The 129313-nt window shown below is 46.1% G+C and overlaps 3 protein-coding genes across 8 annotated transcripts; all 3 read right to left on the bottom strand.

The window, feature by feature from the left end:
• Positions 1 to 33177: 33177 nt before the first annotated feature.
• Positions 33178 to 65513, bottom strand: PHYH (phytanoyl-CoA 2-hydroxylase). Of its 2 annotated transcripts, none has more exons than XM_063669562.1 (9): positions 65351 to 65507; positions 63645 to 63703; positions 60928 to 61038; positions 59862 to 60030; positions 57275 to 57356; positions 53877 to 54058; positions 49212 to 49361; positions 46503 to 46637; positions 33178 to 33465 (listed from the first exon to the last, which is right to left on the bottom strand). In XM_063669562.1, the coding sequence occupies exons 1-9, from the start codon at positions 65468 to 65470 to the stop codon at positions 33457 to 33459; spliced, it is 1017 nt and encodes a 338-aa protein (XP_063525632.1). In that variant the 5' UTR covers positions 65471 to 65507; the 3' UTR covers positions 33178 to 33456. The 2 variants fall into 2 exon arrangements, with proteins under 2 accessions (XP_063525632.1, XP_054292199.1); XM_054436224.2 differs by lacking the exon at positions 33178 to 33465 and adding an exon at positions 42277 to 42824 and having other exon boundaries at positions 65351 to 65513.
• Positions 65514 to 73514: 8001 nt separating this feature from the next.
• LOC129006730 (ribosomal biogenesis factor-like) lies at positions 73515 to 73835 on the bottom strand. Of its 2 annotated transcripts, XM_054436731.1 has the most exons (2): positions 73723 to 73835; positions 73533 to 73605 (listed from the first exon to the last, which is right to left on the bottom strand). In XM_054436731.1, exons 1-2 carry the CDS (start codon positions 73833 to 73835, stop codon positions 73533 to 73535), a joined length of 186 nt encoding a protein of 61 aa, XP_054292706.1. The 2 variants fall into 2 exon arrangements, with proteins under 2 accessions (XP_063526656.1, XP_054292706.1); XM_063670586.1 differs by having other exon boundaries at positions 73515 to 73835.
• Positions 73836 to 82518: 8683 nt separating this feature from the next.
• On the bottom strand, positions 82519 to 110556 carry SEPHS1 (selenophosphate synthetase 1). 4 transcript variants are annotated; one of them, XM_054435381.2, is made up of 9 exons: positions 110271 to 110556; positions 107049 to 107319; positions 100994 to 101097; positions 98563 to 98670; positions 96135 to 96289; positions 94741 to 94831; positions 93324 to 93423; positions 87923 to 88135; positions 82519 to 84443 (listed from the first exon to the last, which is right to left on the bottom strand). In XM_054435381.2, the coding sequence occupies exons 2-9, from the start codon at positions 107239 to 107241 to the stop codon at positions 84229 to 84231; spliced, it is 1179 nt and encodes a 392-aa protein (XP_054291356.1). In that variant the 5' UTR covers positions 107242 to 107319; positions 110271 to 110556; the 3' UTR covers positions 82519 to 84228. The 4 variants fall into 4 exon arrangements, with proteins under 4 accessions (XP_054291356.1, XP_054291357.1, XP_063525633.1 ...); XM_054435382.2 differs by lacking the exon at positions 110271 to 110556 and adding an exon at positions 109542 to 109910; XM_063669563.1 differs by lacking the exon at positions 87923 to 88135.
• Between the last annotated feature and the right edge of the window lie 18757 nt (positions 110557 to 129313).

A 129313-nucleotide genomic window follows, 5' to 3' on the forward strand; every position in this document is an offset into this window, starting at 1 on the left:
ACCAGAGAACACCTTACCTGATGCACTGCTCCCAGCTGATGCTCACTGCCAAGCCAAACACAAACCCCTGGGGCCTCGGGTCCCAGAGCCCTTTAAAGACAGCAAGGCCAAGAGTCAATCGCCTTCCTGCGGTGGCTCATGCCTGGAATCCCAGCACTTTGGGAGGCTGAGGCAGGCAGATCACCTGAGGTCAGGAGTTCGAGACCAGCCTGGCCAACATGGTGAAACCCTGTCTCTATTAAAAATAAAAATAAAAAAATTAGCTGGGCATGGTGGCAGGCATCTGTAATCCCAGCTACTCAGGAGGCTGAGGCAGGAGAATCACTTGAACACGGGAGGCAGAGGTTGCAGTGAGCCGAGACCACGCCACTATACTCCAGCCAGGGTGACAGAGCAAGACTCTGTCTCAAAAAAATAAATACATATAAAATAAAATAAAATAAAAATTTAAAAATTAAAAACAGCAAGGCCAAGAGTCAATCACCTTCCACAGCGGAGGGGGAGAAGGGCAGGTATCTGAAAAGCTCCACAGCTAATCCTGCGTCTCTAGGAAGGCACACATCATACTCCATCTAGGGGAGGAAATGGGTTCCCAGAAATGGGACGACTAATGAAATCAACACCAACATGGCCATCAGAGCTCAGTGCCCTTGGAGATGTGTTCCTGGTTTTGCCTTTGTTAGGAACCATCAACTCTTTGCTGTCAGCCTTCTGGCATTGTTTAATGTTTGTCTAATGGGAACCATCACTAGACCTAGAACCCAGCCCATACCTACCAGAAGTTCCCCTCTTACAAGACTTTCATGTTAGCTGGGCAAAGTGGCTCAAGCCTGGAATCCCAGCCCTTTGGGAGGCTGAGGCAGGAGGATCACTTGAGGCCAGGAGTTGGAGATAAGCCTGGGCAACACAGTGAGACCCCCATGTCTATTTAAAAAAAGAAAGACTTTCAGTCGGGCGCAGTGGCTCATGCCTGTAATCTCAGCACTTTGGGAGGCTAAGGTGGGTGGATAAGTTGAGGCCAGGAATTCTAGACCAGCCTGGCCAATATGGCAAAACCCCATCTCTGCTAAAAATACAAAAATTAGCCGGGCATGGTGGCGTGAACCTGTAATCCCAGTTACTCAAGAGGCTGAGGCAGGAGAATCGCTTGGATCCAGGAGGCAGAGGTTGCAGTGAGCCGAGATTGCACCACTGCACTCCGGCCTGGGTGACAGAGCGAGACTTTGTCTCAAAAAAATAAAAAAAGGCCGGGTGCAGTGGCTCATGCCTGTAATCCCAGCAGTTTGGGAGGCCAAGGTAGGTGGATCACCTGAGGTCAGGAGTTTAAGACCAGCCTGGCCAACATGGTGAAACCTTGTCTCTACTAAAAATACAACAATTTGCTGGGCGTGGTGGCGGGCACCAGTAATCCCAGCTATTTGGGAGGCTGAGACAGGAGAATTGCTTGAACCCGGGAGGTGGAGGTTGTGGTGAGCCGAGATCGCACCATTGCACTCCAGCCTGGTCAACAAGAGCAAAACTCCATCTAAAAAAAGAAAGAAAAGAAAAGAAAGACTTTCATGTTTACATCCCGCATGGACTTTACCATCGGCCAGGAAAAGAATGTTAAGGCAGAAAAATAACTGAGACAGAGTAGACAAAATAAAGGGTTGGTTTCCAGTGGAAGAAAATGGGGTTGATGGCTATGCTGGCTGGCCCTACGTGGGCTCCCCTGGGATACTGGCTGGCCTGCATTGAACATGGGAGCAAGGGCTCTGCATGGCTGAACAAATGCATGAGGACAGAGCCACAGGGCTCATCTATCAAATAAACTAGATGTCACTGGGAGAGGGGAGGGACAGACACAGGGCCGAGCGATTTTGATGGGATGTCCGAGTATGAAAGCGGGCGTGTGAAACACCCGTGACATCCTCGATGCCCTAAGTCCACTTGTGCCTTTTTAATTCTGTTTGTTTCAGCCACAAACTTGTATTGAACACCTGCTGCTATGCACCAGGCACCTGTGCTCGTCACTGGCGAGTCAATCTTGGGTAAACCATTTTAAAAATTTTTTCAGCTGGGCGTGGTGGCTCATGCCTATAATCTCAGCACTTTGGGAGGCCGAGGAAGGCAGATCACCTGAGTTCAGGAGTTTGAGACCACCCTGGGCGACATGGTGAAAGACCATCTCTACTAAAATACAAAAAATTAGCTGGGCATGGTGGCACATGCCTGTAGTCCCAGCTACTTGGGAGGCTGAGGCAGGAGAATTGCTTGGGCCCTGGAGGCAGAAGTTGCAGTGAACCGAGATCGTGCCACTGCACTGCAGCTTGGGCGACAGAGTGAGACTCCATCTCAAAAAAAAAAAAAAAAAAAAAAAAAAAATTTCATAGAGACAGGGTTTCACCATGTTGTCCAGGCTAGTCTGATGCCTCACCTCAAGCAGTCCCCCTCCTTGGCCTCCCAAAGTGCTGGGATTACAGGTGGGAGCCACCGCGCCCAGCCTACCTGAGATTCCTAGTGGCTACACTGATCTGCTCCAAGGAGCGTTCTGACCATAGCTGGTTTCCACGACCTGTCAGTGCCCTATAACTTTCTCTCCATCTAGACCATGGGCATTCATTTTCCATATGTTTCCACCTTCAGCTGCCCCTGCCCTCGGGCTGCCCACCAGGGCTGGATGTGCTGCAGAAGTGGCCTCCTCGTGACATTAGACCCCAAAGAACAACCTGCCACCTCACCTCATGGCAAAGGCCTAATTCTACTGGCTGTGGGAAGAAGAGAAGAGTGCTGGATTTGATGTCAGAAGACCTGATTTAAACGCCACAAGTGGCCAGGAGCAGTGGCTCATGCCTGTAATCCCAGCACTTTGGGAGGCTGAGGCAGGTGGATCACGAGGTCAGGAGATCGAGACCATCCTGGCCAACATGGTGAAACCCTGTCTCTACTAAAAAAATAAAATTAAAAAAAATAATAATTAGCTTGCGTGGTGGCATGTGCCTGTAATCCTAGTTAGTTGAGAGGCTGAGGCAGGAGAATCACTTGAACCCGAGAGGTGGAGGTTGCAGTGAGCCAAGATCGCGCCACTGCACTCCAGCCTGAGCGACAGAGCAAGACTCTGTCTCAAAAACAAACAAGCAAAAAAAACACACAAGTACTGTACACTGAATTTGTCCAAAGACATGTCCTTTGAGATTTCTCTTTTTTCTATTTTCTCCATCTCTGTGAATGAGCTCACTGTTCATCCCCAGCTACTCAAACTAGAAGCTCCGGAGTCATCGGAAATGCACAGCCTCGCCCCTCACAGCCCAGCTCCTTAGTCATCAGGCCCTGGTGATTCTATTGCTTACATCTTTTGAAATGCCCTCTGCTCTTGCCCGTCCCCCTGCTCCTGCCTTTCTCAGACATCATTTCCCTCCCGGATGATGGTGACAGCCTTGTCTAAGCCTCACCCTCCATGTCGCTGGGAGGATGGTCTTCCTGAACAACTTTCAGGTCACTTCCCTGCTTAAAATCACTCCATGGTTCATTATTGTGTCATGTTAGTAAACATGTATGCAATGCTCAGGACATGCCAGGTGACATTCAAGGACTTTGGGTGCACTGACTCTAATCCTCACCTCCATCCTTGTGACAGAGGAAGGGATTAAGGTACAGACAGGTAGAGCGACCTGCTCAAGGCCATGCAGCTGGGCAAGTCCAGGGCTGAGACTGAACCCGGGGTAGCCTGGCCCTGGGTCTGTGTCATAACCGTCATACTGCACCGTCTCACAGAGATGAAGGCCAGCTCCTTCCTACCTCCTCCCCTTCATGGGCTCCTGTGTGCTGGAATACAGAGCTGCCTGAAGTTCTTCAAGAAGGCCTCACTTCTCTGGGCCTTTTGACAATGTTTTCCATTCAAGGAGGGTTTTGGAAACCCTTGTCCAAGTTAATCTCAGCCATCACCTCCTCTTTGAAGTCTGCCTGAATACCATGCCCTTGACCCATATAGATGAGTATCCTGAAGCTGTTTTTACATTTTGTAATGTATGTATATGTATAAATGTATATTTTTGTAACTTTTTGATATGCAATCAACATACCATGCAATTCACCCATTTAAAGTGTGTACCATTCGGCCAGTCGCAGTGGCTCACCCCTGTAATCCCAGCACTGTGGGAGGCCGAGGCGGGTGGATCACCTGAGGTCAGGAGTTCAAAACCAGCCTGGCCAACATGGTGAAACCCCATCTCTACAAAAATACAAAAATTAGCTGGGCACGGTGGCGTGCACCTGTATTCCCAGGATTATTATTTTTTCTCAAAAAAGAAATAAAGTGTACCATTCAATGGTTTTTAGTATATTCACAAAATTGTGCAACCGTTACCACAATCGATTTTAGAACATTTTTATCACCCCAAAAAGAAACCCCATACAAATTAACAGTCACTCCCCATTTTTCCTAACCTCAAAGCCTTAGACAATCACTCTTCTTTGGTCTGTCTCTGGGGATTGGCCTATTCCAGACATTTCATGTAAACAGAATCCTAAAATCTGTGGCCTTTTGTAACTTTGTGACTGGTTTCTTTCACTCAGCATAATGTTTTCAAGGCACATCCAGTTGTACCATGCATCCATACCTCATCCCCCCTTTTTTTTTTTTTTTTTTTGAGATGGAATTTTGCTCTTGTCACCCAGGCTGGAGTGCAATGGCACAAGCTTGGCTCACTGAAACCTCCGCCTCCTGGATTTAAGCAATTCTCCTGCCTCAGCCTCCTGAGTAGCTGGGACTACAGGCACCCGCCACCAAGCCTGGCTAATTTTTGTATTTTTGGTAGAGACAGGGTTTCACCATGGTGGGCAGGCTGGTCTTCAACTCCTGGCCTCAGGTGATCCACCCGCTTCAGCCTCCCAAAGTGCTGGGATTATAGGTGTGACACTGCGCCCGGCATCCTCATCCCTTTTTTATGGCTGAAGAATACTCCATTATACGGATATATCACATGTTTATCCATTCATCAGGTGACAGACTTTGGGTTGTTTCTCTCCTTCGGCGATCATGGATAATGCTGATGTGCACATTTGTGTACAAGTCTTTGTGTGGACATATGTTTTCATTTCTGTTGAGTAGATATCTACAAGTGGAATTCCTGGGTCATGTGTAACTCTGTTTACTATTTTGAGGAACTCTCACATTATATTTATTTATTTATTTTAGACAGAATCTCCCACTGTCGCCCAGGCTGGAGTGCAGTGGCAGGATCTCAGCTCGCTGTAACCTCCACCTCCCGGGTTCAAGCGATTCTCCGGCCTCAGCCTCCCGAGTAGCTGGGATTACAGGCATGCGCCACCACACCCGGCTAATTTTTGTATTATTAGTAGAGACAGTGTTTCACCATGTTGGCCAGGCTGGTCTCGAACTCCTGACCTCAGGTGATGTGCCCACCGTGGCCTCCCAAAATGCTGGGATTACAGGCATAAGCCACTGCACCTGGCCTCACATCGTATTTAAAATGTTCATTTATTCACCCATCTCCTTCAGTGCTGTGGTATCTCTTTGAGGGGATGTTGCCGCCTTGTTCATACCAATACGGGGCTGGTACAGTCCAGATGCTTCATAAATGTTTGCTGAATTCATCAACCAAAGTACTCTGGTATGAAAGCATTGAAAGAAAACATTTATGAGCTCATTTCAATGAGCTAGTCATAAGAAAGCACACATCCAGGAGCCTGAAATTTGCAAGTTTATGTATCAGTGGGCTTAAGGTCTTTCCCAAGCAGAAGAGTGAAATTTGGGGTGCATTTATGAAGAACTGACTTAGATAACCAAGAAGACCTTACCACTCCCCCTAGTCTGGCTAAACTTTAGAAGGCTTCTTCCCAATCGTAGGCCCCTAACCTCCCTTTTCTTGTCACAAGCACTTTAGAAAACTTGGAATTGTAGCCAGGCATGGTGGCTCATGTGGGTAGTCTCAGCACTTTGGGAGGCCGAGGTAAGGAGGATTGCTTGAGTGTAGAAGTTTGAGACCAGCTTGGGCAACATAGCAAGACCTCGTATCTTATTAAAATAATATATTTTTAAAAATTAGCCAGGCGTGATGGCGTGCGCCTCCAGTCCCAGCTACTCGGGAGGTTGAGGTGGGAGGATCACCTGAGTCCAGAAGTTCGAGGCTGCCATGAGCCGTGATTGCGCCACCACACTCTAGCCTGGGGCACAGAGTGAAACCCTGTCTAAAATAAAATAAAATAAAAATAAAGAAAGAAAAATAAAAATAAAGACAATTTGCAATTGCAAATTCTTTCTCTGACCCTTTGAAATATACACAACTTCTTTCAGCTTCACAACCCAGTAATTGTCTTTCTCAAGGACCTACCTAAGGATTTGTTTTTTTTTTTTTTGAGGCAGGGTCTCACTCTGTCACCCACGTTGGAGTGCAGTGGTGTGATCACAGCTCACTGCAGCCTCAACCTCTGTGAGGAGGCTCGAGTGATACTCCCACTTCAGCCTCCTGAGGAGCGGAGACTGCAGGCATGTGCCACCATACCCTGCTAATTTTTTGATATTTTGTAGAGACAAGCTCTCCCTATGTTGCCCAGAATGGCCATGAACTCCTGGGCTCAAGCAATCCTGCTGCCATGGCCTCCCAAAATGCTAGGATTACAGGCATGCACCACCACATGTGGCTGGGGTCATTTTTTGAAATGTAAACATTGAAGGAGGTAGCACCCTATATCCTGATCTCTGTGGAAAGGTAGGGGCATAAATTCAGCAGACATCCTACTCTGAGTTGTGAAGACCAATTAGCAAACATAGTGGCCTATGATTACCAACCCCTGCAGCTCTTTAAACCACTCCAGCTCTTTGGTTCAGCAGAATGGAGCCCAGGTTCTCTCCTCTATTGCACAAGTCTTTTATTATTATTATTTTTAAAATAGAGACAGGTGGGGTCTCACTATGTTGCCCACGCTGGTCTCAAACTCCTGGGCTCAAGCAATCCTCCTGCCTCGGCCTCCCTAACTGCTGGGATTATAAGCGTGAGCCACCATGGCTGGCTGATTGCACGAGTCTTAAATGAAGTCTTTTTTGCCTGTTTAACTTTGTTGAGTGTTGACAATGGCATTGACTCAATACACCACTTGGTCTACCAGGTACTGAGGGCATAACTCATGTGAAGTTGAAATGACCCTTGGGGAAAGGTGTTCATGTAAATGAGGTTGCAGAGGATGCCATGGCCCACTTATAAATGTTAACCTGAAACAAACATTCAAAAGCCCATTCATATACCTCATATTAAGACTATATAGTTGGCTAGGCATGGTAGCTCATGCCTGTAATTTCAGCACCGTGAGAGGCTGAGGCAGGAGGACTGCTTGAGCCCAGGAGTTTGAGACCAGCCTGGGCAACGTAGGGAGACCCTGTGGCTACAAAAAATTTAAAAATTAGCCAGGTGTAGGCGGGCGCAGTGGCTCATGTCTGGAATCCCAGCACTTTGGGAGGCCAAGGTGGATGGATCACCTGAGGTCGGGAGTTCGGGAGTTCGAGACCAGCCTGACCAACATGGAGAAACCCCATCTCTACTAAAAATACAAAATTAGCTGGGCGTGGTGGCGCATGCCTGTAATCCCAGCTACTCAGGAGGCTGAGGTAGGAGAATTGCTTGAACCTGGGAGATGGAGGTTGCAGGGAGCTGAGATCGTGCCATTGCACTCCAGCCTGGGCAACAGGAGTGAAATTCTGTCTCAAAAAAAAAAAAAAAATTTAGCCAGGTGTGGTGGTGCCTGTAGTCCCAGCTACTCCTGAGGCTGAGCAGGGAAGGATCACTCGAGGCTGGGGAGGTCAAGGCTACAGTGAGCTATGATTGCGCCACTGCACTCCAGCCTGGGCAACAGAGCAAGACCCTGCCTCAAAAATAAATAAATAAAAGAATATATTATTTCATTTCGCTTCATTCTCAAAGGACTAATGATGTTCCTGAGAGCCCCCCCATTTGGTAGGGATGAAATAAGGATTGTACCAAAAGGGGAAACTGTGACCTTGGAACCAGGGGACCCTCAGAACTCAGCCTCCAGGAGCCTCATGGAGAATATAGATGAACATCCTTCCTCAGGTCTCAGGAGCAGTTAAGAAGGAAACACTGTAGATAGGATGTGAACGCTTGTGTGTTGGGCAAGAGAGTGACAGTTTTAACAAATGTTTTAACTCCTTTGACACCCCTTGGAGCTCACTGTGTTGACCCAGGTGAGCGTGGAAAGTGAGAGTCCCGTCAGTCAGAACCACATTTCTGAATTTTTTTCTGGTTCCTTATTTCCCTGTGAAAGACCCAGTTCTCTAGTGCTGAGCCAGAGCGTCCTGGAGCATCCAGATAGTATTTCTCCTCTCAGGTGACAGAAATAGGATCCTTCTCCATGACAATGGTGTCTAGAAGTCCCCCCATGAGATTAAGTCTGACAGGAGCTGTCCACTTAGCAAATACCAGGTCTCCATCCAGAGTGAATCAGCATCACTAGCCGAGTGTCCTGTTCCCGGCTTGACCAAGGACTTCCTTGGGTCTATAGGGAAAATTGTAAACTCGCTGGCGTATCACCATTTCCCCACATGCCACACAGGGAGGCCATAAAACATTTATCCTCCACCATCACAACTAGGATATAGGATATGCTAGCTGAGAGGAGCTTTGAAAAAGGCTTCTAGAATGGGACATTGTACAACTGCAGGGAGTATTGCCATAAGATCCCCCATATCTGGGTTGAAATTCAGGAGGTGAGCGCCATTATGGCTATACAGGTTATTAACATATTGAAGGCCAGGCGCAGTGGCTCACGCCTATAATCACAGCACTTTTGGGGGCCAAGGCAGGTGGATCGCCTGAGGTCAGGAGATCAAGACCAGCCTGGCCAACATGGTGAAACCCCGTCTCTACTAAAAACACAAAAATTAGCTGGGTGTGGTGGTGCGAACCTGTAATCCCAGCTACTTGGGAGGCCGAGGCAGAAGAATCGCTTGAACCCGGGTGGCAAAGGTTGCAGTGAGCCAAGATTGCACCACCGCACTCCAACCTGGGTGACAGAGTGAGACTCCATCTCAAAAATAAATAAATAAATAAATGTAAGGTAGAGGAGAGTAAGCTAGTTATGAAAGGAGAGAGTAGGGGGCTTCATTGTCCTGGAAGATCACCTGGAATGGATAGGACTTAATTGTCCTGAAAAAGAATCATGGAGGCAGGTCTTGGGGAAAGGGCATAACAATATCGTTGGCTCTTTTATTCTCTGAGTGACAGAAAACAGCCTCACCCTTTTGGGGAGGGAGAGGGTAAGGAGGGTTGAGGAGGAGGAGGGGTGGAGGGGTGACTTCAGCCAGGGATGAGGACCTTGGGCAGGTCTCTGCCAGGACTCATTGTGATGCTTGCCCATGGAACCAGAAGGAGCTCATCACTAAGACTTCTGAGAGTCTGACACTTCGGGCTTGAGACTGTGAACTGGGAGTCGCCTGGGGCTTCTCTCTCCCCAAAGAAATGTAGTGAAAGTCTTTGCGCTGCAGCCCATGCTGTAACCACAGGAGAGGACCCAGCCTCCTCTATCCAGCCTTCACCTCTGAGGCCTGCTTTGCCAACATGGCAGCCTGTGCCCTGGTGGCCTGAGTATCTGGCTGTGACCCCCATACTCCCCCATTGCTCAGCAGCTTCTGGCCTTTTGACCCAAGAACCTGAATCACTGCCGATTTTCTGAGCGGCCCCAGGCCTGAGAATGGTGCTCGGGTGCCCAACTCTATTGGTCCACCACTGCCCTCATCTCCATTACTGGGACATAGACCTGTCAGGGACCTAGAGAACATCTGGGCCCGGTGGGCCAGAGCCCCGCTCCTGAAGATGACACTCGAGGGTGAGAAGCCCACTGATGGCTCATGGCTCTAGGATATGAGGACTGGCCAGACACAGCAGCTCACAGGAAGCTGAAGCAGGAGGATCACTTGAGCCCAGGAATTCAAAACCAACCTGGGCATCACAGTGAGACCACTCCTCTCTCCATCCTGGTCTCTAAAAAAGAATATAAAAATTAGCTGGGCACAGTGGCTCACACCTGTAATCCCAGCACTTTGGGAGGCCAAGGAGGACAAATTGCTCGCACTCAGGAGTTCAAGACCAGCCTGGGTAACAAAGTGAGACCACGTCTCTACAGAAAATACAAAAATTAGCTGGACGTGGTGGTGTACACCTGTAGTCTCAGCTACTCGGGAGGCAGAGGCAGAGGTACTTGAGCCTGGGGGCAGAGGTTGCAGTGAGCTGTGATTTCACCACTGCACTCCAGCCTGGGCTATAGAGCCAGACCCTGTCTCAAAAAAAAAAAAAAAAAAAAAAAATGGCCAGGTGTGGTGGCTCATGCCTGTATACAATCCCAGCACTTTGGGAGGCCAAGGCAGGTGGATCACGAGGTCAGGAGATTGAGACCATCCTGGCTAACACAATGAAACCCCGTCTGTACTGAAAAAAGTACAAAAAATTAGCCAGGCGTGGTGGCAGGCGCCTGTAGTCTCAGCTACCCGGGAGGCTGAGGCAGGAGAATGGCGTGAACCTGGGAGGCAGAGCTTGCAGTGAGCCGAGATCGCACCACTGAACTCCAGCCTGGGTGACAGAGCCAGACTGTGTCTCAAAAAAAAAAAAAAAAAAAAAAAAATTAGCTGGGAATGGTCACATGTACCTGTAGTCTGGGCTACTCAGGAGACTGAGGCAGGAAGATCACTTGAGCCCAGGAGGTTGAGGCAACAGGGAGTCGTTTACGCCACTGCACTCCAGCCTGGGCAATGGAGCAAGACCCTGTCTCAAGCAAAAACAAACAAAACAAAAAGCAAAAACCACTAATGCCTGGGACCCAACCTGTAAGATTCTTACTCAGATTGTCTGGGATCTGGACGTCAATATTTGTTATAAGTATTTGAGGTGATTGGAATGAATATCTAAGCTTGAAAACCACTGGTATGCATGTACACAGATATTCACAGACTCATCTGTTTTTTGATTAAAAAATGCAGCTGGGCATGATGGCTCACGCCTATAATCCCAGCACTTTGGGAGGCCAAGGCCAGAGGATTACCTGAGGTCATGAATTCAAGACCAGCCTGGCCAATATGGTGAAACCCCATCTTCACTAAAAATACAAAAAATTAGCCAGGTGTGGTGGCGGGTGCCTGTAATCCCAGCTACTGGGGAGGCTGAGGCATGAGAATTGCTTGAACCCGGGAGGTGGAGTTTGCAGTGAGCCGAGATCACACTACTGCACTCTAGCCTGGGCAACAGAGCAAGACTCCATCTCAAAACAAAACAAAAGAAAAAATGCACATACATGCATTACAAAAACACTTGCAGTAGGGATAGTCTTTATTTTCTTCCTTCAATTTTTTTTTTTTTTTTTTTTTTTTTTTTGAGACGGAGTCTTGCTCTGTCGCTCAGGCTGGAGTGCAGTGGCATGATCTCAGCCGACTGCAACCTCCACCTCCCGGGCTCAAGCAATTCTCCTGCCTCAGCCTCCCAAGTAGCTGGGATTACAGGCGTGTGCCACCACTCCAGACTAATTTTTGTGTTTTTAGTAGAGATGGGGTTTCAACATGTTGATCAGGCTGATTTTGAACCCCTGATCTCAAGTGATCGCCCACCTCAGCCTCCCAAAGTGCTGGGATTACAGGCGTGAGCCCCCATGCCCGGCCATTTTTTTTTTTTCATATTGTTAAGTTTTGTGCAATTATCGTGCAGTTATTTTACAATTAGGAGGGAAAATAGCCAAAACTGCTATTTAAGGAATTATACTGATCCTTCTAGATTCTGCTCAATTCTCTCTGCAGGAAGCTTCCTGAGGGCTGCAATGCCGCTGTCTCTCTCCTCTGAATTCCTCCTGGCCTGTGATCACCCCAGGGAACGCGGCACTTCACCAGGACTAGTAAGTGCTTGTACTTTGTTTTAGTTGGTATCACACCGTCTCCCAGCCCGGAAGGCAGGGACTGGCACACCTTTGCAGGAAGCAGGGCCTCCGTACAGATGTATTATTGATAACCCAGGCCTGAGCTGGCGTCTGGAGAGGTGGCCATTTCTCTGATCAAAGGCTCTCTCTCTTTCTCTCTCTCTGCAGATGAAACACAGAGCTGCTTTCTGGTTTCACGATTAACTTTATAGGGAAATGAAAAGAAAAAAAAACACATTGGCAAGGCCCGTGGAAGAAGCGTCAGCCCAGCTGGCTGGGGTCCCTGGCCGTCCAGGAATCCAGTGAATGTATGGCTGTGTTCTGAGCACCTCACAGCCCTGGCAGCTCCACCAGCGTTCAGCCAGGGCTGTGTCTGGGTACGGCTTGAGGTAGGCCCATGGAGCACAGGAACTGAGCCACTTCAGGAAGCTTGAGTAGAGGCTGAGCCGTGCCAAAGGAGGCCAGGGACACAGGCCCCAGTCTTGTCCTCCTCCTGGGGATGGCTTTGAAGGAGAGCCTTGTGAAGAGGCTTTGCTATGCTAAGTCCTAAAAGATGGGCTTGGGGAACCAAAAGAGCTGGAGAATGGCAGGTTTGACCCCTTCCCCCACTACCCTCCTACCAAATACCAAAATGTATCTTCCTGGGATGGAGTATCATCCTATGGGAATTCCCAGTTGCTCTTCAGCCCTGAGGGATACATTAGAATGTCGCTCCCCCAAGGTTTGGAGTGAGTAGTACTACAAGATGCTCCAAGGTGAAAGGGTTATGGTCAAAAAAATTTGGGAAATACTACAGACTCCATTCCCCTTTTCCCTACCAGAATCACACTGCACGGTAGTGTATTAAAGGCTCTGATGAGTCCTGCAGTTAGACAATCTGACAAGTAGTGCAATTAGAAAATCTGTTTAATTTTGAACTTCCCAAACCATATTGACTATGCCATCTTTCATACGGAGCCCCTATTAACATCTCCTGGCTTACCTTAGGAAGATCTGAGTTGAGGCCGGGCGCGGTGGCTCAGGCCTGTAATCCCAGCACTTTGGGAGGCCGAGGCGGGCGGATCACGAGGTCAGGAGATCGAGACCATCCTGGCTAACACGGTGAAACCCCGTCTCTACTAAAAATACAAAAAATTAGCCGGACGCAGTGGCGGGCGCCTGTAGTCCCAGCTACTCGGGAGGCTGAGGCAGGAGAACGGCGTGAACCCGAGGCGGAGCTTGCAGTGAGCCGAGATAGTCCCACTGCAGTCCGGCCTGGGCGAAAGAACGAGGCTCTGTCTCAAAAAAAAAAAAAAAAAAGGAAGATCTGAGATCTTAGTTGGTCATTTGATGGCAAGAAATTCTACATTCAGAATGGTCTTTAATTCAATTCAGTTTTCAGGACAAAGCATGTATTAGTCTGTTCTCACAATGCTAATAAAGACGTACCTGAGACTGGGTAATTTATAAAGCAAAGAGGTTTAATGAACTCACAGTTCCACATGGCTGGGGAGGCCTCACAATCATGGCGGAAGATGAAGGAAGAGCAAAGGGGCATCTTACATGGTGGCAGGCAAGACCGCGTGTGCAGAGGAACTGCTCTTTATAAAACCATCAGATCTCGTGACACTTATTCACTACCACCAGAACAGTATGGGGGAAACTGCCCTCAGGTTTCAATTATCTCCACCTGGCCCTGCTCTTGACACTTGGGGATTCTTACAATTCAAGGTGAGATTTGGGTGGAAACACAGCCAAACCATATCAAAGCACGATTTAATAAGTATTATAAAATTGGGTCTTTGCCCTCATAATATACAGTCCAATCAGAGAGCTAATACTCACTGGGAACAGTGCTTTTTTTTTGTTTTTGTTTTTTGGTTTTTTTTTCTTGACAAGAAGTTTCACTCTTTTCACCTAGGCTGGAGTGCAATGGCATGATCTCGGCTCACTGCAACCTCTGCCTCCTGGGTTCAAGCGATTCTCCTGCCCCAGCCTCCCGAGTAGCTGGGATTACAGGTGCCTGCCACCACGCCTGGCTAATTTTTGTATTTTTAGTAGAGATGGGGTTTTGCCATGTTGGCCAAGCTGGCCTTGAACTCCTGACCTCAGGTGATCCGCCTACCTTGACCTCCCAAAGTGCTGGGATTACAGGCATGAGCCACTGCGCCCGGCCTGGGAACAATGTTTTTTATGACATTATAGTATCCTGTGGGCACCAAAATCATTAATATAGAAAACTGTCTAAGGAAGAGAGAGGCAGGAAACCTCAGTGAGTTCTGGTGTAAATGCAGACTCAAGGAAGAACTCACAGTTCAAGGAAGGCTGAACACAACGTGCCTCCGGAGTGAGACCAGGGACGCTTCTTAAACTAGGGCTATTGGTCTGATCCTTTTTTTTTTTTTTGAAACAGAATCTGGGTCTGTCGCCCAGGCTGGAGTGCGGTAGTGCGATCTTAGCTCACTGCAATCTCTGCCTCCTGGGTTCAAGCGATTCTCCTGCCTCAGCCTCCTGAGTAGTTGGGATAACAGGCATGTGCCACCACACCCGGCTAATTTTTGTATTTTTAGTAGAGACGAGGTTTCACCAGGTTGGCCAAGCTGATCTCGAACTCCTGACCTCAAGTGGTCTGCTTGCCTTGGCCTCCCAAAGTGCTGGGATTATAGGTGTGAGCCACTGCACCCAGCTGATCTGATCCTTAAAAAATACAAAAAATCCAAGAAAAGAAGGAAAGATGTGGCTATAGATATACAAAAGAAGGAAGGTCATCTCCCTCTTGTGTCCAACTTGGGGTCAAATTGGAAAGATTGTAAATTCAAGGCCATTTATTTATTTATTTATTTATTTTTATTTTTTGAGACGGAATTTAGCTCTTATTTCCTGGGCTGGAGTACAATGGCGTGATTTCGGCTCATCGCAACCTCCGCCTCCCAGGTTCAAGCAATTCTCCTGCCTCAGCCTCCCAAGTAGCTGGAATTACAGGCATGCAGCACCATGCCCAGCTAATTTTGTATTTTTAGTAGAGACTGGGTTTCTCCATGTTGAAGCTGGTCTCGAACCCCTGACCTCAGGTGAGCTGCCCGCTTTGGCCTCCCAAAGTTCTGGGATTACAGGCGTGAGCCACTGCGCCGGCCCAAGGCCATTTATTCTGAGCAGAGAATACTTCAGGAAAAATGGCTTCTTGTCCCATGACCCAGTTAGACTTTAATTCGCACCTTTGTGAAAAACAGCCCAACTTACGGCAGCACAAAGGCTAGTTGCTTCCTAGCTGAGGAGCTGAGCCTTTGTTTTGTTTTTGCCAAAGGAAAAAAGGAATTGGCAACTCCAGAATCTTAATGTGTCTTAACAGCATGAGATTCTGGTAAAATTATTGTAAATTCAACAAATTTTTTTAGCTGTCTGCAGTGGCTGACACCCGTAATCCTAGCACTTTGAAAGGCCGAGGTAGGTGGATCACTTGAGGTCAGGAGCTCAAGACCAACCTGGCTAACATGGTGAAACCCCATCTCTACTAAAAATACAAACAAATTAACTGAGTGTGGTGGTGTGCACCTGTAGTCCCAGCTACTTGGGAGGTGGAGGCATGAGAATCACTGGAACCCAGGAGGTTGCAGTGAGCCGAGATCGCGCCATTGCTTTCCACCCTGGGAGTGCAATGTCTCCAAAAAAAAGAGAAAAAGAGAAGACTCTGTCTCAAAAGACAAAAAAAAAATTTTTTTTTTTTTTTGTAGAGACAGGGTCTCCCTATGTTGCCCAGGCTGGTCTCAAACTCCTGGTCTCAAGCAATCCTTTTCCCTCAGTCTTCCAAAATACTAGGATTACAGGCAGGAGCTACTGCACCCAGTCTTGTCATAAATTTTAAAGAGAAAAGAAAAAGGCCCTGAAATCCTTACCACTTGCACTTTTTGTCAGGGCTAGATAAGGGCAGGGCAGTGACCGATGGACAGGGCAGAGAAAAAACCATAGACAGGCTGGGCAGGGGTGACAGTGGTCTGTGAGTCTCTGGACCTTCTGGCAATAGCTGGGGAGAGGGAAAGGCAGAGACTGGCCATCGTGGGGCATGAAGAGGGTGGGGAGAGAACTTTCTAAATCCAGGGCGAGCTGTCTGAGAAAAGTGATGAGAAGGGAGCTCGGGTAGGCACTGGTTGCCTACAAGGTCTCAGGATGCCATTACCACATTTGGTTTCTAGTATAATCCCAAAGGACAATTACAACCATTTCAGAGATGAAAGAATTTTGGGGGGACCTCTTCTTTTCACTGGAATCTTGAACAAATTTAAGAATAAAGCAGAAAGAAGGATGAACATTAAGATGTCACCTTTATACTCAAAAGCTGACATGTGGGCCAGGTATGGTGCTCACACCTGTAATCCTAACACTTTGGGATGCCAAGGCAGGAGGATGACTTCAGCCCAGGAGTTCAAGACCAGCATGGGCAACATGGCAAAACCCTGTCTCAATCAATCAATCAATAGCTGGACATGGTGGTATGTGCCTGAAGCAGCTACTCGGGAGGCTAAGGTGGGAAGATCACTTGAGCCTGGGAGGTCAAGGCTACAGTGCTTCGTGATCATGACATTGTGCTCCAGCCTGGGTGACAGTGAGACCCTGTCAAAACAAACAAACAAACAAACAAACAAACAAAAACAGGCCAGGCACGGTGGCTCAAGCCTGTAATCCTAGCACTTTGGGAGGCCAAGGCAGGCAGATCACTTGAGGCCAGGAGTTCGAGACCACACTGGGCAACATGGTGAAACCCCGTCTCACCAGCTAAATACAAAAATTAGCTGGGTGTGGTGGCACATGCCTATAATCCCAGCTACTTAAGTGGCTGAGGCACTAGAAGTGCTTGAGATCAGGAGGTAGAGGCTGCAATGATCTGAGATCATGCCACTGCACTCCAGCCTGGGCAACAGAGCAAGACTCTGTCTCAAACAAACAAACAAATCAACAAAAAATGCTGGAGTCTGAGGAGCCAGCAATGTGTTAATCTTATTACATTATGTTTTTTGCATTTCTCTGATGATGAATAATACAAAGAAATGGACCATAAGATTCCTTATGTGTGAAATACCTACCCATTTATTTTGATCATCTTTAATTTCTCTCTGGAATATTTTAGGCCTTTTTTTAGGATGCTTATGGTCCATTTCTTTGTATTTCTTTGAAAAGTTTCTGTTTATCTTTTGTCCATTATTTATTGGGTTGTCTTTTGATTACAGATTTTCCATGTTCCTCATACAATCCTTTGTCAGATGTAGGAATTGCTAAGAATTTTCTCTAGGTCTCTAGCTTGCCTGCTCATTTTCTTAACTGTCTTTTAACAATCAGCAGTTCTGTATGTTAGATTAGTGGGTTTTTAAAAAATTATTATTATTATTTTTGGAGACAGGGTCTCACTCTGTCACCCAGGCTGGAGTGCAGTGGCATGATTTTGGCTCAATGCAACCTCCTACCTCCCAGGATCAAGTGATCCTCCCACCTTAGCTTCCCAAATAGCTGGGACTCTAGGTGCATGCCACCATGCCCTACTAATTTTTTGTATTTTTTGTAGAGATGGGGCTTTGCCATGTTTTCCAAGCTGATCTTGAACTCCTGGACTCAAGCAATCTGCTTGCCTTGTCCTCCCAAAGTGCTGGGTTACAGGTGTGAGCCACCACACCTGGTCTATAGTCTATTTTCTCATGTAAGTTTTATATTTAGATCTATGAGCCATCTTGAATTGATTTTTATGTATGGTATGAACTAGGGATCAAAGGGTTTTTTTCTTGTATATATTTAATTATTCCAGCACCAGTTGACAAAAAAAATTTCCTTTTTCCGAAAGATTGCTTTGATGCTTTTGTAAAAATTCAGTTGACCATACATTTGTGGTCTTTGAGGTTCAACTTTCTAAGGTCTCTATGCTCAGTCAAGATCAGCTTGGAAATCAGACAAGCCCAGAGAAGGCCCACACAACACATCTCCAGCAGAGTAGGACTGGGAAGGTAACTGTTTCTCCCCCAAGTGGTGTGTGCTCTGAGATGGCCAACAAGGCCACCTCTTGGTCCCTGGAACTACTCCTTTGGTCTCAGTTCCACTGATCTGTTTGTTGCTCCTTATGTCAATATCACACTGTCTTGACTTCTTTAGTTTTATAGTAAGTCTTAAAATCAGGTGGTGTAAGACTTCTAATTTTGTTCTTCTTTTGCTATTCTAGATTCCTTCTGCTATCCTAGGTTCTTCTGCACTTCTTTTTTTTTTTTTTTTTTTTGGAGGCAGAGTCTCCCTCTATCCCCCAGGCTGGAGTGCAGTGGCGTGATCTTGGCTCACTGACTGCAACCTCCGCCTCCCAGATTCAAGCAATTCTCCTCCTCAGCCTCCTGAGTAGCTGGGATTACAGGCGCCTGCCAGCACACCCGGCTAATTTTTTTGTATTTTTAGTAGAGACGGAGTTTCACCATGTTGGTCAGGCTGGTCTCGAACTCCTGACCTCAGGTGATCCGCCTGACTTGGCCTCCCAAAGTGCTGGGATTACAGGTGTAAGCCACCGTGCCCGGCCTCTTCTGCACTTCTAAAAAGACATATATTTTAGAAACAGTTTGGGGAGAATTATCACCTTAACAGTGGTAAGTTTTCCAATCAATAAGTGTGAAATACCTACCCATTTATTTTGACCTTCTTAATTTCTCTCTGGAATGTTTTATCCTGTTTAGTGTTGGTCCTGCATATCTTTTGTTGAATTTATTTTTTAAGTATTTCATTTTTTCCTAAGTGTAATATTTAAAAATTTTATTTTCCAACCATTTGTGGCTACCATGTAGAAATGCTATTTATTTTTGCATATTGACCTTTTATCCTGCAGTCTTGCTGAATTCTCTTATTAGTTGTAGTAGTTTTTTTGTAGGTGCTTTAGGATTTTCTACATACGTACACAATCACGTCATTTGTGAATAGAACAGTTTTCCTCCTTTCTTTCTAACCTGTGTGCTTTTCATTTATCTTCCCTTTTGCAACAGCTAAAGAATCTAATGCAGTGCTGAGTAGGAGTGAGAAGGCACTGTCTTGGGGGAAATTGTTCATTCTCCCATCACAAAGTATGATGTTAGCTGTTGATGTTTTGTAGATGTCCTTTATCAGACAAGATAGTCTTCTCTTCCTAATGTGCTGAGAGACTTGTTTTTGTTGAATTTTGTCAAATGCTTTTACTGAATCTATTGACATAATCATATGATTTTTTTCTTTTCTTCTGTTAATGTAAAGAAGTACATGGATTGACTTTCAGATGTTAAACCAACCTGGTGTTCCTGGAGTAAACCCTACTTAGTTATGCTCAGTTACTCTTATTATTTACCTCTGAATTCTATGGCTTATATTTTGTTTAGAATTTTTGTATCTGTGTTGAAGAATATTGGCTTGTGGTTTTCTTGTAATATCTTCTATGGGTTTTGGCATTAGGGTAATTCTAGTCTCATAAAATGAATTGAGGAGCATTCCTCTACTCTGTTTTCTCAAAGAGTTTGTGTAAGATTTATTAGCCTCAAACTCTCAGGCTCAAGCAGTCCTCCCCTTTCATCCTCCTGAGTAGGTGGGACTACAGACGTGTGCCATCATGTCTGGCTAATTTTTAAAAAAATATTTTTGTAGAGCAGCATCACACTACATTGCTCAAACTGGTCTTGAACCCCCCGGCTCAAGTGCTCCTCCTGCCTTGGCCTCCCAAAGTGCTGGGATTACAGGCGTCAGCCACCACATCCAGCCTTATTTCTTCTTTCAATGTTTGATAATATTTGCCAGTGAAGCCATCTCAACCTGGAGTTTTCTTTGTCGGTAGTTTTAAGTTACAGCTGTAATTTCTTTGACAGATATAGAACTATTTGGATTTTCTACTACAGCTTGTGTAAGTTTCAGTAACTTGTATCTTTCAAAGAATTTCATTTCATCTAAGCTGTCAAATGTATTGGCATAAAGCTGCACTTAGTTCTCTGATTAACCTTTTTGTGTTTGCATGATGTATATAAATGGCCCCTCTTTCCTTCCTAAGACTGAACATTTGTACTCCTTTTTTTCTTCACCAGCCTTGCTAGGTGTTTATCAGCTTTATTAATCTTTTCAAAGAACCAACTTTTTCTGTCAGTCTTGTTTTCTGTTTAAATAAAGAACAAACTTTTGGCCAGGTGCAGTGGCTCACACCTGTAATCCCAGCACTTTGGGAGGCTGAGGTGGGTAAATTGCTTGAGGCCAGGTGTTGGAGACCAGCCTGGGGAACATCGTGAAACCCCGTATCTACTAAAAATACAAAAATCAGTTAGGCGTGGTGGTGCCTGCTTGTAATCCCGGCTACTCGGGAGGCTGAGGTGGGAGAATTGCTTGAACCTGGGATGTGGAGGTTGCAGTGAGCCAAGATCATGCCGCTGTACTCCAGCCTGGGCGACAGAGCAAGACTCTGTCTCCAAAAAAAAAAAAAAAAGAAAAAAATTGTTGTTTTTATTGTTTTTCCCACCCTGTTAATTGTCCATTTTCTATTCAATTGATTTATACACCTTTCTGTATTATTTCTTTTATTTTACGTATTTTTGGCTTAATTTATTTTATTATTTTCTAGCTTCTTTTTCCCATGATTTCTTTCATCCATGATTTATTTAAAATTATGTTGCTTAATTTCCAAATTAAGTATGTTATTAAGCAACATTAAGTGTGTTAAGTATATTAATTATGTTATTAAGCAACATACTTAATTTGGAAATTAAGTATGTAATTTCCAAATTTAAAATGTTGCTTACTTTCCAAATTTGGGGACTTTTCAGACATCTTCTCCTGATAAATTTTGTGGGTGAGAGAACATAGTATGTGTCTTAGTCTGTTTTGTGCTGCTATAACTGAATACTACTGCCTGAGTAATTTACAATAAACAGAAATTAATTTCTCACAGTTCTGGATGCTGGCAAATCCAAGGTCAAGCTGATGGCATCTGGTGAGGGCCTTCTGCTGCTGGATCCCCTGGTGGGACAGCAGTAGAGCACGTGTGAGAGAGGGAAGGGGGTCAAACTTATTCTTTTATAAGGGGTTTTCTCCTGCTGCAATAATGAACCCATTTCCTCAATAACAGCATTAATCCATTCATGAGGCAGAACCCTGGTGACATAATGACCTTTTAAAGGTCCCACCTCTCAACAATGTTGCATTGGGGATCTAGTTTCCAACACATGAAGTTTTGGGGGCACAAATCACATTTATCTTAATTTATCTTACTTTTAATTTATCTTAATTTATCTCACATAGCAGTATGATTTTACTCCTTTGAAATTTATTGAGACTTGTTTTATGATCAGCATGTGGTGTCTCTTGATAAAGGTTCAGGTTCACTTGTTGCTGTTGTTGTTGCTTTTTTTTTTTAAGTGTATTCTGCAATTGTTGAGCATAATGTTCTGTGTTCATTGAACAGATTAGCCTCTAAAAGAAAACAAAAAATTCTGATTCTTCTCAAACATTTTAAGTTGATAGCTACAGTTTTGTTGTAAGTTTAAACAATTATAAATAATTTTAGGCATATTGTATGCATCAACATTTTTAAGTAAAATTGCGAAATTGCTCTTTTAAATACATCAAATGGAATCCAAATACAGCAGCAGGCTTATAGCCATCATCATCCATTTTTTATAAATACATGAATAGGCTCTTCTTTAACAGTTCAAAATTTGACATATTTTTCTCTTTCTCCCTGATCTCTTATTTCCAGTCCACTGGATGAAATATCAAGGGCCTTTCTGTTCCACTTCCTCCCCAAATATTTTCCTAATGTAATCAATGTTTAAGCTTGTAAGTCTGATTTATCACCTTGTCATACTTCTCTGCCAGTACATATTTTTTTCCTGAGGCCATAATTCCTAATGTTAGATGTTTTCCTTTGGAGTCAGTTGTCGTTACAATTAATATTAGTGCATAACGAATCAAACAACCTAATGGTTATGTATCAAGTGACAAACAACAAATGATTATTTATACATGTTAAGTAATCATTAGACAATCTTCATAAAATGAAGGCAGTTGTTTGTGAATTAGATTATGTATCAGTGGACAGCTATTCCTTCTTAATAGATTGAGAGAAGACTCAGCAACAATATTCTTCCAATTTTTTTGTCTTATTTGAATAGAAGAGCCGAGGAAGCTTTTTCTCAGAAATAAGTAGATGGTGAGGCCAAAAAATTTATTATAGCAATGTCACTCAATTCTTTGAAAGCTTTTCAGTTATATTTCAAAAACCATATAGTGATCTATCATCAAACATTTACTTTCAGTAAAATTAAAAGAAGATCTAATAGAGTTGTCAAATAATATAATAATACTATTCATTATTTATATTATTTTATAATATCATATGTTATATAATTTTATATTATTACTTAAATAATATAATTAATAAATATATTAATTTTAATATTATAATTTATATTGTTTGATAGGTCTATTAGATCTTCTTTCAATTTTACTGAAAGCAAAGAACTGGAAACAACAAAGTTGGAAAAGGATTTGTTAACTGTTTTTTTTTTGTTTTTTGAGACGGGGTCTCACCCTGTCACCTAGGCTGGAGTACAGTGGCACAATCACGGCTCACTGAAGCCTTGACTTCCTAGCCTCAAGTAATCCTTTCACCTCAGCCTTCTGAGTAGCTGGGACTGCAGGCATGCACCACCACACCCGGGTAATTTTTAAAAAATTTTTAGTAGAGGTGAGGTCTCGCTTCATTGTCCAGGCTGATCTTGAACTCTGGCCTCAACTGATCCTCCCACCCCAGCCTCCCAAAGTGCTGGGATTACAGGCATGAGCCACCGCGCCCAGCCCCTGTTAACTGTCATTTGTTTTCCTAGAATCTGGAAAATTAAACAAGGAGGATATCTTCAAGTCTTCTAAAATTACTATCAAACACTTGCTAATAAAATATGTTTTTTGTTTTTTTTTTGAGACGGAGTCTCGCTCTGTCACCCAGGCTGGAGTGCAGTGGCGCGATCTCGGCTCACTGCAGCCTCCTCCTTCTGAGTTCTAGCAATTCTCGTGCCTCAGCCTCCCGAATAGCTGGGACTACAGGCACACACCACCACGCTGTGCTAATTTTTGTATTTTTAGTGGAGATGGGGTTTCACCATTTTGGCCAGACTGGTCTCGAACTCTTGACCTCAAGTGATCCACCCACCTCGGCCTCCCAAAGTGCTGGGATTACAGGTGTGAGCCACTGCACCTAGCTCTTAACAAAAATTTTATCGCAATTATGCTTTAAATATATTTTATCAAACACTGAAGCTGCATGTTTTGCTGACTACTTTAGAGGAAATCTTGTCACCTAACCTCATTGCAAAGCCCTTTTTATCTTCTCATCATAAAGTCAAATCAGCCCACACTGACTTTCTGTCCTCAGAAGTCTGCCTTTATTTTTTAGACTAAATAAGTCTGCGAATACATCTCCTGTGACATCCATCTCACTTCTGACTTCTGAGATAAATGGGTAAGACACAGAGCCCTGCCGGGAGTTTGTCTTTGAAATGAAATCAGATCTCTTGCCTACAACTTTCCCCTGATGCTCTCTTTGCTTTGCTCTCACCAGACTTTATTCTGAAGCAGATACTCCTGGAGGTTTTTACTCCCTTGAGGAATGGACCTCAATAAGGTTCAGAAATTTACGGGGCAATGCTTGTCTCTTTTTATAGTTATTTTTATTGTGGTCAAATACACATAACCTAAAATTTACCATCTTAATCATTTTTTTTTTCTTGACACAGAGTTTCACTTTGTCACCTAGGCTGGAGTGCAGTGGCACGATCATGGCTCACCACAACCTCTGCCTCCCGGGTTCAAACAATTCTCCTGCCTCAGCCTCCCGAATAGCTGGGGCTACAGGTGCACCCCACCATGCCCGTGTAATTTTTGTATTTTTTTAAGTAGAGACAGGGTTTCACCATGTTGGCCAGGCTGGTCTTGAACTCCTGACCTCAGGTGATCCGCCCACCCCGGCCTCCCAAAGTGCTGGGATTACAGACGTGAGCCATGGCGCCTGGCCTTAACCATTTTCAAGTGGACAATTGGGTGGCTTTCAGTATATTCACATTGTGTTGGGCAACCACCAGCACCATCCATCTCCAGAACTCTTTCTTCTTGCAAAACTGAAACTCTGCACGCATTAAACACTAACTCCCCATTTCTCCATCACCATTCTATTCTCTGTCCCCATTAATTTGACTATTATGGGGACCTCACATAATTGGAATCACACAGTAATTGTCCTTTTGTGTCTGGGTTAGTTTGCTTAGTACGATGTTCTCAAGGATTAGCATGTTGTAGCATGTGTCAGAATTTCCTTTCTTGACCAGGCACAGTGGCTCATGTCTGTAAATCCCAGCATTTTGGGAGGCTGAGACGGGAGGATCGCTTGAGCCCAGGAGTTTGAGACCAGCCTGGGCAACATGGCAAAAACTCATCTCTACAAAAAATAAAAAACAATTAACCAGGCATGGTGATGCATGCCTGTGGTCCTAGCTACTCAGGAGGCTGATGTGCGAGGATCACTTGAGCCCAGGAGGTTGAGGCTATGGTGAGCTGTGATTGAGCCACTGCACTCTAGCCTGGGCGTCAGAGCAAGACCTTATCTCAATTTTTTTTTAAAAGATCACTTTTGTCGCTGCTTCCCTGAATGCATGTGACTGATTGAGGCTATCATTCATTTCCAGCCCTGCTACAGCAGTTTTCCTGTGTTGCGTCTCATTCTTCTCTGTCATCATTCTACAAGCTATTGTCAGATTCATCTTTCCACAATGCAGCCAGGCACTGTGGCTCACGCCTGTAATCCCAGCACTTTGGGCGGCAGAAGTGGGTAGATCACCTGAGGTCAGGAGTTCGAGACCAGCCTGACCAACACGGTGAAACCCTGTCTCTACTAAAAATACAAAATTAGCCAGGCGTAGTGGTACATGCTTGTAATCCCAGCTACTTGGGAGGCTGAGGCGGGAGAATCGTATGAACTTGGGAGGCAGAGATTGCTGTGAGCCGAGGTCACGCCATTGCACTCCAGCCTGGGCAACAAGAGTTAAAACTCCATCTCAAAAAAAATGGAGTCTCAATCTGTCACCCAGGCTGGAGTGAAATGGTGTGATCTCGGCTCACTGCAACCTCTGCCTCCCAGGTTCAAGCGATTCTCCTGCCTCAGCCTCCTGAGTAGCTGGGATTAGCATGTGCCACCACGCCCGGCTAATTTTTTTTGTATTTTTAGTAGAGATGGGGTTTCACCATGTTGGTCAGGCTGGTCTCAAACTCCTGACCTCATGATACACCTGCCTCAGCCTCCCAAAGTGCTGGGATTACAGGTGAGAGGCACCACGCCTGGCCAAAACCATCTTTCCACAATGCAAATTTGATCATATGACAATACCACCTACAATCACCCAGTGATGCATAGCACTCTACCACCCCCTTCTTTGACAACGGAGCTGAGATTCTGTCCAGTTCTCCGCCAACCGCGTGCTTCGGAGACACCTGGACCCATCTCCTCATTGATCTTGTTGGTTAAGCCAGTCAAGTCAATCCCTTGCTAATCATTGACTTGACTTAGGAAAGGGTTTACAAACTTGAGGCAGGAAGGAAGACTACAGTAGTGCAGAAGATTCTGGAAAAGGATTCTTAACTTTTAAAAAGAGCACAAGAAAAGGATCCCTAGTCCTTAAAAGGAGACACAAAGAAAGGATAGAATTCTATTTTGCCTTTGGACGGTGTGTAGAGACACAATGCCTGGGGCCACTGCAGTCATTTTGTGATCATGAGAAGAATGATTGATTTGATGAGGACAGAATGTGCCCTACTCTGGGCTTCCAGTTATATGAGGTAATGCATTTTCTTTATTGGTTAAGCCTGTAGAGTTGACTTTTTCTGTTACTCACCACCAAAAGCATCCTGAGTTATTTACCATTGAACATGTTTTTTTCTTTTTTTGAAAAGGAGTCTCGCTCTGTTGCCCAGGCTGAAGCACAGTGGTGTGATCTCAGCACACTGCAACCTCCACCTTCTGAGTTCAAGCAATTCTCCTGCCTTGGCATCCCCAGTAGCTGGGATTACAGGTGTGCACCACCACGCCTGGCTTTTTTTTTTATTTCTAGTAGAGACAGGGTTTCACTATGTTGGCCAGGCTGTTCTCAAACTCCTGACCTCAGGTGATCTACCTGCCTTGACCTCCCAAAGCGCTGGGATTACAGATGTGAGCCACTGCACCTGGCCTACCATTGAACATTGAATAAACTCCAAATTACTATGTGTGGTGTAAAAGGACATTCATCATCCATCCGTGTTGACCTCTCCAGTTGTCTCTCCCCCTGTCTCACCCTCTGTGCTCTGAACTAACACACTCTTGCCATGCTGTGTGGATTTACCCTTTCTTGACATTCTTTCTTTGGTGAGCAGCCCTCTACTCCCTTGCCTATTGGACAAAGACTTTCTAATTCTTCCAGATTATGACTGAGCACCCTCTTCTCCTCAATGCCTCTCTCCTTTCACCTCTCCTGGTAGACGTGACCTTCTCTTCCTTGTGTGCCCCACCCCATTGTCTCCCTTTTGCCCTCACTTTTCCTTGTACATGACCCCACTTCTAGGTTCAGCCTCACTCCATGCACATAAATTTGTAGGAGATTGCTCTCCCTCCGCTGCCCGCTTCTCCAGTAGACGCTGAGCTCCTTGGGAGCAAAGACTATGTCTTATTCAGTTCTGTTTCTCCCAGGGGTTGTGATAGTGCCCAGAACATCATGGTCACTCAGTAAATATTTACTAAAGGGTATTGATGTGGAGAGCTTGGTTGAAAGCTGGGAGAAGTGGGAAGGGTGGCCAGGCAACTCTGAGGGGACAAGGGCTGGAGTGCCGGTGAGAGGTGTGTGGTGTGAGTGTGTGCACACATATGTTGGCCGGCGTCTGGGTCTCTCTGTTGAGGGAATGCATGAAAGGGTGTCTGTGTGATGGTACAAGAGCTACCCAGTGGGTGAATGTGGGCTTGTGTGAGGCAAGTCTCCTGTGCGAGGAGGTATGAAAGGGGGGTTTGTTCCAGTGACTGGGGGCATCTGTGAGACTGTTGGGAGTGAAATTCTGAGGACTGGATCAGAATTGCAGAAGGAACACATGTAAACATTTCTGATCACTCGAAATTTTGATCCGCTTAAGATCTTTTCCTAGTTTCAGCTTTCTACATATGGCTAGCTAGTTTTCCCAGCACCATTTATTACCTTACACCTTATACAAAAATTAATTCAAGATGGATTAAAGACTTAAACGTTAGACCTAAAACCATGAAAACCCTAGAAGAAAACCTAGGCATTACCATTCAGGACATAGGCATGGGCAAGGACTTCATGTCTAAAACACCAAAAGCAATGGCAACAAAAGCCAAAATTGACAAATGGGATCTAATTAAACTAAAGAGCTTCTGCACAGCAAAAGAAACTACCATCAGAGTGAACAGGCAACCTACAAAATGGGAGAAAATTTTCGCAACCTACTCATCTGACAAAGGCCTAATATCCAGAATCTACAATAAACTCAAACAAATTTACAAGAAAAAAACAAACAACCCCACCAAAAAGTGGGCAAAGGATATGAACAGACACTTCTCAAAAGAAGACATTTATGCAGCCAAAAGACACATGAAAAAATGCTCATCATCACTGGCCATCAGAGAAATGCAAATGAAAACCACAATGAGATACCAACTCACACCAGTTAGAATGGTGATCATTAAAAAGTCAGGAAACAACAGGTGCTGGAGAGGATGTGGAGAGATAGGAACACTTTTACCCTGCTGGTGGGACTGTAAACTAGTTCAACCATTGTGGAAGTCAGTGTAGTGATTCCTCAGGGATCTAGAACTAGAAATACCATTTGACCCAGCCATCCCATTACTCAGTATATACCCAAAGGATTATGAATCATGCTGCTATAAAGATACATGCACACGTATATTTATTGTGGCACTATTCACAATAGCAAAGACTTGGAACCAACCCAAATGTCCAACAATGATAGACTGGATTAAGAAAATGTGGCACATATACACCATGGAATACTATGCAGCCATAAAAAATGATGAGTTCATGTCCTTTGTAGGGACATGGATGAAATTGGAAATCATCATTCTCAGTAAACTATCGCAAGGACAAAAAACCAAATACCGCATGTTCTCACTCATAGATGGGAATTGAACAATGAGAACACATGGACACAGGAAGGGGAACATCACACTCTGGGGACTGTTGTGGGGTGGGGGGAGCGGGGAGGGCTAGCTTTAGGAGATATACCTAATGCTAAATGATGAGTTAATGGGTGCAGCACACCAGCATGGCACATGTATACATATGTAACTAACCTGCACATTGTGCACATGTACCCTAAAACTTAAAGTATAATAATAATAAAAAAAGATCTTTTCCTAAAGCCATATTTGCCATTTTTGAAGCCCTAGCTCCTAACCCTTTAATTATTTTCATTCCTACTCAACCTGCCCATGTTTTCCACACCTCTTTTTAGTAACCAGAATGGAATGAGGCAGACTGTCCTAATAATAAGCAGATCATCACCTATTATGTATGAAACCCAGGGTTTTTTTGTTTGTTTGTTTGTTAGAGACAGGGTCTCACTTTGTCATCCAGGCTAGAGTGCTGTGGTGCAGTCACAACTCACTGCAGCCTCAACCTCCTGGGCTCAAGCAATCCTCCTGCCTCAGCCTCTCAAGTAGCTGGGGCTACAGATGCATGCCACCACACCCAGCTAATTTTTAAATTTTTTGTAGAGACAATGTCTCACCATATTGCCCAGGCTGGTCTCGAACTCCTAGCCTCAAGCAGATCTTCCCACCTCAGCCTCCCAAAGCTCTGGAATTACAGTGTAAGACACTGTGCTCAGCCCAGGTGTTTTTAAAAAACATTTGTTTTATACATTTACTCTTGTAAAATAGGCAGTGTATAGGAATTACCTGAGATCCTCCAGGCCACAGGATGATGAAGGATAACATGTGTGATTTTGTCTTTTTCTTGTTTTAGAGGAAGACACAGGACCCCATCAGGGTAACGAGGAATCAACACAAGATTATGGGTGGTCTGGAGCTCTCCCCTCCTGCCAGGTTCCAGCAACATCCGAGGCACAGTCGTGACTGATTTGGGGGTGAGTTTTGTCATATTCATTGATAAATAGATCCTTATTTTTTGAGACAGGGTCTCCAGCCCAGGCTGGAGTGCACTGGTGCGATCATCCTCACTGCAGCCTCAACCTCCTGGGCTCAAGTGATCCTCCTGCTTCAGCCTCCTGTGTAGCTGGGACCACAGGTGCACACCACTATGTCCAGATAGTTGTATTGTCTTTTGTAGAGATGGGTCTCACTATGTTATCCAGGCTGGTCTTGAACTCCTGAGGCCAAACGATCCTCCTGCCTCAGCCTTCCAAAGTTCTGGGATTCCAGGTGTGAGCCACTGTGCCAAGCTCTAGACCCAATTTTAAGATCTTTTTTTACCAAGTGAAGCCTGAATAGGCTTCTCCACAAATGATAAGAACAAAAGAGAAAAATATCCAATACTCTTATTTACTCTGCAAAAGCACTCCATGAAGCCCTATTTTATAAATGAAGAAGCTAAGGTCTAGAGATGTTCAGTGACTTGCGTAGGAAGGTACATAAAGCAGCCGGGGTTTCACCTGAGGCCTGGCTGCGGGGAGCAGTCGAGGGACTCTCCAAGGAGAGCTGGGGACTGAGTGTGGGGTTTGGTCCTTTTTTTTTTTTTTTTAATTGGCTCTGTCATTGGTCTAGGAAAAGACTGCAGACCAGGAAATGCAGGTTTCAGACCAGGAGGAGATTCTGCAAATCATGTGGTGGAGAGAAAGCTGTGTTTCCTGGGGGGTTAGCTGCAGCTCCAGTGACCATACCCCCAGCGTCAAGTCACAAAACCCCCCAGGATCAATGTTGAACTGTGTCCAGGAAGAAGCAAGTAATGAAGAGTGTGGCCGGTTGCAGAGGCTCATGCCTGTAATTCCAGCACTTTGGGAGGCTGAGGCGGGCGGATCATGAGTTCGAGAGATTGAGACCGTCCTGGCTAACACGGTGAAACCCCATCTCTACTAAAAATACAAAAAATTAGCCGGGCGTGGTGACAGGCGCCTGTAGTTCCAGCTACTCGGGAGGCTGAGGCAGGAGAATGGCATTACCCTGGGAGGCGGAGGTTGTAGTGAGCCGAGATTGTGCCATTGCACTCCAGCTTGGGCGACAAGAGTGAAACTCCGTCTCAAAAAAAAAAAAAAAAAAAAAGAAAGAAATGAAGAGTGAGGGAAGGAAGACTGCTGATGGAGGAGAAGCCTGGCTTCTCAGAGAGTGGGACAGGCTCTGTCTTGGCTCATCTTCATTTCACCAGAGACTAATCTAAAAAGACTTTATGAGGTGCTCACACAAGGCACAAACAAAACAAACAGGAAAGATCCCCTTCTGTGAATTTCGGGACTAACAGGAAAACCAGAGACCTTTTTTCCTTGGGCTTGGAGTTCCTGTCATCCTTTTAACAATCTTATGTTCTTTAAAAAAAAAAAAAATTGTGGTTAAATACACATAACATAAAATTTGGCATCTTAGCCACTTTTAGGCGTACAGTTCAGTGGCATCAAGCACATTCACACTGTTGTGTGATCATCGCCACCATCCATCTCCAGAACACTTTCCACCCTGCAAATCTGAACCTCTTTCCCCATTAAACAATAACTCCCCATTCTTCCTCCGTCCTGCCCCTGAGAACCATCCTACCTTCTGTCTCTATGAATTTGACTACTCTAGGGATGTCCGTTCCATATAAGTGGAATCAGACCGTAATTATCCTTTTGCATCTGGCTTATTTCACTTAGCATAATGTCCTCAAGGATCTTCATGTTTTAGCATGGATCAAAATTTCCTTTTTTTTTTTGAGACAGAGTCTCACTCTGTCACCCAGGCTGGAGTGCAGGGGCGCTATTTCGGCTCACTGCAACCTCCGCCTCCAGGTTCGAGCGATTCTCCTACCTCAGGCTCCGGAGTTGCTGGGATTATAGGCACATGCCACCACACCCAGCTAATTTTTGTATTTTTAGTAGAGACGGGGAATTTCACCATGTTTGCCAGCCTGGTCTCGAACTCCTGACCTCAGGCAATCCTCCCACCTAAGACTCCCAAAGTGCTGGGATTACAGGCGTGAGGTACCTGCTCTGCTTTTTAAGGAACTGAGGCTAATATAGACATTTCCTGTCGCATGTCTGCTGAAGTTCTACCAAGGAAGATAAACCACAGCTTGTGAATTTCTTTGCAATTATAAGGAAAAAGCATCAGCAAGTGATCTGCGTGTGGTGTGACAGAAACACCTGCTCCAGAAATTGGAACTCCTGGATCTGCGAACTTCATATCTTACTCAAAGCAACTAAATTATTCTTCAAAGAATATGTAACCAGGCCAGGCGCAGTGGCTTATGCCTGTAATCCTAGCACTTTGGGAGGCCAAGGCAGGCGGATCACTTGAGGTCAGGGGTTCAAAACCAACCTGGCCAACATGGTGAAACCCTGTCTCAACTAAAAATACAAAAAATTAGCTAGACATAGTGACAGGTGCCTGTAATCCCAGCTACTCGGGAGTCTGAGGCAGGAGAATTGCTTGAACCCAGGAGGTGGAGGTTGCAGTAAGCCGAGATCACTCCACTGCACTTTAGCCTGACCGACAGAGTGAGACTTGGCCTCAAAAAAAAAGAGTGTATAACCCAAAATGGAGGAAAACATACTTACCCTGCCTCACATTTGTGAAGATTAACAAGCGTTACAACACTTTACAGCATTTATGGAATGCTTGCTCTACCATATGTTCTCTTTCGATGTTCTGCCAACAAGCTAGATGTTTTCACTTTTGATTGAAGATAAACCTTGTTTTCTCTGTTTTGTTGCGATCATGGCTCACTGCAACCCCCACCTCCTGGGTTCCGGCAATTCTCGTGCCTCAACCTCCCAAGTAGCTGAGATTACAAATGCGCGCCACCACGCCCGGCTAATATTTTGTATTTTTAGTAGAGACGGGGTATCGCCATGTTGGCCAGGCTGGTCTTGAACTCCTGGCCTCAACTAATCTGCCCACCTCAGTCTCCCAAAGTGCTAGGATTACAGGCGTGAGCCACCGTGCCCAGCTAAGCCTTGTTACTTCCATTTTTCAAATGAGCACTCTAAGACCCAGAGAAGTCAAGTAATTTACCCAAGAGGGCACAGCTGGTTAGTACGAGAGCCAGAAATTAAGCACAGGTTTGTTTGACCTCAAGCTCAGCATTGCTCCACTGCATTGTTCAGCCTATCTGATTAGGTAATACAGGGAGGGATGTTCAGCTCCATAAAGCATAGTAAGATGTACCCTAGGAGCTGAAGACACAGCTAACTACATTTTTCCTAAGAAAGCCTGTGTTCTTTGAGGCCTTTTGTTCTGGAGGTGAAGCACAAAAATCAGTGACTCAGGGGGACAACAACTGGGCTTTTTAATTTCTGTTCTATTGGCCAGCAATTCCCTGAACCCCCTTTTCCCACTAGAGACATCTCCAAACTCCATCCTTGCCATAATTGTTTAGATAGAGTTGGGGATGAGAGGGGCTGGCAGGAGGGATTACCCTTGCCGTGATGTTTCAAGTTGTCTCAAGCCCATGACAAAGGCTGGCTCTCTCTTATAAGAGGTATAGATTGTATCAAGGAATAGCAACTTTACGGAGAAAAAGGGATTAGAATGTTGGAACAATGAAGGCATATTAATAAAACTGTGATCATGCTTGGATAGGCATTACCAACCATAGAAGAAGTAAGTCTGAAAATCCCAAACCTTCATCAGCTGCTCAAAAGTTCCAAAGTGTCATTGCAGCACTACTGACAAGAGCAAAGGTGCAGAAGGAATCCAGGAGTTCATCAGCAGTGGATTGGATAAAGAAAATGTGGTACATATACACCATGGAATACTATACAGCCACAAAAAAAAAGAACTAAATCATGTTCTTTGCAGCAACGTGGATGCAGCTGGAGGCCATTATCCTAAAGTAATTAACCCAAGAACAGAAAAACAAACACCACCCACTTGTTTTCACTTATAAATAGGAGCTAAGTATTGGGCACACATGGGCATAAAGATGTAAACACTAGACACTGGGGACTCGTAGAGGTGGAGAGGGAGGAAAGGAAGCAAGGGTTCAAAAACTACCTCCTGGGTACTATGCTCAGTACCTGGGTGATGGGATTGCAGTGGCATAATTAAGGAATCAGAGAGACCGAGGTGTTGAGGAGGAATTATTTAATTATTTAGGTGCACCCACCCAGTCGGATTAACATCGAAAGGACTGAGCCCCGAACAAAGAGTCAAGTTACCTTTTAAGCATTTCGTGGGGCTGGGGGAGATCTGTGCAGGGGGAAGCATATCACAGAAGCAAGAAACAAAGACAGTTATTCAATTGAGACATGCATTACATCATTTCTTACTTTTCGAGGAACAACATGTTTTATGACTTGAGATTATCTGCCTAATGACCTTGCAGCTGCACAGCTAGAGAAACAGAGTCTTCACAATGCCTGGGAAGGGAAGAGAGATAAGGCTCACTAGCCACAGAAAAACAAGCAGTTAATTTTAAAGGACTCCAGCTCTTTCTCTTCTTCAGGGGGAATTGGGTTTTCTTACATACAGCTGAGTTTTTGCTTACACATTCTTTATTTTCTTTTAATTCCTGTTTCAGGATCCATTGCACCCCGAACATCAGCATCATGGAAATATATCAAAACTGCACATGTACACCCTGAATCTAAAATAAAATTTGAAATTTAAAAAATTTAAAGAAAAGGCCGGGCATGGTGGCTCGTGCCTGGAATCCCAGCACTTTTGGAGGCCAAGGCAGGCAGGCAGATCACGAGGTTAGGAGATCGAGACCCTCCTGGCCAACAAGGTGAAACCCTGTCTCTACTAAAAGCACAAAAATTAGCTGGGCGTGGTGGCACATGCCTGTAATCCCACCTACTCGGGAGGCTGAGGCAGGAGAATCGCTTGAACCTGGCAGTCAGAAGTTGCAGTGAGCCGAGATCACACCACTACACTCCAGCCTGGTGACAGAATGAGACTCCATCTCAAAAAAAAAAAAAAAAAAAAAAAAAATTTAAAGAAAAAAGAACCAATGTGTGTGTTATGAACTGTGTCCCCCCAATTACAAGTCCCTAGTACCTCAGAATGTGACGTATGTGAAGAGAGCATCTTTAAAGAGGTAATGAAGGTAAAAATAAAGTCATTGGATGTATTCGTTCGTTCTCATACTACTATAAAGAAATACCTGAGACTGGGTGAGGTGGCTCCTGCCTCTAATCCCAGCACTTTTGGAGGCCGAGGTGGGTGGATCGCCTGAGGTCAGGAGTTCCAGACCAGCCTGACCAACATGGTGAAACCCCATCTCTACTAAAAATATACAAAATTAGCTGGACATAGTGGCAGGTGGCTGTAATCCCAGCTACTTGGGAGTCTGAGGCAGGAGAATCGCTTGAACCTGGGAGGCGGAGGTTGCAGTGAGCCGAGACTGTACCACTGCACTCCAGCCTGGGTGACAGAGTGAGACTCTGTCTCAAAAAAAAAAAAGAAATACCTGAGACTGGGTAATTTATAAAGAAAAGAGGTTTAATTGGCTCACAGTTCTGCAGGCTATACAGAAATCACAGTGACATGTGCTTTTAGGGAGGCCTTAAGGAGCTTTAACTCCTGGTGGAAGGCAAAGTGGGAAGAGAAAGTTCACTTGGTTGGCTGGGCACAGCGGCTCATGCCTGGAATCCCGGCCCTTTGGGAGGCCGAGGCAGGTGGATCACCTGAGGTTGGGAGTTCAAGATCAGCCTGGCCAACATGGTGAAACCCCGTTTCTACTAAAAATACAAAAATTAGCCGGGCTTGGTGGCAGACACCTGTAAACCCAGCTACTCAGGAGACTGAGGCAGGAGAATCACTTGGGCCCAGGAGGTGGAGGTTGCAGTGAGCCAAGATCACACCACTGCACTCCAGCCCGGGCGACAGAGCGAGACTCCATCTCAAAACAACAAAAAAAGAAAGTTCACATGGTAAAAGCAGGAACAAGTGGGAGAGTGAGGTGCTACACACTTTTAAACAACCAGATCTCACGAGAACTCACTCACTGTCACGAGAACAGCACCAAGAGGATGGTGCTAAACCACTCGTGAACTCAGCCTCCATGATCCAATTGCCTTTCACCAGGCCCATCTCCGACACTGGGGATTACAATTCAACATGAGATTTGGTGGGGACACAGATCCAAACCATACCACTGGGATAGGCCCTAATCCAAGATGACCGATGTCCTATAAGAAGAGGATATTTGGACCCAGACACAGAGGGAAAATGATGTGAAGACACAGAGAGGAGACAGCCATCTACAAACCCAGGAGAGAGGCCTCAGAAGGAACCCAATGTGCCAACACCTTGGTCTTGGACTTCCAGCCTCCAGAAAGTTGAGAAAATAAATGTCTGTTGTTAAAGCCACTCAGTCTGCGGTATTTTTTATGGCAGCCTGAGCCAACTCCTACAGTGTGAGTCATGAACTAGACTAGTGGACTTCATACTTTTTGACTACACCCAACAGTAACAAATTTATTTTGCATCGTGATCCCAAATGAGCATGCACATTGGAAACCGAAGCACCACTTTCTCTTACGATGTGCAAGTCTCTCTCATCTTTTGCATTTTTTTCAGTTTATTCTATTTTGTTCTTTTTTTCAAAACTGACGTTGTGACTTACTAAATTAATATCAATGATGAGTCACCACCAAGTGGGTCCCAGAGTTTGACCTAACACCAGGCGATGAGTCTGTGTCATATAGGAGCTGAGACAGGGTGACAGGCAAGGACTGGGGAAGTGGACGTTTGCTCAGAGAAGATTCCCTTCTCCTGGTGCAGTGACCTTCATCACAGCCCTTCCCTTCTTTCTTCTCAGAATTGATTTTACCCTCTCCATGCGGCTGAACTGTGTAATTCAGGTGTGTGGGTCACTGCTCGGTGCACCTGTGTTGCAGTGGACACGGCGTCTGGGGCTATCTTCTTCCTTTTTGTAACTGATCTTGCTTTGGGGCAATCTCATTTCCTCTGATATGTGATTTGGGGGGAGGTGGTGGCATATTCTCACCCATATTCCCTCTCCCCACCTCTGCGGCCACCAGGAGGCAGCATGTGGCTCTCACTGCCTGAAAGAGCCTGTCCCCAGTGCTTTGACTCCAAATCAGGAGCCCCAGGGACAGGGGTGGGGGTAGAGGTCATCTCATCCCCAAAGCCACTGGCCTAGCCTGCCCCTTTGTGTTGTGCTACTCATAGCACGCTACTCATAGCACGTCCAGTGCTACTCATAGCACCCCCAGCGCTACTCACAGCACGTCCCCGAGCCCCAGAGAGCCTGCTGACACCATCTGTTTTCTGTTTCTCACGGTCAAGGGCAGTTTCTGTTGTTCGCAACCGAGACTCTGACTGCTACTGATAGGTACATTTAAATGGAATCCATGAAAATATCAACGTCTCCCACCACACCCCAAAGTAGGTCCTTCATGGGTTGCAAGTTACACTAGAGAGATCTGGTGGGGTGGTGGGGTGGGCTTAACATGTTGCCCTAAACTTAATCTAGATTAAACACTGGCCACATCAAGAAAACAAAATGAACTGCTGCATATCACAGGTAAGCAAGCTCTTCTCTGCACCGAGGAGGGGAGGATAGCAGAAACTTCCTGCCCGTCTCTCAGAAGCTGCAAGGTGTGAGGCCCCCAAAGCATCGCTTCAGTGGTGCAAGGTGCCTCCTGCCAAGGGACAAGGCACTTGTTGGCTTTACTGAATTTGTGCATTCATCTAGAGCGGAGTGGGCAAACTAGCGCCTCTGAGCCACATCTGGCGGGATGCCTGTTTTTGTAAATAGAGCTTTATTGGGTCCCAGCCACGCATGTTGGATTACATGTTGTCTCTGGCCGCCTTCCTGCCCCAGCGGCACAGTTGAGCAGCTGCCTCAGAGACGGCCCAGCTGCAAAGCTGAAAATATTTACTATCTGGCTCTTGACAGGAAAAAGGTTGCATCTTCTGACCGAAGGCAGAAATATCAAAACAGGCTGGGAGACAGTGTGGCCTGTCCTGCTGGGTATCCAGCCCCCAAATCACTCCCAATTTCTTCCTGTCCATTATTTTATTTTAAAATTTTATTTTAGCTTCTAAACGAGTAGTAAATTTCATGTGGTTCAAATCAAAATTAAATCAATGCAAAAAGTCCTGTTTCTTCGCCTCCCCAACAAACACTGTGTTCCAAGAAATGCCAAGCCTGAAGAAGAATGAAGGTAAGTCTGACATTTTCAGAGGCCCAAGCAAGACTCTGGAATCTCTCAGAGCAAATATAAACCTCCCCAGGCCAAAGCATTATTGTCTCTGAATGATTGTGACTTTCTGGAGATGCTGGGCCAGGGGATCGCCAGTTTGGGAGCGCTTTAAGAATCACTGTACGAACTTGGTAACAATGCACATTGAGAGTGCATCTCAAGCCCAGATCTTGGTTTCCAACAGTTCCCAATAAGTAGAACCAGGGTTCCTTGGAGAAATGGCTCATTATAGGACAAAGGGCAGGAACATACAAGACAATCCTGGAGCACCTTGTAGTGCCAGAAAGTAAGGAAATAATAAAAATAAAATAAAATAATAAAAAAGCAAAAACTGTGTAGTTAGCTCATGCCTGTAATCCCAGCACTTTGGGAGGCTGAGGCAGGAGGATCGCTTGAGCCCAGAAGTTGGAGATCAGCCTGGGCAACATAGGGAGACCCTGTCTCTACAAAAAAATAAATAAATAAACAAAATTAGTTGGGCATGGTGGTGTGCATCTGTGGTCCCAGCTACTCAAGAGGCTGAAGTGGGAGAATCGCTTGAGCCAAAGAGGTCAAGGCTGCAGTGAGCTATGATTACACCAGCCTGGGTGACAAGGTGAGAGTCCGTGTCTAAAAAAAAAAAGGAGAGAGAGAGAAAGAAAGAAAGAAAGAGAAAGAGAAAGACATATCTGATCATCAGTTCCTGTCCCAGAGTGGCAGAGAAGGGGAGGGGAAATTATCTGGGATTAAAAGGTGGTTTAGATGACTGATGCAGTCATTTGCCAACAACTGTTTGAATATGTAGCAGAATCTCCTTTGATTTGTTTTATGATCAATGAGACCACTCTTGGAAGCAGTGATATTAAAATTTAGAATGGGTTGGGCGTGGTGGCTCACGCCTGTAATCCCAGCACTTTGGGAGGCCAAGGCCGGTGGATCACTTGACGTCAGGAGTTCGAGACCAGCCTGGCCAACATGGTAAAACCTCGTCTCTACTAAAAATACAAAAATTAGCTAGATGTGGTGGCACGCGCCAGTAATCCCAGCTACTCAGGAGGCTGAGGCAGGAGAATTGCTTGAACCCGGGAGGCAGAGGTTGCAGTGAGCTGAGATTGCACCATTGCTTTCCAGCCTGGGTGACAGAGCAAGACTCCGTCTCAAAATAAAATAAAACAAAACAAAATAAAATGTAGAACGGCCAGTGAGGCTTAGAGCAAGTGTCCACAATGCCAGGACAGGTCCTGGAGGCTCCTGGGCAGGCTGGCATTACCAGTTGGGTTGCTAGACTTGGTGAGGGAGGGGAGGAATCTCAGGAGAGGGGCTGGAGCAGCTGGGAAGGAGGGGCAGCACTTCAGGGACTGAGGAGCTCAAGACGAAGGCTACTTACCAGCCATGAGAGCCTTCTTTTTTTTTTTTTTTGAGACAAAGTCTCGCTCTGTCGCCCAGGCTGGAGTGCAGTGACGTGATCTCTGCTCACCGCAACCTCCGCCTCCCGGGTTCACGCCATTCTCCTACATCAGCCTCCCGAGTAGCTGGGACTACAGGCGCCTGCCACCATGCCCAGCTAATTTTTTGTATTTTTAGTAGAGACAGGGTTTCACCATGTTAGCCAGGATGGTCTCGATCTCCTGACCTCGTGATCTGCCCGCCTTGGCCTCCCAAAGTGCTGGGATTTCAGGCGTGAGTCACCACGCCCAGCCTAAGAGCCTATCAATGTGTTGGCAGCGGGATGTAGCAGCTACGCTCCCAAGCTCAGCGCCCACTCTGGGGAAAGCCAGCTTCACCTGAGGATACTTTGCAGCGCTGTCCTACAGCTCCTGTGACCATCTTCCCTTTTGCTTTTCTGCACCCATTTTTCATCCTTCCCTTGTTCCCAAAGGCTGCTTTATTTCTTCTCGGGGTAAAGAAGAAATGTCTTCACTAAGATATTAGGATCCAGTGCTATCATTCCAGAGGTACTTGCATCTTAAAAGACAATGTTGGCTGAGACAGGAAAATCGCTTGAACCCGGGAGGCGGAGGTTGCAGTGAGTCAAGATCACACCACTGCACTCCAGCCTGGGCAACAGAGCGAGAGTCCGTCTCAAAAAAAAAAAAAGAGAGAGAGAGAGAATGTCTAGAAAGAGGTTTGGTCCTCAAACTCATGGTGAGTGATGGAATCTCAGACATGGGTGGGATCATTCTCAACCCTTTTCCAAACATGCTGAGCAGGGGCCATCTGTGGGACCTGCCTTGCTCAGGACAATGCTGTTATCAACTGAAGTGCCACATTCCTGTACTCATGGTATCTGACTGATGGTCCCTCTGTTACATATTTTGAACATCATCAGGTACAAACCCTTGGCTTCTTCTTCCCCTCCCTTCCAGGACACCTAACAAAGGCCTTCAATGGGCTTCAGACTTGACATCAGGTGGCTTCAGGCTTGAAATGAATGAGATGGAAAAATAAGCTATTTAGCTTATTTTTAAATAAGCTTATTTATAAATAAGATATTTATCTCCAGACATTCCAGCTATATACGGCTAGTTGAAATCTGTTCTCTGGCTTTTCTACCACAAGGTATCCTCTTGGGCCTAAGAGACCAGCATTCAGCAAGTCGGCCACAGAACGCCCATAGTGATATGGAAACTCCTCTATCTCATTATGATCAAATAAATGCAAATTACAATAATCATATATACCACTTTTCTATTAGATAGTAAAAAATAAGGCCAGGCATAGTGGCTCACAGCTGTAATCTCAGCACTTTGGGAGGCAGAGGTGGGAGGACTGCTGGAAGTCAAAAGTTTGAGACTAGCCTACACAACAAAGTAAGACTCCATCTCTCAAAAAAAAAATGTAGGCCAGGTGCAGTGGCTCATGCCTGTAATCGCAGCACTTTGGGAGGCCGAGGCGGGAGGATCATGAGGTCAGGAGATCAAGACCATCCTGGCTAACACGGTGAAACCCCATCTCTACTAAACATACAAAAAATTAGCTGGGCATGGTGGCGGGTGCCTGTAGTCTCAGCTACTCGGGAGGCTGAGGCAGGAGAATTGCTTGAACCCAGGAGGCGGAGGTTGCAGTGAGCCGAGATCGCGCCACTGCACTCCAGCCTGGATGCAGAGCAAGACTCTGTCTCAAAAAAACAAAACAAAACAAACAAACCAACCCCCTCCCCCCCAAAAAAAAACACAGAAAAAAGAGTGGGGGAGGGGGAGGCTCCAAGCACACACAAGGAGCAAAGGCCTCCAGTTTTCCCAAGCTATTAGTCTCAAAATTCACAGAAAAGGATCTTCGCAATTTGTTTTGTTTTGTGATTTGTTTGAGCACCTCATAAAGTCCTTTTAGACTAGACTCTGGTGAAATGGACATGAGCCCAGGACAAATCCCGTCCCACCTCCCCTCAGTCTGATGAAATCTGGTGGAATTCCTTCCCCGACTCTTCATTTTCCGGCCAACCCTGACTCCCACCTTTCACAGGACAGGTCCGCATGGACAGTTTGAGGCACCCTACCTCATCCTGGTATCTAGTCCCACTTCATAGAGTAGGTGCTTGGATATTTTAGCTGGGCGCGGTGGCTCACGCCTGTAATCGCAGCACTTTGGGAGGCCGAGGTGGGTGGATCACTTGAGGCCAGGAGTTTGAGACCAGCCTGGCCAACATGGTGAAACCTCATCTCTACTAAAAATACAAAAATTAGCTGGGTCTTGTGGCGTGCACCTTTAGTCCCAGCTACTCGGGAGGCTGAGGTGGGAGAATCACTGGAACCCGGGAGGCAGAGATTGCTGTGAGCTGAGATCACACCACAGCACTCCAGCCTGGGTGACAGAGCAAGACCGTGTCTCAAAAAAAATTAAAAAAAAAAAAAAAAAAAGAGTGGGTGCTTGGATATTTCTTACATGCACTAATGGACAAAAGGGACATGGATCAGATGGGAAATGAATGTTTCCTGATGGCAACCAGTTGGTTTTCACTCACAAATGCACATGGGAAATAACAAATTGCTCTTCAATATTCCTACTGAAGTTTAGTTTTTCATATTCACTTTAAATTTGAAACAATTTAGAGTTTATTCCATAACAAAGCAGGGTTCCCCCCATGTTGTTTACACAGGCATTCCTTAATTACTTTTTATTTCCAATCATCCCATAATCTAATTTCCTTAGAGCCTGTCAGTGATGTGCCTTCTCCAGTTCCCAGCGGGAGCTGAGCTTCATTTGGCTGTCCTCACAAACAAAACGGCACACATGGCAACACTAGATTTAGGAAAACTTGTGCTTAACAGAATGACAAGAAAGGTACTCTGTTATTTCTTTCTTACTAAAGCCCTAACTAGAATTTGTAAAAATAAGGACTATGTCTCCTTGCTGCCCTCAGCTGGTACCGAAAATATGGTGCTGTCTTGAAATAAGTTTGTTCAGTCCATGCTCACTCCAAATCCAGGGAAAAGTATCTAAAAATTTCCCTATAGCTTGAAAGAGGTTAGTCTTCATTCATAAATGTGAAAGGATTCCAGCAGCCCTACCCAATAAGATAGATCAAATGAAGTCACCCTCGTCTTCATTCTTTTTATTTTTTTATTTATTTTTCTTTTTCTTCTTTTTTTCTTTTCTTTTCTTTTTTTTCTTTTTTTTTTTTTTTTTTGAGACAGGGTCTTGCTCTGTCGCCCAAATTGGAGTGCAGTGGCGCGATCTCAGCTCACTGCAACCTCCGCCTCCCAGGTTCAAGTGATTCTTCTGCCTCAGTCTCCTGAGTAGCTGGGATTACAGGTGCATGCCACCATGCTCGGCTATTTTTTTTTTTTTGTATTTTTGGTAGAGATGGGGTTTTGCCATGTTGGCCAGGCTGGTCTTGAACTCTTGACCTCAGGTGATCCACCCGCCTCGGCCTCCCAAAGTGCTAGGATTACAGGCGTGAGCCACGGCACCTGGCTCTCGTCTTCATTCTTTAGGAACAGAGGAAAGGACTGGAAAGAACAAGTCTCCTTGTTAAGGGAATGGTTGGGTTGAAGAAATCACAGGAGGAAGCCCTTGTCCGAGCAGGAATATTCACTTTATTTGGACTCCATGACACCCTTCCTATGCCCTTGACTAAATGTGAATGTATTATACATTGTTTTAGATTTGGGGAAAAAAAAATCTCTTATGACATAAAATTGGTAGGGAATGGGTTTATCAGAAAGGAGATACAAAACACACCCTAAGCTCCAAATCATTCACTTCTTGGGTAAAGAGCTAACTGAATGAAAGAAATTGATTTAACACTTAAATTATACACCAACCACCTTTATTGGCTGCCAGCCTAAATTAGTTTTCCTTAAAACAGTAATATTTCACTTTTACTGTTTTTCTTTTTCCCATTAAAGCCACACCATTGTGCTGCAAAACTAACTCTATGCAATTAAGAACCTGATACATGTTTTCTGCTTTTAACAAGTGATAGAAAAGGTTACATCATCCCATTAAGAAAACATTTTCCTTAGACATTTTGTTTGGTTTTGTTGAAAGAGTTATAGCAGATGGCTATTTCAAAGATTGGTTCTTTCTCCTTTCACAAGTCGAGCTCGAAACATCCAAATATCCTGGAAATAATACCAAACAGAGTGAGTTTATGGAATACTTCAATCTGCCCTCCATTTACCTTCAATTTCACCATAGCACAAAGTTGATTTCTAGCCTCTATGAAAGGTTAAATAGGGAAAATAATCCCTGTAAGTTATATTGATTAGTAAACAAAACAACTCAAATTAAGCTACTTACTCAACTCTTTTTTAAAAATTTTTTGGGGACACAGTCTCACTCCATTGCCCAGGCTGGAGTGCAGTGGCTCACTGCAACCTCTGCCTCCTGGGTTCAAGTGACTCTCCTGCCTCAGCCTCCCGAGTAGCTGGGATTACAGGTGTGCAACACCACGCCCAGCTAACTTTTTGCATTTTTAGTAGAGACAGGGTTTCGCTACGTTGACCAGACCAATCTCAAACTCCTGGCCTCAAGTGATCTGTCTGCCTCAGCCTCGCAAAGCCTCCCAAGTGCTGGGATTACAGGTATGAACCACCACTCCTGGTCTACTTAACCGACTTCTAAAACAGTGTTAACTAAATTAAGTCAGTGGGTCCCCCAGCTGCTGTCAGTTCTGTTTTATTCAGGATATTTGTTGGTGCCAGGTAACAACATAACTGGGTCAATGTCATGTCTGGTTACAAAACAAACAGTTCACTGCCATTTTTCTGCATAATTTTTTTTTTTTTTTGAGACGGAATTTTGCTCTTGTTGCCCAGGCTGGAGTGCAGTGGCACCATCTTGGCTCATTGCAACCTCTGCCTCCTGGTTTAAATGATTCTCCTGCCTCAGCCTCCCAAGTAGCTAGGATTAGAGGCATGTGCCACCACACCCAGCTAATTTTATATTTTTAGTAGAGACAAAGTTTCGCCATGTTGGTCAGGCTGGTCTCAAACTCCTGACCTCAGGTGATCCGCCCGCCTCAAACTCCCAAAGTGCTGGGATTACAGGAGTTAGCCACTGCACCTGGCCTGATTACTCTTATGTTACTTGTCTGAGCCATTTTGAGTGTTCTACTCCTGATGAGATGATAATAGTGAACATGGTATCAAGGATTACTGCTTTGTTTGGTGGGTTTTTCCCCCTTTGCCCTTAATAAAATAATTTAGATGGTCTTATTTCTTGGTTCGTGTTTATTTTTGAGCAAACAGCAAGGTATGGTGGAAAGAATGATTTTCAAATTTGACCTGACTCTGAAATGAAGCTTTGTCACTTAGCTAGCTTAGATCAGCCTCTGGGACTTGTTTTCTTGTCATTGACAGCATGGAGCTTATACTGCCCCACTGGGTTTTGGTGAAGAAAATAAGAAAATGAATATGAATGTGCTTTTGTACTTTACAGAGAACTATGTAGCAGAGGTTAATATTGTTATTCTAAATATAACTTACAGAGTAATTAAACTAAATGTGGGAGGTATTCATTTAGCACAACCTTGACAAACCTCAAACATAACGTATATATATTTGTTCTCCCTTAAAATTTAGGATGTTAGCTCAAAGCTCCAGTTGACAAAATGTATAGGCATTTTAGGTACTGAACAAAAAGAGAGGAAGGACAGGAATTTCTAGGACCTGCAAATGCAAAATCAGAGCATTTTCAGAGGTGGGACACATTTCCAGGTTCTAAAGGGAGAAGCAAGATTCCTTTTGTTGTTGTTGTTGAGACAGAGTCTTGCTCTGTCGCTCAGGCTGGAGTGCAGTGGCGCTATCTGGGCTCACTGCAAGCTCCTGGGTTCACGCCATTCTCCTGCCTCAGCCTCCAGAGTAGCTGGGACTCTAAGCACCTGCCACCATGCCTGGTTAATTATTTGTATTTTTAGTAGAGACGGGGTTTCACCGTGTTAGCCAGGATGATCTTGAACTCCTGACCTCGTGATCTGCCCGCCTCGGTCTCCCAAAGTGCTGGCATTACAGGCATGAGCCACCGCGCCCGGCAAGAAGCAAGATTCCTGAGCTGCGAAGGTATTTCCGATGATTCCCGATGGCATGGTAGCATGGCACTGGTGCACAGGGACCTACGACATGCTGAGGAGCCCACAGTTATCACTGCACTCAGTCTATCTGGGGGGCCTGCATGCATTTATGATGATCTAATGCAAATTTAAAAAATAGAATCAGCTTCTTGGTTCAGAGGTTGAAATGTGCATATTCTACGAAGTAAGTATGCTTGTTTATTTGCCTTGATTGATAATTTGTCTATTAATGATCAGCAGTACCGAATATCCACGGGTGAAAAACAAATAATTTGAGCCTGAGCAACACAGTGAGACCCTATCTCTACCAAAAAAAAAAAAAAAAAAATAGCCAGGGCACAGTGGTGTGTGCCTGTAATCTCAGCTACTAGGGAGGCTGAGGCAAGAGGATTGCTTGAGCCCAGGAGGTTGAGGCTGCAGTGAGCTGTGATTGCCCGGCTAACAGAGTGGGACCCTGTCTCTAAAAATAAACAGTTAGTTAATTAAATTTAAATAATTTACAAGTGATGATGTGTATTAACTAGGAAACCATATGAAATATTGTCAAATGCCTGTTATTGATAAGCATTAGTTATCTTAAACTTCTGCTACATGCAAACTAGGCCTCTCATAAAACTCCAGATGCAAATTTACCAAAACAGAAACTTGCTCAAGAATTGCTTTCTGGGCATCTTACTGGATTTCCTAATGCATAAATACTCTATTATTTATTTATTTATTTATTGAGACGGAGTCTCACTCTGTCGCCAGGCTGGAATGCAGTGGCACAATCTCAGCTCACTGCAACCTCCAATTCCCTGGTTCAAGTGGTTCTCCTGCCTCAGCCTCCCGAGTAGCTGGGATTACAGGCATGCGCCACCAGACCCAGCTAATTTTTGTATTTTTAGTAGAGACGGGGTTTCACCATGTTGGCCAGGAAGGTCTCGATCTCCTGACCTCGTGATCCGCCTGCCTCAGCCTCCCAAAGTGCTGGGATTACAGGCGTGAGCCACCTCGCCCAGCCATAAATACTCTATTCTATACTAATAAACACGGCCTGTGATTGGATCTCAAACCTATAACTTTCCTTCTATCCCTTCAGAAGTCTTTCTTTTTTTTTTTTTTTTTTTTTTTGAGACAGGGTCTCACTCTGTCACTCAGGCTGGAGTGCAGTAGTGCAATCAGCTCACTACAGCCTTGGCCTCAAGCTTCAAGTGAGCCTTTCAATTCAGCCTTCGAGTAGCTGGGACTACAGCTATGCTCCACCCCACCTGACTAATTTTTATTTTTATTTCTTTTTTAGTAGAGATGGAGTCTCGCTATATTTCTCAGGCTGGTCTCCAACTCCTGGGCTCAAGTGATTCTCCTGCTTTGGCTTCCCAAAGTGTTGGGATTACAGGCATGAGCCACCATGCCCAGCCAGAAGGCAAGATTTTGTCTTTGATTTTCTCTCATCTCAATCTGTAGTTTTGTTTTCCTTTACTATCCTGTGTGAAACAGGACGGCCTGCACACCTCTAGACAGCCCTAAGACATAAAGAAGCAGCAGGAAGTTCTCGAGCCTCCTGCACAGGGGCACAAGTGTAAATGGAAATTCCATTGTCATTTTTGGTGGGGGCTCAGCGATGTCCCTAAAATGAATCTAAACCCAAGCACTATATACTGTCAAATAAACTAGGTCTGAGAATTATGAAGCATCTGAAGAAAAGAAAAACCGGAGATTTTTATCTTGCTATTGTATAAAAACATACCTTCAAGTCCACGCTATTTTCAGCTCCATAGAACTTATGTGCTATCCCTACAACTTCCTTCTCGATGTTTTCTTGACTGGTGCCCTTCACGTCGATGTAGTGGCAATCGGCACTGGCGAAATGGCAGGAAATTGCCTGTGCAAAGTGAACAAATTGATATTGCAGAAAAAACATCCCATGAATACCAGCGACCAAGCAGGGAGTCTTTCTTTTAGAAAGTCATTTATTTCACTCAGTATGTGATTTCTAAATGGAAAGTCAGGTCCATTGCGTCCTGTGTCAATCTCTTTGTAACTAAGCCTGTTTCTGTTTCCAGCTAAAAGTTAATTGAGAAATTTCAAAAAATCGTTAACCAGATGTGACATTTATTTTTGAAAGGTATATATGGGAGAGGGAATGGAATTATGTCAGCAAGAGGTCTTTAGTTTTTTCTTTTAGCATTTGATTTTCCTAATGAATGGGTATCCCAAAGTCTTAAGAAGGACTGCATTCCATGGCAGTTTATCTCAAAAGTTAGTTACCTGGTCCAATTTGGGATGGATTGTTATTTCAGTGGCAATAGATTATGCAAAGAACTAAAAATACCTTGAGAAAGAAAATAATGCAGACACCTTCTCTCAAATCAAAAGGACATTTAAAAGCCAATACCGTGACATATATTACCCCTCTTGCTTCCTTCTGAGGGTAAGGATGAAATTACTTGGTTCTCCCTATTTTAGAAAAAGTTATAAACAGATCTAAGCTGCAAGGCAATCATTAAAACTTACCTTTTTTGTCACAAGTGATCACGCTTGTCAGAAAGACTTTCTACGTTGCCCCAAACAACAAATTTCTAGGGAGTGGAGTCACAAACTCCATTGCCTCTGTAAGCCCTGGTGCCATACGGCACTGTAACAGAGCCCAAGGCAAAGGGAAAACACACACCCCTATATCTGTATCTTTATGTAATTATAGTAATATTTTTCCAGAACATTAAAGTCATTCAGCCTGGGCATGGTGGCTCATGCCTGTAATTCCAGTACTCTGGGAGGCCAAGGCAGGAGGATCACTTGAGGCCAGGAGTTCAAGACCAGCCTGGGCAACATAGCAAGACCATGTCTGTATAAAAAATGAAAAACTAAAATTAGCCAGGTGTGGTGGTGCATGCCTGTAGTCCCAGCTACTCGAGAGGTCGAGGTGGGAGGATGGCTTGAGCCTAAGAGTTCCAAGCTGCCGTGAGCTATGATTGCACCACTGCCCTCCAGCCTGGGCAAAAGAGCAAGATGCTGTCTCAAATAAATATATAAACAAATAATAAAAAATTTTAAAATAAAGGCATTAAAAAACATTGGGCCAGGTGAGATGGCTCACATCTGACATCCTAGCATTTTGGGAGGCCGAGGCGAGACGATCACTCGAGGCCAGGAGTTCGAGACCAGATTGGCCAACCTAGTGAAACCCCATCTCTACTAAAAAATACAAAAATTAGCCGGGCGTAGCGGCATGTGCCTGTAGTCTCAGCTACTCAGGAGGCTGAGGCAGGAGAATTGCTTGAACCTGGGAGGCCGAGGTTGCAGTGAGCTGAGATCGCATCACTGCAATCCAGCCTGGGCAACAGAGTGAGACTCTATCTCAAAAAAAAAAAAAAAAAAAAAAAATTGGAAAATTGCCAAGTCAATATATTAAAACCCACAACATGATTTGCGTCGTTGTGCCTGCACCTCGCTACTTGCACAGCTCTGAAGGTTGTGCTAGTGTGGGGTCCAATCGTGTCTTTTATTTAAACTTTTGGCATTGTGTGTAGCCAATACATTGGGTATTTTGCATTAATTTTGATTTTTTAAAATTTCACATGAAAATATTACTAAACTCGATTGCAGAGTCTTTTTTTGGCATCCCCTTACATTTTACCCCTGGAGAGAGTGCCCCAATTTGTCCCACCCTAACCCTGACCCTGATGAGGCTGGTGGAAATATGAATGAATGGAAGACGAAATTTGGCCCCTAACCCATGGCCTCAGGAGACAACAGTGATTTTTTTTTTTAAACAGAGGTGGGGTCTCGCCATGTTGCCCAGACTGGACTAGAGCTCTTGCTCCCAAGTGATCCTCCCGCCTCAGCCTCCCGAAGTGCTGGTATTACAGGCATGAGCCACTACACCTGGCTTTCATAATCAATTTTTTTTTTTTGAGATGGAGTCTCGCTGTCACCCAGGCTGGAGTGCAGTGGCACGATCCTGGCTCACTGCAGACTCCACCCCCTGGGGTTCACGCCATTCTCCTGTCTCAGCCTCCCGAGTAGCTGGGACTACAGGCGCCCGCTACCTCGCCCGGCTAATTTTTTGTATTTTTAGTAGAGACGGGGTTTCACTGTGTTAGCCAGGATAGTCTCGATCTCCCGATCTTGTGATCCGCCCGCCTTGGGCCTCCCAAAGTGCTGGGATTACAGGCGTGAGCCACCGCGCCCGGCCCATAATCAATATTGACAAGGTTAGGATCCTGAGGTCACCTGGCTTCTTACTGATAAGAGCACAGAAAGCCCAAGGTAAGCAAATATATTTCCTGGTAAATAAACTAGACTAAAGTCCAGGTTGGTTAAAAGCCACAAATCTTTAAAATGTTAATGCAATTAAATTAAAATTTTATTCAATTAATTTGAATTAAATGAATTAGATACAATTTTTGTTTCTAACCCACACTTCTGCGGCAGGTGCAGCAATGTGAATGCTTACCTTCCGGAATCCCTGGGTTTTGTTCTGACCAGATCCGTGGATCAGCAAAGGATGGAAGAAAACGGTGTCGCCCTTCTCCATCACCAGGTGCACCCGGGTGTTGTTATCCTCGTAGTCCTGGATCCCGTGGAACATTTTGTTAACTCCCCCCTAGAACAAGAGGCAAGCAAAGTCTACATTTGAGGAAGTAACATAATTAAAAACATTGTCAATGGTTCATCAGGGAAAGCAAACATGAGGGAAATAAAGCATTTCTTTCTCCCAAGAGAAAGAAATGTCTAAATTAAATGCTTACATTTTTTCAGTATACAAAAGCCTCTCAGATATCTGGTTTTTAAGAGTCATATGTTGGCCGGGCATGGTGGTTCATGCCTGTAAGGCCATCTCTTTGGGAGGCCAAGTTGGAAGAATTGCTTATGCTCAGGAGTTTGAGATCAGCCTGGGTAACATGGCAAAACCCCATCTCTACAAAGACTGCAAAAATTAGCTGGGCGTGGTGGTGCCAGCCTGTGGTCCCAGCTACTCAGGGGGCTGAGGTGGGAGGATCGATTGAGCCAGGAGGGGGAGGTTCCAGTGAGCCATGATCACACCACTGCCCTCCAGCCTGGACAACAGAGCAAGACTCTGTCTCAAAAAATTATGGTAATAAAAAAAAAGAAGTCACATGTTGATATTAAAATCACTGAGTTTTTGGAGCAAATGAACAATGTGGAATTTCCACCTGCCCTTCATGACTGCATTATATATGAAGATCTAGCTTAGCTTTGCCTTTTGTGGTCAATGCAGGCAACCACCTATCTCCTGGGCATTTCCAGCCTGAATCTGTAAGTGTTCCCAACATGTTCTTCTCCTCACCCACAACTTTAAATAAATCCTTCATCTCTTACTCAGGAACGTCTCTGAGAAACTATTTCCCCAAAATAGGGGGAGAAATGCTCAATTTTTCTGAGCTTAAAGGCACTTATGTTACATCCAGAATAATGAAAGAATAGTAAATTAAAACACTGTGTTTGTTTGTAATTATTTCCCAAATTAGTTACTACTTTAGGTGATGGGGTTATGTCTTTATTAAAGAAATTGACATGAGAAGCACCTTAGGAGTCAGGGTAAGGGAAGCAGCCCATTCCTCTTCCTCAGAACATCCCCAGTTCCTTTTGGGAATGATGACATCCCTCTTAGACAGCGCTGAGACTCTGACCCAGAGCCCTTCTCTCCTGGCCAGGGTGAATGTGTGACCCACATTAAGCTAATCATACCTCCCACTCTGCATCTGAGCAGGGTATCTGAGACTCCACACGCTCTGGAAGCCCTGCAAACTTTTCCCTTTGCCTTCTGTCAGCCAAAGCCCGCTGCAGTTGCATGCACCAAACTTTAAACCTTAGCGTCAATGATGAGTTTCACATTAAATGGTTTTATATCAGGATCCAGACACTCACATATTTTCATTTGACACTAATTATTGGTGCAAGAAATCTGAGATGTTCTATTATTATTATTATTATTATTATTATTATTGTTATTACTGAGATGGAGTCTTGCTCTGTCGCCCAGGCTGGAGTGCAGTGGTGTGATCTCAGCTCACTGCAACCTCCATCTCCCAGGTTCAGGCAATTCTCCTACCTCAGCCTCCCGAATAGCTGGGACTACAGGCACACACCACCATGCCTGGCTAATTTTTGTATTTTTAGTAGAAACAGGGCTTCACTATGTTGGCTAGGCTGGTCTCAAACTCCTGACCTCAAGTGATCCGCCCACCACGGCCTCCCAAAGTGCTAGGATTACAGGTATGAGCCACTGTGTCCAGACAAGTTAGGAGTTCTTAAAACCATGTTCCTCATTTCCTATCAAACTACAGCTCATTCTCCCTGCTTTAACAATGGGGGCTCTTTCCATTCGCAGCATCATGGGATTCCAGGATCTTTTCATTTTTTTTTTTTTTTATGAGATGGAGTCTTGCTTTGTCGCCCAGGCTGGAATGCAGTGGCACAATCTCAGCTCACTGCAAACTCCACCTCCCGGGTTCAAGCTATTCTCCTGCCTCGGCCTCCCGAGTAGCTGGGGCTACAGGTGCGTGCCACCACACCAGGCTGATTTTGTGTTTTTAGTAGAGACAGGGTTGCTCCATGTTGGTCAGGCTGGTCTCGAACTCCCGACCTCAGGTGATCTGCCCACCTCGGCCTCCCTAAGTGCTAGGATTACAGGCATGAGCCACTGCACCCAGCCCAGGATCTTTTCTTTTTCTTTTGATACAGGAACTTGCTCTGTCACCCAGGCTGGAGTGCAGTGGCACCAGCATAGCCCACTGCAGCCTCGAACTCCTGGGCTCAAGTGATCCTCCTGCCTCAGCCTTTGGAATAGCTGGGACTACATGCATGCGCCACTATGCCCAGCTAATTATTATTACTATTATTATTATTATTAGTGATGAGACCTCACTATGTTGCCCAGGCTGGTCCTGAACTCCTGGGCTCAAGTGATCTTCCCACTTTGGCTCCCAGAGGATCTTTTCACCTTAGACCTAATGTGTTAATAGTCATCTCTCTGGTTTCTTTGCTTCTAGACGCCTATACCTCCAATGCGTCCTGCAGCAGAACATGACATTATTGTACTTGAAGAGCCGATTTGATCCCATCACTCTTGAGCTCAAATGCATTTAACAGTTCCAAGCATCAGCAGCTGAATGGATGAACAAACCATGGTTCACGGTGCAGCCATGCAATGGAATACTACTCAGCAAGGGAAGGGAAAGAACTACTGTTGGCCGGGCGCAGTGAGCCCAGCACTTTGGGAGGCCGAGGCAGGCAGATCACGAAGTCAGGAGATCGAGACCATCCTGGCCAACGTGGTGAAACCTCGTCTCTACTAAAAATATAAAAATTAGCTGAGCTTGGTGGCTTGTGCCTGTCGTCCCAGCTACTCAGGAGGCTGAGGCAGGAAAACTGCTTGAACAAGGGAGTCGGAGGTTGCAGTGAGCCAAGATCGCACCACTGAACTCCAGCCTGGTGACAGAGTGAGACTCTGTCTCAAAAAAAAAAAAAAAAAAAAAAAAAAAACTACTATCATACACAACAGCATCAATGAACCTCAAAATAACTACGCTGAGTAAAAGAAGCCAGAACGGGACAAAAAAATCTATACTATGTGATTACGTGTCTATGACATTTTAGAAAATGCAAACTAATCTGTAGTAACAGAAAGCAGCTCAGTGGTTGCCTGGAGCAGGGAGAAGGATAGAGTATCTTGATTGTGGTGATGATTTCACAGGTATGTGTGTGTGGAAAATGATCAAATTATACATGCAAAATATGTACAATTTACATGACAATTATGCCTCAATAAAACTGTTTGTTTGTTTTTTAATTAAAAGCTCTTCAGCCAGGTGTGGTGGCTCACGCCTGTAATCCCAGCACTTTGGGAGGCAGAGGTGGGCGGATCACGAGTTCAAGAGATCAAGACCATCCTGGCCAACATAGTGAAACCCTGTCTCTACTAAAAATACAAAAATTAGCTGGGTGTGGTGGCACGCGCCTATAATCCCAGCTACTCGGGAGTTTGAGGCAGGAGAATCACTTGAACCCGGGAGGCAGAGGTTGCAGTGAGCCGAGAACACGCCATTGCACTCCAGCCTGGTGACAAAGTGAGACTCCTTCTCAAAAACAAAACAAAACAAAACAAAAAACAAAAAAGGTCTTCGATCTTCCTAAAAAGTTTGAACTAAAAAGTTCCCATTCTTCCCCCAAATAAACTGCAGACTTGTTAGTATAACAGTCTTTTCGAATCTGGTCCTAATGTACCTTTTTGGGCTCACCTCCTCTGCTGCTCCCCAAAATACACCCCCAGTGCCCAGCCCATCTAGACTGTAAGCTCCCTGGGTCTTTCCCGTTCTTTGGTCAAGTTCAGGCTTGCCCTTGACCTCGTGCCTTCCTATGTCGACTCTTTCCTGTGGGACTTTGTACCCTGTCCTGCAAGGCTCAGGCAGACACCAGCCTCCTCAGATCCTTTGCTGGCCTCTGGTTGCAAGGAGACAATCTCTCCTTCCTTACTCTGAGCGCCATCAGTTAGTAAGTAAGACTGACTTGGTGCCTACCACACACATCTGGGGTCGAAGGGTTTATGTCTTACCTCTGCAGCTAGGATTTACAATCTCGGATCCTATACAGTATCTACCCAAGCTCCCCACCTTGGCTGGCTTTCAAACACGTGTTAAGGGCAGGTACAGTGGCTCATGCCTTTAATCCCAGCACTTAGGGAGGCCAAGGTGAACGGATCACCTGAGGTCAGGAGTTCGAGACCAGCCTGGCCAACATGACGAAACCCTGTCTCTACTAAAACCACAAAAATTAGCCAGGCGTGGTGGTGCACACCTGTAGTCCCAGCTACTAGGGAGACTAAGGTGGGAGGATGGCTTGAACCTGGGAGTTGGAGGTTGCAGTGAGTTGAGCAAGAACCTGTCTCAAAAAAAAAAAAAAAAAATGTTGAAAATAGGTGTGATGAATGTTTTCTCTGACATCCTTGAACTTTCTCTGATCCTCACTGCAAATCTTGGGACAATGTTTTGCTCAGAAAGGAAATGCCATCTCATTTGTAAGCTCTTTATAGGTACTGACATGAAACAGAAACTGCGAAGGAGATTCAGATCAAGACTCAGACGCCGGGCAGACCTACCTCCCACTTGGGGTAATCGTGGGGCTTCAGGGAGCCCTTGTGTGTGCCTGGGAGCACAACCAGACAGCCATTGTTCCGGTCAATGTGCTCCATCGCCGTCCAGGCGCAAACGATGAGATCGCTGGGCCTGAAGGGGAAATAGTGCAGGTCCTGGTGCAGGGGATGACGGGACGTCTTCTTGCCTGAAAAGAAAACCTGCTATTAAAGGATGCTCGAGGCCAGGTGCAGTGGCTCACGCCTGTAACCCCAGCACTTTGGGATATAAAAATATATCCCAAAGTGGGAGGCTGAGGCAGATGGAGTGCTTGAGCCTGGGAGTTCAAAACCATCCCGGGAAACACAGTGAGACTCCGTTTCTACAGAAAACAAAACAACAAAACAAAACAAAAACAACTAGCCAGGTGTGGTGGCATGCACCTGTAGTCGCAGCTACTTGGGAGGCTGAGGTGGGAGGATCACCTGAGCCTGGAGGTCGAGGCTGCAGTGAGCTGTGATTGCACTGCTGCATTACAGCCTGGGTGACAGACAGCAAGTCCCTGTCCCCCCCAAAAAAAAAAAAAAAAAACCTGGTCTCAGAATTCTTATCCTTTACCTGAAAAAACAATGACCTGTCCCCAGAAGAACCAAACAAATGAAATAATGCTACAGAAAATCAGCCCCGGAGAGATAAACACCAAACTGGAATTGGAAATCAACACAGAGGCTCCACATCTTCAAATCCTGCACTCCCTTCTTCTGGGTTGCTGGTAGCTGAGTACTTATGCACGCTATTTTCCAGCAAGTGGTATAACATCATCATCTCTGTTGTGCTTTATTCTTTGTTGTTGTTGTTTTTTGAGACGGAGTCTTGCTCTGTCACCCAGGCTGGAGTACAGTGGCGCGATCTCGGCTCACTGCAAGCTCCGCCTCCCGGGTTCACGCCATTCTTCTGCCTCAGCCTCCCAAGTAGCTGGGACTACAGGCGCCCACCACCATGCCCGGCTAATTTTTTGTATTTTTAGTAGAGACGGGGTTTCACCGTGTTAGCCAGGATGGTCTCGATCTCCTGACCTCGTGATCCGCCTGCCTCCGCCTCCTAAAGTGCTGGGATTCCAGGCGTGAGCCACCGCGCCCAGCCTTGTGCTTTATTCTTTTGTGACTCTAGATTGGGTGCAGCATCTAGCATGCAGTAAAGTGTTCAAAGACCAGTTGCATTAATTACATTGAAGAGAGTGATATGGAGTCAAGTTTGAAATCCCCTTCGAAGTGGCTGATGTCAAAAAAAGTTCTAGGCCACGTGTAGTGGCTCACACCTGTAATCCCAGCACTTTGGGAGGCTGAGGCAGGCAGCTCTCTTGAGGTCAGGAGTTTGAGACCAGCCTGGCCAACATGGTGAAACCTCGTCTCTACAAAAATACAAAAATTAACTGGGCATGGTGTTGCACGCCAGTAGTCCCAGCTACTTGGAAGGCTGAGGGCTGAGGCAGGAGAATCGCTTGAACCTGGGAGACAGGAGGTTGCAGTGAGTCAGGATCACAACACTGCACTCCAGCCTGGGCGACAGAACGAGACCTCGTCTCAAAAAAAAAGAAAAAAAACAACAACAGGCCAGGCACGGTGGCTCACGCTGGTAATTCCAAAACTTTGGGAGGCTGAGCCGGGTAGATTGCCTGAGGTCAGGAGTTTGAGACCAGCCTGACCAACATGGTGAAACCCTGTCTCTACTAAAGATACAAAAAAAAAAAAATTAGCTGGGTGTGGTGGCGGGCACCTGTAATCCCAGCTACTCAGGAGGATGAGGCAGGAGAATCACTCAAACCCCAGAGGCAGAGGTTGCAGTAAGCCGAGATTGAGCCACTGCACTCCAACCTGGGCAACAGAGCAAGAGTCCATCTCAAAAAAAAAAAGTTCTCTAAGAGGTCCTCACCCCCCACAACTATAGTCATTCCGTGCTGTGTCCAGTTGGAGTGTTCATGACCACACCAGCATTTTCCCCTGGTTTGCTCCCTGAGTGTGGCTCCCAAACACCTGATCTCCTCAGGGAGGGAGAGACCTGATAATGCTAAGCTGCCTTCTATCACATAAACCCCTCCTGGAGATCAGAAGGAAGAAAAGGCAGAAAGGATAGGGGACTCTGTCATGGCTGATTTCTACTGCAGGCACAGAGGAATTTCCCAGTGTAGTCCGAGTAAAATTCACTACAGTCTCTGGACTTGAACTCCTGGGCCCGAGCGATCCTCCCCCCTCAGCCTCCTGAGTAGTTGGGACCACAGGTGCACATCCACGCCCAGCTTGGGGAAGGTTATTAAATTACAGAAACCTGGGTTATATTTCTCAATCAGTCTCTCTGCCAATGAGGTCTTAGATTCTACATATTAGCAAGCACAAGACATCTTAAAGACAACTATAGGCTGGGCGCAGTGGCTTATGTCTGTAATCCCAGCACTTTGGGAGGCCAAGGCGGGTGGATCATCTGAAGTCAGGAGTTCGAGACCAGCCTGACCAACATGGCAAAACCCTGTCTCTACTAAAAATACAAAAATTAGCCAGGCTTGGTGGCATGCACCTGTAATCCCAGCTATTTAGGAGACTGAGGCAGGAGAATCAGGAATTGTTTGAACCTGGGAGGTGGGGGTTGCAGTGAGCCAAGATCGCGCTGTTGCACTCCAGCCTGGACAACAAGAGCAAAACTCCGTCTCAAAAAAAAAAAAAAAAAAAGACAACTATAGTTTGTGACTCATAGTAACAATTTTAATTGTGTTAGTAATAATAATGTCTTCCTATCAGGAATGCAAGAATCCACACTATCACAGCTAAAAAGAGCTGATCAAGCTTAGAGACATCGAATGGCAGGAACCTTTGATATATGAACAGTTATGTCTGTTAAACTGCATTTTTGGGGAGCCAGTCATCTGAAAATTCAGCAACAGTCCTACAGTTAATATCTGAAATCATCATCACATTTCACTGTTGTTATAGTGTAAGTTATTTTAAGACTTACTCATCCAAAGTTTGACAGTTATACACATGATTATAGTTAGACATCAGCTATTTTATTATTTTGTTTTGTTTTATTTTATTTATTATTTAGAGATAGGTCTCACTGTGTCATGCAGGCTGGAGAGCATGCCATTATAGGTTCACTGCAGCCTTCAACTCCTGGGCTCAAGCGATCCTCCCACCTCAGCCTTCCAATAGCAGGGACTACAGTGCGTACCACCATGCCTGGATATTTTCAAATTTTATTTTTGGAGACAGAGCCTCACTATGTTGCCCAGACCACTCTCAAACTCCTGGCCTCGGAGATCTTCCTCCCTCAGTCTCCTAAAATGCTGGGATTACAGGCATGAGTTACTGCACCCAGCTAACCTTACACATTTTAATGAAACCATTTTTTTTTTCTTCTCCCTTACAATTACCAGAATCTGGAGGTTTGTTTATCAACATTGTGTGCATGGCCATAATATTAGGTCCAGTGAAGCACTCCACATATTTCAGAATCTAAGAAAACAAAAAAACAAAAACAAACCTTGTGGGAAATCAGAAGTATTGACAACTGGTACAAAGTACAGTAGCTATCCACACAAGAACCAAGAAGGCAACAGTTTAAGAATCGAGTGGTATTTCACAACATTGCAAACAAAGCATGAAAAACCCAGCCACTGGAAATCATTCTAAATCTATAACACGGAATGAAATGGGCTTTTTCTGAGCTAGCTGGGAACGAAACCATTTTTTTCTACAAGAAACATACGAGTTTCGATGAGATATTAATATAGCTTTCTTGTCAACCCAAGCCACAGAGGGTTGCTCAGTGGGAGGGCAGTTTCCTCTTCCTCATTGGAGCATCTGCATATGAAGAGTCCCATACAATTGGCAGCTGTCATGAGTAGCCCGGAAGAAAGCAGAATGGTGGCTCGGAGGACATTTGACAATCGGGGACGCTTGGCACTTGACAACTCATTACTGAGATCTGGGAACCAGGAGGTGACGGGAAATGGGGAAGCAAGAGTGAACAAGCAAAGCAGGTCCCAGGCGTTAGATGAAAAATGTTAACCCAGTAATGACATGGGTCAGAGTGGCTGAGGAACACTGCATTATGAAGAAAAGGCTAACATGGGGACCCGTGACAGGGAGAGCTGGTTTAGTCATGGGGCCTGGGAGCTGGGCTGCTGCTACCGTGTGTACAGAACTCAGCAACGGAGGGGGGAAAAGCAGAAAGGGCTCAACACTGAGGTCGGGCACGGCAGCACACACCTGTAATCCCAGCACTTTGGGCGGCTGAGGCAGGTGGATCACTTGAGGTCAGGAGTTCGAGACCAGCCTGGCCAACATGGCGAAACTGTATCTCTACCAAAAATACAAAAATTCGCTGGGCATGGTGGTGCGCGTCTGTAATCCTAGCTACTTGGGAAGCTGAGGCAGGAGAATCACTTGAACCTGGGAGGCGAAGTTGCAGTGAGCCGAGATCACACCACTGCAGTCCAGCCTGGGCAACAAGAGTGAGACTCTGTCTCACCAAAAAAAAAAAAAAAAAAAAGAAAAAAGAAAAGAAAAGAAAAAAAAACAACCCATGATATTCAAATTTTGATTCCGCAAAAAAAAAGACTCCAAAAAATGAGCCACCTTCTACTGCTTCCTCACTATTTGATCTCTTGTGTATAAGGAATACTGGCAATTTGAGTATGAAACCCTGGAAAGATTATCAAAAGCCTAGGAGTCAGGCACACACTTGCTTTTTATAAAGCCTGGTATTTTTGGCATTCATCTAGGCTGGGATTTTCTAAATGCCAGCCATTCAAGAGCCATCCTCACAACTTCTGACATAACTTGTTCTGTTATTTAGCCAATGATTTCCCTACCCTTAGTTAGCTCACTTCTTTTTTTTTTTTTTTGAGATGGAGTCTCGCTCTGTCGCCCAGGCTAGAGTGCCATGACGTGATCTCGGCTCACTGCAACCTCTGCCTCCCGGGTTCAAGTGTTCTCCTGCCTCAGCCTACTGAGTAGCTGGGATTACAGGCTCTCGCCACCACGCCCGGCTAATTTTTGTATTTTTAGTAGAGATGGGGTTTCACCAGGTGTCTCAGGCTGGTCTCAAACTTCTGACCTCGTGATCTGCCCGCCTTGGCCTCCCAAAGTGCTGGGATTACAGGCGTGAGCCACCGTGCCTGGCAGTTAGCTCACTTCTTTTATACAATCTTTGTTTTTTTTCTCTTTTTCCAATACAGACAGTGCTCTCACTATGTTGCCCAGACTGGTCTTGAACTCCTGGCCTCAAGTGATTCTCCTGTTTCAGCCTCCCAAAGTGCCACTTCACCTGGCCTTTTTATTTAATCTTGTCCTAATTAACAACATGCTTGAAATCATGAGTTTGGTAGATTGCTGAGTTTTTTTCCAATACATTTAAAAATAAATATCTATTAAAATAATTTATACCTCCTAAAATCATGGCATAGACTACCAGATACTGGTCCCACTCTTCAGAAATGTAGGACATTGGCCAGGCGCAGTGACTCATGCCTGTAATCCCAGCACTTTGGGAGGCCGAGGTGGGTGGATCACAAGGTCAGAAGTTCGAGACCAGCCTGAGAAACATGGTGAAACCCTTTCTCTACTAAAAATACAAAAATTAGCCGGGTGTGGTGGCAGGCACCTGTAAACCTAGCTACTCGGGAGGCTGAGGCCGGATAATCACTTGAACCTGGGAGGCAGAGGTTGCAGTGAGCCGAGATTGCACCACTGCACTCCAGCCTGGGCAACAGAGCGAGACTCTGTCTCCTGAAAAGAAAACAAAATAAAACCCACTGATTTTACTCAGTTCAACTCCTTTCCATATCCAGCTCTAAGAGCAGTGGTTCCTGGGCTCAAGTGATCCACCTGTCAGCCTCCCAGAGTGCTCGCTCGGATTACAGGAGTGAGCCACCGCGCCTGGCCAAATCAGCGGGTTTTACAGGCAGGCATACACACTGGCAATTAAGCAGAAGCAAGGCAAGGGTGGTCTCTGACCTCGGGGAGAGTACAGTATCTGAAGAGCTCCTTATCTTCCTGGAAATCCTGGACCTTCGTGATCATCTTCTCACTTGGAGCATATTCTGATTTCGAAATGGTCACATCTCTCATTACTGTTAATCCTAATGGTTTCACCTCCTTTCTGCAGATTTTTTCAAACTCATTCCTAGAAAATTTAATTTGCAGTTGATGTCGTTACCACTGGCTCCGAGCACCTGCCCTGCCCTCCTCTGTGGAAAGGGTTGCAGACTTGAGGGGTGGTTTCTCTGCGCTAAGTTGGCCCCCAGCTTGAGGTAGAACAATTCCAATGAAAGGGAGGAGAAACTGTCCGGCTAGAATCCGTTCCCAGAATTAAATTATTCCCTAGTTTAGCATACCAGTAGGGAAGTCTTTTTATGATTTGGTTACATTGTAATAATAATAGCAAACACGTCTGTAACACTCACCATGTGCCCAGCTCTGTTCAAAGTGGTTTCCATATATTTCACCGTATTTAGTCCTAACAACAACACTAGGACATGAGTGCTATTATTATCCCCATTTTACAGGTGAGGAAACAGAAGCATGGGATGTGAAGTAAATTGCCCCAGGACACATGATATTAAGTGGTGGAGCTGAGAATGAAGCCCAGGCATGGTGGCTGCCGACTGTAATCCCAGCAACTCAGGAGGGTGAGGCCAGGAGTTCAAGACCAGCCTGGGCAACATAGTGAGACTCCCTGTCTCTAAAAACAAAGAAATAAAAAATTAGCTGGGTATAGTGGTGCACACCTGTGGTCCCAGCTACTCAGGAGGCTGAGGCAGGAGGATCGCTTGAGCCCAGGAACTTGAGGCTGCAGTAAGCTATTATCACACCACTGCACTCCAGCCTACACAACAGAGTGAGACCCTTTCTCTACAAAAAATAAAAAGCCAGTCTGGCACCAGAGCCCATGCTTCTAAACACTTCCCAACAAACCAAATCATTAAAAAACATCTGTAAAGCCAGGAGCAAATCCACCTTGTATTCTCATTACATGCACACAATACATACTTTTGTAAAATAACAAATAGTGTTACTGTACCGAAAGCGTTGAATATCGGCATCAGGTACAAGATTTTTGATTACTAGAAACCCATTTTCTTCATAAAATTTTCTCTGTTCCAGGGTTAGAACATTATTATCCAGAGTATACCTAAAGGAGAAAAAGAATCCCAAAATAGTTAAATTTTTAAATTACAGGCTAGGCACAATGGCTCATACCTCTAATCCTAGCACTTTAGCGGGCCGAGGCAAGTGGATCACTTGAGGTCAGGAGTTTGAGACTAGCCCAGGCAACATGATGAAACCCCGTCTCTACAAAAAATACTGGTTGTGCCACTCCACTCCAGCATGGGCGACAGAGTGAGACCCTGTCTCAAAAAAAAAAAAAAATTAAATTACATCCTAAAAATATGTATCAAGAACCTGAGGCTAGGCGTGGGGGCTCACACCTATCATCCCAGCACTTTGGGAGGCTGAGGCAGGTGGATCGCCTGAGGTCAGGCGTCTGAGACGAACCTGACCAACATAGTGAAACCCCATCTTTACTGAAAACACAAAGTTTAGCCAGGCATGGTGGTGGGCACCTGTAATCCCAGCTACTTGGGATGCTGAGGCAGGAAAATCGCTTGAACTTGGGAGGCGGAGGTTGCAGTGAGTTCTGATCATGCCACTGCACTCCAGCCTGGGCGACAGAGCCAGACTCCGTCTCAAAAAACAAAAACAAAAACAAAAACAAGAACCTAAGAAACGTTCATGCTCTTCAATCCAGCATTTCTAAGACCAAGGAAATAATCTGAAAACTTACACTTTATGTTCAAAATGTTAACTATAGTCATCAAAAAAAGTGCATTAGTGGGCTGGGCACAGTGGCTCATGCCTGTAATCCCAGCTTTTTGGGAGGCTGAGGCAGGTGGATCACCTGAGGTCAGGAGTTCAAAACCAGCCTGACTAACATGGTGAAACCCCATCTCTACTAAAAATACAAAAATTAGCATGCCTGTAATCCCAGCTACTCAGGAGGCCGAGGCAGGAGAATCGCTAGAACCCGGTGGGGCGGAGATTGCAGTGAGCCAGGATTGCACCAGTGCACTCCAGCCTGGGTGACAGAGCAAGGCAAGGCTCTGTCTCAGAAAAAAAAAAAAAAAAGAAAGAAAGAAAGAACGTGCATTAGTGGAAGAAAAATTAACTACTGACACTGTGTTCACTCAGTGGAATATGACTCAGACATTAAAAATTAAGGCCATATAATGCCGTATATTAAGGCCGTATGGACGGCGGGCGCGGTGGCTCACGCCTGTAATCTCAGCACTTTGGGAGACCGAGGCGGGAGGATCACGAGGTCAGGAGATCGGGACCATCCTGGCTAAACGGTGAAACCCATCTCTACTAAAAATACAAAAAATTAGCCCGGCGTGGTGGCAGGCGCCTGTAGTCCAGCTACTGGGGAGGCTGAGGTAAGAGAATGGCGTGAACCCTGGAGGCGGAGCTTGCAGTGAAGCGAGATGGCACCACTGCACTCCAGCCTGGGCGACAGAGCCAGACTCTGTCTCAAAATAAAATAAAATAAAATATAATAAAATAAATATGGACAATGCTTATTATAATAAAACATTATTACAATTATGTAAAACCAAGATACTGTACGAAAAAAAGAAAAGCCTGCAAAGAAATACACCAAAGCAATTTTTAACAGTGATTGCCTTTAGAAATGGAATTAGGGATGATTTTTAAAAATTCCTTCTATTTCTCTGATGTTTCTGTAATGAATACATATGATTTTTCAGATGGGAAACAAATTCAATAAATTGTATATTTTTAACTGTCCAGTTGATGCATTCTAAGAAGGTAAAGTAACAAACTCCAAATAAATGTACAGCATACCCATAAACTCAAATTACCCAGCCTATTCCTTAAGATTGGAATTGTGGTTGTATGAGAATATTTAGGAAGGTCAAGATCTTCCCCTTTAAAGGTGATTAAAGATAAACCAAAGATGCTAGCTAATATGTCCATATAATCAAATTACAAGCTAATTTATTTATTTTTTTTTTTTGAGATGGAGTCTGGCTCTATCACCCAGGCTGGAGTTCAGTGGCGTGATCTCAGCTCACTGCAACCTTGACTTCCCAGGTTCAAGCAATTCTCCCACTTCAGCCTCCTGAGTAGCTGGGATTATAGGTGCACACCACCATGCCCAGCTAATTTTTGTATTTTTGTAGAGGTGGGGTTTGTAGAGATGTTGGCCAGGCTGGTCTCAAACTCCTGACCTCAAGTGATCCACCTGCCTTGGCCTCCCAAAGTGCTGGGATTACAGGCATGAGCCATGGTGTCTGGCCACAAGTTAATTTAAATGTGATGTTTAACTGAATTTTTAAAAGTCAGATTATAAGGCTGGTGTGATGGCTGAGGCCTGTAATCCCAGCACTTTGGGAGGCCAAGGCAGGAGGATTGCTTTAGCCCAGGAGTTCAACACCAGCCTGGGCAACATAGGAAGGGCCCATCTCTATTAAAAATAAATAAATAAATGTCGGATTATGTATTTTCTGGTATTTTTCCTTCTTTCTGAATCTTAAAACACACACAGAAAATTAGTCGGTCTTCGAAATTTTCCACAATTGTACTAATTAGAATAAGTCCTGGAAACAGAGGATTTGTATAATAAAATTCTAATCAGGTAACATATTATGTGGTATATGTTCATTACCACTCAAGAAACTTTTATATACATATTTCAAAATTAAAACTCAAACTACTTACTGGAATTGTTGAGGATGGAAACTGGCAGAGGAAATAGTCCCTGAAGTGGGATGAGCTACCTAGGATGTGAATTAAGGCAAATAAAGTAAAATATAGGAGGCCAGGCGCGGTGGCTCATGCCTGTAATTCTAGCACTTTGGGAGGCTGAGGTGGGCGGATCACTTGAGCTCAGGAGTTCGAGACCAGCCTGGCCAACATGGTGAAATCCCATCTCTACTAAAAATACAAATTAGGCCGGGGCGGTGGCTCACGTTTGTAATCCTAGCACTTTGGGAGGCCGAGGCAGGTGGATCACCTAAGGTGGGGATTTCGAGACCAGCCTGACCAATATGGTGAAACCCCATCTCTACTAAAAATACAAAAATTAGCCAGGTGTGGTGGCATTCATTTGTAATCCCAGCTACTCCAGAGGCTAAGACAGGAGAATTGCTTGAACCTGGGAGGCGGAGATTGCAGTGAGCTGAGATCAGGCCACCGCACTCCAGCCTGGGCAACAGAGAGAGACTCCATCTCAGACAAAAAAAAAACACTACTACTACTATTAATAATAATAATAATACAAATCACACTTGGGAGGCTGAGGCAGGGGAATCGCTTGAACTCAGGAGGCGGAGGTTGCAGTGGGCCGACATTGTGGCACTGCACTCCAGCCTGGCCACAGAGCAAGACTCCGTCTCAAAATAATAATAATAATAATAATAATAATAATAATAATAATAATAATAATATAAATTCGCCTGGCATCGTGGCGCAACCCTGTAGTCCCAGCTACTTGGGAGGCTGAGGTGGGAGGATCGCTTGAGCCCAGGAGTAAGCCGAGATCGCGCCACTACTGCACTCCAGCCTGGGTGACACAGTGAGGCCCTGTTTCAAAAAAAAAAGACCAGAAAAGCAAAACCCTAGAAATTCCTTTTAAAGATCTCTTTTCTATCCGGTAACTGCAGAGAGTTGACATAGAATCGCATTGTTTCTTTAGCATAATCGGTTACTTTCGGAATGTCACTCTCATCAATTAACTTGTTATCTTTTCTTTCTCTCTGTTTCTGTCTTTTGGAGCGCACTGGCCATCACGGCTCACTGTAACCTTGGACTCCTGGCCTTGGCCCCCAGAAGAGCTGAGACAACAGGCAAGGCGTGTGCCGCCGCGCCAGTCCTCACCCGCTGTCCTTCCCTAAATAGTGTCTTTATATAACTCAGTGGCAATGCCGTAGTCCAGCAGGGAGGCCGCCCTGGGCAGCGCCTGCCTGGCCAGCTCCTGCCCGGGAGGGCACCGTCCTGTCCCCTCCGGGGAGGGTCCGGTCACCGCTTGCCTGGGCCCCTTCCAGGCAGCCCTGCGCGTCTGTGCACCGTGCGCCTGTGACTGGACATCTCTGGGTCTCTGGACAGCTGCAGGGGTCACGCGCCGCCGGTGAAACGACGTCTCCACAAAGCGAGGAGCAGAGGCCCCCAGGGATCCCGGAGGGCAGGGCAACGCGGCAATTGCCCCGACCCCAGGGCGGCCGCGCGTGTCCTCGGGGGACGCAGCCTCCTCCCCGCTCCCCGGCTCCGGGAAGAGACGCGACCCAGGCGGGGACCCGGCGCTGAGCGAGGAGGCGCTGGGGCTGCGATGCGTGCGACCCCGAGGCCTCCACCCGGACCGGGGCCACCACTCAGGCCGCAGCGCCGGCGCCGGGTCCAGCCCGAGCCCCGCGCAGCCCAAAGGATACTACGGCCCCGGCCGAGGGGCGGCCGAGGTGGCCCAGCACGATCTGCAGACGGGCGGCGGCGCGAGGCTGCTCCATGGCTGCGGCGCGGGGAACCCCCACCCCGCCCGGCCTCGGCCCCATTTAGCCCCGCGGGCGGCTCCGCCTCCAGGCGCCGCCCCGGACTGGACGCAAGCGGGATTCGGGGCGGTGCCAGCTCGCGGGCCGGGGCTGCTGGGGAGCCCTAGTCCGCTAGGGTCCGCGCGCCGGGCAACCGCGCGGGGCTGAAGTCCTCCCCACACCATGATCCTTCCGTCCTTTCTTTTCTTTCTTTTTAAAAAGAGACAAGATCTTGCTCTGTCGCCCAGGCTGGAGTGCAGTGCGCGATCATAGCTCACTGCAGCCTTGAACTCTTGGGCTAATTTTTATTTTTTGTAGAGATGGGGTCTCGCTTCGTTGCCCAGGTGGGTCTCAAACTCCTCCCCGCCTCCCGCCTCGACCTCCCAAAGTGCTGGTAACTACAGGCGTGAGTCATCACCCCTGCCCCGCACCCTGTTTCTATTCCATCACCAGGACCTTCCCTGCTGCACCGAAGCTCGGGGGCCCAGTGACCAGGCCGAGGTCACACAGTGACAAGTGGCTGGGCTGGGACCTCACTCACCCTCCTAACGTCATGGCTTCCATCTGTTTCACCCCACGTGACTGCTCCTTCCACTGACAGCTGAAAGAGTAAAATCTCCGATTTAAACAAAAAGTTTGCCGGGCGCGGTGGCTCACGCCTGTAATCCCAGCACTTTGGGAGGCCAAGGCAGGCGGATCACGGGGTCAGGAGTTCGAGACCAGCCTGGCCAACTTGGTGAAAACCCGTCTCTACTAAAGATACAAAAATTATCTGGGTGTTGTGGCGCACGCCTGTAATCCCAGCTACTGGGGAGGCTGAGGCAAGAGAATCGCTTGCAACCGGGAGGCGGAGGATGCAGTCAGCGAGATGGTGCCACTGCATTCCAGCCTGGGCGACAGGGCAAGACTCCGTCTCTAAACAAACAAACAAACAGGTTTTTAGCCGGGTGCGGTGGCTCACGCCCGTAACCCCAACACTTTGGGAGGCCGAGGCAGGAGGATCGCTTGAGCTCAGGATCGTTAGAGATCGAGACCAGCCTGGGTAACATAGTGAGAACACCTGATCTACAAAAAATTAGCCGGGCGTGGTGGCGGGCTCCTGTAGTCCCAGCTACCCGGGAGGCTGAGGCAGGAGAATGGTGTAAACCCGGGAGGCGGACCTTACAGTGAGCGAGATCGCGCCACCGCACTCCAGCCTGGGCGACAGAGCAAGACTCCGTCTCAAAAAAAAAAAAAAAAAAAATTCCAGACATTGTATGAGGAAGCATTGCAAAACTTTCTGTTCTGTTAGCTGTTGCATGCAGCCCCCAGTCATGTTCCCCACGCTTGCTCGATCTATCACGACCCTTTCACGTAGACCCCTTAGAGTTACAAGCCCTTAAAAGGACCAAGAATTTCTTTTTCAGGGAGCTCGGTTGCAAGTCTGCCGAAGTTCCCGGCCTAATAAAGCCCTTCTTTAACCCGGTGTCTGAGTTTTGTCTGCGGCTCGTCCTGCTGCAGGAGGATCACCTGAGCCCGGGAGTTTGAGGTTGCAGTGAGCCCAGATCGTGCCTCTGCACTCCAGCCTGGGCGACAGAGTGAGGCCGTGTCCAAAAAACACAAAAACAAAAAGCAAACAAAACTCCAAAACAACAATGAAGTTTTGAAAATAAAAATAAAAAAATAAAAATGCTAAGATTCATCCCTAAAAGTCATATGTGCCATTCAAAAGGGGTATTTCATTTAGCGGGACTCCAGCCCAAAATATTAGAAACAGTTCGGTTGGTCATAAAAAAAAAAAAAGTGAATAAAATAAATGATCTCCAGAAAAGTCTGATGCACACAGGCCAGTATGGTGTAAATTTCTTAGATAACTCGAGCATCTCTTTATAAGATTTATTTTCCATTCCATAACTACGGATATTGACATAGCATCTCATTGGTTCTTTACTGTCTCATTTTCTCATTGATTTTTTTTCTTTTTTAGCTTCAAGAGTTACTTCCAGAACGTCGCAGCACACGTTATCACTTCCTGCATGACGTCTTTATAGAATTTGGTGACCATGTCGCAGTCCAGGAGGGAGGCCCGCAGCCAGCATCACCAGCCTCTTCCTGTTTGCACAGGCAGGGAGGAGAACGGCAGCTCCCGGGCTTCCCCTGGGGAGTCCCTCCAGCTTTCTCCGGGATTCCGCCCGCCCCAGGGTCTCAGGCCAACAGAAGGACCCGGGATCCCTTAGCAGCTCCGGACCTCATCTGCCCCACTTCGGCATCCCGCGCGGTAACATGACCATGTAGAAATAACCCTGGGCTCTCAAGGACTCTACGGTTTGTCACGGTTTGAACGGAAGCGCGGGGCCTGGGGCGGGTGCAGGTGGAGGGTCCGCCTCTTTCTGCCCCTGGGAACGCCCCTTTCTGGATGGGGACCGGCGAGGCGGTGTCTTCTTTCTGCCCTCGCCTGGTGAAATGTGGGCACTGCTGCCAGGAGAAAAAAAACTGAAGATGTGAATTCAGTTCCTCACCCTTCCCTTGTTTATTAAAAAATCGGATCTTGGCCGGGCGCGGTGGCTCACGCCTGTAATCCCAGCACTTTGGGAGGCCGAGGCGGGCAGATCAGGAGGTCAGCAGATCGAGACCATCCTGGCTAACACGGTGAAACCCCGTCTCTACTAAAAACACAAAAAAGTTAGCAGGGTGGTGGCGGTCGCCTGTAGTCCCAGCTACTCGGGAGGCTGAGGCAGGAGAATGGCGTGAACCCGGGAGGCGGAGCTTGCAGTGAGCCGAGATCGTGCCACTGCACTCCAGCCTGGGTGAAAAAAAAAAAAAAGATAAAAAAAGTTCAGGACCTTTACCCGCGCTGACAGTGATTGGTTTTCATGACCAATAAAGAAATTCGAATGAGATGAAGCTACTTACACCTGTGTTTTTACTGTTCCTTTAAAATGCCCTAATTTCACAACAATGTGAAAATTCCTGCCATCTCTCCCACAAGGCATTTATACAAGGATGTACTTAGATATTTAGATGTATTTAAATTTATGCTTTTTTTTTTTTTTTTTTGAGACCGAGTCTGACTCTGTTGCCCAGGCTGGAGTGCAGGGCGTGATCTCGGCTCACTGCGACCTCTGCCTTCCGGGTTCAAGAGATTCTCCTGACTCAGCCTCCGGAGTAGCTGGGATTACAGGTGCGCCATCAAGCTCAGCTAATTTTTTGTATTTTTAGTAGAGCCAGAGTTTCACCATTTTGGCCAGACTGGTCTCGAACTCATGACCTCAAGTGATCCACCCGCCTCAGCCTCCCAAAGTGCTGGGATTACAGGCGTAAACCACCGCACCCGGCCCAAACTGATGCTTTTTACCGAGAGATGAAGGAAATTCTTAAATGCTCACAATTTTATCTGCCTTTTTAAAATTAGAGGGATGCTGGGTTTAACATTTTTCATTTAAGATCTCATGGAGAATTAACATAATAATTTCTCCGTAGGTAAAGAGGTAATTTGATGAATTTTACTAGTTTTCTTTCAAATAGCTATTTGGATTATTGGAAAATTCCCTAAGTAGACATCTTTAATAATTATGTTATTAAAATAAAAATATTTTAGAACAGTTGAAGCAGAACATTAATGGAATGTAAACATTATCACAAGAATGAAAATTTCTTTCCCCTTTGGTATTAGGTATTTATTCATTTCTTATTAAAGTTGGCCTTTTGAAGATTACTTCAAAATTAGCTTCCCCACCTCTTCAAGCAATGTGCTTGGTTACTTACGTATTGAAAGTAACCTTGCAGACAAGTTTTGAAACGCAATTTTCAAAATGATCTAAGGAATACTTTTCCCCATATATATAAATTAAATGATTTGTTAAATAATAGCCATATTTGAACAGCCAAGTAAAATGTTTGAATTTTAAAATCTTGGATTAAATTGTTCAAACTGGCTAGAGGAAGTGGGTCACGCCTGTAATCCCAGCACTTTGAGAGGCTGAGGCAGGTGGATCACCTGAGGTCAGGAGCTCGAGACCAGTCTGGCTAACATCTTAAAAACCCATCTCTACTAAAAATACAAAAAAAAGAAAAAAAAAAATTAGCTGGGCGTGGTGGCACATGCCTGTAATCCCAGCTACTCAGGAGGCTGGGGCAGGAGAATCGCTTGAACCCGGGAGGTGGAGGTTGCAGTGAGCCAAGATGGCGTCATTGCACTCCAGCTTGGGCAACAGAGTGAAACTCCGTCTCAAACAAACACACAAACACAAAAATGAAAACCAGAAAACAAACAAAAGCCCCAGAAAATTAGCTGGGCGTGGCGCACCTGTACTACCAGCTACTTGAGAGGCTGATGTGGGAGGATCGCTTGAGCCCAGGAGGTGGAGGTTGAAGTGAGCCCATATCGTACCACTGCACTCCAGCCTGGGCGATAGAGCAAGACTGTGTTTCAAAAACAAAATAATAAATTAAATAAATAAATAAATAAACAAATAGTTCAAGCCAGGCATGGTGGCTCCCGCCTGTAATGTCAGCACTTTGGCAGATAGAGGCAGAGGATTTCTTGAAGCAAGAGGCTCAAGACCAGCCTGGGCAACACAGCAAGACTTCGCCTCTACAAAAAATTTTAAAAAGAAATAGCGGGGTGCAGTGGCGCACCTGTAGTCCTAGCTACTCCAGAGTCTGAGGCAGGAGGATTGCTCGAGCTCAGGGTTCTAGGCCGCAGTGAGCCATGATCCCCTACTGTACTCCAGCCTGAGTGATTGAGTGAGGTCCTATCTCTAAAATTTGTTTTAAAAAATTTAAAAAGTTAGCTGGGTGCGGTGGTTTACGCCTGTAATCCAGCACTTTGGGAGGCTGATGCGGGTGGATCACAAGGTCAGGAGTTCAAGACCAGCCTGGCCAAAATGGTGAAACCCTGTCTCTACTAAAAAAATAAAAAAAATTAGCCAGGCGTGGTGGTGGGCGCCTGTGGTCCCAGCTACTCAGGAGGCTGAGGCAGGAGAATCACTTGAACCCGGGAGGCAAAGGTTGCAGTGAGGTTAGATTGCACCACTGTATTCCAGCCTAGGCAACAGAGAGAGACTCCAAAAAGAATAATAATAACAATAATAAGTTGTTCAAGCATTGTACACACTTAAGGAAATGTCATTATATAAATAAAAAATTATCTTCAATCAACTCCAGATTTAAAGACTCTGAGAATAGATATGACTGTAGGTCAGGTCATTTGGTTACAAGTTTTAAAGTTCATTTAGAATATAGTGGGTCACACCTGTAATCCCAGCATTTTCAGAGGCTAAGGCAGAAGGATCACTTCAGGCCAGGAGTTCCAAACCAGCCTGGGCAACATAGCAAGATCCCATCTCTGCAAAAAGTTTAAAAATTAGCCAGGTATGTAGGCTGGGCGCGGTGGCTCACACCTGTAATCCCAGCACTTTGGGAGACCGAAGCGGGCAGATCACCTGAGGTCAGGAGTTCGAAACCAGCCTGGCCAACATAGTAAAACCCTGTCTCTACTAAAAATACAAAAACTAGCCGGGCATGGTGACGCATGCCTGCAGTCCTCGCTACTCAGGAGGCTGAGGCAGGAGAATCGCTTGAACCTGGGAAGCGGAGGTTGCAGTGAGCTGAGATCGCGCCACTGCACTCCAGCTTGGGCAACAGAGTGAGACGTCATCTCAAAAAAAAAAAAAAAAAAAAAATTAGCCGGGTGTGTTGGTACGCACCTGTAGTCCCTGCTGTTCAGGAGGCTGAAGTGAGAGGGTCTCCTGCTTTTCTCCAAGCCCATTTCTGATGTCAGCTATAATGAAAATAAGTCTGAAGAATGGAGACATCTGTGGTGCAGAGAAATATCTCATCTTCCAACCTAAACTAGAAACTAAAAAATATAGGTGTGTAAATCTAGGAGAAGAGGAAAGAATAAAATTATCACTTATGGAATTATTTGGATTGGGAAATACCTAGAGGCCCGGGGTAAATGATCTACCATGAAACAAACACAAATCAACCAGCAAACCTCTACACAATTATTGGGTACCTGATTTGTACCAAGCTGTCTAAAAGAAACAGGGAAACATAGGAGGGGGTACAGCAATGATCCACGTGAGCAGAGGGAAAGGCAGTGCCACGCCCAGGCTCTAAACGACACAGGCCAGGGGACAGGGCAGCAGGTGCAGGAAGAGTGAGGGCTAAAGTATGTTAGGATGAAGGAGGGCAGAAAGGAAGGAAATAGGGAAAGAAATCACACACACACACTCATACACACACACATACACATACCTGCACACACGCACATACACACATGCACGCATGCGCACACACACATGTTCCATTCTATGTGTCAGTTCTCCATGGATATGAATGGAACACGTGTGTGTGTGCAGCGAGGCTGGAATCAGAGAGACTGCTTGAGAGGAAAGGGAAGGTGGTGTTTTAATTCTAAGTTGAACAAAATGCAGAAAGAAGGAAACTTCTCATTTGAAACTGTTGTATTTCCATGGCCCTTTATGTATACTTTTTTTTTTTTTCGATGGAGTTTCGATCTTGTTGCCCAGGCTGGAGTGCAATGGCACAATCTTGGCTCACCACAACCTCCGCCTCCCGGGTTCAAGTGATTCTCCTGCCTCAGCCTCCCAAGTAGCTGGGATTACAGGCATGCACCACCATGCTCGGCTAATTTTGTATTTTTAGTAGAGACAGGGTTTCTCCATGTTGATCAGGCTGGTCTCGAACTCCCGACCTCAGGTGATCTGCCCGCCTCGGCCCCCCAAAGTGCTGGGATTTATGTATACTTTCATGTCGGCGTTAATCATCTCATGTTGGCACTACAGAAAAGTTGATTCCGCCACAGTCTGCCTGGTGGGCGAGGCTCGCTTTGTGCACAAAGCTTGGTAGCCACCGGTGAACTGACCTTCCCCACTGCTGGCCCCCACTTTGTATGGCTACGTGATCATATTAATTTGAACAGGCATGGTGGCTCAGGCCTGTAATCCCAGCACTTTGGGAAGCCAAGAGTTTGAGACCATCTTGGGAAACACAGCAAGACCCCATCTGTATGAAAAAAGCTAGAAAATTAGCCGGACGTGATCGTGATGTGCCTGTAGTCCCAGGTACTCAGGAGGCTGAGGCGGGAGGATCACTTGAGCCCGGAAATCAGAGGCTATAGTGAGCCATGATCACACCACTGCACTCCCACCTGGGCAACAGAGTGAGACCTTGTCTCAAAAAAATTTTTAAAAATCATATTAGTTTACATTATATATTACATATATATTTAAATGACCCAATGTTTTGTGATCAATAATAATACACATATATTGTAGAATATTTGAAAAAATATAGGGAAAAAACCCCTAAAATTCGCTCATGTGGCTGCTCTTTGCAAGAAAACCGTTGTTAAAATTCAATCTATTTTTTCCCATTCACATTTAGTTGAAATATATACATTTTATACAGGTATATACATATATATATTTTTTTCAAAGTTAATATCACACCGAATACACCACATTGCATCTTTTTTTGTATAAAACATTTAATTTAGGCCAGGAGCAGTGGCTTATGCCTGTAATCTCAGCACTTTGGGAGGCCGAGGCGGGTGGATCACCTGAGGTCAGGAGTTCAAGACCAGCCTGACCAACATGGAGAAACCCCATCTCTACTAAAAATACAAAATTAGTCGGGCGTGGTGGTGCATGCCTGTAATCCCAGCTACTTGGGAGGCTGAGGCAGGAGAATTGCTTGAACCTGGAAGGTGGATGTTGCAGTGAGCCGAGATAGCGCCATTGCACTCCAGCCTGGGCAACGAGAGCAAAACTCCGTCTCAAAAAAAAAAAAAAAAAAAGAAAGAAAGAAAAAAGAAAAAAATACAGGGAAAAAAACCTCTAAAATTAACTCATGTGGCTGCTCTTCACAAGAAAACCATCGTTACAATTCAATGTATTTTTTCCCATTCACATTTAGTTGAAAAATATACATTTTATACAGGTACATACATACGTATGTATATAGTTTTTCAAAGTTGGTATCACACTGAATACACTGAATAGACTGCATTGCATCTTTCTTGGTATAAAACACTCAATTTATTGGTCTTTGTGGGAGAATTAGATGCATCACCACTGTGTTACAACTGAGCCATTAATTTTATAGCTTCATCAACATTAACTGGTTTGCTTTCATGATGCTGCTGAGGAATCAGTTCTTTCTGCAGAAGTTCAAGAGAAAGGCCTTTTGAGAAATGTGGAAGTTCCTCTTGTACACTTACAAAAGCTTTGTTTACTCTGCTGACTTTTTCATCATTCATAATGTTTGTCTTCCTAAGATTAGTGGTAATTGGTTTTGCTCTGTTTTTAGCCTTAAAGCTTTTTTGGCTAGCTATGCAAAATACTTTCCTGGACTTCTGCCTTCTAAATTTGTTCTTGGCCATTGTCAGGAATTCAATACTTGCGTGCAGCTTCTTAAACTCCAGGTGACGCCGCATCTTTTTTTCACCTTAGATTACAGCATAGACATTTTACTATGAATACATAGTCTCCAAAAACGTGACTTTTGAGGTAGAATTACAGATAATTTTTTTTTTGAGACAGAGTCTCAAAAAGAAACATTTAAAAAACTGCTGGGTGTGGGCTGGGCGCGGTGGCTCATGCCTGTAATCCCAGCACTTTGGGAGGCTGAGGCGGGTGGATCACTTGAAGTCAGGAGATGGAGACCATCCTGGCTAACATGGTGAAACCCCGTCTCTACTAAAAATACAAAAAATTAGCCGGGCATGGTGGCAGGTGCCTGTAGTCCCAGCTACTCGGGAGGCTGAGGCAGGAGAATGGCGTGAACCCAGGAGGTGGAGCTTGCAGTGAGCCGAGATTGCGCCACTGCACTCCACCCTGGGTGACAGAGCGAGACTCTGTCTCAAAAAAAAAAAAAAAAAAAATTAGCCGGACATACTGGCATGCACCTGTAGTCCCAGTTACTCTGGAGGCTGAGGCAGAAGAATGGCTTGAGCCTGGGAGGCAGAGGTTGCAGTGAGCCGAGACTGCATCACTGCACTCCAGCCTGGGTGATAGAGTGAGATCCTGTCTCAAAACAAAACAAACAAACAACAACAACAACAACAAAAACTGCTGGGTGTGGTGGCCCACACCTGTAATCCCAACACTTTGGGAGGCCAGAGTGGGACGATCACTTTAGCCCAGGATTTCAAGACTAGCTTGGGAAACAAAGTGAGACCCCTCCATCTCTACAATAATTTTTTTTTTTAAGTAGCCCAGGTGTGGTGGTGTGCCTGTAGTCGTAGCCACTCAGGAAGCTGAGGTGGGAAGATCTCTTGAGCCTGGAAGGTCAAAGCTGCAGTAAGCCATGATCATGCCACTGCACTCCAGCGTGGGTGACAGAATGAGACTGTCTCAACAAAAACACACTTACTTACATACATAAATACATAAATTGGAATCATACTGCATATAGAGTTGTTTTTCAAAACTCATTATTACATTGTGAATATTTCCGTATTTTAAATGCCATAAGACCTAATTTTTTTTTTTTTTTTTTTTTTTTTTTTTTTTTTTTTTTTTTTTTTGAGACACAGTTTCATTCTGTCACCCAGGTTGGAGGGCAGTGGCATGGTCTGAGCTCACTGCAACCTCTGCCTCTGGGGTTCAAGCGATTCTTGTGCTTCAGCCTCCTGAGTAGCTGGGATTACAGGTGTGCACCACTACACCTGGCTAATTTTTGTATTATTAGTAGAGACGAAGTTTTGCCATGTTGGCCAGGCTGGTCTCGAACTCCTGACCTCAGGTGATCCACCCGCCTCAGCGTCCCAAAGTGTTGGTATTACAGGTGTGAGTCACTGCGCCCGGCCTAAGACCTGATTTTTGATGACTTCACAGCATTCTAGCCTGTGGATTTTCCTATACTCATTGAACCAACGTCCTATTACTATATGTAAGTTTATGTTTTCTTTTCCTTTCTTTCTTTTTTGCTTACAATTGTAAATAATTTGATGAATATGCTGATTTTCAGTGTTAGGTAGTCCCATGGATATTTCCTTAGGATAAATTATTGACATAGAGTTGCTAGTCAAATGCTATTAAACATTTTAATATTGCCAAACAAGTCTCAAAATGCTGTTATCAATGAGCACTGAGCATTGATAAAACCTGGGCCTTACCCTTTTTTTTTTATTTTTTTGAGACGGAGTTTTGCTCTTGTTGCCCAGGCTGGAGTGCGATGGCGCAATATCGGCTCACCGCAACCTCCGCCTCCCGGGTTCAAGCGATTCTCCTGCCTCAGCCTCCTGAGTAGCTGGGATTACAAGCATGCGCCACCATGCCTGGCTAATTTTGTATTTTTAGTAGAGATGGGGTTTCTCCATGTTGGTCACATTGCTCTCCAACTCCTGACCTCAGGTGATCCACCTGCCTCGGCCTCCCAAAGTGCTAGGATTACAGGCATGAGCCACCACGCCCGGCTGCCTTACCCTTTTTAAATCCTTGCCAATTAGGTAGGCAAAAAATAAAAAGACTTCATGTTGTTTAAATTTGCCTGTCTAGTGAGATTGAACAAGTTTTGAGCTCTACATTGGTCATTTGTGTATTTGTGAATTGCCTGTCGATTTCTATCTTAGGGTAGGTTAAGCTATGCTGTAGTAATAAGTAAACCCTGAACTGTTAATGCCTCAACCAAATGAAAGTTTACTTGTCAATGATTCTCCAGCAATGACTGAGAGATCCACAAGTCCATTTTGTGATGCTGTCACCTTAGACCTGCATCCTCTGAGGGTGTCAACGGAAGGCAGTCACAGTATAGGTGGCCCCGACAGATTTCAAGAGACTACAGCAAGGCAGTGCCCAACCCACTGAAAACTGGGACTCAAGTGAAAGGGTAAAATAATGAGACTCTGGAAGCTGGTGACTCAGACAGAAATACTACAGAGCAGGGGTCCCCAACTCCCAGGCCGGGGACCCTTACCAGTCTGTGCCCTGTTAGGAACCGAGCCACACAGGATGGGGTGAGCAAGCATTCCCACCTGAGCTGTGCTTCCTGTCAGATCAGCAGTGGCGCTGGATTCTCACAGGAGCGGGAACTCTGTTGTGAACCGCACGTGAGGGATCTAGGTTGTCTGCTCCTTATGAGAATCTAATGCCTGATGATCCATCACTGTCTCCCATCACCCCCAGATAGGATCATCTAGTGGCAGGAAAACAAGCTCAGGGCTCCCACTGATTCTACATTATGGTGGGTTGTAGTTGTTTCATTACATATTACAATGTAATAATAGTAGAAATAAAGTACAAAATAAATGTAATGTGCTTGAATCATACTGAAACCTTCCCCGGGCACTGTGCCCCAGTCTGTGGAAAAATTGCTTCCACAAAACCAGTCCCTTGTGCCAAAAAGTTTGGGGACCACTCCTATAGAGGAAGACACTTAGAAGATGAATCATGTACAGAATTTCTCTGCTGTTGTATAATGCAAGTATTTGGGATAGGATGTTCTCTAAAACATTGGTCAAAAACTGCTAGGTTATCCTTGCACTATAGAAAAGTCAATTCCGCCAGGCGCGGTGGTTCACGCCTGTAATCCCAGCACTTTGGGAGACCGAGGCAGGCAGATCACGAGGTCAGGAGTTTGAGACTAGCCTGACCAACATGGTGAAACCCCATCTCAACTAAAAATACAAAAATTAGCCGGGCCTAGTGGCGTGCACCTGTAATCCCAGCTACTCGGGAGGCTGAGGTAGGAGAATCGCTTGAACCCAGGAGGCAGAGGTTGCAGTGAGCTGAGATTGCGCCACTGCACTCCAGCCTGGGCAACAGAGTGAGACTATGTCTCAGAAAAAAAAAAAAAAAAAAAAAGAAAAGAAAAGTCAATTCCAGCTGGGTGCGGTGACTCACGCCTGTAATCCCAGCACTTCAGGAGGCCAAGGTGGGCAGATCACCTGAGGTCGGGAGTTCGAGACCAGCCTGACCAACATGGAGAAACCTCGCCTCTACTAAAAATACAAAATTAGCTGGGCATGGTGGCACATGCCTGTAATCCCAGGTACTCCAGAGGCTGAGGCATGAGAATCGCTTGAACCCGGGAGTCGGAGGTTGCAGTGAGCTGAGATCACGCCATTGCACTCTAGCCTGGTCAACAAGAGCGAAACCGCATCTCAAAAAAAAAAAAAAAAAAAAAAAAAAAAAAAAAAAAGAAAAGTCGATTCCGGCCGGGCACGGTGTCTCATGCCTGTAATCCCAGCACTTGGGGAGGCCGAGGGGGGCAAATCACCTGAGGTCAGAAGTTTGAGACCAGCCTGGCTAACATGGTGAAACCCCGTCTCTACTAAAAATACAAAAATTAGTGGGGTGTGGTGGCGGGTACCTGTAATCTCAGCTACTGGGGAGGCTGAGGCAGGAGAATCTCTTGAATTCTGGAGGCGGAGGTTGCAGTGAGCCGAGATCGTGCCACTGCACTTTAGCTTGGGTGACAAGAGAGAGACTTGGTCTCAAAAAAAAAAGGAAAGTCGATTCTGCCGCAGCCTGTCCAGGGGCCCATGTTTGCTTTGTGCACAAAGCTTGGTAGCTAGTGGTGAACAGACCTTCCACCCTGCTTGCCCTGCTTGGTATGGCTGTGTAAGCAATTCTCGTTCACAGATTTTAAAAATACCATGTTTGAGGCAACAGCTTTGCTTCATGGCTGCAAAAATCTCTCCCCTGGTGAAGAAGCTACCCTGTGGGTATACAGCCTTGTGGTGGGGAGAATAACGGTCCTCCCCAAAGATGTTCACGCCCTAATCCCTGGAATCTGTGGCTGTTACCTTACCTGGCAAAAGGGATTTTCCAAATGTGATTAGCATTAAGGACTTTGATAGGGGGATTACCCCGTATTATCTGGGTGAGCCCACTGCAATCATGAGTCCTGAAAATGGGGAAACGTTTCCCGGATGTAATAAGAAAGAGATATGCCAGCCGGGTGCGGTGGCTCATGCCTGTAATCCCGGCACTTTGGGAGGCTGAGTGACCCCCATCACTTGAGGTCAGGAGTTCGAGATCAGCCTGCCCAACATGGTGAACTCCCGTCTCCACTAAAAATACAAAAATTAGCCGGGCATGGTGGGAGGTGCCTGTAATCCCAGCTACTTGGGAGGCTGAGGCGGGAGAATCGCTTGAACCTGGGAGGCAGAGGTTGTAGTGAGCCAAGATCACGCCACTGCACTCCAGCCTGGGTGACAGAGACTCCGCCTAAAAAAAAAAAAGAAAGAATTAAGCGACATATAGGACTGGATACTGGGTAATGATCAACGTTAACATTTTATAGGCCATTATAATTTTCTTTTCTTTTTTTTTTTTTTTTTTTTTTTTTGAGATGGAGTCTCGCTCTGTCGCCCAGGCTGGAGTGCAGTGGCGCGATCTTGACTCACTGCAAGCTCCGCCTCCCGGGTTCACGCCATTCTCCTGCCTCAGCCTCCCGAGTAGCTGGGACTACAGGCACCCACCCCCACAACTGGCTAATTTTTTGTATTTTTAGTAGAGACGGGGTTTCACTGTGGTCTTGATCTCCTGACCTTGTGATCCGCCGTCTTGGCCTCCCAAAGTGCTGGGATTACAAGCGTGAGCCACAGTGCCCGGCCTCTTTTTTTTTTTCCTTTTCCTTTTTTTTTTTTTTTTTTTTTTTCGGGACAAAGTCTTACTCTGTCACCCAGGCTGGAGTGCAATGGCACAATCTCGGCTCACTGCAACCTCCGGGGCCCGGGTTCAAGCGATTCTCCTGCCCCAGCCTCCCGAGTAGCTGGGATTACAGGTGCACACCACCACACCTGGATAATTTTTGTATTTTTAGTAGAGACGGGGTTTCACCATGTTGGTAAGGTTGGTCTCGAACTCCTGACCTCGTGATCCGCCAGCCTAGGCCTCCCAAAGTGCTGGGATGACAGGCATGAGCCACTGTGCTTGGCCAGCCCCTTATAATTTTCTACGGGCCTATGCTTGTTCTAAAAATATAATAGTAGAAAACACACTGGCTTTTCTGCAATCAGATCACTAATAGAGTGAGTTTTCTGTTTCTTTTTTTTTTTTTTTTTGAGACGGAGTTTTGCTCTTGTTGCCCAGGCTGGAGTGTAGTGGTGCGATCTCAGCTGAGCGCAACCTCTGCCTCCCAGGTTCAAGCAATTCTCCTGCCTCAGCCTCCTGAGTAGCTGGGATTACAGGCGTGCACCACCATGCCCGGCTTATTTTGTATTTTTTTTTTTTTTTTAGCAGAGACGGGGTTTCTCCATGTTGAGGCTGATCTCGAACTCCTGACCTCAGGTGATCCACCCACCTCGGCCTCTCAAAGTGCTGGGATTGCAGGTGTGAGCCACCGTGTGTGGCCTTTTCTGTTTCTTTCTATGAAGCTTTGATAGGCTTCATTACATGCAGTTTCTCCTAAGCATAAAACTCCCTCTGAAAGCAACACGACTTAGAAAGGACAAAAACCACGGAAATCGTCAACTGTGTGTTCAGTGCTGGATGTCATATTTAAAGACTGTGAAACATAGGGAAACTTACAGCACCTTCCTTACCCTGAATTCACAGACAAATCAAAGCATTTGGCATTGGCAGCAGGCTTGGATTCCAGGCAATTCCAGAACCTGTCTAGATGCCCATGGGAGCACCGTCTTACCTACTGCTTTACCTAATGAAGACCTTGTGTGATCCATCCACTCCCATCCTCATTCAAGACACAGAGATTTAAGCATAGATAATAGGATATTCCCAGGCTTCACTTTTAACAGGACATTGGTGATTTTCACTGTGCCCCTTGGCATATTTAATGACTGTAATTCATATGCGGATTCTTAATGAGAAAAATTTACAAATTACTGTTCAAAGTAAATTATGTTGTCTATGCAACCACTGCCTAAGCTTGAGGAAAAGGGTGGGCTGGATGTGCAAGTGAGCAACTCAAGGATATATACACACAAATATACACAAAAACACACACACAGACACGACTGGTATCTGAAGCGTCGATGTCTATGCTTGCTCTATTACCTAAAAATAAAGTGCAGCACAGTATAGCTATTCTGGTCTCTATACAATTAAAACTAAGATTGAGAACTCAGATATAACTCTTTTAAAGGGAATGCTAAATTCAGACTGAAAATGCCTGGCTCATTCATCTATAAACAGAACAATTTGAAACACATTTATTCATTATAAAGCATGCAGAACTTGGAAGACTATAATCTACTATTTTTAAAGACTGAGCCAAAAAGTACATATTGCTTATACAGTATTTCAATTTTTCTTGGACTGAAACACAATAAATACCTCAACACAGCCTGTGCAAATAAGCAGCTTCAATATTCCTTCAGATTATTCCCAGTCCCTGAATGACTGACTCCACCCTGATCCAGCTGCCTCAGGTTGTATTCACTAATTCTGTGCGTTCTAACAGACTGTATTTTTGGATGCAACTATACTATGATTTACAGAAAACAAATCAGTATACCAAGATAAATACACTTCAGTGTGAAGTTTTAAAGTGCTACCAGAAAGTCAAATCGACTACTTACTGTCCACTGACTTTTTAAATTTTATTTTTTGTAGAGACGAGGTCTCACTATGTTGCTTAGGCTGGTCTCGAACTCCTGTGCTCAAGTGATCCTCTTGTCTCAGCTTCCCAAAGTGCTAGGATTATAGACATGAGCCACCATGTCTGGCCTGTCCACTGACTTTTAAAATGTTCTACATAGATTTTGCCAAGAACTCCAATATTCAATGACAATCATTTGAGTCTTTATGGAGCTTTCAAAATACAGGTAATTTCTGCTGCCTTGCTGGGCCATAGCTCAGATGTGGGAAGTAAACAGAATGGTCAAGATTTGATCGGAATGGTCAGTAAGAGAATGGTCGAGGAAAAAATTCCTGCAAAATATGTTGCAAAAGGCTGGGCATGGTGGCTCACACCTGTGATCCCAGCACTTTGGGAGGCCAAGGCAAGCGGATCGTTTGAGCTCAGTTTGAGACCAACATGGCAAAACTCTGTCTCTACTAAAAATACAAAAATTAGTCAGGCTTGGTGGCATGCGCCTGTAATCCCAGCTACTCGGGAGGCTGAGGTGGGAGAATCACTGGAACCTGGGAGGCAGAGGTTGCAGTGAGCTGAGATCGCACCACTGCACTCCAGCCTGGCTGACAGAGACTCCGCCTCAAAAAAAAAAAAAAAAAAAGTTGCAAAACCAGGTCCTCTTACTTTCCCTGCCTTCCTCTGCAACATTCCTTTTGAGATTTTTTTTTTTTTTATTATACTTTAAGTTTTAGGGTACATGTGCACAACGTGCAGGTTTGTTACATATGTATACATGTGCCATGTTGGTGTGCTGCACCCATGGTTCTGAAACTTTTTTGGCCATAGCCCCATGGGGTCCTTATTTAAGACATTCCCAAAGTCCCACACCCCAGAAATTCTGATTCTGTGAATCTGGAAAATCAGGGGCAGGAATGTTGCCTTCCAACACCCCGGGTGATTCTAACACAGGTGGATCTGGGCCACTATGCAATACTGGTTTTTGTTTGCTTGTTGAGACTTGAGTCTCAAAAGAGCTTGAGTTTGTTTCTTGAGACTGAGTCTCTGTCGCCCAAGCTGGAGTGCAGTGGTGTGATTGCAGGTTGCTCCCTGCAATCTCTATCTCCCGGGTTCAAGCGATTCTCGTGCCTCAGCCTACCCAGTAGCTGGGAATACAGGTGTGCGCCACCAAACCCAGCTAATTTTTGTATTTTTAGTAAAGACAGCGTTTCACCATGTTGGCAAGTCTGGTCTTGAACTCTGGACCTCTGGTCATCTGCCCACCTCAGCCTCCCAAAGTGCTGATATTACAGGTGTGAGCCACCATGCCTAGCCAACACTGCTTTAAATACAAATTCTTCCTCTTGGGATCATAAGACTTACACGGACCTCTAAGTACCCAACATTTTCTCTTTATAAACGTCAATCTTCACAAATATTATTTCCTTAAGTACATACTCCACTTAGCTCCCTCCTCTCAATAGGCCTGCCACTGAGGAAAACACCAGCTCTCACGGCACAGGCTACACTGAAGTTCAGAGTCAGTCATCGTTATTTAAAAAAAAAAAAAGCTCAACAGTAGGTTTATCTTACTCAGAGGTTTCCAACACACTTTATTTTGCAGACCACTCGTTTGTAGCTTTCGAGGACCAACATCTGTATCAATTCCTATAAAATGTCCAATCAATTTCAGTTCCGCAGCAGGCTCTTCCACACTGCGCACCATGCTTATGGCTGGAGGTCCAGTTACACATGCGTGAAGGCTGCCCTGCCCGCTGGTTCCTGGAGGAGGGCGTGTCCGAGTTAAAGCCTCTTCCAGGAGCTTGATCTTCCCAGGGGTCATTTCCTTTGGCAAGTCAGTTTACATGTGCAGCTTTGGTGCCTGTGAGCAGGAAGCACCAGAAACATGCAGGATGTGCTGCTTTTTCTCTCATGAAGATGGGCACTTGAGGATCCAGCGCCCTTGTGCTTAATGACAGGAATCCCTCCTCATTGCTTAGTAGGTTAAAATATAAGGAAGCCTCCACTTTACGAAACACAGAGAACACCTTTTTAGATTGCCTATTTATTCTAGAACTACAAAATTTAATTCAAGAAAATATAGGTCCCATGAAAGACTTAAAAGTTTTATAAAACTAAGATCTAGTTTTTCCCGATAAATTGTACTTTAGGCAAAACCCTCCCAACGCTTCTAAAATAATACTAAAAGGGGTATCTGATTATACAAGAGCAATTTAAAAAATTAAATATTTATTTGAATAACAAGTTTAAGTTCGAGCTGCAATGTTGGCAATGCAGGTTTTTAACACAGATCACAAAAAGCGTGCACAAAAAAGTACTGGCGCAAAGGACAAAATAATGCTAAGAATTAGGCTAAATAGCTGCTGATTTTAAGAAAACAAAAGGCCTGAAATCACTATACAAAATATAAAATGTATTAAACACTACCATCCACAGAACAGTCTTTATTATTGATTATATTTAAAAATTATTTGCGTAATTATATATTGAATTGTAAATGAGTATTATACATGAACCTCCATTCGGAAGGCAATTCCTTGTAGCACTATAGAACATCTAATTACATTGCAAAAAGTATCCTTTTTTGCTATCGATAAAACAGTTAATGGTATTACTGTAAATATCAGGAAGGCTACAAAAAAAGAAATAAGATTTCTTTTTTGTCTTCAAAGTGTTTTCCATGCAGTGAAGCACTTGCTGTGTTGAACTGAATGCACTACTGGAGAATGTTCTGGGCCCGAGATGCTCTTGAGACAAGACTAGGCTTTTCAAATCAAACACTCAAAGGAATCATGCAACCCTCTTATGACTGGGATACCGTCATGTGCCACTCACCAATGCTGTCTCTCCAGAAAACCATTCAAGACGCTTAAAAAAAAATCAGACTTATATGATAAATACACATAAAATGAAGACACCAACTGCTATTTGACACGACTACTGGTAATGTCTGTGCTATGTGAAAGCACCTTTAAAAAGAGCCTATGCGGCAAGAGATAAGTGTCTAAAGATTCAAAATGAATCAACAGTATTGGATAACAATATAATTCTCAACTCAGAAGCTGCCTCAAGATTAGGTGCATCTTCAGTTAATGTAACAGGAAAAAAAGGCAATGGATTTTATTTTATTAATTGTATCCACTTACAAACCGACCTAAGGTCACCCCGATGTGTAGACACAATGAGATTTTTGTTGTTTATAGTCTTTAATTGAAGTGATAAGGGAAATAGATCTATTTGAAAACAAAACCAAACAGCTATTTCTGTCTAGATTAAGAGGTGGCCCCGGGTGTGGGATTCACATTTTGAGTGGCCACTTGTGGTGCGACCTCGATGATCCGGGGTTTGTCTATGATTCTGGCTGTGCGGTTGCCCTTCTCTACAATCCCAATAATCCATGCTTGGTGGCCTTCACCATATTTGGGGGACTTTATCTCTGCACAGAACCGAGCTGCTTGCTCACGTGGTAAACAGATCAGAAGGCCGCCTGGCAAAAGAAAACAAGAATGACTGTTAGTGTTGACATGACAGCAGCTTCTCTGCCTCTGCTGCTTCTGCAGAGATCCAGCTTCCATCAACAACTTGCTGCCACCTATATGCAAGTAGCTCTTCGCATTGAACTAAGAAGCTTTTTTTTTGAGACAGGGTCTCACTCTGTGGCCCAAGCTGGAGTGCAGTGGTACAATCACGGCTCACTGCAGCCTCAATGTCCTGGCTCAGGTGACCCTCCCACTTCAGCTTTCCCAGTAGCTGGGATTACAAGTGTGCACCACCACACCTGGCTATGTTTTGTAGAGATGAGGTTTCACTGTGCTGTCCAGGCTGGTCTAAAACTCCTGGACTCAAGCAATCCACCTGCCTTGGCCTCCCAAAGTGCTGAGATTACAGGAATGAACCACCACTCCCAGCCTAAGAGGCCTGTTCTATGCTGTAATTAAGCAATTGCTAGTACACTCCTAACACACACACATATACACTCCAACTTTCAACTGTGAAAATGACCTATTTGTGAACCACATAACACTGTGTAGGGGTAAGGTGTTTGGGGCTTCAATAACCCATGTGGTAGCTATTTTTTCCAAGCTACACTGAAACAAATATTGACAAACAAAAGGGAACTTTTGATTCTCTACATCGACTCTCTCATTTTACCGAGAATGCTTTTTTGTATTTTTAGAAAATTTAAGACTCATGAAACAGTGTATGCCCCAAAGTATCTAGGTTCCAGGCTTGACTCTGTCATTATATCCAAAAGACAAACAGTATAAAATACATTAAAATAAACCTTTGTTGCTCTTTCCAGTAACTAGGCCAGAATTTTTTTTTTTTTTTTTTTTTTTTTTTTTGAGACGGAGTCTCGCTCTGTCTCCCAGGCTGGAGTGCAGTGGCACGATCTCGGCTCACTGCAAGCTCCACCTCCTGGGTTCACGCCATTCTCCTGCTTCAGCCTCCCGAGTAGCTGGGACTACAGGTGCCCACCACCACGCCTGGCTAATTTTTTGTATTTTTAGTAGAGACGGGGTTTCACTGTGTTAGCCAGGATGGTCTCGATCTCCTGACCTCGTGATCCACCCACCTTGGCCTCCCAAAGTGCTGGGATTACAGTTGTGAGCCACTGCACCTGGCCAAAATTTTTTATTTCTCTAAGTAGAAATAAGATGATGAGGAAAAACTGTAGTCTACTTCCACAAAATGTAAAAACCTTGTGGCTGGGCACGGTGGGTCACGCGTATAATCCCAGCACTTTGTGAGGCCAAGGCGGGTGGAACACCTGAGGTCAGGAGTTAGTTCAAGACCAGCCTGGCCAACATGGTAAAACCCTGTCCCTAAATTAGCTGAGCATGATGGCACACTCCTGTAATCCCAGCTACTCGGGCTGAGGCAAGAGAATCGCTTGAACCGGGGAGGCGGAGGTTGCAGTGAGCTGAGATCGTGCCATTGCACTCCAGCCTGGGTGACAAGAGCAAAACTCCATCGTAAAATCAAAAACCTCCCATTTCTGAAGAAAGGAAACAAACTTAAATGGCTGGTAACATTCATCAATTCATTCAATTTCCATTCAGTGCCCAATTATGTGGCAGACACTGTCCTGGCCAGAGCCTGAACGAGCAGGGGAAAAAAACCCTGCCCTGTTGGAGCTTACTTCTAGAAAATGGTTTGTTTTCTTAAATGGGAGGCTGAAGGGTCCTCCATAAAGGCGGTGAGAGGCCTGGCGGAGTCCTGAAGTCCCCTCGCCACAGCACAGGTCGACGTGACCAGGGCTTTGTGGTCCCAGCACTGTGGTCCCTTGCCCCGGCCTACTACGGAATCTCCCAGGCAGCCTTCACAGATGCTGAGGCCCAGGCCCGCCTGAGATGGATCCCACCGTTTTTGGGAGGCTGGGGCTAGGCATGTGTATTTTTCTTTTTTTTTTTGAGACAGTCTCACTCTGTCGCCCAGGCTGGAGTGCAGTGAGGCGATCTCGGCTCACTGCAACCTGTGCCTCCCGGGTTCAAGCGATTCTCCTGCCTCAGCCTCTGGAGTAGCTGGGATTAAAGAGCACACGCCACCACGCCCCGCTAATTTTTATATTTTTAGTAGAGACAGGGTTTCACCATGTTGGTCAGCCTGGTCTCGAACTCCTGACCTCGACCTCCCAAAGTGCTGGAATTACAGGCTGAGCCACCAGCCCTGGCCAGCATGTGTATATTTAAAATCCTAACGTGATTCCACTCTTTTGCAGGTAGAAAACTAGAGTTCTAGAGGAAAGGAAATAGAAAAAGAGAGAAACTGAAAAAAAGGGAAAAATAGGGAGACTTAAAAGATGAAACAGTCAAGGTAAAGGGAACAAAGCGGGCAAAAGAAAAACAGCACTTTAGGAGGATGCGCCGTCCGGCTCCAGGCGGGCACGGGAACGAGCGATGGCAAGCCTGTAAGCCTGTGGCATGGCGGCCTCGGTGGCCGGCAGGCCATGCTGGAGTATCTGCCATGATGAAGAGGAGGACGTCTCACAAGTTCCGGACAGATGTGGCCACCAAATTAATGAGGAAACAAAAGGAGCTTAAGCTTAGAAAAATGATAAGGGATATAAAAGCTCCCTAGGAGTCAAACTACTGGGGCGTATGGTGTCAGACCTGCACTGGTGTCTGACAGCTCTCTCTACCTACGCTTGCTCCATCTCCTGTTTATCCTCCATTTATGTTTCCTCTAATAAATTATTGCACATCTAAGAAAAAAGAAAAATGGCAATTTAAAGACATAACATCCTATTGCATTCTTTTTTATTCTATATCATTCTTTTCTTTCTTTTTTTTTTTTGAGGCAGAATCTTGCTCTGTCACCCAGGCTGGAGTGCAGTGGTGCAATCTCGGCTCACTAACCTCTGTTTCCCAGGTTCAAGCGATTCTCCTGGCTCAGCCTCCCAAGCAGCTGGGATTAAAGGCATGTACCACCACGCCCAGCTACTTTTTTTTGTATTTTTAGTGGAGATGGGGTTTCACCATGGCCAGGCTGGTCTTCAACTCCTGACCTCACGTGATGTGCCTGCCTCAGCCTCCTGAGGTGCCAGTATTACAGGCAAGAGCCACCATGCCCGGCCCCTTTTTTTCTCTATCATTCTTAAAACAACGTTAGACATTTTCAAGGAAAAAAATATCACCTGTTCAAAGTAACCTAGGGGTATTACAGTTAATTTCAAATGCGATGCTTTCAGTAAAAACTGAATGCTGACTTATCTCCCTCATCATCATATTCTTGCATCAAAAAGAGCACAGGCCACTCAACTTCAACAAGGCTGCTGGATCCGCCCAGCATGGCGGGGACCAGACCCACTGGGAGGAGGAAAGGCGCCAGCTGCTGCGGGGGCCGAGGTCGGCAGCACGGAACTCCAACAGAGTGGCGGCCCACTCGGGGTGGGGTTGCTGCTTTCTCGCTGAGCCTTCTGTTAGCCTCACTATTTACTCCTCAGACACACCCAGCATCCTGTACCTGAAGTCTCCGGGCAAGTCCCGTGCATGAGGCCGAACATGTTTCCACAGGCCTTGCTCACCGCAGCCATCTTGGCCAGCACCGGGAGGTTGTGAATTACAAACGACACCTCGTTCCTCTGCTGCTTGGCCAGGTTCTGCGCATGGCCCAAAATCCCGAAGCCCGTGATGTCAGTGGCGGCGTGGGCATTGAACGTGTGCATGAGTCCTGCAGCTGGGAGAGAGAGGGGCGACTCTGAGAAAAAACACCTTTCCTCAACTCAAAAATCTTTTGTCCGCAATTAATCTGCAACTTCCTTACTTGTTAGGGAGATGACATATCGGAATAATGAAAACGCAATGTTGTAAAACCAACCAAAGACATAATGAAATTCCAAAAGTTCTTATTTCAGTTTGAGCCACCTGAAAACTATCAGAAGCTTCAATCAATAGTAATTTTCCAGTAAACTAAAAAAACTATGCAGAGGGATTATGATCTCAGTGGAAGGTAAACCTGCCAAGACCATCCTAAAACCAAAGAACGGCACTTTTTTCTTTTTTTGAGATGGAGTCTCACTCTGTCATCTAGGCTGGGGTGCAGTCGTACGATCTCGGCTCACTGCAACCTCTGCCTCCAGGGCTGAAGTGATTTTCCTGCCTCAGCCTCCTGAATAGCTGGGACTACAGGTGCGCACCACCACGCCCAGCTAATTTCTGTATTTTTAGCAGAGACAGGGTTTCACCATATTGGCCAGGCTGGTCTTGAACTCCTGACCTCATGATCCACCCGCCCTGGCCTCCCATAGTGCTGGGATTACAGACGTGAGCCACCACACCCAGCCAAGACCAGCACTTTTTAAGAAGGCCTTGCTCAATATCAAGGTACTCTCACTAAAGGTGAATTGCGTGCAAGTTTATTTTTCAATTTCCTCTTTTTTTTTTTTTTTAAGAGACAGAGTCTTGCTCTATTGCCCAGGCTGGAGTGCAGTGGCATGATCATAACTCACTGCAGCCTCGTCCTCTTGGGCTCAGGCAATCGTCCTGCCTCAGCCTCCCAAAGTGCTGGGATTACAAGTGTGAGCCACTGCTCAATAATATTCCGTACTACAGATACACTACATTTTGTTTATCCATTCATCCACTCACCTACTGAAGAAATGAATGGCTGCTTCCAAGTTTGGGCAATTATGAATAATGCTGCTATGAACATTTGTCTGCAGGCTTTTGTGTGAATGTAAGTTTTCAACTTTTTTGAGTGAATATCAAGAAGCACAATCGCTGCTTCATATAACATATTTAGTTTCATAAGAAATTGCCAAACTGACTTTCGAAGTGGCTGTGCCAGTTTTCAGTCCTACCAGTAATGAATGAGAGTTCCTTCCTGTTTCTCTACATCCTTGCCAGCAGTTGGTATTATCAGTGTTTTTGGTTTTTTTTTTGAGACAGGGTCTCGCTTTGTCACCCAGGCTGGAGTGAGGTGGTGCGATTACAGCTTACTGCAGCCTCGACCTCCTGGGCTCAAGGGATCCTCCCACCTCAGCTTTCCAAGTAGCTGGGACTAAGGCGCAAGCCACCATGCCCAGCTAATTTTTTGTATTTTTTTGGTAGAGATGGAGTTTCACCACGTTGCCCAGGCTATTCTCAGTGTTTTGGATTTTAGCCATTCTAACAGGCAAGTAGTGGTACCTCAATCACTGCTTTAATCTACAGCTCCCTACTGACGCACGACACTGAAGGGTTCCTTTGATGCTTATTTGCCATCTGCGTACCTTCTTCCATGGTGTCTGTCAAGGTCTTTGGGCCATGTTTAAATTGAGTTGTTTTTTATTATTGAGTTTTAAGAGTTCTTTGTATATTTTGGATACCTGACCTTCAACAGGTATGTGTTTGACAAAATTTTTCTCCCAGTCTGTGGCTTGTCTTTTCATCCCCTTAACAGTGTTTTTCACCAAGCAGAAGTTTTTTTATATTAATAAAGCCAAACTTACCAATTTTTTAATAGATAGTGCTTTTGGTGTTATAAAGTCATCACCAAACCCAAAGCCACCTAAATTTTCTCTGATGTTACCTTCTTCCAGTTTTATATTGTTGTGTTTTATTTAGGTCTACGACTCATCGATATGGTCTGGCTCTGTGTCCCCACCTAAATCTCATCTCGAATTGTAATCCCCACATGTCAAGAGAGGGACCTGGTGGGAGGTGATTGAATCATGGGGGCGGTTTCCCTCATGCTGTTCTCGTCAGGGTGAATGAATTCTCATGAGATCTGATGGTTTTGTAAGTGGCAGTTTCCCCTGCTCTTCTCTGTCCTGCTGCCTCATGAAGAACCTAGGTGCCTGTTTCCCCTTCACCATCTACCACGACTGTAAGTTTCCTGAGGCCTCCCCAGCCATGTGAAACTGCGAGTCAATTAAACCTCTTTCCTTTATAAATTACCCAGTCAGCCGGGCATGGTGGCTCACGCCTGCAATTCCAGCACTTTGGGAGGCCAAGGTCAGGAGTTCAAGACCAGCCTGACCAACATGGTGAAACCCCGTCTCTACAAAAAATACCAAAATTAGTGGGGTGTGGTGGCGTGCGCCCTGTAATCCCAGCTACTCCAGAGGCTGAGGCAGGAGAATCGCTTGAACCCGGGAGGCACAGGTTGCAGTGAGCTGAGATCGCCTCACTGCACTCCAGCCTGGGTGACACAGTGAGACTCCGTCCACAAAAAAAATAATAATAGGCCGGGCGCAGTGGCTCATGCCTGTAATCCCAGCACTTTGGGAGGCCGAGGCGGGCAGATCACGAGGTCAGGAGATCGAGACCATCCTGGCTAACACGGTGAAACCCTGTGTCTACTAAAAATACAAAAAATTAGCCAGGCACAGTGGCGGGTGCCTATAGTCCCAGCTACTCGGGAGGCTGAGGCAGGAGAATGGCGTGAACCCAGAAGGCGGAGCTTGCGGTGAGCCAAGATAGCACCACTGCACTCCAGCCTGGGCGAAAGAGCAAGACTCTGTCTCAAAAAAAAAATAAATAAAATAAATAAAATAATAATAATAATAATAATAATAAATGAATAAATAAATTACCCAGTCGTGGCTATTTATAGCAGTGTGAAAACACACTAAACATTCATTTTGAGTTAATCTTTATGAAAGGTGTAAGATCTCCATCCAGAATAATTTTTTTCATGTGAATGTCCACTTGTTCCAGCACCATTTGGTGAAAAGACTAATTTCTCCAATGAATTGCCTTCACTCCTTTGTCAAAAATCAGTTGAGTGGCTCATGCCTGTAATCCCAGTACTTTGGGAGGCCGAGATAGGCGGATCACAAGGTCAGGGGTTCAAGACTAGCCTGGCCAACATGGTGAAAACCTGTCTCTACTAAAAATACAAAAATTAGCCAGGCGTGGTGGCGGGCGCCTATAATCCCAGATACTTGGGAGGCTGAGGCAGAAGAATCACTTGAAATTGGAAGGCGGAGGTTGCGGTGAGCCAAGATCCTGCCCCTGCACTTCATCCTGGGCGAAAGAGCAAAACTCCATCTCAAAAAAAAAATCAGTTGACTATAATATGGACCTACCTCTGTATTCTCTTTTCTGTTCCTCTGATCTATAACTTTTTTTTTTTGAGACACGGTCTCACTGTCACCCAGGCTGAAGTGTAGGGGTATGATCACCACTCACTGCAGTCTCAACATCCTGGACTCAAGTAATCCTCCCACCTCAGCCTCTCGAGTAGCTTAGACTACAGGAATGCACCAGGCACAGCTAATTTGTTTTTTTTTTTTTTTGAAGAGATGAGATGGGGTCTCACTATGTTGCCTAGGCTGGTCTCAAACTGCTGGAGTCAAGTGATCCTCCCGCCTCAACCTCCCAAAGTGCTGGATTATAGGCGTGAGCCACTGTGCCTGGCTATAACTTTCTTACAAGTAACAACAAATTACAGAAAATTTTTATTTCCAAATGAATTGTTAAAAAATAGGTAAAAGATAATTGCGGTACATTTCTCTGGTAAAACATTATCTAGCCATTAAAAATTATGTGTACTAGGAGGTGGTGGCACACACCTGTAATCCCAGCACCTTGGGAGGCCAAGGAGGGCGGATCACCTGAGGTCAGGAGTTCGAGACCAGCCTGGCCAACGTAGTGAAACCCCGTCTCTACCAAAAATACAAAAATCCGCCGGGCATGGTGATGCGTGCCTGTAGTCCCAGCTACTGGGAAGGCTGAGGCAACAGAACTGCTTGAACCTGGTAGGTGGCGGTTGCAGTGAGCCGAGATCACACCAATGCACTCCAGCATGGGCGACAGAGTTAGATTTTGTCTCAAAAAAAAAAAAAAAAAGTTTACTAGGATACATAATATGGGAAACATTAGTCATGTCAAAACAACAAAAGCAGGCACTCCAAATACATATACTTATACTAACCATTATATAGTGAAAACTTATACTAACCACTACTTTAAAACAACAATAGTAAATCACCAGCCAAACATGAAAAAAGTCCTGGAAGAATACATAAAAATGCTAGCCAGAGCTGTTTTGGGTGGAGGGACTATGGACAACTTTTTTCTGTACTATTTTCCATTTTCTAAAAACTTTTCTATAATAAGCATGTAATTCTTTTATAGTAGAAAAAATGTATAAAATAAATGGGGAGAGAAGACATATTAAAAAATGCTTTTTAAACATAGCGTGCCATTGTAAACTGTGGTGAACACTTTGGAAGACAGTTTGGCACTAACTATAAAAGCTGAGCCAGTACTGATCTCTTACACGTGCATCAGAGGGCTGGGCCGAGGAAGTCCATAGCAGTCGTCCCAGTGTGAAACAGGAGAGCAGAGAAGCCAGTGGAAAAATCAACACAGCAGTCAAAAGGAATCTACTACAGCTACATATAACAAGGAGACTCTCAGGAACAATGGCGGATAAAGCAAGTAAAAAAAATGCAAAACTAATTTACTGCTTAAGAACACAGGGCTGTGCAATAAAAATATTCTAAAATGCAAGAAAATAAACACAAAATTCAGTGGTTACACTTAAGCAGGAACGCAGGGGATGGGTGGGAGTGGGAGCACCTCTAGGCTTCCAAGGTTATATTCTGGAAATAGCTCCAGTATATTAAACTTTCTAAATTTTCATTCTGAATGGTTTGCTTCCAAACCTTACATAGGTAACCCACACAAATGCTTTCTAGAAATAGTTGCCTCTGGTATGTCAGAGGTTAGGACTTCCTTCTTAATGATAAAGCACTGTAAGTCAGGGACCATCTGCAGTGATCTATGGAACGCCAACCTGGTACCAGGAGAAGACGGTCTGTAGTCACTGGCCAAAAATCTGGCCACCTACCCTGAGACAGTATGTGGCCAGCAAAGCCTAAGATATTTACTGTCTTGGACCCCTGGGACTGAAGTGCCCTTCCCACCTGCCATACCTGTCCTGTTGAGCCTCGCCATGTTCATCATCGCCTCCTGGTAGGCCAGCTCTACATCTTCTTGGGTGACCACTAGTTTAATCTTATTCCATTTCTCAGGCTGATAATAGGAATGTAGGTGAGGGAGAGAAAGAGAGGAAAATGTGATTAATCTTTACTTCTAGCAACTGAGAAAAACAGCAACTTTTTCTTATTTAACTTCTAGGGACTTTAATTCAGAAAACTGAATTTTCCAACTCTGGTTTTTCTGTGGATAGTATTTTAGGTGTCCATTAGACCTGTCAGCATGGTATCTTTTCTCTTCTCATCCCACATTTCTGTAATCAAATGCTGTAATTTATTGGGTATGTGTAGCCTAGCGGGACACATGGCGGCACTGCTGTACATGCAGTGTAGTGTCCTGCTAGTGGAGAAGGGCTCCCCCATCCCTGACACTCCCTGCCTCACCTGCTTCCAGCTCCCTGCTAGCTCAGGCCTGGGAGGTGGGGCTGGAAGGCACCTCTGCGCAACATCCCCGCAATGGCCTTCTGCTCTGCTCCCCATCACAGGAGGAGGAGGGAAAAACTGCTAAAGAACATGGCAGCCTTAGAGAATTTCTCTACCCTGCTACATCAAGCTAAGATATACCAGCCTGATGAAAGACGTGCAATTATTGATTATTCTCTTTCAACTGTTTCTCAGGACTGGTAGTTTCAGATGATAGCTGTAGAAATTAAATGCACCATGATATGTGAGAATATACCCCGATCTTATTAATTTGTGAGTTCTTATGGCAATGAAGAAAACCAATCTTAAAGTATGACTATAGCTCACTGGAAAAATGACTCACGAGACATATCCTCATTATAGATAGATTCATTCTGCACAAGAGAACTATTTATCAAAATGTTCTGAGTTACTAATCAGTTTAAAAAGACAAAACTACCAAACAAAAACAACCAAAAACTGCATAAAACAATTTGAACTGTCAATAACCCTGGTTTTATTTATACCCCAAACACTACGCCTTCCACAAATTCTCCTCCATATTATTTCTTAGTGATGTTTAAGACATGAAAGACGAAGCTATCTCAGGGCCAAGTAAACAAAGCTAACCCCTTGCTGAGCAAATTCTTTACAGAAAAATCTTAAATCTCCAAGCTGGGGCTTACCTACTGCAATCAAGCATTCAATATGCAAAACTGTTATTTATTTATTATTTTTTTTTACTTGATTTTTTTTTATTATTATTATACTTTAAATTTTGCAAAACTGTTATTTAAAGAATATGAACAATTCCTAGGATTTCTTTAAGGACTTGACTAATATTAACTCCCTGGATATGAAACTAAAAAACCTCATTTCCTAAATCCTCCAACAAAAATTACCTACAAACGTACCATTCCCCTCCCTCCCATCACAGCAGTGGTTTACTCACAATATCCAGCCACTGGTGCACAGCCACTGCCACCTGTGTCCCCAGGGGTTTTGTCAACACCAGCACGTCTCCTGGCACTGCATTGTCTGGCCTGAAGAAAAGAAAAGGGCACGTTCTAGTCAAACTAACCAAGGAGATGAGCTCATTGTTATTAACACAAGAGAAGGAATAATCTGTCAAAAATATATTTGCCTTTGCATTTACTTAAATTGAAGCCAACCACCAGCATGTATGGGACAGAGCCTTGCAACCTGCTACTGAGGCTATTGCTGGAACAAAACATTCAGCCGTCAGGCTGGACACAGCGGCTCATTTCTGTAATCCCAGCACTTTGAGAGTTCAAGGTGGGAGGATCACTTGAGCCCAGGAGTTCAGGACCAGCCTGGGCAACACAACAAGGACCCCATTTCAAAAATAATATATGTATTTTTAAAAAGAATGAAACATTTAGTCTTCGAATATTTCATCAGGCCCAGATTTCCCCTCGACCACATATGAGTGTGTGTGTAATTTTCACTACAGACCCACTAGCATTCAAAAGCTTCTGAAACAGAGAGTGCTTCTTTATGATCACTGATATGCTAGAGACTCAGGACGGATTTTTCGGCCCAGGGGTTTGGTGGATTTGCAGGCAATCTGTGGGTCTAATGTCTTGGTGATTTCTGCCTCCAGGTTCTCAAACTCAGACTGACCGATGGTGAGTTTCCTACCTGGCACCCAGACGCCTTGGTGGTCCCTGTCTTAGAGACAGAAGGCAATACTAAAAAGGCACCTCTAAAAGATGACAACTGATGCCCCGAATGAAACATCTACCAGATTTGCATTCACACTACCAGGAAGCAGGTCTGAGAGTTGGGCGTTTCACAGCTTCACGAGCTGAGCTCCCGAATCGTTCCATTCCCTGATGCTGGCCTCCTTAGGTGCTCATCCAAGTCGATGAAAACAAAGCCAGGGCCACAGGCTTCAACACCGACACCCAGCTCCCCAGCTCAACCTACACCATTTGTATCCACTCTCAGCTTTGAAAAATAGAATTCTATGACTGTCTCGTTCTGTTGCCCAGGCTAGAGTGCAGGGGCGTGATCTCGGCTCACTGCAACCTCCAACCCTGGGGTTCAACCGATTCTCCTGCCTCAGCCTCCAGAGTAGCTGGAACTACAGGCTTGCGCCACCATGCCTGGCTAATTTTTGTATTTTTAGTAGAGACAGGGTATCGCCACATTGGCCAGGCTGATCTCAAACTCCTGACCTCAGGTGATCTGCCCACCTCGGCCTATCAAAGTCTGGGATTATATGCGTGAGCCACTGCACCCGACCTTAATACATCAAGTTTTAAAAAGAGACGACAGAGAGAGAAAAACAGGTCAGGTGATATTAAACAAAAATCAACTTACATGATAAATTCATTGGGCTGGCAAACAGTGGTAGCGACTCCTCCCAGGACAATCCACGGGTTTAGTACTGTTTGGCCGCCCGTTACAGACGTTCCTGCTTCCTCAGCTGCGTCTTTAAAACCTTGGATAATCAGAGGCATCACTTTATCCCTTTCCTAGGGTTGAAAAAGGTACAAATAAAAAGTCAAAGAATTCTGTTCAAAACCCAGAAAAGGTTTTTACACTTACAGTTATAAAAGGAACCATAAAATCCTAAAGGAAGTCCTCAAAGTTTACAGACAGGGCAGGTTGTTAACCAAAGCTAGGGGCCAGGCATAATCGCTCACGCCTGTAATCCCAGCACTTTGGGAGACCAAGGTGGGCAGAGAGCTTGAGCCCAGGAGTTTAAGACCAGTCTGGGCAACGCAGACAGACCCCTTTCTCTACAAAACGTAAAAATTGCTGGGTGACCGGGCACGGTGGCTCATGCCTGTATTCCCAGGACTTTGGGAGGCTGAGGCGGGCAGATCACCTGAGGTCAGGAGTTTGAGACCAGCTTGGCCAACATGGTGAAACCCCGTCTCTACTAAAAATACAAAAGTTAGCCGGGTGTGACAGCATGTGCCTGTAATCCCAGCTACTTGGGAGGCTGAGGCAGGAGAATTGCTTGAACCCGGGAGGCAGAGGTTGCAGTGACCCAAGATTGTGCCACTGCACTCCAGTCCTGGGCACAAGAGTGAGACTTCATCTCAAAAAAAAAAAAATTGCTGGGTGTGGTGGCATGTGCCTGTGGTCCCAGCTATTCCGGAGGCTGAAGTGGGAGGATGTCTTGAGCCCGGGAGGCTGAGGCTGCTGCAGTGAGCTCTCATCATGCCACTGCACTCCAACCTGGGCAACACAGGGAGATCTTGTCTCAAAAACAAACAAAAACAAAAACAAAAGCTAGAAAATATTTCACATTGTAATCATTTTATCCAATGCTGGAAGATGTTCTAGACAACAATGTAAATAAAGCCCAGACACCAACATTGTCTGGACTCAGTGCACAGGACCAGCCCTAGGTCTGATGACTGCTGGAAGCCAGCTGTCCAATGCTCCTTGAGAATCTCAAGACTGGCTTCTTAAGCACAGGTCCCCTGCCCTGGAGTAGGCATCCATCCTACCAAGGATTGGCTGCAGGCTATGAGTAATCCACACTGACAGAGCCTGCGCCAAGACCACCATGCACCACTGATGACTACAGCCCACGTTCGAGGGCAGGAAAGGGCCTACTGGAAACTCAAGTTTCTCTAAGGCAGGGCAAACTGTTGGGGGCTTTCGGGACAAAAACGAGTACCTGTCTATCTAAATAGGAATTCATCTCTGGTTCAAAGAACAGGTTCAGACAGCAAGGGCACAGAATGCTAGGCAATGACACGGAGGCGTGAGCACCTGGTGGCCCTAGCCCGTCACCATCTACATCCACGACATCCCCAGCCACAGCAGAGGGGGTGCCCTCTAAGTGCCACGTGTCCCAGATCTGTAAGGCTGTGTCTGATTCACACTGAGGCACCATTACTATGGCCGAAACTTTATTTTAAAAAATGCACAGGTCAGGTGCGGTGGCTCATGCCTATAATCCCAGCACTTCGGGAGGCCGAGGTGGGCGGATCACAAGCTCAGGAGTTCGAGACCAGCCCGACCAACATGGTGAAACCCCGTCTCTACTGAAAATACAAAAATTAGCCGGGGGTGCTGGCGTGCCCCTGTAATCCCAGCTACTTAGGAGGCTGAGGCAGGAGAATTGCTTGAACCTGGGAGGTGAAGGCTGCAGTGAGCTGAGCTTGCACCACTACACTCTAGCCTGGGTGACAGAGTGAGACTCCGTCTCAAAAAAACAAAAAACACACACACACAAACGTCTTGGGCCGGGCACGGCGTTTCACGCCTGCCATCCCAGCACTTTAGGGTGCCGAGATGGGTGGATTACCTGAGGTCAGGAGTTGAGAACAGCCTGGCCAACGTGGTAAAACGCCATCTCTAATAAAAATACACAAATTAGCCAGGTGTGGTGGTACACGCCTGTAATCCCAGCTACTTGGGAGGCTGAGGCAGGAGAATTGCTTGAACCCGGGAGGCGGAGGTTGCAGTGGACTGAGATTGCGCCACTACACTCCAGCCTGGGCGACAGAGCGAGACTCCTGTCTCAAAAAAAAAAAAAAAAAAAGTCTTGGTTTCAGTCTACCGGGAAGAGAGAAAGGGAGCAGGTGGCAGAAGTGAAAAGATGAATAGGCCAGGCTTTCTCATTTTAATTTACTGGTAACTGCCAAAAAGTGGAGAGCCAGAAGGAGTGCAGGCAGCCATATGGCCTGGGCTCCTCGCTTTCCAGATGGGAAACCAAGTCTAACCAAGGCCAGAGATGCCACCGAGACAACACGGACCAGGCAGCAGCCAGGTAGCTCCTACTTACCCTGTCGGTCATTTTATTACTGACTCCAAGGAGCATCAGCATATTGTCACACTCTGTGACCCCCATTGCATAGAGGTCGCTGAGGACATTGGCACACGCTATCCTGCCCTAGGAAGAGAGGGAAACATGAGAAAGGACGACCGGGGACTTTCCATCTGCAGAAACTGAATGAGCCATGGAGCGGACTCCACAGAGAACGTGGGGACTTTCCAGGAGTGGTAGCTACTGGGATGGGGTCCTCAGTTTCTATGATTTACAGACTGGCAACCTTTCCTGCATCACAGAGTCACCAGGCCATTCGTTTTTTCTGACATTCCTGTTACCATCTCTTTCTTGTGCAGAACAAAGAATGTACCAGTTTTTCTCCATTCTAAATTTTAGAAGTCTGCAATTTATTTAGATAGGGGAAGGGGTATATGTGCAGCGAATGAGGAGAAGCAAAGTTAGAAATGACAGTCTTGGGGGAAGAGCTATGGAGCGAAAAAGCCTGCAAACAACTCTCCTAAAGAAAAGTTGGAAACAGCCACATATCCCAAATAGATTCTAAAAATGGCTGGCTTTAGTGGTTATAGAGAAGGAGATAGTCTTTGCGCACTTGGATTAAGAAATGTTTGCAGCTTAGGCTGGGTGTGATAGCTCACGCCTGTAATCCCAGCAATTTGAGAGGCTGAATCAGGTGGATCACTTGAGGCCAGGAAAACGCTGTTTCTACTAAAAATATAAAAACTAGCTGGGCATGGTGGCACACACCTGTAGTCCCAGCTACTTGGGAGGCTGAGGCATGAAAATCGCTTGAACCTGGGAGGTGGAGGTTGCAGTGAGCTCAGATTGTGCCACTGCACTCTAGCCTGGGCAACAGAGCAAGACTCTGTCAATAAACAACAACAAAAAAAACGAAAAAAATTTTTGTAGCTTCTTTTCAAGGTTGTATGAGATAAACAGAAAAATCATCTTAAGAAACAAAAAAATACCCAGGGCAGAAGTCATATTGTTTTCAAAAGAAAAAGAGAAGCATTTCCTAGTAAATGATGTCATTTTATTAGGAACTTTAAAATACAATTCAACAGAAATGTGGTAATGAAGATTTTTTTTATTGCCACTGGAGATTTTTAAAAGTTAAGTTGCCCTTACCTAAATTTTTATCTTTTATAAACAATAAAGAGAAAATACAAATTTTCCTTCTGACATAAGGACAATCAAACTCCCAAGTGTTATCATTTCCAATGGCTGTTCAATTGCTTGCCTTACGCTTTCTTATACATTCCTGGAAGTCAGCAATGCAGCTCAACAACCATCTGTGGCCGCACTTTCAGTATCATGAAGCCAGTCCACGAGGCCAACAGGTGGTCTACAACTTGGACAAGCCAGTTGCTAGTTAGGGGGGTGGTGATTTAGTGCCCCTTCTGTTCTGGGTGCTCTCATTTTAGGAGATGCTGGAAAACAATGGACTCTAGTTTTAGCCATCCCTGCCACCTGGTCATGTGGGACCTGGGCTGTGGCTTACCTGCCCAGTCTCAAGAGTATTGCTCCAGAGGAGAAAACGGACAGATGTGCGGAAGAAATATAGGTTTCCAATAATATGGTATTTGTCACTGGTACCTGAGGGTGAACACCCGCAACGTGGCTGCCTCATGATAAAGTCCCTACAGTGCAGCCTGATCCCACTGTCCTTGCCACACACGAAGAACACCTGGTATTTTATAGCAAACCGGATTTTCCTAGTCTCTCCACTGGCTCCTCCCGGGTGGCAGCGAATTGGGGTTAAAGGTTGGGTGGATCAAAGGGTGGCTGGCTGCAACTACACAGTGAACAACTGGGGAACACACTTCAGCAGTGTATCATCAGTAGCGAGGAACTTTAACTCAGTGGTCAGAAACCTACTACGTACAGCAGCACATCACACGGTGGTGGGTGTGCAGGTGGCTGGGTTGAGTGAATTAACCAGATATCTGAATTAATGTTTGAGGCATCTAATTGTGATGAGATACTAGCTCCTTAATTTCTTGAAGGAAACATTTAAGATCAGTCCTATTACAGAGGACAGTAACATCTCCAGCCTAAAACACAGGGGTGATGGAGGTTACCAATGTCAAAGAAGGGAAGGTGCAAGAAAGAAGAAAATGACAAAAACCTTAGTCCATTGACACGCTACTAAACAAGAAGTGTTCTTACTCACAGCATGTACTCAGGTGCAACAGCAGCAGAGGGCCTTCCCTGCTTCCTCCCTAATTGCTTTATGCCCAGTGCCAAGTGTGGGCAGGGGACAGGCCCGACTTCAGCGACTGCAAGAGTCTGGGCAGGGTGGGACAGTATAGTCGGGATATAACAGAAATAAAACTAAAACCCCACAGATACATACAAAACCCCAGCCACAACCCAAACCAAACGAATAAGCCCTTCCAGTCACAAAAACACATCAGCTCACGCTTACCATCATGTAAGGGTCGTCTACTATCGGGTAAATGTAATCTGTGGTTTGAACCAAGGAAAGCCCACCGTGCCTCAAAGGAATGACACAAGTATCCATTCCAATGCCTGTGGAGATGGAAGTCATTAGCATCCAAAAATAAAACGGGAAAGCCATTTCATTTTATACCACCAGTGCTCTGAACAGGAAGAGCTCATAAGATACTTATGGAAACTGCAGGCTGCCAATGAAGCCATGTGTTTCCTATCAAGAAACGTAACTGAAATAAACGTGAAACATATCCAGCTTAGGATGGAAAATACCAATGAAAATGTTACTCATCAAGACTCAACTCCAATATGGCATAGTTTTAAATCCTTAATGATGCCTTGAATAAAAATCTTTTTCACTGTATGACTTTTATTATTTTACTGTATTACTGTAGCGTGTGACTGGTACCATATGCAATTTCTTTGAAGATGAGAATCCTATAAATGGAACTTGGGTTATCTTAACTATAGTTATTTTGCGTACATCTTTATAGACATTATCGTATTGTCTCATCAGAAACTATGTAAAATATTTTTACATTGAAAAATGCTATTATTACTTATACATTTTAGTCAAAAGTGAAAATGACACACACACAGATGAAATGAAAGGACAAATCCCAATCGACAATTCAACAGAAATTTCCAATCAAGCCTGGATATAAACACTCTGGCGTCTATGTCAGAGGAGTCCCAAGACCACCAGTAGTACTAAAGATAAGCTACTCCTTGTCTTGGAGATAAGGCTGTACTCCTTTAAAAATTAGGCATTTTACAAACTCAGACTAGCATTACCACCAAGAAAGCTGAACACAGTGAGCAGCCCTACACCCCTCAGAAGGACACTCTTCTGTCCTCTTATGAGGACAGCTGTTCCTTGGTATCTGTGGGGGACTGGTTCCAGGACTCCCACAGACACCAAAATCCATAGATGCTCAAATCCCTGATTTGAAATGTCCCAATATTTGCATATAACCTACGCACATCTTCTCACATACCTTAAATCATCTCTAGATCACCTATGACACCTAATATGATGTGAACGCGACGTAAATATTTGTTATACTGTACTGTTTAGGGAATAATGACAAGACAAAAAAAGTCTATGCATGTTGAGATGCAACCATCCATTTCCTTCCCTGCATATTTTCAGTCTGTGGTTGGTTGAATCCCCCACGAGGATTCCGCAGATACAGAGGGGGACGCTGGACTTGCAGTCCAATAGCCAAAAGCAGGGAAAGAGCCAGAATGAGGACAAAAGGAAGCAAATTATGTGCCTGAATCTACCCTACAAATTCAGAATTTCAAACAAGTTTAAATCATATCTGAGTCACACTACAACGACCTTTAATATTCTGCATAAGTGAAAGAGCCGTGAAGCACTGCCTCACTCGGTCTCACGACAGCAGCAGACCTCACAGAGGCGGGTCATGGAGGCACCAGATCTTTCCTGCCGCAAAAATGAAATCACACTGAATAAAAAGCCATAGTCTGTGAAGACAGGCTGATTTTTTATTACACTAAATAACAAAGCAAAAACTCCTGCTGGAAGACCTCGCTTAGGGGATGGAGAAATGAAGTTCAGAATGGCAAGTTTCAACAATTTCAGGCACTGGATCAGTTTTCATTTGTTAGAGGAGAAGGTGTGCGATAATTCACGTAAACAGCCCATGGGCACAACCTCTCAGAAATCTGTCTCACCACACTCTTTAGCACCTAAATAGAAATACCACTCTTTAACTCAATGGATTCTCCCTAAATGGATAATTCTGACAACTGGTTATTCTGAGTATATTATTATTTACTTTGGAAAACAGTAAGAGGCAGTTTTCTTTCAGGCTTCCATTTAAACTGGAGGACTACTGAAAGAGACACTAAAATCGTTGCTGAATGTTAGCTTTAAATGTTCTTAATTTGCATAATCTTAAATTTGAATGACATATATTTGATTTGTAAAGCGCTTTATTTCGAAACTTAGCAAGTCCTTTGATCAGAGTAACTGGGGACTCTTGAGCACACCCCTAGGGCTGAAAAGCAGCTCCATTATCCACCGTTTCTCTTTCACACCTGTGCCACCATAGTCTACTAGAATAGGGTCTGGTGCTCTCCAATGTGGTTGACACTAGCCACAGGGGGTGGCTGCACATCTGACAAACAGGTGCTGTAAGTATAAAACAGACACCTGATTTTAAACACCTAGTACCAAAAACCAACATCTCATTAATAATGTCTTATATATACATACTGAAAAGACATTTTTATATATTGTGTTAAATAAAATAGATTATAATTAATTCCACCTGATTCTTGTTATTGGGTTTTTAAAAATATTACTATAAATTGAAAATTACACACGTGGCTTGCACTGTATTTTTGGACAGCACTGGTCTACAGTGATTGGTTTAGAAATCACCAACCACATTTCAAGGAAGGAAGAGAGAAGGGGCGAGCCTCAGATGCCCACAGGCCTTGAAAAACTAGGGTTTCCAATGGAAAGACAGAGGGATGGTCCAGAGGGAAGGTAACTGGGAACAGAGGAAAATGCCACAGGTTTGGGGAAGCCTTAAATACTAGACTGAACAGTTTAGGTTTAATGACCAGGAGGCAATGGGCAATCTTGCTGGAAGGTTTTCAGCAATACTGACATCCTCCATCAGAAAGACAACCCAAGTTATCATAACACTACCCACCCCCAACCCCCCCCAACACCGCCCCCCGCAGCAGCAGCAATCACTACTTGATAGCTTAGGCACCAGGCAACAAATGTCTCCGGTTCTAAGGCACACTTCTTTTAACATTTCTTTAGTTAGGATGCATTTAGTAATCATGTGTATATTTAAAAGCTATTTTGGTTAACCCTTCAATTAACACCATTTTTGAAGCCAGAAAACATGACATTCAATTAGAAAAAAGTTAAAAACATAAAACAGGCCGGGCGCGGGGGCTCATGCCTTTAATCCCAGCACTTTGGGAGGCCGAGGTGGGCGGATCACTTAGAGTCAGGAGTTCCAGACCCGCCTGATCAACATAGTGAAACCCTAACTCTATTAAAAATACAAAACAATTAGCTGGGTGTGGTGGTGCGCGTCTGTCATTCCAGCTACTTTGAGGGAGGCTGAGGCATGAGAATCAGGCCTGGTGGCCTTGAGGGCCTGGGAGGGCCTTGAACCTGGGAGGCAGAGGTTGCAGTGAGCTGAGATTGCACCACTGTACTCAAGCCTGGGTGATGGAGTCAGACTCTTTCTCAAGAAAAAAAAAAAGACGGCCGGGCGCGGTGTCTCACGCCTGTAACCCCAGCACTTTGGGAGGCCGAGGCAGGCAGATCACAAGGTCAGGAAATCAAGACCACTGTGAAACCCCGTCTCTACTAAAAATACAAAAAATTAGCCAGGCATGGTGGTGGGTGCCTGTAGTCCCAGCTACTCGGGAGGCTGAGGCAGGAGGATGGCGTGAACCCGGGAGGCGGAGCTTGCAAGGAGCAGAGATCGTGCCATGGCACTCCAGCCTGGGCGACACAGCGAGACTCCGTCTCAAAAAAAAAAAAAAAAAGTTAAAAAAATAAACATACAGCCGGGCACGGTGGCTCACGCCTGTAATCCCAGCACTTTGGAAGGCTGAGGTGGGTGGATAACCTGAGCTCAGGAGCTTGAGACCAGCCTGGCCAACACCGTGAAACCCCGTCTCTACTAAAAACACAAAAAAATTTAGTTGGGCGTGGTGGCATGTGCCTGTAGTCCCAGCTACTTGGGAGGCAGAGGCAGAAGATCACTGCTTGAACCTGGGAAGCAGAGGTTGCAGTAAGCTGAGATTGTGCCACTGCACTCCAGCCTGGGAGACGGAGTGAGACTTCATCTCAAAAAAAAAAAAAACAAAGTCAAAAACACCCGTACATATAGACCATATATAGGTGCGTACAGAGTGTATACACATACATGTATTATATATGTAAGTACAGATATACATGGCACACCTACACACATTTTTGGTACGACAATGCAAAACAGTAATTTTTTTTTTTTTTTTGAGGCAGGGTCTCACTCTGTCACCCAGGCTGCAGTACAGTGGTGTGATCTCAGCTCACTGTAGCCTCTGCCTCCCGAGCTCAAGGGATCCACCCACCTCAGCCTCCCAAGTAGCTGAAACTACAGGTGTACACCAGCAAGCCCAGCTAACTTTTGTATTTTTAGTAGAGATAGGTTTCACCATTTTGCCCAGGCTGCTCTTGAACTCCTGACCTTGAGTGATCCGCCCACTTTAACCTCCCAAAGTGCTGGGATTACAGGTGTGAGCCACCGCACCCAACCCCAAACAGTAATTATTATTTTATAGATTAGGAAACTGAGGCTCAGGAGGGCTGGGTGACATTCATGACATAATATGAGTTACTAGTAAGTGACTGTGCCAGAGGACGTTATAAATAGTAATTCTTACTTTATCCCGTAATGTTTTAATTTCATTGGTTTCTGAGCATTAAGTATTAATAGCTTTTCTTCTTGACAGTTATCTAACAGCTTCCTCAGTATATTCCATTTCTCAACAAATAAGCCAACATCAAACCCAGCTCGCTCACGTGGTATTTCTCCACAGCTTGGCCATCAGCTGGACAGCAGGAACTGTTTTCAAACTGAGCTCCTCAAAGTCCTGCAGGTCACCAGAGACTGGGGTGTAACATTTCTTCCTTTCCAACAAAAGCAAGTCTGCTTTTATCTGCTTTCTCTATCTGGGAGGAAAGGAGACCCCAGGCTCATAACCAATGAACTTTACAAAATAATGGGCAAAAAGAAATGAAATGAAAACCCTGGCTGGGTGCGGTGGCTCACGCCTTTAATCCCAGCACTTTGGGAGGCTCAGGCAGGCAGATCACCTGAGGTCAGGAGTTCGAGAACAGCCTGGCCAACATGGTACAACTCTGTCTCTACTAAAAATACAAAAATTAGCCGGGCATGGTGGCGGGGGCCTATAATCCCAGCTACTCAAGAGGTTGAGGCAGAAGAATCGCTTGAACCCGGGAGGCAGAGGTTGCAGTGAGCCAAGATCACGCCACTGCACTCCAGCCTGGGTGACAGAGTGAGAATCCATTTCAAAAAAAAAGGAAGAAAACTGATCAAGTCACACAGTAATTATCGAACATCCAAACCTCCAAAACTATGCGTCGAACACAAAAAAAGTGATCACAGTCGTGTACCGTGTACTTAATAAACTGCACAAGAAACATGAATAAACAATATCCCAGGAGCCCAGAATTTGTTTCTAAGCTCTGTGTTTGGGAAAAGTGAAATCACTCATGACATCAGGAATGTAGTAAAGAAAAAGACATTGCCCTGGTTCCAGATGACATCCTGGGGTCAAGAACAGATCCATCCAGTCCTGGGTCTGGAGCAGTCCCACCTCCTCCCCGCAACATGCTTTTCGCCCGATGCATCCTGCAGAGAACCCCAATGCCCTCCTGACACAGTCACTGCCATCCAAGTACCGCACAGGAACCCTAAGGCTTGATCCGCCTTTCCTAGGGCAATGAAGGGAATGTGAGCATTTTAGGAGTCCTTTTAGGAAAAGGGAATAAAGTATTTCTGCTTAATCTTCAGCTAACAGAAAATTCAATTTAATTAAAATTGAAAATAAAAATTAAAAAAAGTTTTTACTGTAATAACAATCTCAATTGCATACGCCATAATTTAAAAAGTCAAGAGTACCCCTCTTGATGCGTTTCAAGTACTTTCTCTACATAAGTTACAAGAACATAACATAGCAATCATAACATTGATTGCTCTTCTAATCCTTCCCACAAAAATTTAAAAAAAATAAAAGGGGGGTACGATGTACACTATTTGGGTGATGGCTACACTAAAAGCCTAGTCTTCATCATTATGTAATATATTCATGTAACAAAACTGCATGTGTATTCCCAGAATCTATAAAAGCAAAAAAATTAATAATAAAAAATAAACAGGCAACATAGGAGACGAGAAATCCGGTTTTTGACTCACTGATTGGATTGCAGACCATCAAAGAAACACTGGGTTACCTACCAAGCCTTGGCATAACGGCTCCCAGAAACTGCTCATCTTCTTGGAAGTGGTTCTCCTGTAAAGATTCCAGCAATTTTTGCAGGACATCTTGGGGCACTTTGCAGCCTGTGCCCTTCAGTTCAGTGAATCTGGTTAGCCGGAAGCTTTTGTCCAATTCGTAACTTTCCGGGTTAAAGGATTCCCGCGTAGACATGGTTCTTGGGCCCCGCTCTCCTCACGGCTCAGCCCCTCCCCTCCCTCTGCGGGTTGGCCGGGTTCTTTATGGATCCACCTGGGTGTCACCAAAACACAAAGATGCCATGAAAAGAATTCCCACGGGAACCTGCCAGCGAATCAAGTGAATACATGACAGCGAAAAGTCAATGTGACAAGGGCTGAAATCATCAAGACCACTTATATTCATCACAGCAGTGCATATGACAAAATAGATCTTTTCATAAAGGGACTATGTCAGCACAGACATCTATGCAAAATCTGACATCTGGACTGTGGTTTTAACTGCGGCAAGAGGGCCAGCCGTGCCACCTTGAACAGCAAATCTCAAAGGTTCTTCTAGGACTCAGCATTAGAACAGCACCTCTGGGCACTTCATGTGTCAACCTGGAAGCACTGTGGTTCAGAAAGTGACGGTCCTCGCTAAGGTGACTTTTCCGCAAAATCTTCTGATATCTTTTGCTTTATCACATAGAAAAATGAAACGCCCAATACAAACTTGGCAGAAAAGGGCATTAATGTAAATGCATTGGACAAAATTCTTCACGATGCTAAATCCTAATTTTAGAAAAACACGTTTTCCCTCTGAGCCCAAAGAATATACAACACAAGGTTGGGCTTGGTGGCTCATGCCTATAATCTCGGCACTTTGGGAGGCCAACGCGGGTGGATCACCTGAAGTCAGGACACAAGCCTGGCCAACATGGCGAAACCTCGTCTCTACTAAAAATACAAAAATTAGCTGGGCGTGGTGGTGCGCGCCTGTAATCCCAGCTACTTGGGAGGCTGAGGCAAGAGAATCACTTGAACCTGGGAGGCGGAGGTTGCAGTGAGCCGAGATCGAGCCACTGCACTCCAGCCTGGGCGAGAGTGAGACTCCGTTTCAAATAAAAAAAATATATATATACAACGCAATCCAAAACTAATAGGAGTCCTCTCTAAAGGGCACAACTTAAAAACTACAGTGGCAGTTTAACACAGTAAGGTCTGTGTTCTTCAGGCGAAAGCCGGTAAAGTTCTCTGATGTTTTCATGCAATGCTATTTCCTAGAAAGCAAACATCCAGCCCAACAAACTAGTACACACATCATTGACAAAATATGCTACTCCTCATTATCATGTCATTGCAGAACCGAAACAATAAATTAAGCCATACTAAATCACCAGCCTTTCGGCCCTGTGTACCACCGTTAGGTTTCTGGAACAAGCACTCCTATGTTTTTTAGCCTTTGGGGCTAAAGGAAAAAACAACATGTGTTCCTCGAGTTTACAAACCTCCAGACTGATACTTTATTGGGACTAGAATTACAGACACCCCAAGTTTTAACGGTTTCCCCTATAAAATTTATGATTAAGAACATAATTCCCATGTATAGAGTTTTCCATCCCTTGGGACGCACATCGCTCATATAAATCTCACGAAGCCCGAGTTTGGGCAGTAATCCAAACCGTCTTCACAAAAACATGGTTTGAGATGAGCAATGATTTCGGTAGGAAACGTAACATCTGAACAGGAGTCGGCCTTCGAACACGATTCCAAGAAGCCTCCCTGCCCAAAAAGAGCAGGCGCTGGCCGCAAGTGACAAGAGAGGAGAATTTTGAGGCCATCTCTTTAGAGTTAGGGGAAAGTTTGAATACCACTTTGACTTGGAAGGCGTTTCAACAAAAATAACAAAGTCCTTTCCTCAAAAAACACTTCGCATTTAACACAGCCTCACCCCTACCAGAAAAAAAAAAAAAAGAAAAGAAGAAAAAATCCAACGCACGAGGCATCCAGTTATTTTCCTACCTCCTACCTCTGGCTCCCAAAAAGGTGGGGAGGGGAATTGTGGGGCGATCACTTCCTTTTAAAATACTAACTTCTCAGAGTTTTAAGGGTGGAAAAAAGTTTAAAACACCTTGTACCAGGAAGGCGCTCAGATTTAAAATTCCAAATGGTACTAAGGACACAAATCAGCCTCACATCCTAATGAAAAAAGTGCTAGATTCTTACATTTTTGGAGAGCATGGGAAGGGGGAGGGGTGCTGGGGGAAATGTGCAGTGATTAGGGAACCAGGGGGATCCATTTGCATTAATCAGGGACGGTGCCCGGCGACCCCGCAGCCACATGTTTACGCCTTTAAAACAATGGCATGAATATTTAAAGCAACGTTTTTAGCCCTTTCCTTCCCGGGCACGTTTCCATGGTTTGGTTTTTTTTCTCCTCCAACGAGCGTGCGGAGCCGGGGAGCCGGTCAGCGGGGTGGGCCCGGCGCTCTGCCCCGCCAACCCCGGACCTACCTCCCCGCCGGCCCCGCACAATGGGGCGCGCTCTCCAGGACGCCCGCGTCGGAGGCGGCCGGGGAGGGGAGCAGGGAGCCCGGGGACACCTTCGGGCTCGGGCTCAGGCTCAGGCTCAGGCCCTCGCCGCCGCCTCGGAAGGCCCAGCAGGCCCGGGCTGCGGGCGGGCGGCGGGGCGGAGACGGCAGCTCGGGGCCCCGGCCGGGCCATCCCTGTTAGGGCCGGCGTGAGGCGGCGGGAGCCGGCGGGCACCGCGCGCGCGGCCCAGGAGCCGGGAAGGACGCCGGGACCCACCCGCCCCGGGTCGACAGGGCCCGCGTGGAGAGAGGGGGAGGCGGGGAGGCCCCGGAGGCGCCCCGGGACCCCAGGCCGGCCGCTCCCGCCGCGCGCACGGGCCGCCGCCGCCGCCGCGCAAAAATGTCGGCGGGCGAAAAAATTAACCCCTGCGTGGCCGCCGCCGCCCTCCCCTCCGCTCCTCCCCGCCCTCCCTCCCTCCTTCCCCGGCCCCGCGCGGCGGCGGCGGCGGCGCGGGCGGCGCTTCTTTTTTAAAGCGGCCCCACCAAGCCCGGCGCTGCCCCTCTCCAAGCAGGGCTGGCGGGGCCGGCAGCGCGCGGCTACCCGGCAGTCCCGGGCGGCCCGGAGGGGGATTTGCAACGGCCGCCGCGGGCCTGCGGACCCAGATTCCCCTTTAAGCCTGCGCCTCCCCCCCGCGCCGGGCCCGCCGCTTACCGGCTCGCTTTGCGCCCTCCGCCTCCTCCCGAAAACGGGCCGCGGGCCGCTCCCACAATGCACCGGGCGCGGCCGGGCTCCCTTAAGCGTCGCCTGAATAAAAATGCCGCGCCCGGCGGCGGCGGGGGCCCGGGCCCGCGCCTGGGCGCCGCGGGGGCTCGCCTGCCTCGGCGCGGCCCTGCGGGAGCCGGGCCGCCGCGCTCCCGCCGGCTGGGCGCGCGGGGGTCCTTTAAGGCCGGCCACCTCCCTTTAAGAGGCGGCCCGGGCTGCTGGGTGGCGGGGTGCGGCCCGGGAAGGGGGCGGGGGCGCCGTGCAGGCCCGAGCGCGGCAATGATTGGTCTCGGGGGAGGGGTGGGGGGTTGCAAACCCGAGGAGCAGTGGCATCCGTTGCATGATGCAAAAAAGGATTGATTTCAAAAGTTGCGAGTTGCATTGGCAGCCGCCCTTGGCGCCCGGGCCACCTTTTTCCTGGGCCCCGCTGCAAGGGCCGGGAACGTTTCCGCCACCTGGCCGGGCTCGACCGCGCGGCGCTCTGCGGGGCGCTGTCCCTGCTCCCCGGGTGCGCAGCGGAGCGTCCTGGAAGACAATGCCCATGGGAACAATTTGCACAGGAGGCTAGGAGCCCAGGAAAAGCCGCCTGGGCGCCAGGCAGAGGTTTCTTGAAAACACAAACAGCGCGTTAGATGCTTGGGGACTCCCAGCATCTGTCCTTCCTATTGTTTAGCTCGGCTCCGGAGTTCACGGGAGCCTCGTGAAATGTGGAGACGTCCTGCAAAGTTTCTTGAACACTTCATGTGCGTGATAGGAAGTCGAGGAAAAAGGTTTACGGTTCCCCCGCTGGTTGCATTGTTTGTCCTGCACATGTTCGAGCGAACATGGCAGCCGCAATCCTGGATGTGTTCGAATTGCCATCGAGGTGGGAGCTTCACGTCGTGAAATAACTTTTTTCCGGGCTTTCGAGATTCTAAAGCATTGCTGATGAAAATAAAGCAAATGCTTTCAGATATCGTTTAGAGCTTCCCTCTAAAACAGCAGTGTGCAGGAATGCCGATCGAACTTTTCTAGGCAGTAGGTCAGCATTTTCCAAATGTATTTGGGAGCAGAAATGTTTTGGGTCACTGGACCGTGCTTTACGTGGCACGGCAGGTTGGCACGCTACGCAGTTGCCCTTTTCGTTAATATTTTCGCTTGCCAGTTGCTCCGGGTTTTAATCCTGGGCTGGAGGCAGAAGTGATGCCACCTCGAAGACAGGCTGCTCCTGTCTTTGTGTCCTTTCTTCACACCCTGCAGTAAGTTTGCAAAGAACGTGTTAGCTTGCATTCTTTTATTTTATTTTATTTTATTTTATTTTATTTTTATTTATTTATTTTGAGACGGAGTCCCACTCTGTCGCCAGGCTGGAGTGCAGTGGCGCGATCTCGGCTCACTGCAACCTCCGCCTCCTGGATTCAAGTGATTCTCCTGCCTCAGCCTCCCCAGTAGCTGCGATTACCGGCGCCCGCCACTGGAGAATGGCTTCTCCCAGAGGGGAAGACAGGGTCACGGTTCTCATTAAGAGGGTATTGTACTAGTCAAGCCCGGAGATGTACTTGAACTGAAAGCAAGGGGAATGCAGTCCAGGGAAGGGATTTGGTGTGATTTAGCACATAGGAAGGAGAGGAAGAAGGGTAAGATGACCCCCAGGTTTCCAGTTTGCTGGGGTGGGGGGTGGGGGAGGGAATGAGGAGCGATGCTAATAATTTATCTAAGAACTGCTGAAAGGCAAACAAGTTTCGGGGTGAGTTCAGCTTTGGAAATGTTAAATCTGAGGTCTGCCGGATGGTGTGGGGGTGAGGCTCAGAGTTGCAAATCTCAGGTCTGCCGGATATTCCAGACCAAAGTTAATAGGGAAGCAGGTCCGGAATTTGGTGTGGGGATGGGGCTCAGCGATGCAAATCTGGGTGCCATCAGCATGTAAATGGCGTTCGAAGCCTCCGTAAGAGGTGAGATTAACCCCGAAGGGAGAGCTCAGGAAAAAAGTGAAAGAGACCTTGGACAGAGCTCTGCAGAACTTGGAAATCAAGTGGCTGGGCGGGACAGAGGCTGATCCCCGCTGCGTCGGTGGGAGGCCACCATCCTCAGAACCGGCTCTTCCTCCCCGCCTGCACCCACCACGAGCTCACCGGGAAGCAGTTCTCTGCCGCAGAGGCCGTTAGCCACAGATGCCTTACTTCATCCAGGGCCACACTACAGCCTTGGCCCAGATCATCTGGCAGAGTCATGCATCCTTTTCTTTGCCGGTGATGAGAGCTTCTTCCTTGGGTACTGCTTTGAGCTAGTCCTACGCTCCCCGCCAACTCCCGAGCTCACCGGAACCCCATTCTAGGGAGCCATCCCCGCTGGATTCTCAGGCTCTGCTGGTTCCGTCTGAGAGATGGTTCTCCTGGGTTGCGTTGTCTGGTTGCGGCTTATTAAAAATACCAGTTTACCGCTGAGCAGGATAGCTCATGCCTGTAACCCCAGGGCTTTGGGAGGCCAAGGCAGGAGGATCACTTGAGGCCAGGAGATTGAGACCAGCCTGGGCGACATAATGAAACCGCGTCTCTATAGAAAATTTAAAAAGTAGCCAGGTGTGATGGCGCATGCCTATAGTCCTAACTACCTCAGAGGCTGAGGTAGATCGTTTGAGCCCAGTAGTACAAGGCTACATTGAGCTGTGATCATGCCCCTACACTCTAGCCTGAATAACATAGCAAGACCCTGTCTCAAACAAAACAGAGCAAACAAAAAGAACTAATTTACCAGCCTCGCTCGAAAGATTACAGCTAGCAGATACAATGGGTTGAATTGTGTCCACCACAAAAGGTGTGTTGAAATCCTGACTGCCCCCCATACCTGTGAATGTGGCGTTACTTGGAAATAAAATATTTGCAGGTTTAATCAAGGTAAGATGAAGTCATACTCAATTGTGATATGCCCTAAAGCCTATGGCTCATGTTCTTAGAAAAAAAGGAATATTTGGGCTGGGCGTGGTGGCTTACGCCTGTAATCTCAGCACTTTGGGAGGCCAAGGTGGGCAGATCACTTGAGGCCAGGAGTTTGAGACCAGCCTGGCCAACATGGCAAAACCCCATCTCTACTAAATGTACAAAAATTAGCTGGGCGTGGTGGCACATGCCTGTAATCCCAGCTTCTTGGGAAGCTGAGGCAGGAGAATCGCTTGAACCCAGGTGGCAGAGGTTGCAGTGAGCTGGGATCATGCCACTGCACTCCAGCCTGGGTGACAGAGCAAGATGTCTAAAAAAAAAAAAAGAAAGAAAGAAAAGAAAAGGAAGATTTGGAGACAGCAACACAGAGGAGACACAGGGAAGATGGCCATGCATGTGAAGACGGAGACAGAGGTTGAAGCAATGCAGCTACAAGCTGCAGCGGAGGTTGCTGTCAGCACCAGAAGCTGGGAGAGGCAAGGAGGAATTCTTCCCTAGAGCTTTCAGAGGGAGCGTAGCCCTGCTGACAGCTTGGCTTCCCGCTAGCAGCCTCCAGGATTTAAACTACCCAGCTTGCGGTCCTTTGTTATGGCAGCCATGGGAAAAGACTCCAGCAGGTCGGAGGTGTATGTGGTGGGGAAGAGATGTGAAGAATCCCCATTTGGCCGGGCTCCCTGGGTGATTCTGATGCTTTTGAAGAACACTGACCTAAGAATTCCACTTCCTCTGAAACCCGGAGGGACGAGAGGCTGCCTGTTCTGTACCCCACATCCTGCTCACCCCAAAGCAGCAAAGCAGCTCCAGTGACATCACCTTCCTGTCACCTGCCCTTCTCATTCAGGGCTCATGCCATCCAGCACTGCCACCATCTACTGCCAGAAGTGTCACTCCCCTGCATGGTTTGAATCATGCCCATTCAGAAGTGGCCCCTGCTCTGTCATCCCAGGGGATGGAGAGGGTCCATTCTCAGGAATAGCAGCTGCTAGATGATGGATGTGCAAATCTGATGACCTTGACCTTAACTCCACTTTAGACACCCATTCTCATGGCTGTGCTGTGAACCTTCTCAGCCCTGGAAATCTTTCATTTTTTATTCGTTTAGAGATGAGCTCTCGTTATGTTGCCCAAGGTGGTCTCAAACTTCTGGGCTCAAGCAATCCTCCTACCTCAGCCTCCTGAGTAGCTGGGACTATTACCATGCTTAGCTAACCCTGGAAATCTTAAACACCAACACCCTCTCCCCGGTCCCGGAGTCTTCTCCCTTCTTTACATCTGACACCCCCACTCTAACTTCATGGGGGCCACCAGTCTCCTGAAGTGGATCCTTTTCATTCTGTTCAGCTTGGACCCCCTGAGGTTAGTTCTGCAGCCTCACCTCCCCTCAACCCTCTTCACTGACCATGTTCACTCCCGAATGTCCCAAACTTAAGCCCCTCTACCTGCCTTCTTTGTCATTCCACTGGGCTGGAGAAAACTCAGAACTTAGAGATCCTGCCATGATGGGCATGTCAGCCCCCAGTGCCAGCCGAGCTTTTCTGACAGCTGAAAAATCATTGAGTATGTTATTCCTGATGTTCATTATTCTCCCCAAGGGCTGGTTCACACTTTGCTGCCTTCAAGAGCAGATGCACCTTACAGAAAAAAATTCATGTCCTCAGAGGAAACCCTGTAATTCCCTCACCCTTCCCCGGCCCCACTACACTCCTCTGACCTCCAGGGTCAATGTCTTAGAGACAGGACTGCCCTCTGCCTGTCCCAGGCTGGTCCCTGCCTGTACCCTGACTTCCACCCCTCCATCAATAGCTAACCTTTCTTGAGGATTCACTACATACCCCGCTGCACAGCGTTTTAAAGCATTGCTCTTAGAATTCTCCCCACAGCCCCCTGCTGTAGGTACTACTATATGTTTTCCTTTCATGGGGATGGGAACCAGGGTTCAGACTAATTAAGTAATTTATCCAAGGTCACGGTCTTAGTTTGGGCTCCCCCAAAGTAGACCTGGAGACAAGGATTAGGGAGAAAGGAGTTAGTTAATTTGGGAGGTGATCCTAGGAAACAGAAGTCATGAAGCAGACGGGAGGAAACAGAAGGGAGAAAGCCGGAAGGAATGTTAGAGTGGCTTACCAACTGTGGGCACCTGGGACTCTGCCCTGTTGAGGCTGATCTGAGAAATGGTACGGAGCACCCCCTGGGGCAGGAAGACGAATGATGAACTCCAGTAGGTCTATGTCCCAATCCCCAGAGCCTGTGACTATGTTATGTTACAAGGCAAAGAGGAATTTCAGTTGCAGGAATTGAATGTACTGATCAGAGCCAAGTGTTGTAGCTCATGCCTCTAGTCTCAGCTACTCGGGAGGCTGAGGCTGGTAGATTATTGGAGCCTAGGAGTTCAAGGACACAGTGAGATATGATTGTACCACTGCACTCCAGCCTGGGTGACAGAGACCCTGTCTCTTAAAATAATTAAAGAAAAATTTGCTCATCATTTGAGCTTAAAATAGCATGGTTATCTTGGATAATCTAGGTGGATCCAAGGTAATCACAAGCCTCCTGAAAAGTGGAAGGGGGAATAGAGAGCTGGAGAGATGGGAGCGTAAGAAGGAATTAGACTGACACTGCTGGCTTTGAAGATGGAAGAAGGGGCCACAAACTGAGGAAAACAGGTGCCCCCTAGAATATGGAAAAGACAAGGAAGCAGGTTCTCCTTTAAAGCCTCTGGAAGAGAATACATCTAGCTGATAGCTTGATCTTAGCTTAATGAGATCCATATCAGACTTCTGGTCCACAGAACTGTCAGATCATAATTCAAGCTGTTATAGGAAAGGGGCCCTGATCCAGACCCCAAGAGAGGAATCTTAGATCTCGCACAAGAAATAATTCAGGGCAAGCCGGGCGCAGTGGCTCATGCCTGTAATCCCGTCACTTTGGGAGGCCGAGGCGGGTGGATCACCTGAGATCGGGAGTTCGAGACCAGCTTGACCAACATGGTGAATTCCTGTCTCTACTAAAAATACAAAAATTAGCCAGGCATAGTGGCGGGCGCCTGTAATCCCAGCTGCTCGGGAGGCTGAGGGAGGAGAATCGTTTGAATCCAGGAGGTGGAGGTTGCAGTGAGCCGAGATTGTGCCATTGCACTCCAGCCTGGGTGACAGAGTGAGACTCTGTCTCAAAAAAAAAAAAAAAAAAAAGAAAGAAAGAATTCAGGGCAAGTCCACAATGCAAAGCAAAATAGCAAAAGCAAGTTTATTTTATTTTATTTATGTATTTTTTAAGAACAAATTTATTAAGAAAGTAAAGGAATAAAAGAATGGCTACTGCATATACAGAACAGCCTTGGGGGCTGCTGGTTGCCCATTTTTATGGTTCTTTCTTGATGATATGCTAAACAAGGGGTGGATTATTCATGCCTCCCCTTTTTAGACCATATAGGGTAATTCCTGAATTGCCGTGGCATTTGTAAACTGTCATGGTGCTGGTGGGAGTGTAGCAATGAGGGCAACCAGAGGTCACTCTCTTTGCCATCTTGGTTTTGGTGGGTTTTGGCCGGCTTCTCTACTGCAACCTGTTTTATCAGCAAGGTCTTTGTGACCTGTATCTCATGCTGACCTCCCATCTCATCCTGTCATTTAGAATGCCTTAACCATCTGGGAATGCAGCCCAGTAGGTCTCAGCCTCATTCTACCCAGCTCCCATTCAAGATGGAGTTGCTCTGGTTCAAATGCCTCTGACAAAGCCACAAAGTTTGTGATAATTTGTCACAACAGCAATAGCAACAAATCTGTCCCCTTAAACTCATGCTACTGGCAGGAAAAGAAGCCATGATTTTATCCACTGACTCCTGTCCTTTGGTGGTTAAGGGTTGCCCCTGGATGTTAACTCCCCGGAACTCCCCACATGTCCTCTCACTGGACTGGACAAGACTGAGAACTTCAGGGCCAGCAGAGCTGCCCTGGAGTGCTGGGCAGGCAGGTGATTGAGGTGGGATGCTCTCAGTGTGCTGGCCCCTGCAGCTTTGGGTAAGATCAGTGAGTCAGATGTCAATGGCGTGGGCAGTGCTACCACAGTGCCCAGCTGTAAGTAGTGAAACCAGGATTTGAGTTTGGGCTACGTCTGGAGCCCATGCACCCAGCCTCCAGCATTCACTATTCCCACTCTTCTGTTTGAAATTTTCAGGCAGGGCACCGTGGCTCATGCCTGTAATCCCAGCACTTTGGGAGCCTGAGGCTGCTGGATCACCTGAGGTCAGGAGTTCGAGACCAGCCTGGTCAACGTGGCGAAACTCCGTCTCTACTAAAAATACAAAAAAATAAGCCGGGTGTGGTGGCAGGCGCCTGTAATCCCAGCTACTTGGGAGGCTGAGACAAGAGAATCACTTGAACCCAGGAGGTGGAGGTAGCAGTGAGCCGAGATCATGCCACTGTACTCTAGCCTGCGCGACAGAGTAAGACTGCATCTAAAAAAAAAAAAAAAAAAAAAAAGTAGCCAGGCATGGTGGTGGGTGCCTATAATCCCAGCTACTGGGGAGCCTGAGGCAAGAGAATCACTTGAACCTGGGAGGCGGAGGCTGCAATGAGCCAAGATCACACCAATGCACTCCAGCCTGGGCAACAGAAGACTCCATCTCAAACACACACACACACACACACACACACACACACACGCACACACACAATTAAAATTCATGTCACCTGTTTCTTTTTACTTTTTTTTTTTTTTTTGAGACGGAGTCTCGCTCTGTCGCCCAGGCTGGAGTGCAGTGGCACGATCTCGGCTCACTGTAACTTCCACCTACCGGGTTCAAGCAGTTCTCTGCCTCAGCCTCCCGAGTAGCTGGGATTACAGGTGCCCGCCACCACACCTGGATAATTTTTTTTTGAATTTTTAGTAGAGATGGGGTTTCACCATCTTGGCCAGGCTGGTCTTGAACTCCTGACCTTGTGATCCACCCACCTCAGCCTCCCAAAGTGCTGGGATTACAGGCGTGAGCCACCATGCCCGGCCACACCTGGATAATTTTTGTGTTTTCAGTAGAGACAAGGTTTCACTCTGTTGGCGAGGCTGGTCTTGAACTCCTGACCTCATGATCCACCCACCTCAGCCTCCCAAAGTGCTGGGATTACAGGCGTGAGCCACTGTGCCCGGTCACACCTGGCTAATTTTTGTATTTTTAGTACAGATGGGGTTTCACTGTGTTGGCCAGGCTGGTCTAGAACTCCTGACTTTGTGATCCACCTGCCTCGGCCTCCCAAAGTCCTGGGATACAGGTGTGAGCCACCATGCCTGGCCTCTTTTTACTTTTTAAAGTGGGGCCACTTGAACACTTAAGATGACACATGTGGTGACATCCACTTTCTAATGGACAACGCTGCCTTAAAGGATTCCCGGTTCCCAGAGCCCCAGACACAGGCATTTGGGCACCTACATGAGTGTTACACAAACACTTCACATTCAACATGTTCCAGATCAAAATAATCATTTTCCTTCCCACTCTCCCCATCCCATCACTCCCCACTATGTACTCTCTTGGCTGGTGGACAATCTCCTATGTTGCACGTGGTGGAACCCTGGCCCTTACACTGAACTCCTCCCTGTCTTTCCAGTCCCCATTCTGAGTCAGTTCTACCACCTTGATATTCCCCATCTCTCATCCCCACTGTTGCGGACTTAGTCTCATTTACGGTCTTTTGCTGTTTTGCTCATTTCCATCAGCCCAAAGTGATCCATGCGGCTGGAATGACATTTATCAAAGGCAAACCTGATCATGTCCTTTCCTTGCTTAAGACCATGCAGTAGCTCCCGTTGCCTATGACTCCATTTCTCAAAAAGTCTGGTCTTCATTAGTGGGTGTGCATGGATGAGTTAAGTAGGACATGGAGGAATATTTTATTTTTGTAGTTAGGGGTATTCATTTCAACACCCACTGGAAGGATTTAACTGAAACATAAAACCTGTGATTTCATGGACATTATTGTTCAGGACAAAAGTGAGTCAATTTACAAATGGGATCTAATTAAACTAAAGAGCTTCTGCACAGCAAAGGAAACTACCATCAGAGTGAACAGGCAACCTACAAAATGGGAGAAAATTTTCGCAACCTACTCATCTGACAAAGGGCTAATATCCAGAATCTACAATGAACTCCAACAAATTTACAAGAAAAAAACAAACAACCCCATCAACAAGTGGGCGAAGGACATGAACAGACACTTCTCAAAAGAAGACATTTATGCAGCCAAAAAACACATGAAAAAATGCTCACCATCACTGGCCATCAGAGAAATGCAAATCAAAACCACAATGAGATACCATCTCACACCAGTTAGAATGGCAATCATGAAAAAGTCAGGAAACAACAGGTGCTGGAGAGGATGTGGAGAAATAGGAACACTTTTACACTGTTGGTGGGACTGTAAACTAGTTCAACCCTTGTGGAAGTCAGTGTGGCGATTCCTCAGGGATCTAGAACTAGAAATTCCATTCGACCCAGCCATCCCATTACTGGGTATATACCCAAAGGACTATAAATCATGCTGCTATAAAGACACATGCACACGTATGTTTATTGCCGCATTATTCACAATAGCAAAGACTTGGAACCAACCCAAATGTCCAACAATGATAGACTGGATTAAGAAAATGTGGCACATATACACCATGGAATACTATGCAGCCATAAAAAATGATGAGTTCACGTCCTTTGTAGGGACATGGATGAAACTGGAAATCATCATTCTCAGTAAACTATCGCAAGAACAAAAAACCAAACACCGCATATTCTCACTCATAGGTGGGAATTGAACAATGAGAACACATGGACACAGGAAGGGGAACATCACACTTTGGGGACTGTTGTGGGGTGGGGGGAGGGGGGAGGGATAGCATTGGGAGATATACCTAATGCTAGATGACAAGTTGGTGGGTGCAGCGCACCAGCATGGCACATGTATACATATGTAACTTACCTGCACATTGCGCACATGTACCATAAAACCTAAAGTATAATAATGATAATAATAATAATAATAATAAAAGAAAAAAAAAAAGAAAAAAAAAAAAAAAAAAAAAAGTGAGTCAATTTAAATAAAAGTTTAAAGAAACAATAGCACAGGCTGAAGTAATAGCACTGACCAAGTAAATAATAGCTACAGGATAAATTTCAGACTTCTTAATATAGTAAAAAACAAAGCAAACAAAAAAATAAACGCTTTGTGACCAAGCCTCCTTCTCTCCCTTCCTTCCTTCTTTCCTTCCTTCCTTCTTTCCTTCCTCTCTCCCTCCTTCCCTCCTTCCCTCCCTTCCTTCCTTCCTTTCTTTCTCTCTTTCCCCCTCCCCTCCCCTCCCCTCCTTTCCTTTTTGACAGAGTCTCACTGTGTTACCCAGGCTGGAGTGCAGTGGCGTGATCTCAGCTCATTGCAACCTCCACCTCCTGGGTCCAAGCAATTCTCCTGCCTCAGCCTCCCGAGTAGCTGGAATTACAGATGCCTGCCACCATGCCTGGCTAATTTTCATATTTTTAGTAGAGATGGGGTTTTGCCATGTTGGCCAGGCTGGTCTCAAACTCCTGACCTCAGGTGATCCGCCCACCTTGGCCTCCCAAAGTACTGGGATTACAGGCATGAGCCACAGTGCCCGGCCTACTTTTCTTTCTTTTTTGAGAATGGTCTGGCTCTGTTACCCAGGTCGGAATGCAGTGGTGTCACCATACAGCTCACTACAGCCTTGAACTTCTGGGCTTGAGAGATCCTCCTGCCTCGGCCTCCCAAAGTGCAGAAATTACAGGTGTGAGCCACCGCAGCCAGGCTTCTACTTTTCTTCTCTAATCTAATCTACCCTATTCAGCCCTACAGCCACACTGAGTGGCTTCCAGATCTCCGGACTCACTTCTCTTTCTTCACGAAGTGTCTCAGCAAGTACTATTTCTTCACCAGCTCTCCCTCTTCCACCCTCGTCACTTCTGGTGAAAATGGATGATAACTGAATTTGTGAGATTCAGCTCCAAGAGTCTCCTCTCTGAAGGGCTCTCTAGATACTCTAGGGAGAGTGAACACCCTATTCTTGGTAGACAGACTAATAATCGCTGAAGGTACCCTCATCCTCATCTCCAGAACCTGTGAATGAATATAGTATCTTCCATGGCAAAAAGGGCTTTGCAGATGTGATTAAACTAATGATCTTGAGATAGGAGACTATCCCAGATTATCCAGGTGAGCTCAATGTCATCACAAGGGACACAGGAGGGTCCACAAGAAACAGATTCTCCCCTGAAGCCTCCAGAAGACACACAGCTCTGCCCACCCATTTTTGTTTTTATGTATGTATGTATTTGTTTGTTTGTTTTTTTGAGATGGAATCTCGCTCTGTCGCCCAGGCTGGAGTGCAGTGGTGCGATCTTGGCTCACTGCAACCTCTGCCTCCTGGGTTCAAGAGATTCTCCCATCTCAGTCTCCCGAGTAGGGATTACATGCCTGGGCTTACAGGCATGCGCCACCATGCCAGGGTAATTTTTGTATTTTTAGTAGAGATGGGGTTTCACCGTGTTGGCCAAACCGGTCTCGAACTCCTGACCTCAGGTGATCTGCCTGCCTCGGCCTCTCAAAGTGCTGGGATTATAGGTGTGAGCCACTGCACCTGGCCTATTTTTATTTTTATATTTTTTACTATCTACTTATTTATTTATTTATTTTGAGACGGAGTTTCGCTCTTGTTGCCCAGGCTGGAGTGCAATGGCGTGATCTTGGCTCACTGCAACCTCTGCCTCCAGGGTTCAAGCGATTCTCCTGCCTCAGCCTCCAGAGTAGCTGGGATTACAGGTGCCTGCCACAACGCCTGGCTAATTTTTTGTATTTTTAGTAGAGACAGGGGTTTCTCCATGTTGTCCAGGCTGGGCTCAAACTCCTGACCTCAGGTGATCCACTGGCCTCGGCCTCCCAAAGTGCTGGGATTACAGGTGCAAGCCACCACGCCCGGCTTGCCCACCCATTTTAGACTTCTGGGCTCCAGAACTATAAGGTAATAGATTTGCATCGTTTTAATAGATTTAATAAGCCACCACTAAATTTGTGGCTTATTTGTTAGAAAAGTCAAAGGAAATGAATATTGCATTCTCTGCCCCACCCTATCCCTTGTACAGTCCTCGTCATGGAACCTATCCAGCTGACTTGCAGTGGTGTTCCCTGTACCTAGCCTGTTCCTCCAAAAACCCCATCAAACCATGAGTGTCTTGCAGAAACTGTCTGGAATGTCTTTGCCCCCGAGTGCCTAGCACATTGCTTGAAATATGCTAGGAATGGCAGGAAAGTGACATTCTGGAATTTGGTGACAAAGAAAATTTCAAGAAGGGAAGAATATCTGACATTGCCAAAGCTACAGAAAATTAAAGTAAGATAAGGAATTCAAAATAGATCATTGGGGCCGGGCGCCGTGGCTCACGCCTGTAATCCCAGTACTTTGGGATGCTGAGGTGGGAGGATCATGAGGTCAAGAGATTGAGACCATCCTGGCTAACACGGTGAAACCCCATCTCTACTAAAAATACAAAAAATTAGCCGGGCGTGGTGGCCGGCGCCTGTAGTCCCAGCTACTTGGGAGGCTGAGGCGGGAGAATGGCGTGAACCCTGGAGGCAGAGCTCGCAGGGAGTGGAGATCGCACCACTGCACTCTGGCCTGGGTGACAGAGCGAGACTCTGTCTCAAAAAAAAAAAAAAAAAGAAAATCATTGGATTGAAGACAACTCTAGTGACCCTGGGGCTGGTTCCTTCTATAGGACCACCCCACTCCCTGTAGACCTGGCTTTGCAGCTCTAGAATTGTCTGTCAGCAGGGATTAGGGCCAGGGGACAAGTGTCAGAAGGTAGGTGTCTAAGGGGAGCAGAAACCAGAACCAGGAAGTTCCGAGGTAATAGATTCAGGGCTAAGGAAAGCCAGAGAATCAGGAAGGCTAGATGGGGGCCCTGGTAGGTCAGGTGGGAAAGTGACGCAGCCTGGACTATAGGGCCTGGGGCCACCTGCTATGTATGCCCTGGAAGCCCGCATTTTCCTGTGGGCTGATTCTGTAAAAGAGCAAGACCATTAAGGCAAATTTTAGGTTGCATTTTGATCTTTTGGAGCCCTCTCTGTTTTCCCCTAGGCCGCTGCCTGGGGTTATTTATTTATTTATTTAATTTTTTTAGAGGCGGAATCTCGCTCTGTCGGCCAGGCTGGAGTGCAGTGGCATGATCTCGGCTCACTGCAACCTCCGCCTCCCAGGTTCAAGCGATTCTCCTGCCTCAGCCTCTGGAGTAGCTGGGATTACAGGTGTGTGCCACCACACCCAGCTAATTGTTTTTTGTATTTTTAGTAGAGATGGGGTTTCACCGTGTTAGCCAGGATGGTCTCAATCTCCTGACCTCATGATCCTCCCGCCTCAGCCTCCCAAAGTGCTGGGATTACAGGCGTGAGCCACCGTGCCCGGACTTGCCTGGGGTTATTCTTGTAACTGCGTAGCTTTCTAGATCAATTGGACTCTTCCAAGGGCAAGGGTTTTGGATCCCTGTCTGTATAAGACAAACTGGGCCGGATGCAGTGGTTCATGACTGTAATCCCAGCACTTTTTGAGAGGCTGGGGTGGGAGGATCGCTTGAGCCCAAGGTGCAGAGAGCTATGATCTTGCCACTGTACTCCAGCCTGGGCAGCAGAGTGAGATCCTGTCTCTAAAAATAAAAATAAAAAAAGAGAAACTGGTCCTGTTTTTCCATGCTATGAAATTCCCAAGTGACCCGAATTCCAAAAAAATGGACACTGCTGAAAGACCAATAAAGTTTTTCTCGAACAACAGAAATAAGCTTTCTCCCTACTTCCTTTTTTGTTTTGAGACAGAGTTTCATTCTTGTCACAAAGGCTGGAGTGCAATGGCACGATCTCGGCTCATCACAACCTCCACCTCCCGAGTTCAAGTGATTCTCCTGCCTCAGCCTCTCGAGTAGCTGAAATTACAGGCATGAGCCACCATGCCCGGCTAATTTATGCATTTTTAGTAGAGACGGAGTTGGTTTCTCCATGTTGGTCAGGCTTGTCTCAAACTCCCGACCTCAGGTGATCTGCCCACCTCAGCCTCCCAAAGTGCTGGGATTACAGGCGTGAATCACCGCGCCCAGCCTCTGTCTACTTCTATGTATCATTTGTCTTTGTCCACCACTCTTGCCTACAAAGTGAGGTTAACAATAAGCCTTAGCACTGAGCAACTACTAGTTTCCAGGCACTGGGCTGGGTACTGGGATCCCGTGAACGTTAGAATCCAAATCAGTGGACGGGAATTGGGAAATACGAAGTGCTAAGTGGAGACTGCAGGAGATGCATTTTTTTTTTTTTTTTTTTTTTTTTGAGACGGAGTCTGGCTCAGTCGCCCAGGCTGGAGTGCAGTGGCGCTATCTCGGCTCACTGCAAGCTCCGCCTCCTGGGTTCACGCCGTTCTCCCGCCTCAGCCTCCCGAGTAGCTGGGACTACAGGCGCCTGCCACCGTGCCCGGCTAATTTTTTGTATTTTTAGTAGAGACGGAGTTTCACCGTGTTAGCCAGGATGGTCTTAATCTCCTGACCTCGTGATCCACCCTCCTTGGCCTCCCAAAGTGCTTTGATTACAGGCATGAGCCACCGTGCCCGGCCAGGAGATGCATTTTGTTTCATTTTACTTTTGAGGGGAGAGGAGGGAATCTATGAACCTTCTGAAATGATGAGCAAAATTGTGCCTCCTTGTCATTTCTGGGAAGAGAGTTCCTCGCTTCCACCAGCTCCTCGGAGGGGTCTGTGACTCCCAGCCTAAGTATGGTGGTAAGTACTGTGAGAACAGCATTTGCATTTGAGGGAGACCTTTGAAATATAGGGAGGACATTACTATTCCATTAACTCATTAATGCTACAGTAATTTCAGTAATCATCATTCCTTTTCAACAGTGGCCTTACGATCTTTGGTAGAACCACAGCTTTTTTGACAAAAATAAAAAAGGTCACAACAGCTGGGTGCAGTGGCTCACACCTGAAATCCCAGCACGTTGGGAGGCCAAGGCAGGAGGATTGCTTGAGCCCAGGAGTTTGAGACCAGTCTGGGCAACATAGTGAAATCTCATCTCTAAAAAAGTTTTTAAAAATGGCCGGGTGTGCTGGCTCACGCCTGTAATCTCAGCACTTTGGAAGGCTGAGACAGGCAGATCACAAGGTCAGGAGTTCAAGACCAGCCTGGGCAACATAGTGAAACCTCATCTCTACTAAAAATACAAAAAATTAGCTGGGCGTGGTGGCGAGCACCTGTAATTCCATCTATTCAGAAGGCTGAGGCAGGAGAATCACTTGAACATGGGAGGCAGAGGTTGCAGTGAGCCGCGATAGCACCATTGTACTCCAGCCTGGGAGACAAGAGTAAAACTCTGTCTCAAAAAAAAAAAAAAAAAAAAAAAAAAAAAAAAAATTGCTGGGAGGGTGGCACATGGCTGTGGTCCTAACTACTCAGGAGGCTGAACTGGGAGGATGGCTTGAGCCCCAGGAGGTTGAGGTTGTAGTGAGCTGTGAACATGCCACTGCACTCCAGCCTGGGTGACAGAGTGAGACCCTGTCTCAAAAAAAAAAAAAAGAAAAATTAAAAAAGGTCACAAGGAATTCATGTCATGGTCTTGGCACTTTTGTGTTTGATTTCAGAAGGAGTGAATTAATGATTTCACGCCTTCATTAAATGAAGAACACGCCATAGAGTCCACCATGGTTTAGAAACCCCCTCAGCCTCCAGGCCTCTGAGTGGCGCTGCTGTCCCCTCTCCCAGGGCTGCTACCTATGCGGCGCTCTGCAGTTAGGCTCAGAAAAGATCTCAAACCGGCTGGGCGCGGTGGCTCACGCCTGTAATCCCAGCACTTTGGGAGGCCGAGGTGGGCGGATCACAAGGTCAGGAGATCGAGACCATCCTGGCTAACACGGTGAAATCCCATCTCTACTAAAAATACAAAAAATTAGCCGGGCGTGGTGGCGGGCGCCTGTAGTCCCAGCTACTCAGGAGGCTGAGGCAGGAGAATGGTGTGAACCCGGGAGGCGGAGGTTGCGGTGAGCCGAGATTGCGCCACTGCTCTCCAGCCTAGGCAACAAAGCAAGACTCCGTCTCAAAAAAAAAAAAAAAAAAAAAAAAAAAAAAATCTCAGACCACTGCGCGGTGCGCAGTGGCAGAACGGAGGCAGAACACAGGACTCGAACTCAGTCTAGACGGCAACGCAAGGGGGCATCAATGCGATTGACAATGGCCGGAAACACACCTCCATGCGATGCGGCGAGGGGAGTAAGCGCCACTGAAATATAATTAATCAGAAGATGCTTTCTGAGATTCTAGCTCTGCAGCTCCCTGAATATAGCCACATTCCACCAAAATCCCACCGTGCCTGCCATGATGTTTGCCCAGTGAATTCCGCATTTTTAACCTCCCCAAAATGATTCCTTTTGGTAAAAAATGAAGATTTCCTTGCACCCAGAGAATATCAAAGGCTACAAAATTATTGTTTCTTGGCCGGGCGCGGTGGCTCATGCCTGTAATCCCAGCACTTTGGGAGGCCGAGGTGGGCAGATCACTTGAGGTCAAGAGTTTGAGACTACCCTGGCAAACATAGTGAAACCCCATCTCTCCTAAAAGTACAAAAATTAGCCGGGCATGGTGATGTGTGCCTGTAATCCCAGCTGCTCAGGAGGCTGTGGCAGGAGAGTCGCCTGAACCTGGGAGGCGGAGGTTGCAGTGAGCTGAGATCGCGCCACTGCATTCCAGTCTGGGTGACAGAGCGAGACTCCGTCTCAAAAAAGAAAAATAAGATAAAAATACAAATTATTGTTTCCCCCTTTTTGGATAGGTGAAAGATAATATTGAAAACCACCTGGTTTATTTTCTTTGATTGCATTTTCATCCACCCCACCCTCCGCCCCGTCCTGCCTCCACTAATTAAAATGGGTGAAATCTTGCACATCGTTTCAGAAAGTGCAGATGCCCCACTTCTAAATGAGATCTTGGTAGCCACCCACTTCTGGTTATTATCTAAGTCCAGGTCCTTTTTTTTTTGAGACCGGGTCTCATTCTGTGGCCCAGGAGGGAGTGCAGTGGCACCATCATAGCTCACTGCAGCCTTGAACTCCTGTGATCAAGCGATCCTCTCACCTCAGCCTCCTGAGTAGCTGGGACTACAGTTGCACGCCACCATGCCCAGCTACTTTAAAAAAAAATTTCTGGCCGGGCGCGGTGGTTCACGCCTATAATCCCAGCACTTTGGGAGGCCGAGGCGGGCAGTCACAAGGTCAGGAGATCGAGACCATCCTGGCTAACACGGTGAAACTCCGTCTCTACTAAAAATACAAAAAATTAGCTAGCTGGGCATGGTGGCAGGCGCCTGTAGTCCCAGCTACTCGGGAGGCTGAGGCAGGAGAATGGCGTGAACCCGGGAGGCGGAGGTTGCGGTGAGCCGAGATCGCGTCACTGCACTCCAGCCTGGGTGACAGAGTGAGACTCCGTCTCAAAAAAAAAAAAAAAATTTCTGTAGAGATGGAGTCTTGCTTTGTCGCCCAGGCTGATCTCGAATTCCTGGGCTCAAGCAATTCTCCCGCCTTGGCCTCCCTAAATGCTGGGATTATAGGTGTGAGCCACCGTGCCCAGCCTAAATGAAGAGTCGGGATCACCTTGGTCTAGATGCACCCTCCAGATTTTTCTTCTTTCTTTCTTTTCTTTTTTTCTTTTTTTTTTTGAGACAGAGTCTTGCTCCATCATCCAGGCTGGAGTGCAGTGGCACGATTTCGGCTCACTGCAACCTCAGTCTCCTGGTTTCAAGCGATCCTCCTACCTCACCCTCCCGAGTAGCTGGGACTACAGGCACGTGCCACCATACCAGGCTAATTTTTGTATTTTTAGTGGAGGCGGGGTTTCACAGTGTTGGCCAGGCTGGTCTCGAACTCCTGGTTTCATGTGATCGTCCCACCTCTGCCTCCCAATGTGCTGGGGTTACAGGCGTGAGCTATGCACCAGCCTCTTCACATTTTTCAGAATGAAATTGTGATAGGCTCTTCTTTGTCCCCCAGTGTTTAAGACTATCTGCATGTGGTCATATTGTATTGAATGACGATTCTTAGAATCCAACTCCCGGCTCGTATTTATTGGGTAGGGGAGGGGAAGAAAGAGGGAAAAGTAAGGAGGAGAGAGATGTAGAGAAAATAGATTGAAAAGACAAGTATATGTGGATGTATGTTTCAGGCTGACTTCCTGCTCTAAGAAATTCTTGAATAAAAATGGAATCCAGAACTAAGTCCTCCGTTAACTAGAGTTCATTGTTCTTCAAGCAAGGGAGCAGCTATTTCTCCACATTCTTTGTCTCCAGTGTTTAATCCATGGCAGACTTTACCCTTTGCCCTATGATTACTGTCTTCCTTAATTATTTCCTCTGGTTAGAGGCCACTTGGGAAAAGAATTACAAGTTCATCCCACCCAACTATGACTGTCCTTTTTGGACACTTTCTCTGTCAGCAGTGTCGCCAGCCCTTATGCTGAACGTGGTTCAGGAGTAGACTCGACTTCAGAGACTCCAGACTCAGAGTTGTATACAGACTGGATGCAGGATGAGGATAAGAGGGGCTGGGTGCGGTGGCTCACACCTGTAATTCCAGCACTTTGGGAGGCCGAGGAGGGTGGATCACTTGAGGCCATGAGTTTGAGACTAGCCTGGCCAACATGGTGAACCCCCATCTCTAAAAAAAAACCCAAATATTAGCCGGGCCTGGTGGTGGGTGCCTGTAATCCCAGCTACTCTGGAGGCCGAGGCAGAAGAATTTCTTGAACCCGGGAGGCGGAGGTTGCAGTGAGCCGAGATCCGGCCACTGCTCTTTAACCTGGGTGATAGAGTGAAACGCTGTCCCAAAGGAAAAAAAAAAAAAAGATGAGGATAATAAATAAATAATGGTGGAAGGAAAAAATAGATTTCAACTCTCTCAGAGCTCCCACATCTGGATTGCAGGGACCATTTCTTATTTTGGATGTTGTTCAGGTTTGACCTCCTTGGCTGGAATTTCTCCGAGCACAGCCAGTCCTCCATCCTATGAGG

The sequence above is a fragment of the Pongo pygmaeus genome, chromosome 8, assembly GCF_028885625.2.
Source record: "Pongo pygmaeus isolate AG05252 chromosome 8, NHGRI_mPonPyg2-v2.0_pri, whole genome shotgun sequence".
In the NCBI taxonomy this organism is placed as follows: Eukaryota; Metazoa; Chordata; class Mammalia; order Primates; family Hominidae; genus Pongo; species Pongo pygmaeus.

Bases quoted from the DNA above. Each gene is read 5' to 3' on its own strand.
- SEPHS1 (XM_054435381.2), bottom strand. From the start codon at position 107,241: ATGTCTACGCGGGAATCCTTTAACCCGGAAAGTTACGAATTGGACAAA. The intron at 96,290-98,562 runs GTAAGTAGGAGC...TTTCAACCCTAG, and splicing joins GTAATAAAATGACCGACAGG to GAAAGGGATAAAGTGATGCC. The intron at 94,832-96,134 runs GTAAGTTGATTT...TCTTTTCTTCAG, and splicing joins CAGCCCAATGAATTTATCAT to GCCAGACAATGCAGTGCCAG.
- PHYH (XM_054436224.2), bottom strand. From the start codon at position 65,470: ATGGGGCCGAGGCCGGGCGGGGTGGGGGTTCCCCGCGCCGCAGCCATG. The intron at 49,362-53,876 runs GTAGGTCTGCCC...CTCTTGTTCTAG, and splicing joins ACGATTACCCCAAGTGGGAG to GGGGGAGTTAACAAAATGTT. The intron at 42,825-46,502 runs GTATGTTTTTAT...TATTATTTCCAG, and splicing joins AAAATAGCGTGGACTTGAAG to GATATTTGGATGTTTCGAGC.
- LOC129006730 (XM_063670586.1), bottom strand. From the start codon at position 73,835: ATGGCCAAGAACAAATTTAGAAGGCAGAAGTCCAGGAAAGTATTTTGC.